The sequence below is a fragment of the Tachysurus vachellii genome, chromosome 19 (genome assembly GCF_030014155.1).
Source record: "Tachysurus vachellii isolate PV-2020 chromosome 19, HZAU_Pvac_v1, whole genome shotgun sequence".
Lineage (NCBI taxonomy): Eukaryota > Metazoa > Chordata > Actinopteri > Siluriformes > Bagridae > Tachysurus > Tachysurus vachellii.
The window spans coordinates 8,524,438-8,668,616 of NC_083478.1; the positions used below are offsets into that span (position 1 = coordinate 8,524,438).

At 37.5% G+C, this 144,179-nt stretch overlaps 7 protein-coding genes and 1 long non-coding RNA gene across 19 annotated transcripts in view; 3 read left to right on the plus strand and 5 right to left on the minus strand.

The window, feature by feature from the left end:
- Nucleotides 1-3,043: 3,043 nt before the first annotated feature.
- eno1a (enolase 1a, (alpha)) lies at nucleotides 3,044-11,945 on the minus strand. 2 transcript variants are annotated; one of them, XM_060893539.1, is made up of 12 exons: nucleotides 11,791-11,945; nucleotides 10,212-10,306; nucleotides 9,047-9,142; nucleotides 8,217-8,275; nucleotides 6,987-7,056; nucleotides 6,702-6,835; nucleotides 6,366-6,588; nucleotides 5,112-5,309; nucleotides 4,273-4,474; nucleotides 4,032-4,140; nucleotides 3,898-3,956; nucleotides 3,044-3,511 (listed from the first exon to the last, which is right to left on the minus strand). In XM_060893539.1, the coding sequence occupies exons 2-12, from the start codon at nucleotides 10,294-10,296 to the stop codon at nucleotides 3,448-3,450; spliced, it is 1,299 nt and encodes a 432-aa protein (XP_060749522.1). In that variant the 5' UTR covers nucleotides 10,297-10,306; nucleotides 11,791-11,945; the 3' UTR covers nucleotides 3,044-3,447. The 2 variants fall into 2 exon arrangements, with proteins under 2 accessions (XP_060749522.1, XP_060749521.1); XM_060893538.1 differs by lacking the exon at nucleotides 8,217-8,275 and adding an exon at nucleotides 7,881-7,939 and having other exon boundaries at nucleotides 11,791-11,944.
- An 8,007-nt stretch (nucleotides 11,946-19,952) lies between these two features.
- On the plus strand, nucleotides 19,953-23,963 carry ca6 (carbonic anhydrase VI). The gene is made up of 9 exons (XM_060894539.1): nucleotides 19,953-20,175; nucleotides 20,817-20,965; nucleotides 21,138-21,233; nucleotides 22,178-22,244; nucleotides 22,329-22,486; nucleotides 22,564-22,690; nucleotides 22,802-22,885; nucleotides 23,008-23,034; nucleotides 23,120-23,963. Exons 1-9 carry the CDS (start codon nucleotides 19,953-19,955, stop codon nucleotides 23,731-23,733), a joined length of 1,545 nt encoding a protein of 514 aa, XP_060750522.1. The 3' UTR covers nucleotides 23,734-23,963.
- Nucleotides 23,964-25,587: 1,624 nt separating this feature from the next.
- LOC132862092 (solute carrier family 2, facilitated glucose transporter member 5-like) lies at nucleotides 25,588-31,261 on the minus strand. The gene is made up of 12 exons (XM_060893945.1): nucleotides 31,107-31,261; nucleotides 30,829-30,927; nucleotides 30,583-30,740; nucleotides 29,108-29,232; nucleotides 28,868-29,020; nucleotides 28,452-28,577; nucleotides 27,797-27,984; nucleotides 27,556-27,666; nucleotides 27,379-27,480; nucleotides 27,055-27,130; nucleotides 26,739-26,866; nucleotides 25,588-26,402 (listed from the first exon to the last, which is right to left on the minus strand). Exons 1-12 carry the CDS (start codon nucleotides 31,131-31,133, stop codon nucleotides 26,178-26,180), a joined length of 1,518 nt encoding a protein of 505 aa, XP_060749928.1. The 5' UTR covers nucleotides 31,134-31,261; the 3' UTR covers nucleotides 25,588-26,177.
- Nucleotides 31,262-31,482: 221 nt separating this feature from the next.
- Nucleotides 31,483-35,018, plus strand: LOC132862449 (uncharacterized protein C22orf31-like). Of its 2 annotated transcripts, XM_060894473.1 has the most exons (3): nucleotides 31,483-32,078; nucleotides 33,378-33,476; nucleotides 33,948-35,018. In XM_060894473.1, exons 1-3 carry the CDS (start codon nucleotides 31,872-31,874, stop codon nucleotides 34,404-34,406), a joined length of 765 nt encoding a protein of 254 aa, XP_060750456.1. In that variant the 5' UTR covers nucleotides 31,483-31,871; the 3' UTR covers nucleotides 34,407-35,018. The 2 variants fall into 2 exon arrangements, with proteins under 2 accessions (XP_060750456.1, XP_060750457.1); XM_060894474.1 differs by lacking the exon at nucleotides 33,378-33,476.
- A 7,569-nt stretch (nucleotides 35,019-42,587) lies between these two features.
- Nucleotides 42,588-46,776, minus strand: gpr157 (G protein-coupled receptor 157). The gene is made up of 4 exons (XM_060894603.1): nucleotides 46,131-46,776; nucleotides 44,521-44,734; nucleotides 43,729-43,923; nucleotides 42,588-43,524 (listed from the first exon to the last, which is right to left on the minus strand). Exons 1-4 carry the CDS (start codon nucleotides 46,508-46,510, stop codon nucleotides 43,300-43,302), a joined length of 1,014 nt encoding a protein of 337 aa, XP_060750586.1. The 5' UTR covers nucleotides 46,511-46,776; the 3' UTR covers nucleotides 42,588-43,299.
- A 5,986-nt stretch (nucleotides 46,777-52,762) lies between these two features.
- Nucleotides 52,763-60,316, minus strand: LOC132862187 (uncharacterized). Its single transcript, XR_009650000.1, has 4 exons — nucleotides 60,162-60,316; nucleotides 59,148-59,261; nucleotides 57,414-57,465; nucleotides 52,763-52,792 (listed from the first exon to the last, which is right to left on the minus strand). It is a non-coding gene; the product is annotated as an uncharacterized LOC132862187 (long non-coding RNA).
- A 16,269-nt stretch (nucleotides 60,317-76,585) lies between these two features.
- spsb1 (splA/ryanodine receptor domain and SOCS box containing 1) lies at nucleotides 76,586-93,980 on the plus strand. The gene is made up of 3 exons (XM_060894589.1): nucleotides 76,586-76,764; nucleotides 89,753-90,615; nucleotides 92,353-93,980. Exons 2-3 carry the CDS (start codon nucleotides 89,922-89,924, stop codon nucleotides 92,478-92,480), a joined length of 822 nt encoding a protein of 273 aa, XP_060750572.1. The 5' UTR covers nucleotides 76,586-76,764; nucleotides 89,753-89,921; the 3' UTR covers nucleotides 92,481-93,980.
- Nucleotides 93,981-116,316: 22,336 nt separating this feature from the next.
- rap1gapa (RAP1 GTPase activating protein a) overlaps nucleotides 116,317-144,179 on the minus strand; it is a 107,878-nt gene continuing 80,015 nt past the window's right edge. For 3 of the 10 annotated variants that reach the window (XM_060895016.1, XM_060895017.1, XM_060895009.1), the window contains 23 exons: nucleotides 139,048-139,083; nucleotides 135,933-135,980; nucleotides 135,614-135,652; nucleotides 135,347-135,532; nucleotides 134,785-134,888; nucleotides 134,231-134,309; nucleotides 133,985-134,038; nucleotides 132,897-132,980; nucleotides 131,625-131,725; nucleotides 130,678-130,807; nucleotides 128,607-128,762; nucleotides 128,289-128,360; nucleotides 128,078-128,164; nucleotides 127,170-127,313; nucleotides 125,283-125,435; nucleotides 123,523-123,600; nucleotides 121,914-122,023; nucleotides 119,853-119,972; nucleotides 119,621-119,756; nucleotides 119,351-119,462; nucleotides 119,115-119,212; nucleotides 118,631-118,678; nucleotides 116,317-117,833 (listed from right to left, as the gene is read on the minus strand). In XM_060895016.1, the coding sequence (XP_060750999.1) occupies nucleotides 118,670-118,678; nucleotides 119,115-119,212; nucleotides 119,351-119,462; nucleotides 119,621-119,756; nucleotides 119,853-119,972; nucleotides 121,914-122,023; nucleotides 123,523-123,600; nucleotides 125,283-125,435; nucleotides 127,170-127,313; nucleotides 128,078-128,164; nucleotides 128,289-128,360; nucleotides 128,607-128,762; nucleotides 130,678-130,807; nucleotides 131,625-131,725; nucleotides 132,897-132,980; nucleotides 133,985-134,038; nucleotides 134,231-134,309; nucleotides 134,785-134,888; nucleotides 135,347-135,532; nucleotides 135,614-135,652; nucleotides 135,933-135,980; nucleotides 139,048-139,065 (2,118 nt within the window). In that variant the 5' untranslated portion in view covers nucleotides 139,066-139,083 and the 3' untranslated portion in view covers nucleotides 116,317-117,833; nucleotides 118,631-118,669. Of the gene's footprint in view, nucleotides 117,834-118,630; nucleotides 118,679-119,114; nucleotides 119,213-119,350; nucleotides 119,463-119,620; nucleotides 119,757-119,852; nucleotides 119,973-121,008; nucleotides 121,105-121,913; nucleotides 122,024-123,522; nucleotides 123,601-125,282; nucleotides 125,436-127,169; nucleotides 127,314-128,077; nucleotides 128,165-128,288; nucleotides 128,361-128,606; nucleotides 128,763-130,677; nucleotides 130,808-131,624; nucleotides 131,726-132,896; nucleotides 132,981-133,984; nucleotides 134,039-134,230; nucleotides 134,310-134,784; nucleotides 134,889-135,346; nucleotides 135,533-135,613; nucleotides 135,653-135,932; nucleotides 135,981-139,047; nucleotides 139,084-140,983; nucleotides 141,356-144,179 lie in introns of those variants that run through there. The other 7 variants (XM_060895018.1, XM_060895014.1, XM_060895010.1 and 4 more) reach the window with 7 other exon arrangements.

Consider the following 144,179-nt stretch of genomic DNA (forward strand, 5'->3'; position numbering starts at 1 on the left):
CATTATTATCAGGGAGGAATGATTATTAATAGGCAGCTTTCTGTACATGTTTTTCCTGAGTTTATGTAGGTTTCTTCCTACCTCCCAAAACATGTTAGTAAATTTATTAGCTATGCTGAATTGACCCAAAGTGTGCATGTGTGTGTGTGTGTGTGTGTGGTGCAAAGGACTGGACTCCTATCTATGGTGTATTCCATATTCATGATCAATGATCCCGGGGTAGGCACTGTGACCCCGAAAAAAATCCATCTATCCTCCAATATCAGGGATAATACCAAAAAGCTTTCACCACAAAAGCAAACAAACAAATTAAGCAGTTAAAAAATATTATTTCCATGTGGAACAATCAATAACTTGTCTCATGAGTCTCATGAGCACATGAGTATTACACAGTAAAGAGGATGAAAGATTTACACAGTTTAAATTTAATTAAAATTAAATTTAAGCAAAAAATAAAATGCCATGGCCATAAGAACAAGCTGTTTAAAAGGTGTGCACAAACAAAATGCATCCTGAGAGCAACACGGAAAATCATTGGAGCTACAACTGGAATTTAATGTTGTGGTCAGATGAGATGAAAATTTCACCTGAAATTTCAAACACAATTTGGCCCTGAACACAACTGGCATATTTGATAAAAATGAGGACTGTATACAAGCTAAAGTACCTGACACCACTGTAAAATAAAGCTGTGAATCATCAATGCAGTGGGACTGTTTTGCAGTTAGTTGCTCTTAATAGATGTCTCAACTCAAAACATTTTGGTTTAGGTTTTTATTATTTGGCCTAGATAGATTTTTTTACCAAGATAATTAATCTAAATGTACAACTAATACAACACAAAAATACACAACACAAAGTCTATGTTTGGCAAAGGCACAATCTGGATTTGAATCCTAAAACACAAATCTAAGAATGTAAAGCTGATGATGCACATTGTTACAGGAAGACACTTCCACATGATATTCTCTCCAGGGGGCTTCAAAAATATACATTTTTCTGGGATGCCCAAATTTCAAAATGAGTTATTTGATATATTATTTGGATGATTGAAGCTTATACTATTCCAGCATGTTTAATTTCCCTTACCGAATGGATGCTGCTATGTGTTGGTCTACTGGCTTGATCAGTATGATCCATACTCTTTCTTAGATTCAAATTGGATTATTAATTAAACAATAGAATGATATATTCATAATGCTTTTTTCAATACAGAATTGATCAAAGCAGCTTTTCAGTCATTAGAACTCATTTGCATAATACAAACTCAAGCATTATTGCTTGAGAATTTATTTACTTATGTGTGAAATTGAATATTTGAACTCTTATAAATTATAAATCGGTGAGATACATAAAACAACAACAACAAAAAACCCTTAAAACCATTAAACTTCTAGTTACAAATCTTGAAAGTCCCTTCTTCTCCTTTCATCCAGTCCATCACTGTACTTTACATATCAGTCAAATGGTCTCCCACATGTTTTATTTGCACTTCACTTTAGCTTTCAATCAATTTCAATAATGTAGATATGCTGTGACTTTATCATTTGTGGTTAACAATGTAGCTATACATCTTTGTTTAAAGCTTTGAGTAAGTGTAGTCATATAAAATCAGGGCATGATTTCATCTAAAAATGCATGCTAAGGTAAGTTTTGGTAATTTGCTAACTTCACCTGGCTCTGTTTAACTCAGTTAGCCTGCTTTCTTTGCTAATGCTAGATTAGAATAACATCAATTCCAGTAGCTACATAATTATCTAAACAGCATATCAAATTCTAGTAAATTTTAAATTCTGTACAGGTAGCTATCTTATGTTGGCCTTTAGGGGCACAGATTTGCCTTGCACCTGCAGGGTATGTGATTATACCCTGTGATGGGTTATAACACCCTGTCCTGTGTCACCTTTGACAGCCTGCAGGTTCCCCACAACCCTTTGTAGGATAAGCCTTAAAGAAACTGGACAGATGTTGGTCCTTCCTAAACAGTTTTGGGCCAGTGTTGGAAAAGGAGCACATTTAATAACAAAGCACTAGTTGAACTAACCTTCGCCAAATGGAGCACTTTTCAGAAAAAAAAACTGGATCTGTGCTGGGAAAGTGGATTTAAGGGTGGTTGAATGGTTGCTAGCCCGATTCGCCCAAGGTTTCCCCAAATGTCTAACGTTAGACGTATTTCAGATTCCTACCTGGGTGATTATTCATATTAAAAAATGAAATTACTTTTGACTTAATGCTATTAAAAATATAAAAATGCCATACTCGAATACATTTAAATAATCTTTACTTGGGTAGATTTTTAGCTAGATAGTTTTGTCTTGCTTAGACACATTTTGTATTCAATTTTAGGCAACTCTGAACTATTAAAAGAAATACTAGTTTAGATAGAGCTAGGACTGAAGATGCCAGCAGGGGGAGCCCATTCTCTTCAGAACAACAAAAATTATTTGTCTAGTTTATATCGAAGCTTCGTTGACCATTAGAACATATGCAATTTGATATTGCAACTTATATGTACAGGGTCAGGCTGGTAGAAGGCGTTTTGACTTATAAAGCTAAATATATGGCGTGTACCTACAGTTTAAGGCAATAAATAGCCCAGGATGATGCAGGCTTCAGATAGTAGCATTACTCTAGAATAACAGCAGAGGTCAGCACAGACCTACAATCCCTGTACAGTATTTTGAGCTAGTGTTTTAAAAACAATGGTCCTAGTTAAACACTGTTTAAAATACTTTTGTTCATTGCATTTTACAAATCAAAATGAAAATACCAAACCCTAAAACCCTACGCATGAGTATAAAGTAGTAGTAAGGATGAGACACCATGGCTTTTGTTACTTGTTCATGCGTCACTGTTTTAGGCAGAACAGCCTCTCATATTACCTTGACTTACACCAAGGAGGCATCATTTCTTTTCCACTCTACTCATGTTACTGTTCAACAATCCACACAGCCCCACATGTTTTTAACCAACAATGGATAATCGATGAATAGTTTTATGCATCCAATTAATAAATCGTAAAAATCAACACACCAATTCAATGCCACTTCCACACAAGTTTATTTGTTGTTATGCCACACTTTACAGGAGCGCTACAGCTTTTCAATAGCAACACAACGAGCGCATGTTACTACACACAGTGCAGAAGACTGAACAAATTAACTCTAAATTAATAGATGCCCAGACTCAGTACAACACACAAAAAGCAAGGAAACATCACACACAATACACAGATTATAATTAGGACCAATGCTATTATTTGAGTGCCAAAGCATAGAAAGATGAGTGTTTCATTGGCACTGAAACATATTTATGTCTTAGCCTACAGATTTGGACCTTAAATTTCAATGCCTTTCCAGGATCCTTCGGCTCGAGAGTGTGATACAGCGTGGCTTAATGTGTGGGAGCATGAGTATGGTAAACAGTGGCCTGAGAAAGGCCTGCTCTTCAGATGGGCTTCCTGAAGTTCTGGCCAGCAAAGCGGGCCTTGTCTCCAAGTTCCTCTTCAATCCTGCAGAGAAAAATTCAACACTCAATTATGGCTAATCTATAAACAAACCCTTTCACACCAGCTTATGAAAATTGTCTTTGATATCTTTAACTGCCACACATATACATATATATATATATATATATATATATATATATATATATATATATATATATATATATATATATATATATATATATATATATACATATATATATATCCTCATGGATTTGTAACGTTTTATAGAGTTCAATAACTGCCCTAAAGCTTTGGAATAAATAGGGTTTTTGTCTCTCAGCAACATGTCAATACTGTGTGTGGTGACCACTTGTATGTAAAATAAAAAAAAAACCCTAGAGTATTTGTTAAACATGAAGCACATGTATCCTCAAGCTCTGTAATCATACCTGAGAAGCTGATTGTACTTTGCCAGACGCTCAGACCTGCAGGGGGCGCCAGTCTTGATCTAAAGTAAGAGACACACATTACTCTTTCTGTTCAATGATTAAACACATGAAATATTTATTGTAGTTACACTCACCTGGCCAGTGCAGAGGCCAACCACCAGATCAGCAATGAAGGTGTCCTCGGTTTCTCCAGAGCGGTGGCTCACCATCACACCCCAGCCACTGGACTGAGCCAGCTTGCAGCTACACAAAGGCAGCAAAGATATCAATACAAGTTTCAGTAATCAAACTTTCCAGTATGTGCAATATGTTACATGCTAGCTGATGAAAAGCTTAATACAGAAAGCCAATCAATTAAAGATTGTGGTCACTCACGCCTGGAGGGACTCTGTGACAGAGCCAATCTGGTTGACCTTCAGTAGCAGGCAATTGCAGGCCTTTTCTGATACGGCCTTAGCAATTCGTTTGGGGTTGGTCACGGTCAGATCGTCACCCACAACCTGGATGCTGGTGCTGCCTGTGAACTTGGACCAGGCTTCCCAGTCATCCTGGTCAAAGGGGTCCTCAATGGAGACAACTGAGTTGGGAAAAGAAGAAAATAAGAACTTTCCCACTCCCACACAGCATGGTCTACTAGTTGTTCATGATCTGAAAATAGTTACAAGTAAAAATGGGGCTATTGAAATAGCCAAAAAAAAAAAAAAAAAAGGCTCAAATTGCACAGCACACAAAAATATTTCATAAATAAGCTTGCATTAGCTTTTATATCTGGCATGTATTAAAAATGCAGTCATCCGTTAAATATATATTGCACAGAGCCCCTGTGAGCCTCGAAACCACAGTGAAAGGGTTGTGTGCTCAGGGGCACATACATCACAGAGCGCATTATCATGGCTCAGTTGATGGCTTCAGGGTTTATCCCATTAAAAAGAACCCGTTAAATACATTGGAATCTTTCCCCCCCCCACTACTACAACTGGTACATCAATTTGGTTATGTCAAAGATATTTAACTACACTGACATTATAAACTTAAATATGTTTGCACCATATATATTGTATAGAAAGCTTAAGGTTTATAGCATCTATAGCAAAGGATAAAACAGCACTTGTTTGCAGCACTTATGGAAGCTCTATATGGAAATATATAAAGAACCTTTAGCTAAAGGCTTAAAGTGATGTAAAATGCGCTCATTCATAGCTGATGAAACTGACCAGGATAATCCTTCACAAAGCTCTTGTAGAGATCAGCGAGCTTGTCGTGGCTGATGTAACGCTTGGGGTCATCAGGTGACTTGAAGTCCAGGTCATATTTGCCATCTTTATAAAATTCAGAGGCTGCAACATCCATACCAATCACAACCTTGTCAGTGTAGCCAGCCTTGCTGATGGCGGTCTTCAGCAGCTCAAGAGCTGGGGGAGAAATACAGAATTAAAATAAAACACCTTATAAATGGCTGATGCAATAAACACTCATCATGGTTGCATTATTCTTCTGCTTTTGAGCTCTTTTGCAACATCTACATGAAGAAACGGTTTCTAACCAATCTTCTAAAAAGAAACCCATTTCTTATACATCAACAATGTAAATCTTACATTACATCAACAATGAAACAATGCTGCAGATTCTCGAATTCTCAAAACTCTAAAAACCTAATAATAAACTTCTGCTTTTGCCTTGGAGGTAGGAGAGAGCAGGGTTCAACAGCTGAGAGACATTTAGCACAGCATGGCAGGTCTCACTGTAGGTGCCTGACTGTCCCTGCAGATGCCTGGTATGAAATAGGAAACCCTGTGCTTCTGCTTCAGGAAGGAATTTCCAGTTACAGCACTAAAGTACTAAAATTAGGGCCTACAGTAGGTTTAAGCTAGGTCTATACTGGGAATGTCTCACACTTTAAAGGTAGATTCATATAATAAATTAAATGAGATTTAATTACTAAAGCCAAAAGAAAAACAGTTAAAAACAGAAACTGCATAAGCACAATAATATGGTATTTGCAGTCTTGTCTTAAGAGGGAGAATAAAGGTAGATGGTTTCAAACATTCTGATTTTAGCAATGGTCTTATATTCATCTGGTGGAAGCTTGTGGTCTGGCTTTGATAAGCTGAAATTAAAAAATGAAATTTCAAAAAATGTGGTTCAGGCTTTGGATTTTGTTACCTAGCACCTAATAAGCGAAAGCAGTTAAACCTTTTTACTTTTCCAAAAAAGTACAGCAAAGGCAGGACATGAAGTCTACAGTAGCATGTAATGGCATGTTTGAATAAAGCAGAAGCAAACGAAGGAGATGCATTACTCGTACGAGCATGGAATATATTTCAGAGTGATAGAACCAGCGCTGGAGATTTCATAATCACGGATTGCACACAGATTAAAAAAAAAAAAAAAACCCAAAACAATGTAATAGCAGACTTTTTGCAGAAGGAAAACACACAAACTCAAACCGACACCATTTCTTCTCTCACCTTCTTTGTTCTCCAGAATGTTGGGGGCAAAACCTCCTTCGTCTCCCACGTTGGTGGCGTCTTTGCCGTATTTCTCCTTGATCACGTTCTTCAGGTTGTGGTAGACCTCAGCACCGATGCGCATGGCCTCCTTGAAGTTGCTTGCTCCGACTGGGAGGATCATGAACTCTTGCATGGCCAGTTTGTTTCCAGCATGAGAACCCCCATTGATAACGTTGAAGGCCTTGCAATATATGAATAGGTTTACTGTAAGTATGACAGATTTCAAAGCTATCCCAAAGAGAAGGGGACAGATTACACTCTGGCATAACAACAATGAACATGTTCTATGCTTACAGGCACTGGGAGGATGACCTCTGGGTTTCCAGCAAGGTCGGCAATGTGGCGGTAGAGTGGGACGCCCTTCTCCGCAGCACCAGCCTTGCACACAGCCAGGGACACACCCAGGATGGCATTAGCACCAAATTTAGCTGAGAAGTAACATTAAAAAGCAAGTTAGTGTTAAACTAGTGAACAGAAATTTCTTAATTAAATCATATTCATTCATGCACTTTTTTTTCAGCTGCATATCTACACATACATTCTGCTGTGTTTATACATACGTTTGAGAGGTTAGCTTACATTTATTCTCTGTGCCATCCATATCAAGCATCAGCTTGTCAATCTTCTCCTGCTCCATGACGGACACGTCCTGTTCGATAACAAAAAGGGAAGTCTTAAGAGGAAACCTGGCAGCAAGTGTTAAACCATGAGGCTGGGTTATAACCATCATGCAGTCAACACAAAGCCAGTGCAGTGTTAAACAGGTTCACAGCATACAGTGTTCATAAATAGACATACCATGCCTTCCAGTATTATTTGCACCCTTCATGAAAATGAGCAAAAATGACAAATATAAAATTCAAAATGTCTGCACAAACAGTACAAGAAACGTTTTTCCTAACAAAACCTGTTCTAATTAAAGTGCTATTTTCTTTCTTTCTTTTAATATAAGGATAAAATAAAAGACAAGTTTTTAAATGAAAAGGAAAAAAAAAAATTCTTTTTTGGCTCTCAGTCCCCAGGAACTGTTGTTGCCTTTAATCATGCACTGTTTTAATGGTTAATTACAAGGTTGCACAGAACTAACAATTTAAAGGATGGCAGATGGAGGAGTGGATCAAGCCTCCGCTACAAGCTTCTCCACCTTGTTAGTCATTAAAAAAAGAAAAAAAAAGAAAAAAGAAACTCAGTGCAGTTGTTGCAGGGAAGCGGTTTTATATTAAAAAGAATATATAAATAAATAAATAAATAAAAAGTTTAGCTCAATACTTCAAGTTACATGAAGGGTGCCCATAGCTCTGGAGAGAATGATATAAACGTCATTGTCCTGATTAATAGTCATTTCATAAAACCATTGTCTATACGTCACTAAATCAAGGCTGAATTACTTTAATAAATAATCTTTACCATGTCAAAAACCTAAAATTTAAATTAACACACATTGTTGCGTTAGTCAAATAAAAATATTCCTACCTGGCTAACCAGGGCAGGTGCAATTGTTTTATTGATATGCTCAACAGCTTTTGAGACACCTGCAAGGAACAAGCAGATCATCACTGACCCGAGCTTGGGGGAACATGCAGAGTTGGCTTGGTTAGACATTAGATCACAGGACCCAAAATGGCCCCTAACGTTTATTAGCATCCAGGCGAGGGAGCTTTAGCACACATCGGGGAGTTTCAAATGTTTCTCAGGACTTCTGTGATCATCTGTTAGTTTGAAAAACAAACCTCAAAGACAAAATGCCTCATGCTCAGGTACACACAGCTGAAATGACCCTTACTTTAGTTACTGCACACGTTCATTTACCTGGTTACACAAAGCTGGGGCCAAGAACTCATTTACATATTTTACAGCTCTTTTCACCCCTGATAGAGGAAAAGGAAAGTGTCAAAACAGGCGAGAGAAAGAAGGAGGCAGAGAACAGAATCACAGTAAATAAATGATGGATACATGGATAAGGCAAATCAGCCTTATTTACAAACTGTAAACTGAAGCACAATGCCAAAAGTGAGGCATTAATAAGGCAAAAATGAAAGAAAATAGATACTTTATTTATCCCAGCAGGAAATTCAGATAGTTTCTGAAATTTTGAAAAAAAGAATTGCACTGAAAATTATAAGCTTTGATTATCCATGTCCTTGATTCTTTTTTGTTTAAGCAATACATTATTATTACAGTACATTAGCTCTGCTAAACCAAGTGGCATCAAGGTCACTTTTTTCCAACACAAAACACATCAGTTCTTGTTGATCAAGTCTAACCACCTAGGCCAGGGGCGGCCAACTCGCGGCTCCCGAGCCACATGCGGCTCTTACGTTCATATTTGTGTCTTTTTAATGTGCTGGTTCACTTCGCTTGAGTTCAATACTCAAAGTTTCCCAGTAGGAGCAAGATCATTTGAGTAAACAATGTGTCAAGTTCACTCTCAAAATGGCATGGAAAAAAAGGTGATGTTCATGTGTGCCCATGTGTGCCCATGTGTATGATGTGGCTCTTTGCAGTAACACAGTAAAAAATGTGGCTCTTGGTCTCTGACTTTTTGGCCACCCCTGACCTAGGCACATCTTAACATAAAGATTCATACATCAACAGTATCATGTAGCTTGTCATTTTTGCAATAACCTCTGTAGCCTTACCTTTGCCCAGATAGCGAGTCTTGTCATTGTCACGAAGTTCAAGGGCCTCGTAGATTCCAGTAGAGGCACCGCTGGGCACTGCAGCTCTGAAGAGACCTATGGAGGAAGAAACAAACTATTCAGATTAATTGACATAATTTCAGGTACTGTCAAAACAGACAGCCCACCATCCAGCCAGTTAAGGTTGGTTTTAAAGAAAAGGCTTGTTTTTAAAAAAAAATAAAAAAAATAAAAAAAATAAAAAAAATCAAGCCTTTTGTATGAACAGGTTTTAGTTTGACTTCTCTAAACTCTGAGGGAAAACCTGGGTGAGAATGAGGCCACAGTACATACTACAGCAGCTCTCTAAAAATAGCTCAGAGTATAAAAGATGACTAAAGCGGCACTCAAATTGCTCAGAGAGGGGCTGTCCCTTAGCTCAGTACATTCTGGAAGGCTAACTTAGCCATTTCCTAGCTTGGAGGCCCAAACTTCAAATAATTATTCAATGAACCTCATTAACAGTCAGGTCTTATGTTAGGAGCTAAACCACTACATTGTTAGGTGAACCATGAGCTTAAAAGGCTGGAACGTTTCAACTGAATTGTGGTTCAAGGTCTAAAGTACTGGTATTGCAAAATGTACACACACTAACACTAACACACACTAACACTAACACACACTAACACACACAGAGATAGTACAGTAAGTAATATAACTAAACACAGCTACAGGGTATTTATTACCATTTAGTCACTCAGCAGATGCCCTCATCCACAGTGACATGACTTCAATTCCATTTCACATTGAAATGCAACGCAACCCATGCTGTATACCATTACAACGACTATTTATATTCATCTACCACCTGATCTTCTCTTGCAGCCTACTGTACGTATAGTACACGGAAGACTGATCATGGAGAAAGCAACTGAACTGCTCATTCATTCGGAAACTCCACTGCCTTCATCTGCCTTGTAAATCCTGACTTGCCATCGTTCACAGCCCCTTTGAAACGATGTGGCTGCTACAATTGACTAGGCTGTGTCTGAGGGAATGCTCTGAATGAATAATGAGTGTATACAGGAAAAAGCCATGCGGTGCAAAGGGTTATACACTACAAAATAGTAACATGGGTTGCTATGACCTTGTTACTGGGACACGACACAGTGACGGAAATCATTACCTTTCTTAGTGTAGAGATCAACCTCAACTGTGGGGTTTCCACGTGAGTCGAAAATCTCACGGGCATGAATCTTCAGGATAGACATGTTACAGGATCTGGGGGGGGGAGAGAAAGTAAAACAAGAACTTATATGCAAGAAAAAAAATGAAAGGTGTGATACATACTGAACACACTGATTTACTTTTCACATGCAAGACAACTCTGGAAGACGATTAGTAAAAAGTACTCTGGCACAGCACATCAAATGGGTGACTCATTCTAGTAAGGGAAAAAACTAGTCACTCACAAAGACTAAATGAATAAAGGTACTTTTGATGAGTTAATTCAGGTATTTGCAGATCCTAACTTCTACCATTACGTAAAATCAGAGATCTCTCTCTCACTCACTTCCAGTAAACTGTTTAATCCCGGTCAAAACCACGGCAGACCTACAGTCTATTTCGGGAACAGATGGCGTCCATCAGAAGGCACATGCTCGCTCGCACCTAGGGGTCAATCAACCCACTGCTATGTTTTGGGTGATGGGAAGAAACAATACAAACCTATACAAAAATCTCACGTTGCTATGGAGAAGACATACAGAAACTCAGAATCAAAAGGAACCAGGAGCTGTAAAGCAACATCTTTATTAGATCCTCTAAAGCATGTGTCACCAGCAACAGGATTACTAATGTTCCACCTTTAGTACCGACTTCAGAACAAAAGCGCAGACAAAATCATACTAAAGCAGCGCATACAACTGTACACTACAGAACGAAACAGCTGAAGTAACGAAGACCCTGCTAACATTTGTACAAATATAAACCACTTAAGTGTCAGCAAACACATTCACAACTACTACACAAGCTTTAGCCGGACCAATGGAAAATCTTCTGGCCTTAAATGTCAATGAAAACCGGCCATTGGCCACAAAACAGCAGGCTGCATCTCAGCCACAAGACAGACAGCAGCACATGATCCTGATCCCTGCACAGAGCAGCTCATCTTTTACATCATTAACTGCACAAACACAGGCAAAGATGTGATATTAAACTGGAGGTCCACAGCCAGAACTCAACAGGTGAAGGACAGAAAATCAGCACAGAAATCAATGCCATGTAATTATTAATCCAACTTAAACACTGGGTCTGGTTGTGACGTCATCAGACGGCTAGAGCTCGTGCACTATTTTTTGTTAAATAGGGTTTAATCATAGAACACTGAGGATTGAAAAGTTTAGGTCGTTGCCACAGATCAAACAATCAACATTAACAACCGGTTTCGCTTTCAAGGGCAAAAACTGCGCCCTTGGAATCAGTAAAACAAGCAGATTCAGCCAACTTCATGACAAGAGCAGCTGAACACTCCTCATCCCTAAAATAACCCATACGATCATGCAGACCATAAGTAAACCTAACTAGAACTCCGTTGCACGAATAAAATTAAAAAAAATACAGTAATATTAATATGCTGATGAAGTCGGAAAGCTAGCACGCGCGCTTCCGTCCCCAGACATCCTCTTATGTCACAATTTAGTCTGTGCAATTTAAACAAGAGCGGTATTTGGAGGACAATGGCATTTTTTTTACGTTGATCTCACCTTCCTAGCTGTGTGCAAAGGACGACGGTAAGTTCAGTCTCCGCAGCAGAAGCGCAGAAGGCGGACGGATTTAATGTTGCGCAGTGAAAACCCTGGTGGAAAAAAAAAAACAGGAAGCCGCGCGTGCGGTCTTTTAGAGCTACGTGATTGGTCAAATTGGCATCACGCGGCACGCTCGTGCATGGACAAGCGCACGTTTCCCTAAATCACAACTTTCATCATTAGATTTACTCAAGGAACAAAAAAGTATGTGTGCATCACAATTTAACAGAATAATTACAGCTAAACACTGATATAAAAAAAGAAAAATAAAATAAAAGAGCATGCTTCCTTGGGTAAATAATTAAATAAATAAGTTTTTCATATTAGGTGCCTGATGTAGGCGTCACCCAGCAGCCTACGTGCCGAGCATCAGCTACATCCCCAGGCTTCGTCACTCAGCATTAGTCACTACATCCGGCACCAGAACCAGGAGGAATCTTCCGACCACATTTCCTTATTAAATCTAACCACCACGTGCATTCGACATGACCAACTAAAAAGGCGGTATATAGTGATTTTAAGCAAATATTTTATTAAAAAATAAATTGTTAAATAAAAGGCTTCTGATTCATTCATTATCACAATACAGTCCTTATATATAAATAGAATAGAAATGCATCATCATTGTTTATTTCCCAGTCTTGCTTTTACACTCAGAAGGCTGTCTTTTGTATAACTGACTCGTGAGAGTGATCTGTGCTTTGCTTTAGTGATGCTGTGCAAACCTAAGCGTTGCTTATGGCCGCCACTGACGCAGTGTTTGTGAGAGACAGAGTTTGACCTTGGGAGAGAAAGACTGCAACAGCGACATCTGGTGTCTAAAAGAAGAACAGCAGTATTGCATTGGATTCTTTCCAACACTTTCCAGCTAGCTTGATTATGTTCACTGTATTGTTGATTGAAGTATTTCATCTTTATATAACATAACAAACTATATATTTTTAAAATGAATACCTATATTGTACAAACCCTAACAACGGTATCTGCAAAAATACTCTTTAAAGCAATCATTTCATCTCAGTTCACATTATTTTGTAATTAGCACGTATTTCATTTCGTTTATCAAATAATAAAAAAAAAAAGTTGCTAACAATACATAAAACAAAAGTAATAGACCTAAAGTATACATGTAACATCAGTTCAGGACTATACCACTTCCCACCAGCAGAGGGCATGCTCTCCTGAGTTCTAGCCTGAACTATGACTTTCCTCCTTTCACATATATTACACACAAAAAAGTGCAAACATTTCTATAATGCTTAAATAATACTTTATTATAGAGTTCTCATTGATTCTGGGGCAGATGGTAGGTTTATGGATGAAAACAACTCAAAGAACTCAAGCTCCTTATCATCCATGTGATTATTCACGGTTAGCATCGGTGGCCTAGATGTTAGATGTTAAACCCTTGTTTAATGAACCCTGGGATGTTAAACCCTTGTTTAATGAACATTAGAGATGTGCATCTATTTGAAGGAAAGTTCAAGCCCAGGATAATAACCTTCTCCTGAACGTCAGTAAGACAAAGGGACTAATAGTGGACTTCAGCATGAAGTGAGAGAGGAGCTACTGTACCACCCCCTTTATTTCAACAGTGTCCTGGTGGAGACTGGAGTCCCATCTGATAAATGGACATTTCTCTCTTGTGGTCAGGGAAGCCTCTCCCTGAAGGCCAACACAGAGAGAATGAAGAAGAGGTTCTTCCCGCACACTCTGCAGGCCCTCAAAACCTTGGATTTGGATTTGTTTGCACAAGACAAACACCCACTAAATTCCTGTAAATACACCCTTATCATCCAGTATTAATAAATATTAATGTTAGCATTTTCATTGCAACTTTCTCAGCTCAATGTTGTAATTGCACATAACCCTACACATATCTGTGTAATATATATACATATCAGCCTAAAGCAGAGGTATTCAACTAAAATGTAAAGAGGTCCAGTAAGAGAAAATTTCTTGAAGCAAAGGTCCGGAAGATCATAATGTCTAACTAGTTAGTGTGATATATATTTATGTAGCCTAGTAGTTGTCTCAACATCTGCAAGCAATCAATACCTGACTGTCAAATCAAATAAATTCAGTACAATTCAAAAACCTTTTGAAAATATTTATTGTCACATAACATAGAACTGAACATATGTATGATTGTAGACATGTATAATGTTCTCTCAGTAAATACATAAAAGTAGGGCTACATTTCAAAATAAGAGAAAATAAATAAAATGTGAAAATTGTATATGTTTAAATAAAGTGTTTAACTTTCCCTTTTATATCTCAGTGAGAGAACTGAGCTCTAGCTTGGCTTGGGTTAGGGTTAAACCTGGGCTTGAATGGAGTCAGGGCCGCTCTCATACACATGTGGAGGTGCTCATTAGTGACCCTGGAACAGTATTTAGTTTTGATTATGTTCATTGTAGAGAAAGCTGCCTCGCAGTTGTATGTAGAGCCAAACATAGTCAGGATGTATAGGGCTTTCTTCAGACCTGGGAAAGCTGTCTCAGGGACGCTGTCTTCAGATTTGAGTGGATATGTTTGTTCAAAATGGTGTTTCACATTGCCACTTTTAATAAGTGCCCCGGTTTCTGAACATATGAGACACACTGGTTTAGTGTGAAGTGGGAAGTGTGAACAGAAATCAGTCTGTCCATTCTGGAGTAAATGTTTTCGCTGTCCACTTTTCTTTTTTTGGAGAGTGTCATTTGTTCTTTATTCTCCCTTTCTCCGTCTCACTCGTCTGTTTCTCTCCCTTTGTTTTCTACATGTATCGCTATCTTTCTTCCATGTGTAACTTTACTCTAATTCTCTCTCATCTGTCTTCCGCTGTTGAGTCGCAGTGTTTACTTCAGGAATGCACAGATTTGATTGGCTGAGTGGAATCACGTGGGATGACTTATCTCGCATGCAATTGGTCTGTGCGTTTCCACTACCACTATTGTAGTGATGGGAAGTTCGGTTCTTTTCCGCGAACCGGTTCTTTCGGACAGTTCATTTTAATGATCCAGTTCAATTTTTACCAGTTCTTTTACTAATAAACTAATCTTCATCAACTTACAAAAACTTACAAAAAAAAGCATAATTTTGAAATGTTTCTTTCGCTCAATCAGGTGTTTCAAAAACTAATGCACCTGAGTTAAACACTCATACGTTGATAAGACATTAAATCATAACCATTTACATTTGTTGCTGTATGAGTTCAGTGATTTACGCATGCGCAGTAAAAACAGCTCATCGGTTCTCAGTGTCGGACGCGTCCGAAAAAAACAGTTCTCAGTTCAGTGTACTGATGATTCGCTGTATCAGTTCAGTGATTCAAGCATGCGCAGTATCAACAGCTCTTTGGTTCTTGGAGGCGTCCGAAAGGAACAGTTCTCTGTTCTGTACTGATGATTCGCTGTATCGGTTCAGTGATTCACGTATGCGCAGTATCAACAGCTCGAGCTCACAGTTCTCTCAGCACAACATGTCTCAGTTCAGTGTACAGGAGTTACATATACTCCGGGATATTAGTTTATTTAGAGTCGGAGGGGCTGTCAGGCATGACCTAAAGTGAGTAACTTTAGTAACTTGTGGATCAGCGCTGACTCAAGACGCGAACTGTTTAGAACGAATCAGTCCGATTTGGTGAACTGGTTCATCCAGTTCACTAAAAAGAACCGGTTCAAAAGAACGATTCGTTCACGAACCGGTCATCACTACACTATTGTAAAGATTGCAAAAGCTGCACCGGTTAAAATAGAAGCGCTTGGTCAAGTTTTAAATCAGGACCTTTTGTTTTGGCTCTAGGTCCGGGTCCGGACTGGACAGCTTCTGGGTCCGGACCAGGACCGCGGTCCGCCTGTTAGTGACCTATGGCCTAAAGCATTCCCCTGCATGTTGTATTGTGTATGTCTGTTTGTGACCAAGAAAATTTGGTTTAGTTAATTTAAATTAGTTTCATGTCACAATGGACACTTAATCAAGTCCTATTATCTGCTCAATGTCCCCTCAATGTTCCAATCCTTTGTACTTACAGCCTAATTATAAGTAGATAAACCACATTAAAGCACTTAAACTTTTGATTTATTTCGCATCTGACCAAGAACATATTAAAAATGTTCAAATTGCCCTTTTTAATGGTCTACAAAACTGACTATATGTAAAACCTGAGAAATATGAATTTCATAAAAAATAATTCCTTCTAATTCTCATTCCTTGCTTATATTACAGATGTCCAGGGAGTTACAATTGATCATATTAAGACTTTTAGCTAGTTCTAGTCAATAGCACATAAACATCACACTAAATTCCTGTAAGATTATATGCTGTTAACATCATTTATTGATCAACAGGGGGAAATTGGGTTCGTTATTTCATCTAGAAGTCACCAAAATAAGAGTACAGTAATAAAATTCTATATAAAAGGAAAGAAGAATAAAACTTATATACACTAAAATAATATATATAAAAATATAAACAAAACTAAGATTTAAATAACTATACAGGAAAGGTATATTGTTGCACAGTAAGATACATTGTTTTACTGAGGAATTATACTGAATAATACTGAATACAACTGAATACAGAATAATACAGAATTATACTGAGATAGGTGGAAGGTACAGGACCTCAAAAGGACAACCAAGAACAACCAACTAATCTGGAGTTAAAACAATTTCTTTTGACTTGACTTGAATTTCCCTGAATACACTGTCAACCTCAGTGGCTGTCACTGAAATGCTAGGGAAGAAGAAGAAGAGAAAAAGGTTTGGAGTCCTAAATGTCACAGAAATACGAAATATGAAACAAGAAACAAGAAAGCACTACATACAGTGTCGCGGAAAACCCTTGTTGCAAGGGGAAAGCCATTACTCTTCAAAAAGAACGTCGCTGCCCATGAAGACTGCTAAAGATAATGTGGAAAGCCAGAGGACTATTGGGTAAAATACTTTGTGGAGGAATGAGACCAAAATAAAACTTTTTATTTTTAAATGAGAAGCGTTATTTTTTTAGAAAGGAAAATACTGAATACTAGCATAAGAACCTTATACCGTCTGTGAAACATGGTGTTGATAGTATCATGCTTTGGGACTGTATTGCTGCATTTGGACCATCATTACTGGAAGAGTGTATTCAGAATTATACCAGTGATCTCTAAATGAAAACGACAAGACATCTGTCTATGAACTAAATCTCAATAAAAAATGTGTAATACACCAAGACAACGATGACAAGCACCCAAGTCTGTCTACCAAAGAATGATTAAATAGGAACAAAGATAATCTTTTAGAACAGCCATGTTAACATGTTAACCATCTTGACTTTAATCAAAGAGAAATTGTGAAAGGACCTGAAACAAGCAGTTCATATGAGGACACCCACTACAATCTGAGTGTTGAAACTCTTCTCTACTGAGGAATGGAATACAATTCTTCTAAGTCATTGTGCATGACTGATCTAAAGGTACTGAAAACTTTACTTACAGTAATTGCTAAACAAGGGCTTACAACAGATACTGACAGTTACAGTTATGTACTGCTGAATCATTTTTCTCAATGATTAAATGAAGAAGTACAATATTATTGGCTGATTTGTTTGATTGTGTTCACTGTGTTTACTTTTAGGACTTGTGTGAAAATCTAATGATGTTTTGGGTCATATTTATGTAGAAATATAAGAATTTCTAAAGAAAACATCAGAAACTTTAAACTGACACTGTAGCTTTACCACCATTTTTAATTTAGTGTCCTTACCCTGTTTTAATAACAAAATTAAAATCTCTCACTGTTTATTTATTTTTTAAAATCAGGAAAATCCTGTGGTGCCTAGTTTTCTAGTTAGGTTAATGGTAAATGTTTTACTGTATTATTTCAATATGAATATTGAATATGAATAATGATAATGTTAATGGAGCTACAATGTCATTTTAAAATTTGTTGATTAATTTCCTTTGCCACTGAGTATTATATGTTGGTGTTCTCTCTAAACACACTTTCTCTAAATGCATGTCAGACATACGCTTTATAATGCAAAAGGCAGATCTGCTCTTGTCTGCAATTTTAGTCAAATCCTTTAGAACAACAAATTTAGGGTCCATAAACAGCATAACATATTGATATAAATCCATTGATGAAACATCATGGGCATCAACAATGCAGTTCAGGCTTATGTGTTTTAAATATTTTTTTCTTCAGGCTTTTTGCATGCTAACTAGTGAACAGTTAGAGAACTAATGTGACTATGCAAAAATGCAGCTTAATAAACATATCCCTGATTATTCTTAATCGAAATAGGGGAAAAAATGTTCACATAAACATTACCCTTTCTGGAAGTATTGCCACATACTCTAATGACACATCTAGATGGATTAAAAGAGACATGTTGTGTTTAGACACAGGATACAAATGGGGTTACTTGTATTTTGAATTATTCACTAATATTTATGCAATGAGTCAGTCAGTGACGTAACCTCGAGGAAAGTAGAAATAATAGTTTATTCATGTGTCCTTTCAGTTAAATATATCATGTGATAACTGAGACATCTTTGTAACCTCCTCACTTTACACCTTTTGTCACCTGGTCACATTATACCTTACTTTAATACAGTGCGATGCTTTATTTACACCTCTCAGTTTTTTTCTCTTTCCTTGACTTGTGTATTGTATTTTGTTAAATGGATTATTGTTGTATTTATTATATATTTGTCCATGCTCTATGGTTGTATATTCTGTGCCTTATTTTATATGTAAGCAATTTATCCGAGCCTCACCCATTTTTTGGCACAAAAATGGCACTGCTAATATAAAAAAAGTTTTTAAACAGCCAACCATCTCTCATATATTTATATTAAAGTTGACAGTGTTGACGTTGACATGACAATTCTAGGAAGGTTTTCAAACTAATTTTGAACATAGCAGTGGGGATCTGTGCCCATTCAGGTACACATAAGTTTTCCACATCATTCTTGACAAACTGTTCCTTAATGCACCTCACTTTGTCCACAGGAGCATTGTTTTTATGAAACAGTTCTGGGCCCCTTAGTTCCAGAAAAGGGAAATCTTAATGCTACACATTTACAAGACATCCTATAAAACTGTGTGCTTCTAACTTTGTGGAAGAATTTGGATCAGGAATGGAGTAGATCCGTCACCCACTTACATCATTTACAGCAACATTCTTTGACCTACAGCATGTAAACTCACACTGATGTTTAGAGGGTTTGGCCTCAAGGCACCAACATGTTAAATCCCGCCTCCATTCCCTTTTAACAACTGCTCCAGTCTGAGTGTGCAAAACACACACAGATGTGCAATGGAGCTATTCAGTTTGATTATACATGCTGTTTCCCTGAGCTTTGTACTGGCTGGAGCTGGGGTACACTGGACATATAAAGGCAAGTACTTTTGAAACTTCGATTTAAATAGTAAATTTACGGTTGCATTATTATAGTGCTGGCTTTGTATAAGCACTTTAATATTGAGGTTAATTCCCTTTGGAACTGAATTTAGAGTAACACTCGGCTGGTCACAACTTTGGGAAAACATGTTACAGTAAAATGTAATGCAGAAATTGCATAGTTAGAAATAAAACTATACCATTTATTGTTACTTAGGTGCTACCTTGGGTGCTACCTAGGTGCTTATGTCTTTTATTTTCAAATGTGGATATAGTGTACCCTTTTTTATTATTATTATTTTTTTTTGTGAGGTACATAATTGGACTCTAATGACTTTTTTCTGTATAGATTTAAAGTTACAGGTTTTTTAAAGTTAAAGATTTTTATAGATAAGAAAATATATTTTTTAAAGATTTAAAAGATATATACTAAAAATACAATAAAGGTACCATTTCAGAGACAAAGGAAGGTACAGTTTAGTACCCTTTTTTGTGAGTATGTGGGAAAAGTTGTACTTGTGGATATTTGAGGTTTCTGCATCACAGCGTTATGTTTTTGTTTTCACCATAGCTCGATGTTGCTATCTATCACCGTTATGCCAACAGATTTTCTAACACAAAAAAATATTATGACTCATATTCAAGCTTTATTTGGTAGAAACTATCAGTGCGCAACTACCAAGGACACTGTTTCTCAGCCTTAACGCTCCATACTTAAGCACACAGACTCATTTTCCAGCTGAAACATGAATATGTTGTGTGTGATGAAAGTTGTCAATTTCGCAGAGGGTTCTCTGGATCAGATCCACTGGCCAGATGAGTATCCTGCGTGCGGTGGCCGCAAACAGTCTCCCATCGACATCAAGCGGCGCAACGTGCGGTTCAACCCACACATGCTACAGCTCGAGATGACCGGATATGGCGAGATGAAGAACGGCAACTTCCTCATGATCAACAACGGACACTCAGGTAAATGTCTCCACATTACTGTACCCATGTTACAAATGCTTCTGAAATGTTAAGTAGGTTAATGTTAAGTATTGGGAATGAAAATTCTGCTGACTAACATCAGTACATGTACATGATTCCAACACAACTTAACTTACAAATCAGGTTAGGCCATTTCTTACAAGTTCGTTATTCATCACTGTGCATGAATGGAACAAGGTGCAAGTTTCCCATCCCTCCTCCATGCATGCCAGGACAAGTGGGGCGGATATAAAAATGCTTGTCATTATACACCTACAACTACACACTTCAGTTGGCTTGCTTCCATTTCTCTCTCTCTCTCTCTCTCTCTCTCTCTCTCTCTCTCTCTCTCTCTCTCTTTATATATATATTGATATATATTGAGATATATATATATATATATATATATATGTGTGTGTGTGTGTGTGTGTGTGTGTGTGTGTGTGTGTGTGTGTGTGTGTTAGAGCTGCAAGTGCCGCTTGACTTATTAATGTGTTTCCCATCTTATTTCAAGATTATTGACTGGAGCAAAAAATCGATTAACTCATACCAATCATTTACGACAAAGAGAAAAATTTGATTATTCCAGTGATCATCAGGGTATGTGAGTTCTTGAGTTCTATCTTTTTTGGTTTCACTAGTCCAAATTAACCTTCCACCCACTATGGTGATAACGAAGGGCTTGCCAAACCAATATACAGCCGTTCAAATGCACTTACATTGGGGTGGACGGGACCTGGAAGCCAGTGGTTCTGAACATACAATGGATGGCATCCGTTATATGGCAGAAGTAAGATGTTTATAAGTTCTTCCATTGCTTATTTAAAGTATTGGACAAATACCAGCCAATGTCTAATGTCATATCATGTATAATTCTTAACTTAACTAACACGTTGAGCCATGTGTATGATCTTTATGAGTCTGACTTGGCACTAATCTCTGTGCCCTGGTGTGTTTTAAAGCTCCATGTGGTGCACTACAACTCTGATAAGTACATGAGCTTTGATGAGGCCAAGGATAAACCTGATGGTCTGGCAGTGTTGGCCTTCTTTTATGAGGTAAATCATAACACAATGAACCTTTATCCTATATTGCATATATTTAGATAGCAAATTATCTAAAAATATATTTTACAAATTCATGTAGGTATGAGACTTCCATCTTGTGGAAATAGAACATACAATATTTGTGAATAAATTGCATTGTTTTTTAACATCTTAAATTATTTTATATGCATATTAATATAAAGGATTACAGTCAGACCTTTTTTTTATACTTAAACAGGTTTCTTATACCATGGAATTCCAAAGCACTGATTTGTAGACCGCTGATTTGTAGACCTACAAATACTGTTGACAGTATTATTTATATGGAAATTCTTCAGATTAATTCATAAGAATATTGCATAGGAATATCATATTGTCTTATTCATATGGTTTGTCTTGTCGGCTAAGTGGCCCAAGGATTTAAACAAAAATATTGAACATACTCTGCAGTGTGTATGTCTGGAATCTGGAAAGAATTAGATTGTGCCAGAACCCTAGTTACTCACTGAATTAGTCTCTTTGCAGTTACTATCAGTACTTTAACCTACTAATTCCTTTACTTGTAGCTGAAACAAGAACAAATATTGAGGCAATTTAAATTCTAAAATGTAAGTGCAGTGCAGGGTCAGGCACTCTTCTAAATGAGGCCATTGAGCTAGTCATTGCGTGTTGGCTCACTGGCATTTTTTTAATCCCAGAAGAATATATTTAGGCCATTCTCTCTAGTTTTAGTGTTAGTGTTAATGCATGGCGGTGTAACAGTGATGCTACATGCTTTCTCCTCAGCTGCATTATGCAGTGTCTCTCTAGCTCACAGTTTTGACTTGTACCCATGCTTTTAGCATTGATTTATGAAACCATCGATTTGCACAATCATATGTATAAATTCGTTCATCAGGGTCTACTGTCAGATTGGCAATAATAACTTTTTAATGTGTGCCTTTCCTTGTATCCAGGATGGTCACTTTGAGAACACATACTACAGCGATTTCATCAATAACTTGGAAAACGTCAAATATGCAGGTAGCTACTGTATTGAATGTTACCATAGATATTTTTGCATTAACACTCAATCCTCATACACTTCCTTTCTATAACCTTTCTCAGGGCAGTCCATGTATATTTCTACTCTAAATGTCCGTTCCATGCTGCCTGAGAACTTCGCTCATTTCTTCAGATACGAGGGCTCTCTTACGACTCCACCATGCTACGAGAGCATTCTGTGGACTGTGTTTGATACCCCCATCACCCTGTCCCATAACCAGGTATTTCATGATTAGAATACATTTCAAACGTTACACAAGTCTCAAATTCATCTTTTATTAATGTCTGTGACTTGCAGATCAGGAAGCTGGAAAGCACACTTATGGACCTGGAAAATAAAACCCTGTGGAATGACTACCGCATGGCACAGCCTCTCAATGACCGAGTGGTAGAGTCCTCATTCCTCCCTCGCCTGGCCAAAGGCAGTATGTACACAGCACTTTTGTATTAAAAAGCAATTTTTATTTCTTTAATTTATTAATTTTTAAAGAATTTTGTGTGCAGTTGCATTCTGTTTTATTTTTATCTCTTGTCAGCATTTTGTAGGCAAGACGAGATTGAGGAAAAGCTTTTAAATATTGAAGGCATGATTACCTCTCTTGGAAAGCACATATACTCAGGTATGATTCACTTGTGCCAACACTATAGGTGTTAATCTGTTTGAAATGGCTTGCTTTTAGACAACTATATATAGAAAACTATTTATTGTGCAAATCATTCTCCTAACTTGTTTGTTGTTTAGATGGTGCTAATAGGCCTAACCGCAGAGGTAAGCAAGTATTTGATTTTTTCCTAAATCCCAATTAGTGAATGTGCCATAAAAGACTAACACTATCCTAATTTTTCCACTTAAGAAACACAGATATTCCCACTAGTGCTTTACTTCTCTGCAAACCAGCTAGAGAGTTATGCTCTGATAAATCTGGCTCAGCCAATGAACCTGCACTCCTTTACAGTGTGCATGAACTTACGTATGCACTTCCGTCCTGTGCAAACCGTGCTTTCCTACTCCACCCCCAAAAACGAAAATGAGCTCATGATCACTATGGGCTTCGAGGTGGGGCTCTGGATTGGAAATGAGTTTGTCAACCTTCCCCATGAGATGCGTCCCAATGTCTGGGCACATTATTGCCTGACTTGGGCTTCACACACAGGAGGGGCGGAGCTCTGGGTGAATGGTGTTGTTGGGGAGGAGCAATACCTGCGAGCGGGCTACACCATTCCTCCCGGTGGTGACCTCATACTGGGAAAGGACCAGGATGGCTTCTTGGGAATTTCTGATTCGGATGCATTTGTGGGCTACATGACTGATGTGAATATATGGGATTATGTACTGGGTCCTGAAGAGATCCGGGAGGAAATGAAATGTGAGAGAAAGTCAGGGAAAAGCAATGTGCTGAATTGGGGTGTCACTCGCATGAGTCTGTATGGAGGAGTCCAGCTGGAGATTGAACACAGGTGCTCCTGATCCAAACCTAATAAGCTCTTCTGAATGGCCTGAATAACACATTGTTGATTTTTCCTCTCTCTGACTATTAATAGGAAATGTTTTTAAAATAAAGTAACATATGAGATATTCTTTTTTCCAAAATGTAAAACTGATTTAAAATTACATTTCATATACATACAAATATTAAGTAACTCTGGATACTAATCTCAGCAGTTCTTTGGAGAATCAAATGAAAAATAGTCCATTTACGCTCAAAGGTGTTATGAGTGGTCGTTTAAACAGTTACAGTTGAAACCAGATATTTACATACATTTACATACATATTTTACATACATACATATTTACATACATTCAGAAAAAAACACAAAAACCTTTATTTCTTTACTGTCATACATTAAATCAGAGTAAACTTTTTCTGTTTTAAATCAATAAATATTAACATATTTTTTGTATTTGTTAAATGTCAGAATTGAGCGAGGGAGAATTTATATGTATTTTTATTATCACTTTCATCAAAGTCAGATGTATACATACACTAAGTTTATCGTGCCTTTAAACAAAAAAAAAACTCCAGATGATTCCATTCTGAGCTTAAGAAGCTTCTGATAGGTTAATTGATTCCATTTGAGTTAATTGGTGGCACGCCTGTGGATGTATATAAAGGCACACCTCAAACACAGAGCCTCTTTCTTTGACATCATGGGAAAATCCACCAAGACATCAGAAAAAGAATTGTTGACCTCCACAAGTGTGGCTCATCCTTATGTGCAATTTCCAGATGCTTGAAGGTCCCACGTTCATCCGTTCAGACAATAATATGCAAGTATAAAAAACATGGGAATGTACAACCATCATACCGCTCAAGAAGGAGACGGATTCTGAGTCCCAGAGAGGAACGTATTTTGGTGCGAAATGTGCGAATCAACCCCAGGACAACAGCAAAAGATCTTGTGAAGATGCTGGCTGAAACTGGTAAGACAGTGTCATTATCCACACTAAAACGAATACTGTACCGCAATGAGCTGAAAGGTTACTCTGGGAGGAGAAAGCCATTACTTCAAAACCACCATAAAAAAGCCAGACTACAGTTTGCAACTGCACATGGGGGAAAAAAAATCTTAATTTCTGGAGACATGTCCTGTGGTCTGACGAAACAAAAATTTAACTGTTCAGCCATAAGGATAAACGTTATATTTGGAGGAAAAAGGGCGAAGCTTTGAAGCCTCAGAACACCATCCCAACTGTGAAGTATGGGGGTGGTAGTATAATGTTGTGGGGCTGCTTTGCTGCAGCAGGGACTGGTGCACTTTACAAAATAGATGGCATCATGAGAAAAGAAAATTATGTGGATATATTAAAGCAACATCTGAAGACATCAGCCAGGAAGTTAAAGCTTGGGCGCAAATGGGTCTTCCAAATGGACAATGACCCCAAGCATACCTCCAGATTAGTTACAAAGTGGCTTAAGGACAACAAAGTCAAGGTATTGGAGTGGCCTTCACAAAGCCCTGATCTCAATCCCATAGAAAATTTGTGGGCGGCACTGAAAAGGCCAGTGCGAGCAAGAAGGCCTACAAACCTGACCCAGTTACACCAGTTCTGTCAAGAGGAGTGGGCCAGAATTCCAGCAAACTACAGTATTGTAGAAAGCTTGTGGAAGGATACCCAAAACCTTTGGCCCAAGTGAAACAGTTTCGGGGCAATTCCACCAAATACTAAGGAAGTGTATGTATACTTCTGACTTTGATGAAAGTGATAATAAAAATAAATAAAAATTCTCCCTCGCTCGATTCTGACATTTAACAAATGCAAAATATGTTAATATTTATTGATTTAAAACAGAAAAAGTTTACTCTGATTTAATGTATGACAGTAAAGAAATAAAAGTTTTTGTGTGTTTTTTTCTGAAGTGTACTGTATGTAAATATCTGGTTTCAACTGTACATGTTATTGTTAGATTCCTTTTAGGATTTTACATGGAGTATCTAAACTATGTACCACACCAAACATTTGCTGGACATTGTATAAAGCATTAATTAATAATTAAGTAAAATGCTTGTCAACAGAATATGAAACTTCCTGCTGATTCATTCAAATGTTTCTACACCATATTTTAGAACTTGGTCTTGGTCTGATCTCAGGTTCCAAAACAGACGGCTGCACACATGTAACACTAGCAGAGCCAGGATTTGTTCTGCTATAATTATGCTGCTATTGTAATGTCAGACATACAATTACGTTTTGAGCTGATGTATGGTGAATGTTCTTTAGGCAGCAGGCCAACGTTTTTCAACACCTGATGCCCTTTATAGTCTACAGTCTGCATTCTAGTCATTCTAAGTGCAGTTAAGTGAAAGGAGAAGTGACATAACAATACAATTTCAAACCAATGAGTACTGAGTTCCAGACCGAGACTAAAGTTCATATATATTCAAAACAACACTCAGTAAGCCATCCTGTATTTAGAATGCTGTAATTATGTCCTTTTCATGGTCTGTCACTCCAGCCTCTTGCAACTGGCAATCCTCATCCTCTACCACAATCTCCACTTTGTTTTTCTTAGCAAACAGCTTGCTGATCTCCAAGAAGGTGGCACCCTTTGTTTCTGGAATGACCACCCAAATGTAGATAAGTGTGGCCAGGCAGATTCCAGCAAAGACGATAAAGCTGAAGGCTCCCAGGTTTTTCTGTAGAAAGCAAATATATAGAACTTAAAGAATGCAGTCCTGCTCATTAGCTGTTGAATTATCATGTCAAGTCAAGTCACTTTTATTGTCACATCACCACAGCACATATGCCTTGGCGAGTGAAATTCTTGGGAGCGTGCTCCAGAAATTGCAGAAACAATTAACATACAGGTGAAATTAACAGGTGAAAATGTGCAATATGCTCATACATAGTCAGTACACACAGAGTACTAATAGACATACTTACTTAAAGGATTTGAAAAAATAGGGAACTTCTTAGCTATAATAAAAATATTACAATTTTTAGTGTGTTTGGTTTTTGAATTGAACTCTGACCTCTAAGAAGGGGAAGACCAGGCCTATGGTGAAGTTTGACAGCCAGTGTACAGAGCCTGCCACCATAAAAGCTGCAGGTCTTGAGGACTGGCGGAAAATCTCAGTGGTAATTACGGTGGGAATTGGACCTGTAGGAAGAAATAAGCATCAGAAGCCTTTTGCTTTTTTCAGAATCATGTTCACTGAGAAAGGAGAGGAACAGATTTAAGAGTCCACTTCTTGTTTGTCATGTAGTGACACTGAATATTCCAAAAGGATGCATTAGACAAAATAAATTGCGCACCACTCGGTTAGATGAGATCAAACGTGTACTTACTTGGTCCTATGGCGTGACCAATAACATAAATGATGACACAGGTAATGCTGACATAGGGCATCCACTGCATGGTGTCCTAGGATAGTCCAGCAGTCTATTAATGCACTGTAACTTTTTCACATTTATGAACATCCTTCTGTCACTGACTAGACAAAGAACTGCTGCAACAGCATGTTCTCCATCCCAGAGTTTCAGGGCTCTATTTATGACATCTATCAAACCCCACTGATGATATTTATTACAGTGGTGGGCCCCGCAGGCATTTTTTGAAAATTGAAAATGATTTTAAGTGCTCTTCTGGGAGATTAGTGTTGTGGTTTATACCTGCAGACTGAGAGCTACAGTAAGGATCACACAGGCTACGCAGCAGATCCCAAACCCAATCAGAAGCAGCAGCTTCCTGCCAGAGGCTTCCACTATAAACACCTATACAACAGCAAAACACACTCATGAATGATGAATCAGTAAAGCACCTTGTTCATGGTGTGATGTAACACTTACTGCAGCAATGGTCATGAGGACATTTACAGATCCTGTTCCAACAGTCACATACTGAACGTGGTCCTCTTTCACTCCAGCTGAAGAAAAGATGCTGTCCGCATAGTAATAAATCTGCGAATAGACTTGGGATTCATTCTTAGTAAAGTTACATATTAATCCAGCTGCAACAAAATCATACTGGCATGCACTAAAAGAAAACATGGTGCTCTGAGCAGTTTGCAGTCAGTGTGATGTGGCTTACGGCATTCACTCCTGATAACTGCTGGCCCATGTTTATGATGATGATGGACAACAGCTGCCAGCGCAGAGAGCGGAAGGTGAAGAGCTTGAGCACAGTAAGCTGGCCCTCGGCTCTCTCTGACTGCTCTTCAAGTCGCATCTCTGCCATTTCCTCTTCTACATCCTTCCATCCTCTCAGACGCTGCAATGCTGCAACACAACACAGCACACTCTATCCTATATAAGGTTTGTTTAGATTTGTAAAGATTATTTAGCTTATAGAGACATGAAAATATATATTTTCTAAACATTTGTAAAAACACCAAATTGCCTTTGACTTGGACATTGCAAGCTAATTTAAAAATGGGAAACAAGCATTAGCAGAAGGTTACATTTAGGTCTTTTCTGTGGGTTTTTTGTTTATGTGAGCTGTAACTGGATTGAAATTTTTGTTGAAACCTGGCAACCCTGATTAAATATGGGCTCTTTTATGTGTATATTGATAAAAAAAAGTTTGTTGCATTAAATACAGTTGAAGATATTTCTTGTCTTTAAACTTGCAACAACTCGATATTCAAGAGTAAATATTCAAGGACTGCCTGCTAAATCTTCCCAAACATATTAGGTCACACTTGCTTCTCAATTTATATCAGAAATAATTATTAATAAAAGGATACCAGTTTTGCCATTATTGTCATCACCGCGCTGAATGAGCATGTAGCGAGGACTCTCAGGGCAGAAGGGCAACAGAAGCAGTTCGATGAGAGCAGGAACTCCAGTGAGACCCAGAAGAATGGGCCAACCTACAGAGAGGACAGAATACCACAAGTTCACTCCTGTGAACTCTCCTGTATACATAATCCACACATATATATATAATCCACAATATTTAGGATTTAGGTAGTAACGAATATAACAATAGATGTATATATCTACCATACCATATATTATATATTCTATATGGAAACTATTCAGTGAATAATATTGGGTAATATTTATTAAGTTACATTACATTCGGTTTTTTATCCATTAGTGAAATTTGAGTTATTATTCTACTAGACAAAAACCTTAACCACTTGTGTGTTTACTTTACCTTCTGCGTTGCCAAGAATATTTCGGATACCAAACACCTGGGCAGTGAGAATGCCAATAGTAATGAAAAGCTGAGGCACAATCCCAATAGCTCCCCTGAGATTCCTTGGGGCCAGTTCTCCCAAATACATTGGCACCACATTGGATGAAATGCCTATAAAAGAGCCATAAATTTATACAATTCTGCAACTGCATAAACTTCTGCAATTTGATATGTATTGGTGAGTGCAGATCTACCTACCCGCACAGATGCCCACAAAGAAACGACCCACGATAATAATCTCAAAAGATCCCAGCACCTCACTCACACCCATCATTATAGCAGGGCCGATGGAGAAGATGTTGTTGAACAGCAAGGTACCTTTCCTATGAACAAATATAGTATCCTATAGTTTCCTATGAACAAATATATAAGTATCCTGCCAAAAATGTCCTCAAAGGAAAGGATACTACATTTAAATTTACTCACATTCCAAAAGCAGGTCACATGTATAACCAGGGCTATATAGTTTGTTAATAAATTAATCAGAAATACAATATAAGGTAAATAACCCATAATTACCATTAGCTAGATGCTGACTTACTGGTAAGATAATTATCTTAGTTGCTCTAATTATTGTTAGTTGAATCAGGCATTAGCAAAGACTAAAGACATGCTAACTTAGTTACATATAAAGATAGAGTTCATGTTTTTTTTTAAATATTTTTTTTATATCCTTTATTTTACCAGTTAATGTACACTGAGATTAAAAATTTCTTTTTGCAAGAGCGTCCTGGCCAAAATAAGCAGCAGTACAGTTCTTGTGGATTTAAAAAATAACAGCCATACAGTACATACATACATACATACTTTCATTCATACATATATACATACACAAACATTAAAACAAATTACAATATATCAAAATGTATGATCAGAACAGGAACAATATCAGTACATAACTATCAGGCAAAGCATCTACAGCCAGATGTTTCTGTCACTATTTTAAGCCATTTGATATCACTTTAAAAGCATCCAAATAGATCAGCTCATTAAGTTTCAGCTCAATGTTTGTGCCTTCTTAGGAGGCAAAGGAGATGCATATTTTTACACAAGCATTTCCCACATATGTACAGTACCACATACTACGTGTACGATGAGAAGGACAGCCCATGCAGACTGGACCCCAGACCTTCTCACCCAACATCAGTGTCTGTCCTCACTAATGCTCTTGTGGCTGAACAAGAATTAATCCCCAAAGCCACACTTCAAAATCAAGTGAAAAGCCTTCCCAGAAGACTAGATGTTATTATAACAGGATAGAGGGACTTAATCAGTTAGGGATATGATGGTTAAATATGGGATAAATTAAAGTACACTTTTAAAAGACTGGTTAAAAATAAAATGTTTAAAGGTTCAGTTTGTCCCTCTGGCAGAACTATTTTCCTGTACAATATGATTCCAAGTAGTACCTTAAAGCCTTAACGATTTTTTTTTATTTATTACAAAACCTCTTTTTTTCTAAGAGAATGTGATATATAACCTTGCAGAATATTATTATTATTACCTCAGGACAAAAGAAATGAAAAAATAACAAGTCATTTATGGAAAATTAAATTGTTCCCTTGTCGACTTGGAAATTACATTGGGAAATGTTATTCAAGGAGGTTGAGGGTTCTTTGGCTCCCAAAAGGGTTCTATTTTCAAGCGTTATGTGAATCAAAAGCCCTAGTTACCTTCCAAAATTATTCACCAGTGGTGCCACCATGAGAGACCCAAAGAATCCCCCCAGGGGGTACATGGACACAGTCAGGGACCACAGCAGAGTTAACATATCGTTGGTGACTGTGCTATTGCGACTCTCAAACACATTGATGTAAAAACTCTTCATGTCCTGAAAGTCCATTTACATGCATAGGATTACAGAGAGTATACAAAGACAATAAACAATCAGAGTAAATATGTAAATTCAGAACCAGTACTGGGGCTGGTGAGTTGATAACAGCCACATTGTAGCCATACTGAAAAGACGAGCCAAATGCAGAGATCAGGGTCGTAAAAGCCAACAGCAAAGTGAGTTTCTGGAAGACAAGGACTTGTTTACAAATGTTTCTAGTTAAACTACACAATTTTTGACAAATCTTATAGAAAAATGTCACAACACACAAGTCTAGAAAGGGTCTCAAACAAACTGGTCTTCTTTGCTTGCATGAGACTCTCATAAAGAATGTAACATTTTGAATAATAACAAGTGACTCACTCCTTTTCTTTCACTCAGGTCCTCCATTTAGATGACTTTTGACAATAACAAAGACAGATTTTAACTGCAAATAGCTCCTAATATAAACTCTGAATGTGAGATAAATGCCTGCATTTTTTAAAAATGCACTTTGGACATTGGCATCAGTGTTTGGGTGTTATTACTGGCTTGCTGAACAGATCACTGATAAATGTCATGTGCACACTGTGATAAAGCCTTTAGTGAGACCAATCCATGATAACAGGTCAATGAATAACAATAATAATAATAATTCTATGTGATTGAGAGTGTGTTTGAGAGTGTGTGTGTCTGTGTGATTGTGTGTGTATGAGAATGTGTGTGGTTTTGTGTGCGTGTGTAAGAAAGAATGTGTGTGTATGTCTGTGTGGTTGTGTGGGTATGAAAATCTGAGTGTGTGTGTTTGTGTAGACCTTGAAATATATCTTTGTTAATGTTTTTAACTTGATTCACTTCCTAATAGAAATAAAAAAAATGTATATATACAGAATGTATATATATTTTTTATTTTAAAACCATTGTGTTTTAACTCTTTCATTGCCATCTAATTATAAATCATCTCCAGTGTCTCTGCCCTGAAGCTGCTGCTGCTGTACAACCTGATGACCTCATCTTACATCACCAGATTCTGAACAGATTCCATCAGAACAGATTTGGAACCATAGCTTTCAAACAAAACCAACCCTCAAACACACAAGCTGAAAGTGTTCTTTTGAATTCATTACTTTGAGATATCTTCAGATCATCATGAAAATTAATAAGAAGAACCAAGCCAGCCCTCTGCACAAGGTCCTGACCGAAACGATGTGTCGTTTTTTTTCATTTCAGATTGTGCAGAAGAGGAAGAGGGAAGCAAAAGGGCAAGATGATGCTGGTGAACTAAGGAAACCTCGGAAAAAGCGTTTGCTTAAAAACACTGCTAAGGTTTCTGACCTCCAGCAGTCTAATGAAACAGTAAGTTTGCTGAGTTTGTTTAATTGATTTAATTTTTTATTTTATTTAATAACATCCACAAATCAATAAAAACATAAAGCTCATAGAGAGCTGAAAGCGTAAAATGACGATTAAACATCAAAAGGAAAGGAATTTCTTTGAGGCAGAAGCTGTGTTTGTAATAATCTTACAGTATTTCCCTGTATGTTGCTACTGGATGCTTAATCTCCACTAGCATCAATAAAGTATCTATCTATCTATCTATCTATCTATCTATCTATCTATCTATCTATCTATCTATCTATCTGTCTATCTGTCTGTCTGTCTGTCTGTCTGTCTGTCTGTCTGTCTGTCTGTCTATCTATCTATAGGTCTGCCTGTATCTATCTATCTATCTATCTATCTATCTATCTATCTATCTATCTATCTATCTATCTATCTATCTATCTATCTTTAACAGTGGACATTGTCTTAAAGCAGCTTTACAGAACATAATGTTTTTATTTAAATTCATTTGTATTTATTCCTAATGAGTAAGCTTGAGGTGACTGTGTTGAGGAAAAACTCAAAAACCTTGAGGGGAACCAGACTCAGAAGAGAACCTCATCCTCATTTGGGTGACACTGGAAGGTGTGATTGTAAATGATGTCCTTTGTACAGTCACATACAGTCAGTTGTGTAACCAGGAGCTCCTGAGTAACTCATAAATTAGCTCATCATCTTCATCATTAGTTCATTATAGATTCAATACCTCCATTCAACTACTCCGTGCCAAAGCCTTCAGAATGCTCAATGATAGAGATCCAGCATAGAATGTAGAATGTTCTTTCGTGTATTGATTAAGAGGTTGTTCACCTCAAAGTCCTCATGAAGCAGATCCAGAACAAATTTCACAGTGTCTTGAAATTTTAAGAACTCATACAAAAAGGTTAAAATTTCTCCAGACACTGTCTCTTGGCTCACAAGAGGAAGAGCGAAACAGAAGAACAGGATGTTTAATATTCAAAATAAAAATCTGGACCTTCATTACAGAAATGTTGAATTAGGTGTGAATTAAAGTGAGGGGAATATAAAGCACTGGCCTCTAATTTAATACCTTTTGCCTCCTAAAGACAAAATTTTCAGGAGCCCAATACCATGAAATGTAAAGTTTCAACATTTATCAATACCAATTTTCTACACTGTAGATATGAAAAGTCATTAAATGTGCAGAAAAACCTAAACCAAGATATGTGCCACATCCACCAACACATTTCCAGATAAAAAGTAATTAAATAGTTTTCAACTTGCTTTAACATTTTCTCATGTTTCTTGGTTCAGACTGTGAGGAAGAGGAAGAAGAAGAGGGAAGCAGAAGTGCAGAATGATGCAATTAAACTTAAATATCTGAAATCGTGCATCAGGCCCAGTGACAAAAACGTGAGTTCAGTGGATTTTATTTCGTCCATTTTTTTAAAAAAATCTATATGTGAAGGTTTGTGAAAAACAAACTAAACGAACTAAATTTCCATCACATTCATAAAACTGACATTTTTGATAGATAGTGGTAGATTGTAATTAAGCCACTGTAAGAGAAAAGAAAATCTATAATAAAATTGACCTCCGCTGAGTTTCAACACCATGTTGAAACTCACAGGTATAAACAACCTGAAGAAACCTTTTTCGTTTAAAGGTAGAATGCTTCCTTGACCCTGCTACAGCTGCCTACTGCTTAGCCCAGCTCAGTTCGGTTGTATAATAAAAATGAGATAAACACAAGTCGCTCTGGATAAGGGGTGTCATCCAAATGGTGTAAAAAAAATGAAAGACTTCACAGAAGATGTAAAGCAGAGGCAGTGAAACCTTTATACACACTGACCGTCCATGTTCTCGTCACATTTCTTTGTTCAGATTCCAAAGAGGAGGAAAATCCAATCAGCACAGGAGAAAGAGTTGCAAAAACCGAGGCCATGTCTGGAAGCGCGTTTCGTTGTGAATGCCGCAGAGATTCCTGAATTCCGTCCCCGACCTGCCTCGTTTGCTGCCGCTGCCCCAGGGCCGAGCTTTGTCAGCGAGTCACTGATGGATTTGCCTGTTACGATCCACGGACTAAGCATTCCAGAGTACCAAAGTGTTTATCACTCAGTGGTGGATTCAAAGCTAGTGACGTCCACCGGACAGCCATGCTGCTACTCCTTGGCTCTTGGCCGCTATATCAAGCAGCAACTGTGGGACAAGCTCAGCTGTCCCACCATGATGGAGGTGGAGCAGGTACAGGATGGTGAGCAGGTGCATTATATTGAGAAATTCGGCACACAAACACTGACAAACTTCGCTCCTCAAATCGACTTGGACATCACTGAAGGTTGAAGGGAGAGCAAAAGGGAAAGCAAAACCATGTTACTGAAGGAAGGAGAAAGAGGTATAAACTGCTTTGACCTGCCAGATCTACTCTGTTCATCCTGAACACCCTTATACCTGTCGTCTGGTGTCACCCAGAAGTAGGGTCATTCTGTTTGGCGTCACAAGTTTTCCTCTCAAATACTTTGAGAGTCTGTACATAGAACTGTGCCTATTATTAAAAATTAGTTTAATTTTATGACTTTTTTATGACTTTTTTTATTATTTAAAAAAACACTCACCATAAAAAAATCAAATAAAATGATTTATTGTGCACTTCCAGTTTGCTTCTCATTGACATTTCCTGCTGAAGAACTAAATAAACACACACATACAGTCTACATCATATCTACACAAGTTCTGGCCATGCACAAAAGCTTGCAACCTTTTTAGTCTACAGGTTTTTAATCACGTTAAGTAAAACAAAGTAAAAAAAATGAAAACAATGCTTTTTTGTCTTTTTCCCTAGTTTTCTCCTTTTACATTTAATCCGACCCAAAAGACCACGGGTACGCAGCGATCATGAGGCATCTGCAGTGGAAAAACACAAAAAAGAAAAAAAGAAAAAGTCTGGCAATAAATGACCGCTAATTAATCAATTTGTTAAAACTAGTGCTTACTAGCTATGATGCTAATTACCACTTGAGTGGCTGAAACTTCCATCAACTACCGCTCTTTATTTACAAAGAGCTTATTTTATTGATGTAATATAAGGTTTACTTTGTTTGTACATGCTGTTTAATTCTTGTTGAAAGTTATTTTTCTTATTTAACATGGGTTTCATTTTGTTTGTTTGTTTGGATGATTATCTTGTTAATTAAAGTTAGTTATAGAATTATAGAATTACTTTCCTGTATTTATTGCTTTATTGTTCATTAAAACATTAAAATGTATTTTATTCTCATCCAGTAAATGAACTATGATTTAATTCTGAGAGAGATATTGCATGCGTGTGTGTGTGCGAGAGAGAGAGAGCGAGAGAAAAATAAATGTGTGTGTGTGAGAGAGAGAGAGAGTGAGTGAGAGAAAGAGAAAAAGATATGTGTATGTGAGAGAGAGAGAGGGATAGAGAAAAATAAATTTATGTGTGTGAGAGAGAATGTTTGGGAGTGTGTTTTGTGTGTGTGTGCGCATGAAAGAGATAGAGAGAGAGAGAGAGAGAGAGAGAGAGAGAGAGAGAGAGAGAGAGAGAGAGAGATAATGTGTGTGAGTGTGTTGTGTGAGACAGTGTGTGAATCTCTATGTGATTGAGAGTATGTGTGTAATGGGGTTTAATCCCCCTGAATTCCTGTCTATGTGTTTGAATGCTGCCCTGCTTTGCATCTAGGAAACAGACTTAAATGTTGCCTGTGGCCAATGTTTGAGTGAAGGCAAAAGCACATGAAAATGTACAAGCTTTTATCTATTAAAAAATACTAAAGTTTATTAAAAGTACATCTCATCTATGTGCTTATTGTTCCTTTATAGATCTAGTTTATACTATCTATACCGGGAAAATTAACTTTGACCCTGATACATGTACACACTTTTAGGCTTAAAATAAGTCCTGCATTTTCTAATTCAGACACTAATCTGATGAAAAACCAGACTTCCCCCACCCTGACCTTATTCTGTCTTTGTCCCAGAGAGAGCAATGAGAGCTTGGATGACAGCTGAAGCGTGTAGGCTTTTTGTCTGACAGGGCAACAGAGGAAACACTAAAGGCTGTTTGGAACTGGTTTGAATCCTTTTGTCAGGTCTGAGTTAACCCACCAAAGCAACTTTGATCACTGTAACAAGCAGTTGGCAGGAAAAGGAGGTCATGAATAGGCCATTTCCACTACCTTGGAGCACTATCTAAAAGAAACCGTTCTTGTCTGATTAACTCTGATTTCTCTTCGTGTGTGAGGTGAATACTGGACATGCAAAGCACACTGACTCCCCCTACAGACTGTGGAAGTGACTGGAAGTGTATAGATGTATGCAGCAAAAGCTTTTATTGGCTGGCACTGTGACTCCATGCCTCAGACTCACACTACTGCAGTTACTGCAGTGGCTAATGGAGGCACAAAAAGCCTATTATTATCACTTTGAAACAATTCTAGGGACTCAAAGATCTCAAAACATTTGTTTAACCTCCTATTGCATCCTGCATTATTAAAGCTTTCATTACTTTAGGGCAATATATATTACTACTTATGTTACAATAAAATAAAGTGAAAATATATCACACTTATTTATCTCTCATGCAAAAAAATGAAAGCATATCAATACAAAATATGAGCTATTACTATTTAGGCTCAACATTGTAACTATAAATCAACTGTATAATAAAGTTACATGTATATATTTCTTTATCGAGAAACAAAGAAGAAGGTACACGCGTCTTCACTATAGGGGTGTATACCTCAGGTTTCAATGATACAATGTGATTTCTAATCTTGAGACAATTTTTGTTAATTCATTCATTCATTCATCTTCTACCGCTTATCCGAACTACCTCGGGTCACGGGGAGCCTGTGCCTATCTCAGGCGTCATCGGGCATCAAGGCAGGATACACCCTGGACGGAGTGCCAACCCATCGCAGGGCACACACACAATTTTTTTTTGTTAATATTTGTTGATATTTGTCAATACCCGGGAATGTGCTGTGATGTGATACTACATGATTTATGTCAGTGCTTTCTTTTTAATAGTTACTCTGAATTTCTCTGAATTTTGCTGTTCAAGCCTTGATAATAAGAATAAGATTAATTTATAATCACTTATAATGAATTATAATGATTAAAAACCCATTTATGGTTGATGCCTCAATTCATTTCATTTGTTGCCTGTTAAATTGATGCATCAATCCAAATTGTCCAATCACTGCACCCTGATAATATATAATGTGTCAATAGCTGTAATGTTTGAGTTTGTCTATTCAAGTCTTTTCTAAACCCCTTCCTAAACACGTTATAATTGATCAGTGATTCTCACTGGTCGGAAAACAAGGTATTCGGTTAATATTCATGCAATGGTGCTCTATTCTATCAGCTCCAGGAGCTATATAATCAAAAATGTAAAATCTAAATTAAGAAGTTGTGGTAATGTATTTTACCTCTGTATTGTGCACCTAGCTCCCCTGTTGCACTTAATGAATTAAGTGGGCAGACGGCCAAAATGCTAAGGGAACGTGCAAGAACTCGAGAAAAGAGTGCATTGAATGACATAATTCAGTGGATGTTGAAAGCTGCCAAAACCCTGTGTTCAGGCAAGTGTGGAGGAATTATAAAACATTCCTTGTTCCTTGCATTTCCAAATTATTAATGTACTGTAGAATGTGCCTCTTTTTAGCCTCACAGTTAATTAGTGTAGGACTGCATTTACGTCAGTACAGTTTACTTAAGTTTCCAAATTATTATAATGTACATCAGACATGAAAATATTTGGTGAGACTCATATGCAGTTCTCTGAAAGATTACTCAGTTCATAAATTAGAAAAAAGAATTATTGCATTAGAATAAGCCTGTTCCAGCAGTTCTTAAGAGAGCTTAGCTTTTATGGCAAGAAAAATACTCTTATTAAGAAAATAGTGTATAAGCTATTGAAAACAACACAAATCATTTTCATCTTTAACAGTCATGTCAAGGTCACTATTCTAATTCACAATTCTAAGTCAAACTTACAAAATATTAACAATGAATATACAGTCACAGCTTCTGTCCATGTTTGTTAATAAATTATCAAATCATTTCCTGTCTCAATAACGCCCTGCTCATAGGTCATTTCTAAGGATTTCTGAAGCAGTGCTCAGTCGACAGTAGGGGTCTCTGTGCGACTGGGATTGCGTCCCTCCTGCAGTGCAGCATTGCAGACTGCCTCATTCCTATTCTTCCCTGAGCAACTCATTAATCTTATTGATTGTAGCGTACCTTGTCAGCTTAAGCAGTAGGGACTTGGCTCCTTTATTTCTGCAGTGCACGGGACAAATGCGGAGCTGAAGTTTACAAAGAGGAGGGTGACCCCACAGCATGGGCTTTAAAGCCATTTTTTGTGGGATGTTCCTCTGCAGTGTCATAAAGCATTAGAAGGTGGGAATCTGCAATGTCCAGGAATTGGACACCAAGAGAAAAAAAGGATAGTGCAGGTTTACTGTACTCAATAAATTGTGGTGAGAGCGCAATCCTAAGGTTTAATGACAGTCTAGGCCAAGGTCAATAGCTCATTGTTAACTGTACAGCATTGTAGCAAACAAAGTGGAGGCTGATGGGTGAAAAATTATAAAGTTGAATATATGGTGTACACATAGTACATGATGATGAGTGTAAAACAGGGAATTCAGATAAATACTTATTCATCAATTCATCTTGGTGAAGTAGGCTCCAGATTCGGAGATTCTGTAGAAACTAGAGATGGCTCTGAAACCTACTGGGCACAAGGTACGAATGCACACTTACTTGTAGTGCTGAGTCTTTTTTAAACCAATTTGCTATATTAACCTTGATAATAAGAATAATTTATAATCAGTTGTAATCACTAATAATCAGTTTACAGATGATGCCTTGATGCATTACATTTGTTGCCTTTTATATTGATAAACCAATCTAATCACTGCACCCCTATAATCTATAATGAATGGTGAATTAGGCTCCAGACATTCGAATGCACATCCACAAAATATGATGATGGGTTGCCAAACCACCTGCGGGCATATAAACCTAACAAGAGAACATGTAACACCCCACACAAACAATAACCTTTTTCTGATCCATATCCACTCCTTGATGGCTTATGATATACCTCAGGAATGGTGTTGTGGTGCAGTGGAATAAACAATTTTCAGCCTTCACAAATAGATGGTGCTAAAGGAGAGGGAGAAAAGCCTTTAGGACATGGTTTATGTGCTGTTCTCTTGTCATTGAATATATCAGTATATCATCTATATTTACAAAGATGTATTGATTGAGGGAAGGTATCACTTTGATAAAAGATTGAAAGACCACTGGTGCATTAGGTAGTTTATAAGGCATAAAAAGATATTTATAGTGCCCCCTAATGGTAGGAAAAGCTGGTGCTTTATTGTGACAGAATATATCTATACAGAGTCTCAGCCTACCATCTTGGAAGTGGAAGGGTGTATAAAGGCAACAGCTAGGGGTTCCTTGATATTTCTTCCATAGATTGAATTTCTAGGATGGACAGTGGGTAAGCATGGCACTTGGAGGGTGAGGCATTTGGTAACGGGTCTATGATGCAGTCCCAAAGAAAGTGCAATAGTAGCTTGGTGGCTTGTTCTTTGCTAAACACTTTAATCAGATTGTGATACTCTGTGGGGATATTAACAGGTTCTTAGGTGTTGGGGCTCTCTATTGTCATTGTCCAAAAGGGTTGCTGTATAGCCCTCCTAAAATGGTGTCCCTCACAGTGGAGAACCAGTGGATGAGTTCCTTTAACAGAAGTTTTACAGAGAGGAGAAGACAAATAGGGTAATTATCTCAGTGTGGAACCATTCCACTCAAATTTCCAGAGGGACTGTCTGGTGGGTAATGCCATCCCTGATAGTCTGATTGTTTACCACAGCGATTCTATGGGCAGAAATTACTGAGCTCCTGCACCAGTTGGTGGTGGATAAGATTAATAGTGGAACTCAAATCTATGAGCTCGACTATCTGGTGGGTCTGGACGGCTGGTAAACAGAAAGATGAAAAAGATGAGTGGGCCTTTCCCCAAATGGCTTTGTTAGGGCAGGTAGCACAGTGATGACCTGGTTGTCCACAATACAGGCACAAACCCTGGTGATCTATCGCTGTCGCTCCTCTGCTGAAACCAAAGTCATTCTCGGATATTTGTGGGCTCTCTCTGTAGGTGGGTTCATGGATGGATGGTTGCGTTGGAGATTGTCTAGCCAAATGGCAAGACTGATGAACTGATATAGTGTAAGGGCATTGTGCCTGCATGAGTACATGCCACTCTAAGTGGCCAGTTTCCTAAATTGGATGGTGTATTCTGCTACTGTGTTGATCCCTTGACATAGCTGTAACAAATGTACAGAAATGTCCTTCTTCCCACAGGGTATTAGAAGACCTCCCGAATCTGCTGAGTGAAATAGGCAAAGGAACTCTTGATTTGGGAGTTGTTATCTCATACAGCTGATGAACATTCTAGAGCTTTCGCATTAGCAGAGACATAACAAAGGCACACAGAGTTGTTTCATTTGAAAATGCCTCGGGTTGATGGGTGAAATAAATACTGCATTGAAATAGAATCTCTTTATATATTTCTGCAGAGTCATCAAACTTGGGGAGTGCCATCTTGACTGATTCGGCTTGCATAAATGGGAGTCCTTGAATGGCGATCAGTAATTGCCCATTTGTAGCCTGGAGCGAGGTGATTTGCTGTTGGTAAGATGCCAGCATTTCTCCTTGCTACAAGCATCAGTAGCTGTGGAAACTCTGCTGGATCCACGTCAGGCATTCTGTAATGTAGAAACCAGAGCAGAGGAAGTAGAATCCATACTGTATGTGGCTTTTTATTTAAACACCGAAACATACAATCCAGAATTGTGAGGCAACATAAACGAACAGTAATCAGGCAGAGTTCAATAAAAAGTGAAGCAATCCACAGAACAAACAAATCCATGACACAGAATCTAAATAGCACAAAAACCAACAAACAGAAAACTAGGTCAAACACAGAAATCATACACCATGGCAATGAGAATGGCCCGGTATATGCAGAGGACTGACAATGCTTCGCAGTGAACAATACCGTGAGCATGGTATACTATAAATGCCTATGGATGCAGAAGTGAACAGATTGGAAGTGCTAGTACTTGGGTGATGGTTCCCTCTGGTTGTGAGAAGGGGAACATGTGATGCCTGATGTAGCCCCTAAGCAAACAAGCAGGAAATTAATCCTCTGCATCAAAAACTTCTAACATGGATAACATAAATGGAATTAAACTTCCTCTCCACAGACATCACCATCATATTCCATGAACAACAGTACTATTAAGGGGTATCTATAATGGGATTATTGTAATTAAAGGAGCTATTTGGATTTCCATGCCATTGTAAATTTAAAGCTGGCAAATCATGTGTTTTAACACCCCTGTAAATTATTTAAACAATTTTAGGCCTGTAGGGATCTGTGAATTCTAGCCATGTTATTTAACTAGTCATTTGAATTAATTGGCTTTAATCCAAATCTCAGTCATTCTAAAACTGGCAGATCTATAATTAATGTAAACATGGATCAAAGTCCAAATCAGCTACTGTATAACAACTGTACGGAGAGCTCAGCGGTGAAATGGTACACCATACAACACAAACTCAAAGAAAGCTCTGTGTAAAACACAAATACAACACCAACACAAGATCTGAGCAACTGAAGCTTCAAGTAATGGGTTTCCATGGCAGAGCAGCTGCACACAAGTTTAAGATCATTATATGCAATGCCATGCACGGAACTCCAGAGCAGTGGAAACGTGTTCTCTGGAGTCTGGCGGTTTTATGAACAAATCTGTTCTTGGTGGATGCCAGAAAGTTTCCTACCAGACTGCACAAAGAAAAATAGCAAAGTTCGATAACAGTCTGTGGTTTCAGCTCAGCACCTTATTTCCAGTGAAGAGTAATGATAATGCTACAGCATAAAAAGACATTTTAGACAATTGGATGCTGCCAGCTTTGTGGACCCAGTATGGTGAAGGCCCATGCTCCAGCATGCTTGTGGCCCTGAGCTCTATGGAGAATTTGTGGATTGACAAGTAGTCTGGAGGAACTCCAGTGGTCTATACAGTGCCCTGACCTCACCCCCACTGAACACCTCTGAGAAGAGTAGAAGAGATGCAGATGTAATATGTTGTTAGTACTGAGCAATCATTAGAGTTACTTAGCATTAGCTGCTGCCTTCAGAGTAGTGAGTCAGTAAATGTCCTAATCAGCTCCAGCATGGCCTACAGTCACATACGCCATTAAAATGTGTCAAATAGACAATTCTCCTTGTCTGCTCTTTCTCTAGCTCCAAGAAGGGAATGTTAAAAGTGACTTAAGTATTTCTGATTGGATGGATATGTTGAGATTTTGAGTGACTTGTTTAACTCTATAGAGGAATTGTGGATCATTATGTTTGAATGTGTTTGCCATCATATAAACAAAGATAACACAATGAAACAGTCACACAAGCTGAAATGACTCTTGGTCAATGTAACTTTACTAAAAAAACAAAAAACAAAAACAGTAAAAACATCAATAAAGTGTACTATGCCACAAATTTCCATTTTTCAAATAATATATATACAGACTATTGGATCTGGAGAGTGTGGAGTAATTATTTTCCAGGTATCCTGTAATTTTCACTAGACCAGATTACACCCTAACAGTCAGTCTGGTTACAGGTAAATAATGGCATGCTACATATCCAACCTGTTTAAAACAGAATTTCAAATGCATTGTTAATCCATTTCAAGGCACTCTGTGCTGTAAGATGTGTTTAGTCAGAAAACGACTTGAGGTATTCAAATAGTATGTTCACAGTACGTGCAGGGTTTTGGTCACGTAACTAAATGACCTCTAAATCCTCACATCCCTGAGCTCATGATTAAGTGTGGGAAAAAATTACTAAAGTGCCAGCATATAACACAGCACTGCTACACTGTGAACATAAAGCACACTTGGACTCTAGGGACTGTAGCATGTGCCTGAGGTCTTCTTTAATCCTTCAATGCACTCTGTGTAATCAGAAAGTGGAGTTTTGAACGCTCACACGCATCCACTTTCTCCTCTGTGCAGAAAGCATGGCAGTCACTTTACAGTTCATCAAGTTTTGCAGCAGATCTGCTTGGCTGAGTGTGGTGCTCTAGATTAAGTGCTGAAGGTCAACAAGCAAGCAGGGTTTTACTTACTATTCCTCATCCTCACTTTCATCAACCCCCATGTGGGAGACGCTGGGCCTGTCTGTGTGAGAATACGAGTGTGTGTGTGCTCTGTGGTGGGACGGAATATCCGAGTTGCTCTGTGTGTCATGGCTTCGACAGCAGAGCCGAGCCCACAGTCTTGCCCGCACCGGTCGAGTGCACAGAACGAACATGATGCAGTTTGCTGCTCCTTGAAAGGTGTTCCCGATTCCCTGCACAAAAAAAAAAACAGCAGAACAACTTGAATTTAAGCAAACTCTCATGTTTTATTCCTTCTTTTTATAATGCAAAGAGAAACTGATGCTTAAATACAGGTAGGTTTCAACTTTCAAAATCAGAAACCGTGTTAGAAATGCATGTCTCCCCTCCCTCCTTTTTCTTTTTAATTAAATGGAGATGATTTGCTTCATGCTTACATGTAAGGTGACCAGCACAGGGTTTTTTCTGGCAGGAGAGTCAGTGAGCAGCAGCACAAAGCGAACAGTGCTCCATATGCGCAGTGTGATGAAGATGATTGGGATGAGTGTGAGCTTTCTGTCTGCCATTGCAGGAACTGAGTGAGAAAGTTGGTTACAGGCCAATATGGGCCGGTACTCTGAGAGGGCTGCATGCTGGATAGAAAAGTTTAAGATGCTTATTACTACAGACAAGAATCATCAAATGGGACTAACTTTCACACTTCCAACTGATGATTCTTGTCAGTAGTAAGCAACTTTAGAAAGCATTTGTCTTTTATCTTAAAGCCAATGTCATACGGATTTATTATCAGCTGTAATAAAATAACACACCAAATTACCAGAACATTAAAATGAAAATGAATACCAATTCCAGGCCACTATATGATGAGAGCATAAAGCTGGATTTAGCACTGGGTAACTGTGGTTTATGATGTGGCATAATACATAAAATGGGGTGAATTATGAAGCTTTTGTCCAGATATGACAATCTAAAAAAAAAACTCCATTCATCCAATAAAGGAAAAAATACAAGCAGCAGATTAAACAGATTAAACCTTAATGTGTTATGCTCACTTTTTCTAGGCACAAGCACAACATAAGAATAAGAATAGAATAAACCAAAGACAACTGTACAATATATAATTAGAAACCCTCACTAGTTCCACATCTATACTGAAAGCACAAGACCAGACAGTTTCACATTGTGATATATCGATAATGAAAGTTAAAGAACAGACACCATCGGCTTACCGCTTTGTGGATGTGTCTCTTGATGAGGATATAAAGCACAGGCAGTATCACATAGGCAAGTAGTTCCCATATCTTTCCAGTCAGTAGCATCCATAACACATGATCGTTTTCCTTGATGCTGATCCAGCACCATCCGACAGACACCTCGGACGCATCGTAGCCGATCTTCTGCAGAGACACGGCTGCCACTGTGATGGCCAGGGGAACGCCCCAACTATAACAGACAGAATTCTAGTTAAACACACAACAGTGAATTATACACTATTTGACAAATGGTGGTAGCATTTACTGATTTATGACCTGCAGCTAAAATGCTTCACACAGTCGGTTACTCTTATTGCATTGAACCATGTTAAATAATTTATTGTGAACCTGTTGTGTACAGATTTCTGTCTTGTTGGTTTTATAACTTACAGTATATCCACCAAGAACAATGACTAGTGGATTTTAAATAAAGAAAGATTTACATAAATAACATTTCAGTTGAAATATAGCCACAAGTGGTGATTCACATACTATTCAATTGTTGTAGTTTGTGCAAAATACCTGCTGATGCCCATTTTTAAATAACACAGTCATCATTAAAAGTCCATTTACAAAGATGCAAAACATACAAATTTAAAAGGAACTGAAATTTAATTAGCTTTATACAACACCAGTCAAAGTTTTAACATTAAATGTGACCGAACATATTTTGAATGGTTGTAAGAATATTTTGGCTGATGAACCTGTAGAAGCAAGATTAGAACATGGTGGAAATTTTTCTACTTCCTGTAGAAATACATACAGAAAGCTTCACATCATCAATGATTAACATTACCGTCACTGTTGTCAGAGATGCTGTTACAGAAAACGAATCAACAATCAACAAGTGAATCAAATAGGATTCACTTCATTTTTGTTGAAGTTCCATTCTGACCACAGAAAGCAAAAAGAGGATGTAAAAGTTAGAAGCTCAATGAAACCACCAGCCGATCTCTTTCACAATGTATAGTAGACAATGTTTTGAATCTTTGCTACAAAAATGTATGAGGAGATTGACAGAAATGAGAGAAATAAATAATCTATATATCTATATTTATATTCATTCAATGACCAGTTTGTTAGGCACACCTTGTTGCACTCCTAGAAAGTGTACCAAACTGTACCAGTCATTGTTGCTTAATCTTTTTCCTTTATCTTTTACCTAGAAGGGTGTGTGTACCTTTAAAACTCTGCAAGCTAATTACAGGTCGATTATTACATTATACCAACATTTACATCTGAAAGATAAATATTAAAAGGTGCAAATGATAAGGGACTAATCTCAGGGACAAGGAAAGGTACAGATTAGTAGGCCTACCTTTTTTTTAACCCCCTGAGTGTGTGCACAGTGCATTATGTACAGTATGTCATGTTGTGCTACAATGATGCACATCGAGGATAAAATGTATTGTGTAAATATATTTAATGTAAACAGAAAGAGAGGAACCCATTGTAACCACAGGTCAGCAAAATGATGATGATGATAATAATAATAATAATAATAATAATAATAATAATAATAATGATGATGATGATGATAACAACAACAACAACAACATGAACCCTGTATAGCACCCAGGTTATACCTGATGAGATGAAAATATAAGACCAAACTGTCGGCTAGTCTCTGACTGGACTTCACGATGAATATGTACAGGTACACAGCAATGGCCACGGTCCAGAAGAAGGAGCTGGTGTTGGAGAAAGTGGAAAAGGCTCCTTGCGTCACGCAGTCCCAAGTGTTCGCTTTAAAAACTTTATAAACTCCGTACGAGTAAGAGACGGCTGAGACTAAATCAGCTACCGAGAGGAAGACTAACAGCTGTCTCGGTGTGGTTCTTAAATCGGGCCACAGCCCGTACGTGCTAATAACCAGCACAGAGCCCAAGACCGAGAGCGCACAAGACAACAATATTACAACCTGCTCATACACAGCCACGTCCTCCTGCTCCCACCACACCGCCATGACTTCCTCAAACAACTCCTGAGAGGCCAGAAGACCGGATTAGGGCTGGATTTCATGCGTAAAATCTGTCAGGAAAGTCAGTCTGGCGTCTCCATTTCACTTGGTTTCGTCCACGCGTCGCGTTTTTTACCTACAGTAAGTTTTAAATTCCTGTCTAACTACAAAATATCCCTTTTTATTTTTTAGACACACGAACAAATCTGTTCAGTAAAGTTTCGTCATTTCAAAGGAAAAACATGGAAGTGTGTCAGAGAGAGAGAGAGAGAGAGAGAGAGAGCTTCACTTGGTGTCACTTTAACTCCTCCCAGAGAAAGTCAAGCTGAACTCAAACAAATAAACAAATTTTTTTTATTACTAATTACCATACTAATTAGCATATTATTACCATATTAACATAAAATTTACCAACAGAATTCTAAATGATGTTTATACTTTTTTATTTCAGATGATTTATAGTTCTTTATTCGTATTTCTCGCAGATTAATATATTGTACGCAGACTATACGATTAGAAAACGATAATAAACAATAAATGAGTGTCTGTGTTATAATAATAATATATTTATTAGTTGTTATTATGTAAATTGAATGGTCTTTTAACGTGTGGTTATACAGAGTGGCCACTAGATGGCGTCATAAACCACGAGGCAAAAAACAGCAGCTCTTCACTGTGCCCTTGTGAAATTATACACAGTCATTGAAGGAGGCCAAAAAAAGCATATTTTATTATTGATTCATTCGTTGTTTTTTTTAATAATAATATAATGATATAATATATTTTCTTTAATAATGTAAGCATCACCTGTATTTTTACAGGCAGACAGTGATATGTTTGTGGCTTTCAATCCTGAAGCACTAAACTATATAAGGCTTTTCATCTATTACAATTCTGTGAATAGTATCAGAATAATAATAATCAAAAGATAAGTTGTACTTTTCAGTGTAGCATGTTTGTACCTGTATATTTCACATAAGTGAATATAGTGTATGTTTACAACGCATAGGAAACTATTTAGAAAATTATTAGGACAATTGGGCATTCAATTGGACATTATTTTAATAATTATCATAATAATTGTAATTTATTTTATATGATTTAGTGTTTTTTATTAATATGATGAGCACATATAGTATAGTGTATATATAGTATAGTATAGTAAATATATCCAGTATTTATGGATAAGTGCAAATGCTGAAACATATAAAAAGAAACCCAAGAGAGAAGAGTGAGAGAGGAATGCAGACAGTATATAATAGTAAATATTGATCCTTTCTGTGCTATTTTCTAGACAGGCTATGTTATAGAAAGAAAGTATCCAATATCTCTTTATATCAGTATCGGTAGAAGCCTGGCATCATCAGTCTTGATGTGGACTTTTCACAGTGTCTTGCTTTTTATGACCTTTTGTGTGGTTTATACACCTTTACTTTTCTCTTTTACTGTACTTTACACTTAAGAAGAATTGTATTTTTTAATTTTTGTTATTTAAATCTCCTTTGCATATCTTTTCAATGATCTTGTCTCACTGTAGGCTGCAGCAGTTCTACTTTATGAATTAATATGACATGACCTCACTTTATTGTTTTATTAACATAAATAAATGATACATTCTACTCAAGTGGATCAGCCAGATACTGCTTTTAGCAATATTAACTGTTCATAAAGCATAAAATAAAATCTTTCCAGGCTTACTGAATTTGGATATATACAGGTACAAAATGTCTTTTGATATCAGAAAACTTTTTCTCGCCATATACTCGGATAGTGAGCTGGTTTCCAGTGGCCCGATCACTGAGTTTGCAGTATTGCTGATACGTTGAAAGGAAAATCTCCCCCTCCTCATTTAGTTAACTACAGGGCGATGCAGAGGCTCGCTTCCTGAAGAGCTGCAGTGTTTCATCCTGCTATACTCTGCAGCAAATGCATCATCTCATCTCAGAGAAAAGCAGGAGCAAGCAAGCAGGAGAGAGAGAGAGAGCGAGAGCGAGAGAGAGAGAGAGAGAGAGATCAATTCTTTTCCTAAAGATGAGCCAACACATGTTAGGCCGGTTTGCTGTACATTTTTTCTCTGTGTGGGTGTCATGCAGTGGCTCATTGTCATTCTCTATAGCTGTACATAGCTGCAGGAAGTAGCTTCGTATTTTGCTTGTGAATTCTACACCAGAAATATCCACATCAGACCTTTTTCTACATTGGCCTGAGAAGCAACGGTCTCTATGTCTTAACCTTTTATACTCTACCAAACTGTGTCTTGCATAATTGTGTGTTTCCACAAAAAGAAGTCAAAATAGTCTAATTATAATGTTTTATAGGTTCCTCAAGCTGAGCCTTGTTTTGTCCTCTCATTCTGGTGCAGATTTTCTACTAGGAGCATGCTGCATAACACAGTATGTACTATATAGTAAATTGGATATTCTTTAATACTATATTAAAGAAATATATTTTTTATGTTATACACACCTCTTAAATCTACCTGGAATTAATTAAACAATACTGAATTAGTAGCCTATAATATCAAGAATCAAGACTCAAGAGGTTTATTTGGTGCATAGGAATTATTGTGCAAAGCTCTTAAAGTCATCAGAAGAGATGAAACGACATAACAAATAGTAATAATAAATAATAGAAAAAAGAGAGGTGTAAGTCTGTACATGCAATCAAGTATAATAAAATACACAATAAAATAAAAATGCAATTAAATGAAATACAATATGATGTAAACTATGGAGGAATATTGCACATTATGCAGTTCTATCTCACTGTATCATCAGATGGTAAGTAGTGTGAGGAAGAAAAAAACAAGAGGTATAACAGATAATTATGTACATATGCACAACTTTAGAATTATAAATTAGATAGAAAACAGATGTATAAAGTCTGTAAATCAAGAGGGTTTTGTCTTAGTGAGCAAACTAATATATTTCATTGTAGATAATTCATAAAATCAAATCAAATAAAAAAAGGGATATATTTACAGTGATTACATTGGGATTGGTTAGTTAGGGGAATTCTAAAGTTTACACTGTGTGTAATCTGTACAATATATGCTGTATATGCCACTGTAGGTTTTATATTTATAATGATTATACTTATCATCTGTGGATATTATTTTATTGTAAAAAATGTATATTGTTTTATGACATTATTTTATTGTATGTACTTAAAAGGAATGATACAGGAAAATGTCAGACATAAGGTACAAATGTCAACCACAAAAGCAACCATAAATGGCTTATAAATGTGAATATGTATTTAATATAGAACTCATTTTATATAGTATGTTACTATGAAATCTGATCACAAGCTTGTGCATATTCTGTATTACAGAGAACAATTCTGTAGATTAGTGTTTTTAGTTCCATATTAATTTGATTTGTGTGGCATTAACACCTTACTGTCAGTTTCTAAATAAACGATTCCACCTTTAGTGAAAGTCTTTTTAAACGATTGATATGATTTACTGATTTAAATATAGAAGAATTCAGTCATCTTTGACACAGATTTGAATGAGAGCTTCCTTTATTTCAAGTACAGGCACATCAGCACCATAAAATAATTTTACCACCAAAAGCCCCTTCTGACTCACAGCCAAGTGATTCTTCTCATGCTTGCACAACCTGCTGTTCACAAGAACCTTAAACAAACAGCTGAACACAATCAGAAAAAACACACACATCAATGACCATGTTCATAGCTTATATTTAATAATTGAATTTCATGAAACCAAGTTTCTTTTTACTGTGTGAGGAAAAAGTTTAGATGGTGTCTGTATAATTTGTATTGAGATTCAAATGTGACTTTTCATATTTTCAATGTGCAATGACTTCTTTTTTAAGTCGATGACAGATGAGTTTATTTTCATTTCGGCTGGTGGTTTCCTACATTACTCATAATGCCACACCAGTGGGATTCAACACTTGCTTTATCTTTACCTATTGCTACCAGAACTCCATTAATATGAAAAGCTATCTCAGCTGTGCATAATCATTACTAAAAAAATGGTGAGAGAAAAGAAACTCTAACTCATTTCAGAAGGTTTCTGTCTATGAAAGCTGTGGAAATGTGACATCTCTGAACAGGCTTTGTATTCATACAACTGATCTGGCAGTGTGATCATCTTAACCGTAATTCAGCATCTTCCTGTTTATTTAAGACTGCAGAAATGGTGATTGGTCAGCAGAAGCTCTTAGTTGTGAAGCTGCAAGACATCAGGGTGAAGACAAATAGTACATGTTCCAGAAACACCTCTCAGATAAATGTTTCCTTTACATCAGACGCAGTACTACACAACATCCGAGCAGTTCTTTCCCCAAAGGTCTTGAATCTTCGATAAACATCTAAGCACCACTGACCTTCCATTTACTCTGTAGTTTTGTATGCAGACTTTTGTATTTGTAGTGTGTTTATTATATTTTATAAATTTCCGGTTTAAATCTTGTTTCTTTGTATATGTCCTTGTGCAGATCTGCCAAGATAGTTTTCTGTCATACCTGTGCATCCTCACGTTTTAGATCGCCGCTAAACTAGCTCACCTACTGAATATCATTATAAATGTGCTAGTACAGGCCCATGGCTATAAATAATCTGGCATAAATCAACACAAGAATTGTTACACACATCACAAATATTTCAGTATATTTATTGAGTTTCAGTGTGTTTTATATATATATGTGTATATATATATATATATATCATGTAATCTGCTAAAACTGACTTTGGAACAGTGTTAACATCTTGGTAAAAAAAGCTCTCTGGTACAGCCAAATTACTGAGACATTGTTGAGGAGCCTCAATTTGCATCAAGGTGGTGCACTTAAAGGCAGGGTCTCCGATTTTTGAGAAATGCTTCAGAAAACTGAGTCTAAACAAACTAACTAAACAAAATCAAAACAAACGTGTAGCCAATGAGCAGAAAGGGGCGGGGCTTGTCAATATGCGGCGGAGAGTGTTCAGTGTGCATGTGTGACATTAGCAGAAAGCTGTTTTAGCATTGACATTGCCGCATATTCACAGATTCGTGTTTCCCGAGTCAATAACTCCTGAGCTAAACGCTTTAACTGCACAAATAACACCTCTTTTCTATCGTAGTAATGTAGAGAGGCAGCTACAACCGAGTTTTGTGTAGTAACAACGTTTAGCTCAGGAGTTATTGACTCGGGAAATTCAGCTTTACTTAAGACGCCGAGGCGCTTTTTTCCTTCTCGATAGGTGAGTAACGTTGGTTTTGCTTTGTTTCACAAAACTAATATATGCCGTCCTTTGCATGATTATGCTTGTGTGTCATTTTTGCTTGTTTGTTTATCTGCAGTCGTATTGTTATTCCCTTCAGCTATGATAAAGAAACATTTCTTACCATTAGTTGCCTGGGTTACGTATGTATGTGTGGGTGGAGCTATCAATACAGGTGTTTGACCCATTTGGGTTAGGGGTGCGTTTGTTTTGGTGATTTCAAATGTCGACATTGGCTTTCAAAAATCGGAGACCCTGCCTTTAATGCCATCACAGATAAAAGCAGAGAAGTTCTGGATAGCAAATACCTTATTAAGACCGAAGCATTGACAATCTGCAAAACAACTGCACATGTTCATCAGGCCCGCGTCAAACACACAAACAAACAAGCACAAAGCAATCAATCAATCAATCAATCGATCAATCAATCTGCTGTTCATGGCAACAGCTGACTGAGCATGTTTCATCCTATTTTATTACAAGAGACATTTGCGGAAACAAGAGAACAGTAAAAACTATTACATACAGAATGAAACAACACAAATACAGAAGAAATGAGAAATGCAAATATTAAGAAACAGATCACTATTACACAGAGGCTGACGGTATAAAATGGAGTTCCTTCAATCTCTAGGTCAAAGTTTTGAAGCTGCGTCTGGACAGGCTTCGCATGGTGACGAGTTTCTGCGGCAGTATACTTGCTGATTGCTTCGTTCTCACTCCTCACAACAACCAGCTAAGACACTGCCAGAGAAACACTCACAGTAGCCACTTCTCTTGACACACCTCTTCTTCTACTCTTTACCTCCTTCTCCTCTGCACTTTTACTTCTCCCATTTCTTGTCCTCATTCTCATCCCCTGAGAACTCAGTTCGGAAATTCACGTCTTACTTTATGGATGCCTTTGTGTCAGCAATCACAGTTTTTTAAGAGCTCTTGAATGTCCAAATATTTAGCTATAACCACTGATGATAGACAAGTGCAAAATTTACACACTATGGTTTAACAGATTTAAATCCCAGGTTCTTTTGAAACAAGGATGATGAATTAGCCCTGTGAAAAAAAAAATGTCATGAAAGTGGTGTTGTATTTTTCATGTTTTATTTTAACTTTTAGCAGACAGGATGCTCCTGGCACATATAACAAGAACAATATATATATATATATATATATATTAAACTAGATATTAACCATATAGTTATTTTAGCCCAGGATGTACTACATTAATTCTGTACTGTAATCTCACTCAATATGCAAAATATTGTAATTTTAAAAAATTCAACTGTTATTAGATTTTCAGCAAGCATGTTTCACAGATGTCTTCTTTTACCTGTTCACAATTATAAAGATGTACCATGGTAGAATTTGTTTTTGATTTTTTTATATTTATCTTACTCCATTAGCAATGTAAATGCACAGAACGAAAAGGAAACCTTATAGAATAGAATTGAATTAAAAAGAATCCAAAATACAAGACAGACAGCGACTGGGAATGTGACGTAAATATTCCTGCAAATTCCTGATATATTAGAGAACGAGGCATGAGCCCTGTGTGAGTGTGTGTGTGTGTGTGTGTGTGTGTGTGTGCATGCCTATATCTGTGGAGGGCATCTACAGTCACTCCTTAGTTACATAGTCCACAAAACACTCTGACCTGGATACAAAAGTGAATAAAGTTTAAAAATTAAGAAGAAAAGACCCAAAAAAAGAGACCTCGTGTTAGTAAGAGCAGTCCATTTGTAAGGTTAGTCTCTAGGCTATATGCTACGATCATCTTCTCAACCTCATAAAAACTGGTGACTCACTTGTTCGCAAATAAACGATGAATCTAAGTTCATGAGGTTCAGACTATATTTGGATTAACGAATTTATTAGATGAGAGAGTAGGGTTTGTGTGTGTACGTGTGTTTGTGTACATGTGTTGGTGTTTCTAAGAAAGGTGGCTGTTACTGTAGGAACATGCCGTAGGAGTGTGAGAGGGAGGAAAGAGGTAGAGCCCATGCTATGAATTGTTGAACACCCACAGAGATAGCGTTCAAGTTTAACACTTGGTATTCCCCACCACTGGGTTATTTTAGGTTAATTGCCCCCCTCCGTTCCTCCCCCACCTCTCTCTCTGCCCTGACAAAGACACAGGACTCACAGCTGATAGAAGTAAGCCTGCTCTTCTCACTTACAGTAGAAAAGAAAAGGATGAACAAGACAGAGAGAGAGAGAGAGAGAGAGAGAGAGAGAGAAATCATGGCCTACCAAGGACAATGTGGTCAAGCTTTATTCTATACCCTCACAGTCAGCAACTGCAAGCTCATAAATCCTAATCTGAAACAGTGACCCCCATTCATCAGTTGTGTATTTGGTCAATATGTGTCTGCGCAAATACCTATACAGTGTATACATTCTCAAAAAATGTAAATAATAATAATAATAATAATAATAATAATAATAATAATAATAATAATATCATCAATAACATTAGCAAATAAAACAAGTATACTGTAACAACAGCATAACAGTGTACTCCAAGTACTAAAATTAAAAAGAAATGAGGCTACTAACCACAGGAACCTTACGCTAATCTATAGGTAATGGGGTTTAATGTCTTGTGTGAGTTTATAAATACGAAACAGAATTATTAGCAGATGTGGATCTTTAATAGCTCATTAACACTCGAGATGAACAATTTTGGCGCATTTGTATACAAGACACAGTATAAGACACAAACCAGGACACAGAGGGTTGGACAGGCAATCGAGCTTGAATATCATGTGAGGTTATAACAGTATACACCTAATTAATTTATTTAAAACATTAGACCTATTTTAAGTGTTTTTTTTCCCAAATTATATTTACTGGAAATAAGGGTTGTTCAAGATGGAAATGTGGCTCATCCTTAAAATAAATTAAAATACTAAAATAATTCAAATACAGAAATGTCACTATAAAGAGTTCACCTTTTCTACTTGATTTTGTAATTAAACACCTTTTAAACACCTCTCTCTGTTAATAGACATTTACAAACCGTCATTAAAACGAGGGATTGGGAAAGCCAAAGATTTAAGACCTTACCTCCTCCACTAGACTTATGCTAATATCCTGTTTACTTCTTATTTTGTGTTGACTTTCTGTTTCTGAGGCTTTTGACCACAAACTCACTGAAATATATTTTCTCCTTTCCGTTCACTTTCTTCGTATCTGCTTTCTTTTCACTGGCTATAACTATTACTTTTATGATTTATCGTGTAGATTAGATGTATATAAAGTTAATTTGGGGCTTGTCATGATCATGAGTATACAGTGCGCAGCAGCTTGCACCCATGCAGCTGTAGATGATTCACCGGCTGTGCTCAAATCATTCTTGTTTTTTTTTTTTTATGTTGCATGACATTACCATAAATCAGACACTGACTCACAGGTCATAGGTTTCAGATCTGAATTTGTTTCAGTTAATAGAATCATCCACCCTTTTTGTGAAGTAATTATTATTATTGCATAATATCTGTATAGGGTATGTGTGATCACATTTCAACCCACTGCAGTGCACAATCACATATCCATTCACACACCACGGATAATTTAGAGGTGCCAATATCTTTGAACTGGTGTGGAAACTTGCAAACTCCACATACACAATGTGGAGGTGGGAATCTAAACCCCAAATCCCTAAAGTGCGAAGAAAATGTGCCATGCCTCCAATTCATGTATTATATACTGTATTATTTATAATATAATACATATTCAAATTTATTTAAATTTGAAAAGTTAGATAAAACTCCATAAGTCTTTTATTATTAGCATGGGAAGGTTGTAGTATTTAATCTAATTCTAACCATGCCTTTTAACCAAAAATTATTCCCTAAGGTAATTACACATATATTACAGATGCATTAGATAGAGATTAGGTTAAAATATTGAGTATTGTGTGTATTCCTTTAATGAGTATTTATCTGGCATTATTTCTAATATTATACACTGGCTTGGATTAAACAGATTGAATTTTAATCAAGTGAGAGATTCATGATTGAAAAATACAAATCTATAACTGTGTTACACTGTGATAGCAATTATGCAGCAATTTCACTATGTTCAAATTAATTTGTCAATCGCAAACATCTCATGCAACAAGGTTAATGATTGGTCAGTATCCACGTTATTTATGTGATTGGATTCAATGCATAGATCTACTGATAAGAAACAAACAGTAATTTATCCACCTCTGCTGTGCCTGTGTTGGCTTCCTGTATCGGACACACTTGCACCGTTCATGCCGTTTTATGATAGCTGCTGACACGACATTCCAGGGGCCAGATGTGTTATCAGTGCTTGAGCACAAACACCTTTAATTAGAGGGCACTTCAGTTCCTGCTCTGCTTACTGCGTTATTCAAGAGTCATTTCAGCCAATGGATTGTGGGAATGACTGAACGTGTGTGAGTCAAACCGAAACTGATCTTGAGCTAATAGAAACAGAAGTACGTTTAAACTCTCATAATGTCAGGCCCAAAGTTTTGTTCTCCTCATGACAATGACAAGCTTTGTTAAATAAATATTAGACACACTTTTCCGATCTAGTTATACTCCTGTTCAAGCGTCTATGTTTCATTTCCATATTTGACACGCCCCGTCATTCCTGCAATGCCAGGTGTGCGCTGCTGCGTCATTGTACATCACCTCTATACATGCTTGCTCGAGGTGGAGAACTCTTTGACGAGAATAATGTGCAAGCCAACATGCCACTTGTCTGATCACATGTCCGGCATTACAATATTACAGGAAGATTCAAACGCCACTAAACAGATCTTAACATTCATGGGGATAATGATGCAGAATGACACATCATGCTCATAAACACATCATCATAAACACATTGTGGTCATAAAACCATTTTTCTTTGCCAGATAGCACAAAGATGGAATCTTTCTACTTTTCCTAACAGCACAGGGAAAAAAGGTGTGATTGTTTTTGGTCTAGACTAAGTAAAACTCACACCCTCAAAAACCCCTGACAAATAAGAAACACACACAAAGGCGCAAACACAATCAAAAGCCTCGTGATCCCATTTTTGCTGTACTTGCCAAACTACAGCGTCGTGTTCGCGTGCGTCTCATGAGGCAGACAAGGGCACATGATGGTAGGAATTCCATGCTGCCTTAACCCTGATGTAATCCCTAATACCGGCCTTCAGGAAGTAGGGGAAAAGCAAGCAACTGCCAGCTGGCATTCCCCAGTCTTGCCACCGACGTGTGTGTGCCTGTACACCTCTAACACATGATCTCCTCATTGATTCACATGCATATTGTCCAAAAATAAAGCTGATATAAAAGAAGTGACGTGTGCCAAGTCAGCATAATGTGCTGAGTCATCGTCTATACTTCTCTCAAATTTACTGACAGTATGAAAGCGATGCTATTTGAGGCTAATCTTGTGCCTGATTGTCGGAAAAAAGTTCTGGAATTACATAAAAAAAACTTTGTTTGTTGTGAAAATAGTACTATCTGGTTTTTACTTCCTGTTTGCTAAAACAGTGAATGTCAGGCACCAAAGGGTCACATGTGCTCATGACTAGAAGCTTTACAGAAAACTGAGCAAGCTATTGCTTATGGAAGATAGAAAAATGAGTAGAGACACAGACGCAAGGAACAAACAGAGGCACAAAGAATAATCATTAAAGATCTCACCACTGTGCCTGCTTTAGTTTCTCAGTCACTGCAAGGACCTCTGGTGAAGCTGCTGTGAAAAAAGAGTAAAGTAGTGATAGTTATTCTCTCGTGCTCTCTCTCTGTTTTCAACACACACACACACACACACACCCACCCACAGACATATATTGTACTATTACTCTGTCCATTCTACCACAGCATACATCAGACAATTCACAAGCTTAATCATCTTAAAGGGAAAGTACTTGTTAACGGAGGCTTGTGTTGATTATGCCCTTTGTTCATTTCAAAGTGCTGGATGATTGTGTATTTTATTGATATGTTTATTTAAAAAAACTGACCCCAAGTACAAACCTAAATATTATCATAGATCATATCAGACATTTTTTAATTATGTAGCAAAATATCTGGTATCTGAGTTGGCCAAAAAATACAGTGTCAAAGCTTGCAGTAAAACTGTACAGCGCTAACACTTACATTGATCTTATATCAGAAATTTTGAGATTTCAGCATATTAAGAGACAGATCAGAAAAAAGTGTCACTCAAAATAAAAATGCCTGATAGAAGAACTCTCTAAAGTGAAATAACATTATATCCCCTAATTTATTTCTCTAAATTTGTCAATCTAAAAAAAATTAAATAAATAAATAAAAAATAAAAAAAGAACACGGAAGAAACTCTTGTTGTGGGAAATTTGACGGTGGCCTCCACACTCTCAGGCCTGAAATGACTGACAGGCAAGAAACTCTACCGTTTCCCCTCCAAAAAAAAACCTGGAGACAGTAAGGAACAATCTGGGAAGACAAAGTGCAAACACTGCATTTCTAAATAGTATCAGTTACCTCAAGAGACTGGTGATCAATGCAAGCTCTATTTGTAGAACTGGAGAGCATTAATAATTTAATACCTCAGCCTTCAGCCAGAAAAATACACTATTAACATCACCGCATTGCTCCTGGTGACATAAAACTGACATACGCATACATACTAATGTAATGCAGCTATATGCCGTACGCTTAACAATTCTGGTATCACAGAAAGCTGCAGTCGGCAGTTGAGCCTTACAACAAATCACACATATTTATGGTGTGCTATGAGCATCCTGACCAATCTCATGCGATTTAACAGACAGCGATCGTTTTTGAACCAAATAATGTGCTAAATCTAAACATCTAGTAATATAATTACAGTATGATATTTCAGCAACATCACACGGTATATTTGTTATACGTCGTTTTTTTCTATAATTTTTCATTTTACAGTTTGTTAACTCTAATTAATATATAGAGACAAAAAAAAACAAGGACCGATTCTTAATATTATTAACAATTTTTACATTTTAATCTCAACCTAAAGTCATTTTCTTGCATTCAAGATATTAATGCACAAGAATATTATATATTTGACTATTGTTGTCTTGTAAAGGGCTTAACAGGAAAATAATCAAATTTAAAGGGATTTTATTTTATTTTAATTTAATATTATTTGAATTTTAATTGCAATCCAAAATGATAGAGTGCATCATAATATTAAAAACAAATAAAATAGAAATTGTTATCTATTTAATAAAGATCTAAAACATTTATAAATTCATTTCTGGGACATTTTTATAAAGATAAAATATTTTACTGTTTTGAAAGTTCCTGAAATGCATTCAAAAGAACATCTTTTGGAATGACGATTTTAAATTGTTATACAATGAATAATAAAAAAAATAATTTCTATATCTGTTCAAATATCTGCTAACTTACCTAACGTCTCTTTGGGCTGCAGGAACAAATTATCTGTCTCTCTGCTTGAAGGAACAGAGTGAATTATGGTAAAGCTGGGGTTTTCCAGTGAAGGGACAACCACCGACATATTTGCTGTTGAATAAAAAACACAAACCACATTCTATGATCACACACATGATCTCAGCGACTGACAATTCCTTTGCTTTGTTAAGCACAGAGTGATATATAAGCTTTAAATGGACTTTAGCAGTAAGGAAATTGATTTCCTCTGTTCCTCAAATGGATACTTTTTGTTCAGGGAAAGGGCCGAGGCTGATGAAGGTGACCGTGGGTATAAACTTAATTCAGTGAACACGGCAACCATGGCCATGAGAAACATAAGCTTAAATTGAAGTGCTGAGCTCAGCATCATCACATCATACTTACTGAAATATTACGGCTGTTGTGAATAGCATAATTACATGACTGCATAATAATATAACAATACTTATGTGTACATATATGAGCCTTTGAAATGTATGACAGTTGGCTGTTGTATATGAGTGTTGAATGACAGTGCAGAATTGCATAACACAGAGTTTAATTAATACTTACATCATATCAAAATAAATCAACTCTTATTATGTTTAATAAACTTAAACGAACTCATACATTTTACAACTATCCTATTACACTATAGATTTAACACCTACAATATTGACTTAACTCCTACAGAGAACTTACATTAGACATTACAGTTCAATTGTACTTATTACAATGTAAAACTGACACCCAGAGTGTTAAATAAACTCACAGCTGAAAGGTACACAAACTAAATCATAGTGATTAGATTACCACCTACAGCTTTTACACCTTTACAGTATTGAAGGAAGACCTACTCTGTTGAATAGACACATAAAGCTGGACACAAAATAAACATGTTGGGTGTTGATAGCACATTAGTTGGTAAGAAAGACACTAAAAAAGAAGTTGTAGAGAGAAGGGTGTTCACACTACCTGTGAAATGAAACACATCCCAAAAAAGTGTCTTACCTAGTCCAGGGGTTTACAGCTGTAAGTCCAGGGCACAGAGCAGACAGACACAGAGAGATACTGGTAGAACCAAGATGTGTGTAGTTATCTTCACCATGGCCAGGGTCATTGTGCAGAGGGAACAAACAATCACACACATACACACAGCTGCTGTGTTGATCACAAACTGGAGCTGACTTCAGACAAGCCGGTACAAGTCAAGGCATGTTCCTGTCGAACAGAGAGCGCCCCCTAGAAAGAAAGAGGAAGGGGTGAGAGAGAAAGAGAAAGGGAAAAGAAATGGAAAGAAGAGAACAAGAGGAAAGACACGAGAGAAGGAAAAGAAAAAGGGAGAAAAAGAAAGGTAAGGCAGTTTGCTAGTATCAGAGGTAATAGGATAAGTGAAATATTATCCTAAAAGAGCAAAAAGCAAATATTTACTTACACATATAACTAACTAACTAACTAACTAACTAACTAACTAACTAACTAACCAAAACAAGCAAACAAACAAATAAATAATATATTTGATATTTTTTGACCTATAAATAATCTAAAATTTTAATACAAATAAAGAGAATTAAAAAATATTTTTGTTTTAACAATTTAAACAACTTGTATCTAATAATAATAATAATAATAATAATAATAATAATAATAACAATAATAATAATAATTAATAATAATAATAATACTTAAAAATTACTGTTGTATCCACATACATCTGTACACAAGTATATCATTTAAAAATATATCATATATGAATCATGTTCAATATTAAAAATAACAACAGAACCATATGCTTGTTTCTAAATTATGGATGGACAAATCTATGAATAATAATATCTGACCATATCATGGAATAGTCTGTTTATAATTGTATTAAATTATTGATCATTTATAATGCAGCATTTGATGCTGGACAAAATCAGCATATTGAAGTGAATTGTAAAGTCTTAAAAAAGTAAGTGTGTGTCCATTGCACCCCCTGTTGGAGGAACGTTATAAATGGACATTGACCCTGACTACAGTCTTTAACATTCTTCTAAACTGCTTCTTCATTTTTTTTTATCTGTTAAATGAAGGTTTATTCAAAACCAGCAGTTCTGCTGTCGTCCCATGCCTACACACTGTTAGCTCTAAATCGGGAACATGTTCAACCACAACCCTAAAGGAATATAACTCACACATACTAGACATTAAACAGGTTAATATTAAATGCACAATAACATCTTGTGCTCATTTGTGTGCAAACACTATGAAGTCCAACAGCCTTAGCTTTAAAACTGACATATTCCCCACTGATTATAGGAATTAGATCTTTTTCTGGTTTAAGCCTAATTAAGTGTGCACCAATTGGACGTCTCTGCAGGAGGAGGGTGTAATGGATGGTTACAGTACGCAGCTTTACAAGCGCAGCATCCTGGAGTTACAGCGTAGCTCAGCAGTCTCTCTGTCTTCCTCTCTCTGCAGTCTGGGCTACTGTACAGCGCTGGACGATGACTGCACTCCACTCTACTGTGTCCAAGCACTTTTATACTGATGACCTTATCAATAAACAGAACAAAGTCACATAAGCCAGCATTTCCCATTTCCGCTACAACGCTTTCTTCTGCACCTTGACATTTTCTCCCCATGCTGTGGTTTCGCTTCACTCCCCTACTCTGTTATTTTCTTTAATTTTTTAAGCCTTAACCTATTTTCAAAAATCATGTTTTTCAATGTTTATATATAACCTGCATGTGCATTGAACTTTCACGGATTGGAGTGTGGGCCGGTTAAGAGTGGGGGTGCATGAGTGTGTCCCACTGCAGAGAGCCCCCTTGCACATGAGGCTGAGTGAGCCAAAAGCTGCAGTGGCCATTAATACAGTGATAGGCGAGTGGCCTACTGCATTGGATTCCCATTTCTCTTGAGTCATCAGAATCCATAGAGCACATTCACCATATGAGGCCGATACACTCCACTGATTCCTTCCATATGAATTGTATATAGGGAGCAATTTCAGTGAAGTGTGCCGCTTTAAATCTGGCACCATTTTGTAATGAAACTGCATTTATAGGTAGTAAATGATCTGTGGGTTTAATTTTTTTAGAGCAAAAATGACAAGGAGTATTAGGAAAAATTATGAATGGCATGCGTGTTGAAGGGGACAAAATGTCTTCTACAGGATGTCTGTAGGAATTCTTAGTGGAGCAAGTCCAAAGCTTGCTGCATTGATGACATCACTGAAAAGACTAGAGTACTGGTATGGGACAATGCACCATTGGCAGAAAGTGTATGTGTGTGTGTGTGTGTGGGGGGGGTGTTTAGGGGATAGGTACAGTAGGAGTGGTGGTGGTCAGGCTAATCTGCCTGTTTCTGTGGAGTTTCCTGTATACACAGAGGGCACATTGACACTCATAGCTGCCAAACTCAGCAGCAGAGTCATTCTTCTCTTTTGCTCTCTCACTCATTCCCTCCGTGTGACTGCATTGCTGCTCCAGGCTAACCCAACACTGCAGGAGCTGTGCTGCAGGACACTGCAGGAGAGTCTATGCTTCTTTCTTTCTTTCTTTCTCTCTCTCTCTCTCTCTCTCTCACACACACACACACGCTCACTCTATATCTGCTCACATGGGATGGCGATCAGAAAAAGTGGTGCATGCTTTGCTGAGTTTTTTAATGTCCCACAGTAAGAAAAAAAAACATGCTCACAATGCACTATACCGGGCAGCTGCTCTCTGGGGAGCTAGAAAAAGGTAAAGAAAAAGAGAAGGAGATCAGAAAGAGATGGAAAGGGAGAGGGAAGGAGGGAGAAAGATGGGACAGAATAGTGCTGGTGGAGGGGGAGGGGGTGCAGAGAATGTCAGGTGAGTGCGGCAATTTGCAGCAACAGCAATACCCCAGTCCTCCCCCTTTATACCCCCCTTCCCATCCCAGCACCATTCAGCAAGAAGCTGCAGAAAACTGCAGTTTCTGCTAATGATGTCAAGCTGTGAAATCTGACAATGATGTATCACTCCTCACTTCATCCTGTATAAAGTATAAAAGCCTAAATCTCTTGCAAGGCCCTGATTATCTGAATGTTGAGAAGCTGAACGCCTGAAGCTCTGTGCTTCCTGATTAGTGAGAGTATACACACTACTTGAGAACAAGGAAACAAATTGAATGAAGTCTAGGGAAGAGCTTTTACTATAGGCTAATGTTTATTTTAATAGCTTACATTCCAAGGGCACACTTGGACACAATGCACACTTTAAAAGAGATAAATTATAAGCCTGCAGCACAGGAAGAGTTATGTGTCTATAGATAACCCACCATTGTCATTCCCCTTCAAATTTTTCTCTATCTGTGTACACTTCTTTTGGTCAAGTAGTGGTGAAACATTTGCTAAAGCCTATGTATTCAGTTACAGATAAAATTTAATTAAAGAAACATAGTATTCAGTCATTTAATCATCCAAATATTAGAGTATTAGCTGCTCATTTTCCATTTACAAAGCAACACACTTAAACCCACTATGGGGGCTCTTGTGCACCTGGTCAGTTTAGACTTAATGTCAAAATCTTCTGTCTCAGCTGTAGGGTTTTTGTGGCTGTGACGCTGCTAGATGACATGCACCGAGCATTTAGTTCCGCAGTGAGAACCTTCTGTCCCAGCTAGGCCGCCCTCGAAAACTTGTCTCTACTTTCACTTCTGCTGCAAACTACTTAACTCTTTCCCTCCTGGCGCACACATACTAAACATATAGGCAGGAACAGGCAGCATGCAATATGCAGAGAGGAACGTCAACATTATAGAATACAAAAGCTGCATCTAGCATACTGCTGACTAAGATGGACTGATATCTATAATATGTGCGTGCATGCATAGACCCTGCACCCACACGGCAACTAATTCCCTATTACATCCGGCCTCTCTGCCTGTCAGGTTGACTTGCTCTGCTATTTAAAAATCATGCCATGTGTTAGCTCACACACGGGAATCCTTCACCGAGTCGGCTGGTGCAAAGCAGTCGGCCACTCTTTGCCAGAACAGGAGGCTGAATGCAGAAGAGCGCTCATCGTATAGCTCGATACATCCTTTACCCGGCATCCTGAAGAGCCTGGTCCCGGGTTGGGAGAATTATGCGTCTTCTCTAGTATAATTCTCAAGCACCTGCTCTGTACCTTAAGGTGAAAAGTTGTTCATGCACCCTTTGCTGTTGAGAGATAAGCAAAGTTCTGTATACTCACTCAGCCTTGTGTTCACATCCCAGGATGTGGAGCCTTTGCCGTGTCTCTGGTTGACTTCAGCAGCAAAGTTGACTGCAGCATCGTCTGCTGAACGGAATGACATTGTTTTGTGCTCGCTCCCTCTCTCTCTCTCCGCCTCGTTCTGCTGTCTCCCTCTATCTCTCCCTCCCTCTCCTCTCTCTCTCTCTCTCTTTCCCTCTCCCTCTCCCTATTCCTCAGTGCGTGCTTGCTGGCTCTTCAAACTGCACAGCTCAGCAGTGTTCCCCTACTGCCGCAGCAGCTCCTGCATGAGCGAGTGTGCTGTGACTTTTAAAGGGGAACGCAACCTGGAGGGTCAGCGTGCACCTCAGCTCCCTCCCACTGCCACCACCGTTACCCTCCACCCCCTCGGCTGCATCAGCTGGACAAGACGCTCCTCAAAAAGGGGGGGGGGTCTTGGGGGGATGGAAAGTGTGCATATTGGAAGGTTCACCAAATCCAAATCCCTGGCTGTCCATAAGAGCTCCAGATAAAGGTTTGACCCTTTTTGAGAGTGAATTGTTAAGGGAACATCCGTCATTGCAGCTGACACTGGCCTAAATCCACATAATGCGTCTACGCTCAAAGTGTTTTGGCAGTCAGGACTTAATATATGGAACTACATTCAGAGCCACATTCATTATCCTTACTGTTTCTTTCTCTGCTGTACTATTGGCAAGGCATAGGAGCAATAAGAGGAAAAGGAACGTGGCAATCCGAAACTTCATTTTACCAGCATCTTAAGAAACTGGATCCAGGTACGTCCAAGGTGTATCAGGAACCAGCAGGTCAATATGGTCTGCGAGTGAAAGAGATCCATTACCAGTGGCATGCAACATAATATCTGACACAGGAAGATCACAAAGCATTTTGACAATCAAGATGATTGTAGTGTGGTCTCATGTTCCATCCTAAAAGCTGCTTGGGATACAACCGAAATCCTGAGAAAATAAAGCAGTGAATTTTATTAATTTGCCCAGACTGTGAGTGAGAGAGTGCAATTAAAGGTTTGGTCTTCTCTGGGGATAGGAAATCAATCTCAACTTCACTGGCTCCACATCAGCAGTGCTGCATCTGCTGCATTCCTGCAGCACAACTGCTGCTGTTTCCATTTCTCTACAACACACTTTTTTGAACTTACACTTGAACAGAGAAAGGAGATTGGAAATCTTTTAAAAGGACTGGGATATATCTCAGTGTGAACCACAAGCAAAAGTAATAAAATGGATTCTTACATGCTAATCTTGGTCCAGTAGCAATTCTGCTCACTTTCACTTTCCAAATTGCTTCTGAAAATAGCAACTCAATATAGTGCTTTTTAGTTGTTTTTTTTATAAAGGTATACATACAAGGTATTATATAAATTAGAGTAAAAAATGCTTATCAATAAGCACAATAAAATGGCTGACCATAATGCTGATCTAAATCCATCGATCCTCCTCTTGCACGGCTTGCCTTCCTTGTCTTGCCTTTCAGCATCACTGCACCACTGCAGCCGCACTGTCCATGTTCGCATCTTGTGCCTATTTTGACACGTCTTCACCCTTGCATCCCCTCCCTAAGCAGCACACTTTGGTAATGGCATCTCCATTGATAAATAAAACACAAGCGAAGGCCCTTTTACACGGCCGATCACATTACCTCGCCTCACCTGACACTCTGAGTCAGCTGTTACAGTGTCCTTTCTAGTCTTGCTGGATACATGCATGCATTGGCTCTAGTATAGCTGTTCTCTCCATGCAGGTGTACAGTACAGGTGTGTGTGCGCGTGTGTGTGTGCTTGTGTGCGCATTTAATTTGTTTGTATCTCTATGGATGGCCAAACTCATTTACTGTACACAATAATAACAATGTGCCGTACAGTATTACTGCAGCAGTGTGGCGTACGAGGCTTCTGTAAACGCTGCATTCTCTACTGAAATCATTCTTCGCAGGAATGATTTATATAAATTAATAATGAAATACACCAGAGTCAGCATGTAGGCATGTTCGCTGCATGTGGTGCTGCTTTGATGCGCTTTATTTCTCCAGCCTATTGACTAGGCTAATAAGCATAAAAGCCGCATTGATCCTATACACTTCCCAGCAGTTCTCCGTCACTCAGTCAGGTTAGTGGTTTAACCGAACAGAAGTGTTTGCTCAGCCTGTCCCCACTTGGGCCTGACAGAGACAGCTGTCCATACAAAGAATACAGCTTCAGCAGGATCCACTCTCCCTCTCACAACCAGCTGAGAGTGTTACAGAACTGCCGTTAGTCAGTTGGTCAGACTAGCACAATTCATTCATGGAGCCAGTGCCTCTTCGATGACCTCATTTTTTGGAAGCAGGGCAAGTTGCTCTCTGGGCCAAGACTCACACACTCACACACACACACACACACACACACACACACACACACACACAGAAGATTGTTACTGTACAATTCAAGGTACGACCTTCTTCTGACATTATACTAATGCATTAATTCTGACACTATTATTAATGTAGCTAATTAATACTACCTATGTTTAAATCTAACGCTAACCATAATCTAATCATAATGAAATCAAAATCAAAGCTTCTGACTCTGTAATACAGCCAATTTGTGCCTTTCAGGACTGGAATATCTAAGAGTTTTTTGACCTTGTGGGGACAATTCGGCCATTAAACATACACATCATCTCTCTCTCTCTCCCTTTCTCTCTCTCTCTCTCTCTCTCTCTCTCTCTCTCTCTCTCTCTCTCTCTCTATCATGTATGTGTAGAAATGCCATTGTTGAAAACTGTTAAAAACAGGAGTTCTGAGGGCAAACTATGGCCAGAATATCCCCACATATATCAGATTTTTCTGTTATAAGGGGGACATTTAATTTAGTCCCCACTAATTTATCAAAACATGCCTCCCATTTCCCTCATACCTCGTGTCTGTACACCACACATATTGTAGGTGTTAATTTTGTGCAAATCTTTTGTCACCTTTCTTTTGTGTATTTTCTACTAAGAAAGAAATAATACCAAACTTTTAGAATTACCAAAATATTACAGATACTTATTCTCAAGTGTGTCAGGAAGGATAAGTGACACAAAAAAGATAAGTGTGGTCTCTGCGTTCATAGAAATATGGAGCAGGTGGACGAATCAGATTTGTATGATTGGGTGAACTTCGCTGCCATTTTGCCTGGAAGCTGCAGCATTAGGCAGGTTAGAGTAAACGCCGCATGATGGATCGGTTGCCTCTGAAGTGGCCATATGTACATATGTGAGACACACGGCTTCATGGCTTCATGCGAGGAAATTAGTTTTAACTCCATGAGTCCAGGAACCTCATTCCAGTGATGTGTGTGTGAGCCAAACCCAAAATAACTTGCTTGCTAAGTTATTCGGATTTTCAAAATAAACCTTTCCACTTGTGTTTTTACATATTACAGTGACAACTCCTGAAAAAAAGCACTTAATGAAATGAGTGTGCATGGATCATTTAACTTCTCAATTAAATATTAAGCGGTTCATTGAAGTCTAGCGTGGTCGGTATTCACAAGCCCAAGGTATTACATGCGATATTAACACAATAAGAGAGAAGCAGAGATTTCACATATGTTAATAATGTGCTTGGATGCACATAAACTGTCTCTTATACGATCTCCGTGTACAATAAAGGATGTGGAAGGATGCACATAGACATCTTCTGAAGATTCGAATAGTAAGAATGGTTTCTCCCAGTGCTGCATTCCTTCTAATAGTGTTTGGCCACAGGGAATTTACACTTCCCTAGGATTAAAAAACAAACAATCAATCATTTCCATAAAATAATTTCTATGACCTTCTTTTGACCTCTGTTGAAATGAAAGGTCCAAGCAATACACACAAGCTTCTACAATTTTGTACTTTATTGCTGTTACATTTACACCAAAAGGACCAGAAACTCTCCAATAAGTACAAAGTTCATCTCAATTTATGAGATAACGCTAACATCTGGTGTAGAATCTTCTTTTGCAGGACACCATAATACCAGATTTTCAGCTCTAAGGAATCACAGGGCAGATCTGCTGCTTTGCAGAACACATCAACGGAGAACATTTTGCAGTAGCACATTTAAAGAGACAGTACACCGTTGCCTGATGTGACCTGGGGGGAAACAGATTTGCATAAATGTGTCATACAAATGGGCTCCGTTCCAATTTGTGTGTTTAATGAAGTTCTCAATTCTCTAATGTATACAAAAAAACATTCCTGTACAGAGAGACATTTTTAAGAGTTATACAGTTCTTTTTTTTATTGCTTTATAAAACCTTACAGGCTAATATTCCACTAAAATACTGTCAATTAATAGTGCATATTTTTCTTTTGTGTTAGTACTGAAGCTGTGTTAAATATTTGGTTAGCTTTATGAGAATTCACCAGAGCAGTACAAGCCTTTGTAAAATGATTTAGAGGGAAGGAAGTAAAGAGTCTACGTCTGCTTTGTGTTTGTACAGTTAGAACTAATAACACAATATTTACAAATTATATTCCAGCCTTAGTATTTTTTAAAATCTTTTTATTCTATCTATCTATCTATCTATCTATCTATCTATCTATCTATCGTACATCGTGTGAATAGACAGACAGACAGACAGACAGATAGATACATAGAGACAGACAGACAGACAGAGATAGATAGATAGATAGATAGATAGATAGATAGATAGATATCAAGGACAAATTAACAGAGATTTATAAAGAAAACATTAATTAATTATTACTATTACTTAATTATAAATAATTACTATTTTGTATAGGTATAAAATTGTTCTTATTCTATTTATTATTTTTTTTCTTGTGTTGTGCATAGTCCATCTGTTCGTCTATTCTAGTTGTACCACTGTACAAAAAACACAATATGCATATCATATTTGTATACAGAAATTAGTTTCATATCTCCAGACATAAAGCATGAGTTATCAAATGACAGTGATTACAGTGATTTTTGGTTTGTTTGTTTGATAAACCATGTTTAATTGGAATTGTTATGACATTATTAAATTATTTATAGCTATTCCTGAAATATATAAATTGTTATGATTGTTGATTGATGACAGATGTTCCTAATATAGTGTGTAGTGTACGTATTCACTCTAAAGTGTGATATATCAGGGATAAGAATAGGACAGGAAAGAGCTTGAGCCAGTTGTGTTTGTGTGTGTGTGTGTGTGTGTGTGTGTATTCTGTCTTGTTCATATCCGTGATATTTTTTACACTTTAGATTATATCTGCTTCATGAAAGCAGGAGCAGCAGAAAGAAATGCTTTTCTACAGGGACTGTACAAGTATATGGATCATCTTATACAGCTCCTGAAATTGTCACAATAAATTAGCTGCACCAGTCCATCAACAGAGAACTTATTTTAAATACAAAATGAACAACATATTTTTTCCTTCATATTTCAAATATACAAAATGGTTATAGTGTTATGTCTGAGTTATTTGTCCTTTGCTGGCTTAAATACAACTTTACCATTTGTTAATGTCAGAAATATGGCATGGGTTTCAGAAAACCTCCCTCTGTGATCAGATTGTTAAAGCAGCAGTTTATAATAATGTGACATTCTCACTGGAAAGGCTTTGCTTCTAAATCACTAAGAATACATTCAGGCTAACCATGATGTAATTGGACAACAGGCATATGCACAGCAACGAGGGGCTTATTAACAGACATAAACATACCGGAATATCATACACAGCCTACACTGTTGGGATCCTTTCCAAAGTGTGTTGCAAATATTCAGTAGCATGCATCTGTCTATTGTATTCATTGCTTTTTCATCAGTAAACCATTGTCAATAAAATAATTAGAAATAAAAAAAATCCATTCACAGAAAATCACTAGGTTATTTTTTGTGCAATGTTGACTGAGTTGCCAATTTGTTGGCTATTACAAATGTATCAACGCACAACTAGGTGTAATTCTAGTGCTGAGAATTTAAAGCATTGTAGACAGGAAATGTCTCAGCTGCTACAAGCGCCAAGATGTAAAGATGGAAACCTGAATAAAGCGTACCAGGAGTATTGTCCTAGGCATGCCCTTAACTGGCAATGCCATTTCATTATGCACCAGGAAAATGTCACTTTCGATAAAGCAAAACAGCACTAAATGAAACAACTCTTCCATAAATTACAAAGAAATTTGAATTCTAGGAAACAGATGAAAAACTATGTAAAAATTGTTTTTCATTAACCCGATTTTTTGTGTACTGCACTTCCTTACAAGGTTTATTTCCCTTGCTGGATTCTTTTCCCATTGAGAGCCCAAGGAGACTGCAGCAAACGTGTGCTGGCTGTCCATGGCCCACATGCGATCCGCCACAGCCATGTTTTAATGCTGATTGCCTCTCTCTCTTTCAGCAGCAATGCACCACTCAAGTCCTGCAGGCAATTTGACAAATGAGCTGCAATAGTAGCAGAGGTGCGTGTGCACTGCAGCAAGCCTCCCACACTGTACACCTTCCTAATGACTGAGCATTACTGCATGAAAGTTTACAGCAATGCACAAGACCATGCATACACCCACCTTTAGGTGTATTCAGCATAAGCGCTCACAAACACACCCTGAGAAGAAAAAAAAAAAAACATACAAAATCTCACCTTGCTCCCAGCTGTACTGCACCTGGACTGATGCACTGCTTTTTACATAAAGCTCTGATGCTTGCAGTAAACACTCCCTAGTCTTGACGACTATAATGAAAGAGGTTTTGAGAGGGGTCTCTGATATACCTAAACATTTCTAATAACTAAAACAGAATAAAACAAAATACTGAGATCCCACTTTTGATGATTTTTAATCTTATAGTAGATTCAATTAAATGAGCTCAGGTGCAAGACATTTATGACTGCATAGATTAGACTACAATAGAATACTGCAATACCACAATGATGCTTTTTCAGCTATCCAATAGAAAATGAAATTCAATCCCCTGCCAGATTTGTATGAGTTAAAGGAATAGAAAAGAATAAAACAGAATAGACAAATCTCAGTTTGTTGTGTTTGGCTATTCAATAATATATCAAATTCAATTGGTTGCAATACATTTATGAATTTAAAAATAGATGATACTAGATTAGACTAGACTACACTAGAATAGAACAGAAAATGCAGATCTCACTGACATTTTTGGCTACTTCAGTAAGATAAAAAATTCAATTGGCTACAATATATTTGAGTATATAATATAATATAATATAATATAATATAATATAATATAATATAATATAATATAATATAATATAATATAATAACAGAATATGTAAACACCACAGTAATATATTGATTTCACTTAGCTGAAATATATTTAGGACAAAATAAAATAAAAGTAGATTTTTATGAGTAAATAATAAAAGCAATAAAAAAAGAACACTTAAAATTTTTAGCTTTACAGTTTGGTATTAATGGGTGAATAGAATACTTCCCACTGTGGTGTTTTCAGAGATACAGTATGATATTAGATTCCATTATCTGGCAGAGCTTTATGAGTAAATAGATAACTACAATAGAATAAAATCTTTGATCACTCTCTGATGATTTCTAGCTTTAGAGTTTGATATTAAAGTCACAAAGCTGTAATGTATTTATGAATAAATAAATTCCCTTTCTTCTTTCACCAACTTGCTACCATAGTGAGCCCAACAGCAGCTGTATGAAGAGGAACGACTGCACTTCCTGACGCATCAGGCTCTCACTCACCTTGACGTAAAACCGGGGGAGCAAAGCTTTAACTGTAGGAGCAAGTGCAGCCCGGGGGCTGCCTGATGGGACACGGTATTGATTGCCCTGAGATGGAGAGATTTTAAAAGGCTGGCGGAAAAAGAGGAGGAGTAAGCGAGGTACTCGCAGCAGCATTTGCATGCCTCCCCCTTGCAGATATCAGCACGCTCAGCATTATTGTGCTGGTGCTGTGCAGGAAAATGTGAATTTCACATAAGACAGCTGAGTGCTGGGTAATTTAATTCTGCACCCAGCTTCTCTGCCAACAGCGTAAAGTGAGCCACGTTACCTTCAGACTCGACCTCTCATCCTCACCCCTGAGGACGATGCATAAATGCAATGAAGAACATAAACACATAACATAATGCATGTAATTCCCTCAACGCACCAGTAAATAAGGGCAGACATTTTGCAATCCAAAATCAAAATAAATGACATCACATATTACTAAATACCTATAATTAGGTATAATTAGGTATAGGTAAATAGGTATATAACTAAATACTTATAATTAGGTAATAACATTACTACTAAAGTTATTTATAGTACATTTATGGCATTTGGCAGAGGTCGTTAACCAAAGCGACGTACAAAAGAGCTTTGAAGTCTCTGGCAATGAATACATTAACACAGGTTCACTAGGTTAATGACTCTGGATAGCAAGACTTAGGATAATACTATAATTTGTAGTTAAAACATGTATTTAGTTGCAAAAGAACATCCAAAACAATTTTCCAATTGTGGTCTCGGATTTTTAGACCCTATTGTGTGTGTGTGTGTGTGTGTGTGTGTGTGTGTGTGTGTGCATATCTATCTATCTTATCTATCTATTCAATATAAACTGTGAGATGAAATAGTCTGATACCACTAGTGGAAATTCTGTTTTGGCCTTCTTTTGTAATTTAACAAAGATTTTTTTCATGACAAATGATGATATAGCAATAATGAGCAAAATGTTAGAAATATCTACATAAATTTCCAAATATTTTAGTACTTATTTAATGATAGTATGCACAGACTCCACAAGTTAAAATGTATTAATTGTACAAAAATGTCTCATCTGAACATATTTCTATGGAAGGGAAAAGGCTCACAGAAAATCTGGTGGTAATTTTTTTTTCCTCTATTCCAGTTTTAAATAATAACAAATAAATCCAGTTTAAAACTAAATAATCCAGTTTAAATTATTTGTGCGTGTGTGTGTAAATGGATATTGATCACGCCATCACTCTGATATATAATTAGCATCATTTAGAAATATATCTATATTATACAACAAATTCCATGCCACATTATGAACTATAGTCCTGTGTCATAAAACTCACTGTCAATATTAATTAACATCCATTTAATTTATTTTTATAGCTCAGCCAACCTGTGTGTGCCTTACTAGACACAGGGAGGCAGTAAAGTGCTGTCTCTGCAAATTTCCCCATCGTTTTCTGAGAGCCTACATCTGCAATTCAGAGTTATAATTTAAGCCACCAATCAATCTTGTTCCAATTTGTGAACAATAAAGAACAAAATGAATCAGCATAAGTAAATAAGTGCCAAATGACAAATCAAAGCATATTATTAATCTGAGCCTTCTTGGTATAAGTAAATGTTTTTTGTTAACAATAACCATTTTATTTATTTATTTATTTATTTATTTATTTCATTTTATTTTTTACATAGGAAACCAACTAATTATGATATTAGTAGAAGAAACATATCACAATCACATATTATTCATGTGAGCACATTTCATACCACTTTCATATAATGTGATAAACTTCTGATTACACATGAAATGTATATGATTTTCTCACAGGGGTTTTTCACACATATTGAAGTCACTAATGTGCTTAAGTCTAAATTAAAAAAGATTATTCACCAAGTACAAGACATAAACAGGTCACAATACAGTATAAAATTAAAACTACACTGGTACATTTCAGTTCTAAAACTACAGCACAGAGCAAACCACATAAATACTGCTAGTAGTGAAAATGATGTAAATGCAATAGCTCTTAGAGATGATGAGTATTAAAAAATAATTTTAAAAAATAATAGTACAATCTAAATCAAAGTAATTTGTTTAAGTATATTTGCCTTTGCTTTAAAAAATGCAATTCCTATATTGTTATGGATTTTACAGGTGAAAAAGAAACCTGTTACTGAGATACAGCCAAAATTGTACAATGCACAATATACAAAGAGTGTAACCAAGTAGAATAAGAGACTGGATTAGTCTAAATATCTTGGGTAACTGTGAGATTACCTCATGTTACATATCCTTTAGGCATGACCTAGGGTCAGAACAACGACAAAATTCGCACTCACATACCTCCAGCCTGACATCTATTTCTGAAAAGAAAGAGGTGCTTGTGCTGAGATCTCTGAAGGCTCTGTTGGGGAAATTTAGAGAGAATGAGTCACCCAGCACTGAGGTCTGCATGTGTGTGGTGGAAATGAGGTGGCCAAAACCACTGACTACCAAACAGTACTGCACGTAGGTGCTGTGTTTCCTCCAGAAGACTTAAGGCTTTAAATACCTGACCAGTGTTCAAGTGCCGGAGATATTACAGAAAACTGAAGCACAAACTTCAGCTGATCATAGCAAATGTGTTCTGTACTTTTAAGAAATGATTAAATCTAGAACCTTTAATGGTACTTCCAGTTGTCCCTCAGTGAAAACATTAAAGGTTGTTTGCAAAACCCTACGGCAAAATATAGAACCATCTTATAAGCTACCCTAAGACCTATTATATAGAGAGAGTTTGACGTTTCTAAGTCATACAAGTTAATAATAATGACGTATTACGGCTTTGTTTATTTAACTTCATAATTACGAACACACTAAAGGTCTTATTTCTACATTAAACTTATGGATCACATTTAAGCTTTTGCACTCCAGTGTCCTGGCTCCAATTTTAGTAAACCTACTGTGATTTACAAATTGTCAAATTTTTGTACAGTTCCACCTGATTCGTTCCTAGACATCCTCCTGAAACATGCAAAGCAGCTGGGTTTTGGAAGAGGAAGGATTGTGTGACATCTTTATTGTTGATCCAAAGTACAACATTGTTAATGCGCCAAGACAATAACATTCTGGTTTATTTGCCGCAACACCATTATTGTGATACGGAGTAACGAGCATTAAAGTGATGTGTTGCCAACAAATAAAACAGACACAGTGATATATGGGAACCAACCCTTTAAAAAGTGGGCATGCTTATTGTTCCTGGTGTGTCTTTCCTGATTGGGACATACCTTGTCTGAGGTGTGCACAGCCAGTCTGAACACAAGGGGACAGTAAAGTCTTTTTAACACTCCACAGCACCTCAATTCCTATTAATCTCAACAATATTACAAGATGACTGATGGTTCTCTCTGCCGCACAGGCTTCCTCAACAAAGTGCATTTATATAATAATCCCTCAGACTGACTAAATTATCTTCTGGCAAAAACAAGGTCTCATTTTAGTTCTTCCAGAAAATGAGACAGTTGCAAACAACAGGCTTTAGCCAGGAAGGTGTGGCAGTCTTGTGAAAGGTTTGAGGATGAGTTCAGCAAACACTCCAGACGGTTTAGACTGTTGTAATGAACCTGGCTGCCTGTTGAATCATTATGGAAAGCAGCCACTGCATGCAGGGAAATGCTGTGAGTCAACACAAGGGGGGCTTGAAAACAGGTGGGCAGAAGTGGTAAAGTAGTCATCATGAAAACGGATGTGATTAGATACACCTGTAACTCAGTAGCCCACAGTCCTATTGTTTGCTTTAAGTAAACATTTGGGGCTAGAAAACACTACTTCATCCATGCACTCCAGGAAATAAAGAAAATAAAGTGTCATTTTATTATAAGTAATATTAGTGACTAGCTTTTTGATTAAAAATGTTACCTTAAAATATATAAAGACTGGACATTGGACAAATTGCCCCTAGCTGATGGTGGTGTTTCCTTCAGGGGTATTTAAAATGTTTACATTTTTCCCTATGTTTACATTTTTCCTTAGGGATTACTGACATGATTAGAATTTACATTTGTAGCTACTCTTTTTAAAATATAGGAATAATTCGTTGAGTACCTTTATTTTTCTCACGGTTTAACCTACGTTGTTTTGTTTATAGGTTGATATTGTTAGGACGCATCTCTGACGAGCGTTTATTACCTGATCTACCGGTTGACGCGTTCAGAAGAACTCGTTATAGCGTGTTCAGAATATAAAAATACCTTGTCCTGATCCGCATCCTAGTGCACTTCAAATTATTTCATTACAATAATCTGCGACCTAACACACATACGGCATTCTATAGCGGCGTGAAGTACTTGTATACGCATTAAGTGCGTTATTGTGCACAAACGACACATGATTTAGTACAAAAACACGAATATTTAGAACACTACTAAGTGATGCACTAGCGAATTGGGACGCAGCCGTCGATTTAACGCAGCTGGGTGGGCGGGGCTTAGCAGCTGGGAGCTATTTGACCACGTGACCTTAAGGGCTGTATCTCTGGTTGTAGCAGCCATCATATAACCCTAATACAAGTCCTGATTAAAAAAAAGCAGAGCTGAGGAACAGGGTGGACAGGCATGGGTTTGCACAGGAATACACTTTAAAAGAAGCCTCTGTAACGCGACGAGGCTTTTGTTTTGTTTTTGTATGTAGGCCACATCAGCTGCAGGTAAGAGAGAGTGTGTGAGAGAGAGAGAGAGAGAGAGAGAGAGAGAGAGAGAGTGTGTGTGTGTGTGTGTGTGTGTGTGTGTGTGTGTGTGTATGTGTGTGTGTGTGTGAGAGAGAGAGAGAGAGAGAGAGTACACAAATTGCAATGCTTTTGTTGAACTGGGATGTGTTTGTGTAGCCAAACGTTCCATAGGTCATATAACATCCAAGCAAGTGTGTTAATGTTAATACATAATATTAAACCGTGCTCCTTATAACCATATAACGTCACATTGTTACAGGTTTGTCTGTAAATATAAACAATGAAGCCGAATACACGACATGAACACTTCCTGTAATCGAGGCGGTTTGTTCACCGGCGATTCTGTTATAATAACACCTGAGACATGAGCAGTGAGGGGAATATTAAGTAAATCTGATTCTGGATTCTTTTAAACTGTATAAAACCGACACCTTTTGTCATGGTAACGTCTTTGTTTCATTAGCTAGCTTCCCTGCTGTAGGACAGGTAGCGCGTTTATTAGGGAGCGCAACTTGTGGTGCTTATGAACTCTGCACGAACGCAACTTGTGGTGCTCATGAACGTCACCTTTTCAGTGATAAACATCTCACCTGCTCGCTTAATGAATAAATACGAGCCTAAATGTATTTTTGAGGAAGTGTGTTTTGGACACGACACGTTTCCAACACACGGCCGTCACCTGATTTAATCAACTTGTATCAATAATCAATTTATAATCAATATTACTTTGAACTAGTACCAACCCAAAGGACATATGGCATATGTGTGTGTTAGTGCAGCACTGTTATGTAACATTGAACACACACTGTTTGTTTGCCATGGGTCTTAAACACGCCTTAAACGAAAATACCGGTTACACACTTCGCTTTCGTTTTGTCTGTGGGACTGGGAACTGAGTTATTCTGTCTCAAACTGAGCTTTTGGCTTCTACCAGAACCTGTTGCCACAAACACACACATACACACAACAGCTTCTACACTATAGGGGTTAATACTTCACCTCCGGTAACATAAAGGGCTTTTCAGTCTGTCACTTTGCAGAAACGTGTTAAAGGTTCTATACAAAAACCTACAAAAGTAGTTTCCCGTTGAAATGTTTTTCTAAGAGTAACTAGAAACCCACTTTAAGCACCCAGAGACCCTTGAGGTGTGTGTGTGTGTGTGTGTGTATGTGCCAATGTGTTTTCAGAGTTGTCAGTTGATTTTATTCTTTTAGGTTAACTAAAAATCACCACTATCTATGGACATGACAAGATGAGGGCCTTTATTCTTGCTTGTGATAACACAGGTTTGCAACCCTGAAAGACATATGGTCCATAAGAGGTTATACAAGGTTATTTATTTTTGTATATAAAACAAATATACCGCAGCCTGTGTTAAGGCTTTTATTATGTTGAATATTAGCAAGACACTGTTTGCGCTGCCTTCTGCAAACTGATTGTCTGAATCAAGTCATCTAACCTGTTGGCCTTAAAGAACAACACCAGTGACATGTACTCCTGCTGACACTTCATCACACTCCTGGAAACATGCATTTCAAGAGAGTATTGTGGCACGCCTTGATTCATTACAAAACATTATGGTAGTATTGTGAGTAATAACCATAGGCACATGCAGATAAAGTATAATTGTGTGATTGTTAGTATGATCGTAATGATGCCCGGTAACATCTCAAAGAAGCCACACTCAGTTTATAGCACATCTACCTGAATATCTAGTTTACGTTTATTAGTACATTTCAATTAAAGGTAGAATTGGCTTCTCTTCTTCCTTTTATTCTTCATGTGATGAATTGTAATGCTTTAAGTCAGAATTATGTTCATGACAAATGTATTGTTTGCCATGTCCACCGATATAACTGATGCTACTTTGGTATCTGAACAGAGCGATGCACACAGTAAAACATCCAAGTGAAATTATACTAAATATAATCACCCATGGAACAAATTAGTGGACAGGACCTAATTGCTGTATTATATAGTATTTGTTGAAAGTCTGAATTGGTTAATAAAATGGTACCTTTTGGTATGGTTTCACAGTTTGTAAAAGAATGCATACTTTTTTTTTTTTTTTTTTTTTTTTTTTTTTTTAAAATGAAACTAGCTTTGTCCCAGTTCATGGCATGTAACCTAAAATTAAAATCAAGTTACTTTTTTTTGGCCATTATATTTCTATAGGAACATTTTACTTTTATCCAGATTCATACGTAATGAAAATATGAGCATTCAGGATTTATACATGTGACTGCAATGGCAGCACTGCGTAACACAATAGTGTGATCATTAATACATTAACACATGGTGCATAATAGATAATCTTATTCAGTTATAATCAGTACTTATCTTAGAATCTTAATGTGGGTTATTGTTTATATTTCACTAACTGGTCGGCCATAAAAGGCTCTTACTCTGAAATCAAATTTCAGTTTGTGGCAGGGCATTTACTATATTAGTGCTAATTTAGAAAACTGCTTGTGCAGCGTTAGGCATGATCAGTGTGATGATTAGTGGGTCCTGTTGATGCCATTTCTGAAACTATTTACAGTGCATTCAAAAAAATTCTGTTGGCTGCTGTAACCTGAAATTTTTCCTGTGATCTTTTGACCTTATTGGGGTGGTGTAAAAATTTGTTTGTGAGCTCTATGAATCCCCCCGTGTCATGGGTATCGGAGTATTTCAGAAGCTACCAAGCTCCTTGGATTTTCCCACAGCAGTCTTTAATTGAATATTTAATGTGAACATTAAATGAAGGTCTTGCGTATTTTTATGCATAGTGCTGCTGCAACTTTTACAATTATTTCTGAAGTGCATATCCTGGGCTTTATATTTCTGAGCTTTGTATGTGTGGAGGAGCAGGAAAGGTTTGGTCATGGTACTTTTACTATGTCCACAAGGTTTCAGTTTCTGATTGTTCTCAGTGTTGGGCCTGTTTTTGGCCTGGCTTTGAGTTATGTAACTGGATTAAATTGGTGAAAACCCATTAGGCTAACAAGATTTTAGGGTTCGGTATTCAAGATGCACTGAGGCCTATTGAGTGTTGATCTTCTACTAAGCTGATTTGAGCTCTAGTGCAGTCACATGTGCCTGTAGCCTGAACTGCTTGACTGTGTATGGTGGAATCCTGTGTGTTTAAATAGTATGCAGACTTTGTCCAATGTTTAGTCCACATTTTAATGAGTGTTGATCCTCTGAGTCTAATACCGTGGAATTGTGTGGTGAGGTATGTGAAGTCTGTCATGAATACACAATACCACAGGCTTTGCGGGAACGTGACCCACAGACTCTGAGGACAGATGTAACCGATGCATCTTTCACTTTAATGAAGGTAAAAAAGGTTCCATGATCACCATGTGGTAACATGACTTTTCTGCGTGATGCACGTATCAGATTTGACAGCAGCATTTGGAAAGCAACCTTTTTTTTTCTTTATTTTTTTAATCCCTTGAATGTGAATCTATAGTAAACTGAGTATACGTGTGTGCCCATTGGTCAGTAAAAACACTACAGTGGTAAAATCTGTTCTCGACTCTGAATCGTCAAATATTTTAGAATTATAAAGTAATCGTATATATTGCATTCTAGATAAATCAGAAAAATCTTCCCCAAACTGTCTTTCATCAAGGTCCTAACATGGTTTATTTTTATGTTCTTATTAGTAAAAAACGGCTAATTCACAACGATCAGTCATAAATTAAGAGTAGTTTATGATGCTAATTTTGCATTTATTGGGTTTGACAAGTTCCCTGCTCAGGTGCTTGTGACTAAATTAGTTTATGCAGGTTAAAACAAAATGTCCTTCACTATGATTTAGTGCACTGTGGTGCTGTAACTGTAATGATCGCTGTTCGGTCTGAAGTTTGCTCCATGAGACACAATGGCTTTTACCAGTCTGTTTGTTTAGCTTGCACAGAGAACATACAAGCTGTTCAGAATTATTGTCATGGCTACTATCATGATGTACTACCTCAGAAATGCTACAGACTCGGTAGCACAGTGGAGTTTTTACTAATGGAATTATGTCGGTGTTTGATCCACAATTCCTTAATACTGTTCATTAAAATAGTGTGTTGATCATATTGTTGGCTTCAGCTTAATTATTTGTCTTGCAAAACATCGATAAAAATAATGAATTGTTTGCAAAAGTCCAGCACAAAACCTAAGATAAGATTCTGTGCTAAACTGTGGACCTGACAACTGTTGTAGATATTTAGGTAGTATATAGACACTCGTTTTCTTGATTTTGCAGCACATCAGCCACCTATGCGAAACTGAAACAGCATGAAATTTCACAACTGTTTCCTTTTTTTATTTAGTGATTATCAAAGTGTCATTAATCAAGTAGTTCTGCTTCATCAAATGAGTGGTGATTTCAATACTGTTTATTGAACAGTACCATCCCCTTCCATTTGTATATGAGGATTCAGAGTATTTCTGCTTAATAAGTCCGAGCTAATGATTCATGTTCTACTGTAAATGTGTGCAGTTTTTATATGTAATTATTTAATGGTGGTTTCCTAACGTTGGGGGTCAGATTTAATATTTATATAATATCATTTTACCGTATCGGCAAACACTTAGCGTTTGATATTAGACTAAGGTTTGTATTATTGCTGATACGAGGTATTAACTAGTTTGTGTTGGAATGAAGGGCTAGAAGAATATATTTTGAAGCAACACAGTTTTGAAGCGCTGACTCTGGACATATTTGGCACTCTGCACTCTTTGCTCTACTGAGCAAAAAACTCTTCTAGGTTCTGAAGAGAACCTGTAAAGGGACAAACAGAAAACGGACAAAACAATGTGCCTCGCTTAAGCTGGATATAAACAGGGTTATGTGTAAATTGTTAAATTTGAAAATGGCATTAATTATTATATGCGCACACAGTCAAGTGGTTCTATTAAAGATTTTGAGATTTTAAATCTTTTTACTGCACCAAATGAACAACTTAATTTGAACTTGATCTGTTTTGTACTTTTTGATGAACTGAATGCAAATTTATAGAGTGCTGGATATTGAGTACTAGATCAGCGTTTATGAACATTGTAAATAGGGTGCAAATTTTTAGTTCAGTTTTAGCTTATGCAACATTACGCACAACCTAAAGCTTGATGGTTGAAGCGTTGTCTTCGCATTTCACCATTTCACAATATTTTTTCCACCATAAATGTCAGCAGTTCAGTAAATGTCGATGTGAGTAGTTCTGTGTCTCGTGTAAAATTCTTAAGGCTTCCTGTGCATGTGCCAAATCTTGCTGTTGAAGCTTGATTGATAGCAACTGGTAACAGTACACACCACATCACCACTATATCTCAGCATGGATCTGCATATATGTTGTAAGAATTATTAGGAAATTAGTTTCAGTCCTGGTTATGCTTATCTGCTTCTGTTGCTTTAGGCTGTATGGTGATTTAATAGAATAGACTTGAGGCTTCAGGAAAACTCTGGAAAAAATGTATGGGATTCCCTGCAGGAATTTTTTCTAGCTCTACGTATATAGAATGTACTGTAATGTTTATGGGCTGTTTGTTTGTATCTGCCACAGTGGCAGTTGGATTTGGATGGCTCTTTTGGTAAACTGCTGATTTTGCCCAACTAAGACAGCATGTCTGAAGAGCTAGACATGTCACTATCACTCATTATGTTTCCAAATTTGAGCAAAGGTTCTAGCAGATGGGGGTGAGGCACATGTCCTGTAGTGAAGGTACCATGTATCTAGTGGGATCATTGACCAGAGGGATATAAAAAAGAATTTTAATAAATTAAAAGAATTTTGTACATAAAACCATGTAACTGTTCTAGGATGTTAATAGTTAACTGCTGTTACATTTGTTCACTTGTAATCACTCTTTATTACACAAGCTTATGATGTACTGGGAATTTTCCATTCTTTAATGGCATCACTTTCATAAAAATAACGTAAAAATTTTACGCTACTGTTGCACTGGAGGTCATGAGGTAGACTGCTTAGTTCCTCTGGCTCCTTTTTTTTTTTTTATTTATTTATTTTTATTTATTTATTTTTTTCAAACTCTCTCCCTCTCTCTCCCCTGACAGCATTGAACTACAGCTCCATCCTTTGCGATTTGTAGTAGCATCCAAGGTTATTACAAGTCATTGGCCTTGTTTTATAGCACCTGTTAGTAAACTGTGTATAACACTTACCTGAGGTGATTAGAGGTAGGTGATAAGATCTGTTGCTATGGCAAACCACTAACCATTAATGGAAGCCACTAACCATTAATGTTTCAGAAAGATCTGGATGTGATGTTTGTAGAGGAATCCTAGCTGTTCAAGCTGTTCAGGGTGTCATGATGGCTAAAATGGTGATTCAGGTATTTTCTTCACTACATTATTCTAATAGAATTCTTTATTTAAATGAAGTACATATAGGTTGAAGCACACCACCTTATTTGGAATGAGGTATTTTATTGTAGGGTGTTTAAGTTAGTGATCTCTTAAGTTGCGAATCCACACTTTATTACACTGTCTTTATTATAACACTCAGGTCAAAAATAAGTTCCCAGATGTCCTCTTTGCCACATGAATGATGTGTATTCTCCTCTTCCACTTTAGCCATTTTTCACACAGCTGCATGCTGGTTTGTCTTCATATCCCACAGTGTAGGTTTTAGTCATTATTCGTTATAAGCTTGTTCTTGAACGTGTTGATTTTGAAATGCCATTTTCTTTGTAGTGTCTTCATTACTGCCTGTGAGTGTATAGCTACGGGTTTGGGCTTGCTCTTTTGTGTGTGTGTTTTTTTTTTTTTTTTTTTAAAACTTTCCTCTCCCCCCCTCTTCAAATGAAGCTGAACAACTCTATGCCAGTGCTTCTGTGGTTTGCAGCTGGTGTTGCTTTTTGCAAGTTTTGTGGTTGAGAAAGTTGGCTCCTGAGCATCACGAGCAGATTTTGAAAGTTCATCCATGTACTGTTAACCTTGTTGAACATGACCTTTTCAGAATAAAAGGAAATGCAATTAGCTTGTATACAAATACAAAAGAAATTGCTATATGCATTGTACACCCCAATTATTGTATGTACATGCTTTTATTAGGAGTGAGCAATATGGCACATGGCTATTTTAATAATAAATGATTCAATTTTCCAAATCGATTCAAGCAAATCTTTAATGCTGCCTTTTGGAAAATTAAGGAGAAAAATGAGATGGTGTTCAGGGAAATCATCAGTAAAACATCAATGTTTAGTATAGATGAAATCGGTTAACTGCATTTCAGATAGGAAGGTGGGAGCGTCTTTCTTTTTAAAGTGGGCAATAAAAGCATTTTGAGCTGTGTTTTTTTTGATGAGTACTCATTCAGTTTTTACTGTCTTTTACATGTTATGAACTGATGCTTGTACTTCATGCAAAACTCTTCCGTGTTTCTTTGCTATTCTCTCAAGTCGGTGCAGTTGAGCTGTTTGTACACAGTGTTTTATTCATTTTAGGTGATGAGTCGGAGAAGTCTCATGTGAACGCTTCACTTTTTTTATCTTCCTCCGAGGAAAAATCCAAAAGCTACAAATCATGCTTTCAAATAAATTTCTCCCAGACAGTGAGATTCTGTATGATCATCCTCTGATGAGGACACAGACGAAACAAACGCCCGTATTCCAGTCAAAGCATACGCTTTTATTGATGTGGACCGCACTAAAATATTCTTTCACGCATCAGGGCTGACCTGGACTGTAAAAAACAAACTTGCTTTGGACAGCCCCATGAAATGTTTCTGATGTATCAGGATTTGGTGTTGAAGATCTAGCTAGAATTACTATTGCAAAAGTATGTAGAAATATTTACTTTTAAAAATAAATAAATAAATTCATTTTCTTAGGGTAGAGCAGATTTATTTAATTTATTTTTTTAATGTAATGTGCAGAAAAAATACTTACACTCATAAAAATGCATCATAACAATCTCCATCTGACTTTCAAGCAATTAACTTTCCATATGCGTTGAAATTCATGTTATATCACACAGTTGTACAAAGTATGACATACTGACATGCTTTTTTTTTGTGTCTATAAAACTTGGACACTTCTATTTACTATATATATAAATAATATTGATCATAATGTCCATAATGTAAAGTTTCATTATTATGCAGATGATAGTTATTTATAGTTCTGTATCCACACCCAATCAGGCTCTTTTGCAGTTACAGTTTGCATTTGATCTTGTTCAGCGTAATTTGTTTGAATTAAAATTAGTTTTAAATGTTGATAAAACAAAATTCATGTTTTCTAAATCCAAACCAATCTCAAAGAAGGTTATTCTGCCTTTTACTATGTCTCAAGGTTCAGAAATTGAGTTTGTGTCTCAGTATAGGTATCTGGGGATTTTAATTGATGACGCTCTCTCCTTTGGCCCTCATGTCGAGCAACTGGTGAAAAGATTGAAAGTGAAATTGGGTTTTTATTTTAGAATCAAATCCTGTCTTTCCTTTGAGGCAAAAAAGAGGCTTGTTGAAGTGACTTTTATGTCCGTACTGGATTACGGTGATGAGAGAGAGAGAGAGATAGATAGATATATATATATATATATATATATATATATATATATATATATATATATATATATATATATATATATATATATATGCTATTGATACTGTTTATCATGGTGCATTGAGGTTTATAATAAATCTTAAAACCCTCACTCATCACTGTGTGTTGTATGCTCGGGTTGGCAGGTCTGCGCTGTCCATTAGAAGACAAAAACACTGGCATGTTTTTATATATAAAACTATCCTGGGTTTACTGCCATCATATCTTTGTACATACATCTGTAAAAGGTATGCTTGTCGCTATAGCCTCAGGTCACAAGAATTATTTTTACTTTCTGTTCCAGTGGTACGTACTGAATGTGGAAAAAAGGCATTTAAATTTGCTGCTCCCTCTGCCTGGAATTGTTTGCGAAGTGCATTAAATCTGAGGACACTGGTTCTGTTGGACATTTTTTTAAAAAACTTTTACATGATTTGGAGAATGAAACTTCGGGCTGTAGGTGTTTTTAATTAGTTTTTTATTGAAATTTGATGGATTTGCGTGCGTGTGTGTGTATGTATTGTTGGATGTTATTTGTTAAACTCAAACGTGCTTGCATCTGTTGGTCTTGGCCAGGATGCTCTTGTAAAAGAGATTTTTAATCTCAATGTGCTTCTTTCCTGGTAAAATAAAGGTTATAATAAAAATGGAAATAGAATTAAAAATTGAATTTATTATGTAAATGGAATGTAAAATAAAAGAATAGTAAGGATGAAGTATAATTAAGTTGTATTTATTGTACAATATACTGGGAAGTTGTACAAGGAAAAATAGACCAAATATGGGGAAAACTTGGCATATGAATACAGTATCCGAGACGATGATATGACTATAGTATTGAGCTTTTGTCTGAAATTTTTAGTGCATCTTCATCTAGATACATAAAAAGTCTAGTGGAGATGGTGAGTGTTCTGTGACCAGCCCAGAAAAGGTCCAAACTCCATTTTGAACTTTTTGAGCATATAGCTAAAAGGCGAGTGCTCTCTTCAGAGTTTTGATCTGACCGGTGGACACATGTTAGCTCTGTGTGATGGCATGGGTTATTTGACGTCACTGTTTCGGAGCGGTTGGGCTCATCTCGTTTGTGTGTGTGTGTGTTTCACACAACTGCTATGTAGGCAGCTGTGCACCCCAGTGAGTATGCTGGCATGTGACTGAATTGTTATTCAAGTTCATCTGAAGTTCAGTGAAAGGAATCGGCTTCTTCAAAAAGCATGCTCGAATTTCATGCTCGTCTTTTTTCCCCAGTTTAACAAACACCTATTTTTTTTTTTGGTCACTGTCCAGGCATGCTTAGGTCTAGGAGGCTGTCCCTTTCTAAAACAGGAGACCATTTCAAAAGCAAAGCTTTTATTCAAACTGGGTTAAATGTCAGCTATTGTTCAGACACTCACCAGGCTGCTGTATAGCTAATCAAAAATAGATGCTCTCTTTAAATACAGCTGTGAAACTGTGCAGATGTGCCAGGCCTTTGTTCTAGGATTTACTAGAAAATGTTCTAGTTTAGCATAAGGTGGTTATGAATAGATTCTGTAAAGACTCATAAAACTGACGTGCTTTCACTGTGAACATGAATAAAACTAGTTTGACTGGTGTGTTGGAGCACACCAGTTCACCTTGAGCAGTAAATTTTTGTTGTTCAAAGCAAAGCTATTCCAGCAACTCGGATTGAGTACAGTTCAGAGAATGCTTCTTACATGAAGCCTATGTTTAGACTAAGTGATTCGGGCAGATAGATGTGAGACCTATAAGGAAGTGAGTCAGCAAAACTTGATGCACTGGTGGAATTGCTCAACATGCTTACATACAAATCGGATTATGCAGTGCAGTGAACTCGCACATGAAAATAAAAAAATGCACGAACACGCCTAAGATCCCTGTTAGTCTCAAACACTAATATTCATAGTTTGGTTCATTGGCTACTTGGAATATATTTAAATAAAATAAACAAAAAGTTGGTTTAGGGGTCTGCATGTCTGAAGGATCATTGGTCATAAGTATAGTTACTGAGAAAAGAAAACAGACTGTTGCCAATTCATAAAGATTGCCTAAGCATGGACAAAACAGAGCTGGTGCTAAATATATGAATAAATAACTTTATTTTGTGACTGACACCAAATGTGGTGTGTGTGTGTTTATTTATTTAATTTATTTATTTATTCATTCATTTAATTAATTTATTATTTTTAATTTATTTTTTTTCCGTTCTTTCAATGCTTCAAAGATCCAGAACACAACTGAACCAAAGATAATCTAACAAGTTGCATCTGCACTCTACCCAAAATGCATGGAAAGTTTGTTTCACTTCCTTCAATGGATTGATTCAGAGTCAAATCACTTTATGGCTACATTCACTTGTAAGCAGAATGAGACCACCTCGCTCAGACTGTCTGATGGGTGTGCTTTACACTGATTGGAGGGAAATACACCCAGCTCTTGCTTCTTTTGGAACTCCAAATGAGGGACTCATATTTTGTTTGATCGTTCCAAAAACCTTTGATTTTGCTTGTGCTATTACTATTTTTGCATCTGCTGCAGTCACTTGCTCATTTGCGGAAACTGAAGTTAGACAATAGTTGCTAGACTGTAACTGAAATGCTGCTTTGCTAAGCATTTTTTTGAAGTAGATTGAAGATAGCTTGTAACTGTAAAAGAAACTTGTTTAGGCCACAGAGCAAAGAGACTCATACTCAAGGAAATGTGCTGTTTGCTTGCCACTTGACCATGTCTGTCCAGTTGGGACATTTTTTTGTTTACATCCGGATTTGCCGTCTACCCTCCCAGTCTTGCAATCACAGTTACCTGTAAGATGCCTTGAGTGTTTGACTACAACCTTTCCCTGTTTCAGCTGCACTGTTGGAAAGACAGCACATTACAACTGCTGTTAATTTGGAACAATTTGGGTTGATTTGGCTTTGCATTCTTCCTCCACTCCAATTCTTTCCTCTGTTGGTCTTCTCTTCCATTACTCTATTAAAGGCATGGCCAATAGACTGCTTTATAGAGCAAAGTGGCACCAATTTGGCTTGTCACTCTAATTTGGGTCCAGGAAAGCCCATATTAGCATCAGCATTAAAAGCTGGTCTTGGTGGTTAAGACAGAAGCTGCCAGTGTTCCCTCAGACCCTGCAAATCCACATAGTGTCTTGTGCATATCAATTGGTTCCCCACATTACGAACCAGGACACTGAGAGCTGCAGCCCTCAGGTACCAAAATAAACCTGCCGGATTGACATAACAGCATGGTGTCACTTCCATGTGTCATGCTCTTCCACTCAAATGAGCTCCTTGGCCACAGTTCTTCTTTGTTTTCTTGGGGGAATCTTATTTCAGAATTGTTTTATACCTCATGATATTTGATGGACGTTTTTTGTTGTACGTTCCTATTTAGCTGTAGTAGAAGGAAATGTTTAAAATCTCGAGTTGCAAATTAACATGTTTCTTACTTTTTAAAGGTTGGACAACCATTAAAAAACACCATTGTCTGTACTTGCAAATTCGCCACACACTCACTTGTTTTTTGTTATGTTTTTCTCTCCCTTGGCCAGGCCATCACTGGATAGGCATGACCCATTTAAATGGTTGTTTACTTGTATCAGAACAAGGACCAAGACTCTTCTCAATGAACTCTTGTCTACAATTCAATTAGGACTTGGCCCCTTGAGCGGTCCACTATTTAACACGATGGTCTTGGTTCTTTTTATGTCATTGCTTTAACATAGAACTGTTATGCATTGTGACTGTATTCTGCCATTGCTGCGTGTGTGCATGTGCATATCTAACTATATTAAGAAAGGGAGAGAACAGGACTGTGGACAAAGATATCACAGCCTGCACTGGTAAATGTAGACTCCCTGAATAATGAGGTTTTGTCATCTTTTTCTGCTATGGCCTGTCTGGGAACCAGACAGTATATTGCTGCTTGCAGCTTTTCCTGAAAACAACACAGCTGCATATTATATATTTTTAAAGCCAGACATGTTATTGCTTTTCCTGTTATCTTCTGCCTAGACAAGCCTGAAAGAGGAAATGGCTTGCCTTTTCTCTCCCCCTTATTTCCTACTTTAAAAAAATGTGGCGACTACGCTGAATGTGGTAAGCAGTAGTGATTTGTATGCACTGCCGCATCATATGATGTAATGTAACAGTGAGTAATCCCCCAGATGCATTAACTGTAGTATAATACTAACAAGGAGGACATGGCAGGATTGAAGAGCAGGATTTTCTATGGTTACATTGATTTTTTTTTTTTTTTTTTCTTCTTCTTCCTCCTCCTCATCTCAGAGGAGTGTAAATAATCCAGTAACTTCTCTGTAGTCAGATATAGAATCCAAACACCTTTTGTAAAATCCCAAATACTTTTGAGACTGCTGTGCAGAAACATGCGAATTTCAGTAATGTTTGCCTTCTTTCTTGTATATTACAGGTGGGGTAATTGGCACCTTCTTGTGGTGCCCCTTAATCCAGAAGCATCACCACTCTGTGGCAGGGCTGAATTAAAGGAGCTGAACCCCAGTCATCTTTGCTGTTTGCCATTCCTTGCTGGGTTTTGAGGAGGTAGGGAGACCCGAGGTACTATCCAAACCAACCAGAGCATGGGGCAGAAGGTTCCAGGGGGCATAAAGACCGTGGATATGCGGGATCCCACGAGCCGGCCACTCAAACTTCAGCTGCAGGCCTTGGAATACAGCAAACCACCACGATTGGACATGTTACTGGACATGCCGCCGGCCTCCTCCCAGTTACAGGTGCAGCACTCGTGGAACAATGATGACCGCTCACTTAACATCTTTGTCAAGGAGGACAACAAGCTTATTTTCCATCGGCACCCAGTGGCACAGAGTACAGACGCCATACGTGGTCGTGTCGGCTACACCCGTGGCCTTCATGTCTGGGAGATCTCCTGGGCCATGCGTCAGCGTGGCACTCATGCTGTAGTGGGTGTGGCCACTGGGGAGGCTCCTCTGCACTCAGTCGGATACACCGCGCTTGTCGGCAACAACAATGAGTCCTGGGGCTGGGACCTGGGCCGAAACAAACTCTACCACGATGGCAAAAATTTGCCCAGCAATACCTACCCAGCCTTCTTGGAGACAGACGAGACTTTTATTGTCCCAGATTCATTTCTGGTGGTGTTGGACATGGATGAGGGCACTTTAAGTTTCATTGTAGATGGACAGTATTTGGGGGTGGCTTTCAGAGGACTGAAGGGCAGAAAACTGTACCCTGTAGTAAGTGCAGTTTGGGGGCACTGTGAAATCAGAATCCGGTACATCAATGGACTCGATCGTAAGTACTACATATGTGATTACTGTTCAGATGTATTGTTGCACTTCTTTGTCGGTTTTCTGGTTTGTTAAATCTTGAAATGGTTTCTGTGGGTGTCAGTCTGTGGTAACTTGTTTTGAAAGAGTACTTAAATTTGACTACTGTTAATTCATGCAAATATCTAGAAAGTTGTTTTTCCCCCCCGCACTTTGGTGTTTTACTTCCAAATTGTTCTTTATCCTTCTTTAACGATTAGTTTTTTGTACCTAGCTTGTAGCCCGTCATGTTTCTCATTCGGTCATTGTCCTTATTGATAAGCAATGACTCGTAATTTTATGATATTCAAAATTATGCTCAAGGCCATTTCTTTTATGCCTTTGGCAAAACTGCTACATACAAAATTCATACTAAGGCAGATCTCATGGTTCTTTTATTTCCGTAATACATCCACTGGTTTCGGATGCTTCTGTAACGTGACTTTACCTGATGACACATACAGCTCTTTTGAAAAAATATTCCACACCCAATGTGTGTATAAATAAATTGCTTACTAGCTTGACAGGAACAGAGAAACATTTTATGTGCTAGGACTTGTTTCTCGTTTATAAGAGCTGCAATGTAGAATGTAGTTTGTAATGAAGAAATATTAGTAATAAAGCACCATGCACTGAACTTGTCTTCAGTGCTTTAGCAGTTAACCAACCTTGTGAGCTGGTGAAATTACCTGAAAGTTAACTGAATTGGTAAAAAAACTATGGTGTCCCACCCAACATCCAAAAAAATAAATAAATAAATTTGGTCAAGTTGGTTAATGAGTAAAAATTGTGTATGGAGTGAGTCTGTCAAGTCCTACAGCCTGAGCTTAGCTAAACCTTTGGTTATGTGCTTTGGTGTATGTATTGTAGTAAAATAGGCTTTAAATGTAGGGATTTAGGGTTAAGTTTGAATTTGTATACATTACTAATATGCTTCCTAGTTTTCCACTAAATGTCCTTCTGTACAAAAAGGTTGACTGAACTTGTGCTCAGTCAAGTTCTGGTCCATAACACTTAAATGATGTCAACTCAGTACAGTCCAAAAAGGTGAGCCGCAGCTGAGTAAGTCTGAGCAGTCTAGCTAGTTCTTAGCACTCTCCCATAAACACAAAGGAAACGGTCTCCTGACCACCAATTGCATCCTGCCTAATCAAACTCCAGTCCATCACACTGGTGCTTTGTGCATCCTCAGACAGTGAGAAGGTTCTTAAAGGACTTCCTTTCAGGGGATCGAGTGAGTCGACGTGATATGGCACATTAAGGCTGTATTAAAAGCATCTTCCTGAAATCAGTCCATCATTAAAATGTTCCTACATCAGCTCAGGATGCAGGTGTTCATGTGTTTTTCCTCCTCTCCCTTGAGATTAGTTGGCTGAGAGCACACAGCCAGTGCATTACTCAGCCTTTGGAGTCACCGGCCTTGGCTTACAGCGAATCCGGGCCCTGTGTCATAGCATTTGTAATGTTTCCTTCAGCCCAGTGTGAATTGGACGAAAGCCTAAACGTGCTGCTGCTTATATATAATGTTTCTGTCTCTAGAGTGCAGTTTGTGATGTTATGAAGTAAGCGTCATGTAGCAGGTGGTACAATGAGAACCAAGATGAAACACAGATGATGTAGCGGAAACAGTCTGAAAGCCTTGTTTTGGGGGAATTTGTTCTTATTGTGTGGCTTTTGTGTGTTTTGGTTTCTAACCGTCTGTTTTTGTTTCTTGTCCCTGCAGCTGAGCCCTTGCCTCTCATGGACCTGTGCAGACGTTCAGTGAGATTAGCATTGGGTCGGGAGCGACTGGCTGAAATACATGGACTTCCTTTACCCGCCGCTCTCAAGAACTACCTGCTCTATCAATGATGATAGGAGTGCCTTTACTTATTGTAAGGCAGATCAGTTATTCTCTCTGGGATGCGGTTTTTTTTCTCTGACAGACTCGTTTTCTTAACTGCTTTTCTCCTCACTTTTGGATTTTGGTACTTTGGGACCTTTACTGTTTTTACACCAAGGACACTTTGGTCTCACATTTGAAGTGTTTACGGTCTTTTTAAAACCCTTGCTTTTGTGGCTTGCTTCAGTCATGTCATTGACAGAACACAATGAGAGACGCACTGTACCCCACGACACCAGCTGTCCCAGAAAAAAGCAACGCGTCTACAGTACATGGCTACGTTGACAAGTGCAGCAAGTTTGAAACCTCAGCTGTTTGAAATGATGGTTGCCTCTTTTTGCAGTTTCCTTTTTCTGTCATTCCTCCAGACTTTAAGTAGAATCATATGGAGACGTGCCTGACAGGTTTTAGTGTTTTGAATGCTGGATGTTGAATACTAATTGGTCTACTTGGGCATCTATGATGTACCAGCAAACCTTGAGTTGCGCATGAATTTCTAGAGCTGTTTTTAATGTTTTTAATCTCATACTCCTTTCTTTCCCTCTCAGAATTTGGCAGGAGAGATGCAGCTGAATACTTGGTTCAAGAAAGAGGGTTTTTTTTTTTTTTTCAGCAGGATGCAAATATAAGTTGACTCATTGTAGCAGACCGAGTGCGTGGCAACGGCTTTCCCCCTTTCCTCTTGGCGTGTTAAATATAGCCTGGCGTTAGCTCTAGCAGCCCTAGCTGTCTGGCTTGGGGAAACGTGATTTGACCTCTGTGTCTTTAATGGAGGCTGAAAGGCTAGCACTTGCACGACATTTACATGGCTAGCATGTTCTAATGGCCTGCCTTGTTGCTCCCACAGCCAACATGCCTCGGTGAACACTGTAATATCTGAAGTGCCTGTCTGTGGGAACTGTGTTTAGAGAAAGAGCCATGATTATATACTAAAAAATTTAGTTTTTTTTTTTTTTTTTTAATGAAAAGGATGGCATCACTGTGAAACTCTGCAACATTCATGAACAATAGTGAAAGCAGCAGGCTGTTTGGCTGTTGGTCCTCTTTCTTTTAATGATCAGTTACTTTGTAGTTGCACCCAACCTTTAATTTCACCGTATTTGTGAAAAATGCTGTTTTAAACTCAGTCAGTGCTGAAGTTAGAAGGGGTAATGGTCCAGAAGTGTGAGTTAAAGTGCATACGTCATGTGACACTACTGTACTGTGCCTTGCCCATGAGCTAACCATTGAACCCCCTGGTGTCAATGGGACAAATTCAATATGCTGATGAGGAAACGTTCAAGTTTCTTTGCCCAGCCCTTTCTCAGTTTACCGCATAATCTCGTTTTAGACGTTCAAATATTGTTTCCTGTCTGGCATCCAGCTTGCTGGGTGATGTTCATTTTTCAGTCCTGCCTGCAGACCATCATTCTCTTTGTATTAAGTGTTGTACATACTGTTGAATATATAATAAAGTTTATTATGAATGAGCCTTTTTTTTTTTTTTTTTTTTTCTTTTCTTTCAAACTTCTTGCTTTAGATAATAAAAAGGATGCATGTAAAGTTATCCAGTAATTTTGTGCTTCATAAAATGTCTTATTAAAGTTAAGTCATGAGTGAGTAAATCTGTTCTAATTATTTAAGATGGACTTCATTTGGAACAGATCACTGCAATAGTTATACTGTAGGAAAGTACATTAGCACTAGGGGTGTCTGGTATCAGGGCAAAGCCACTTCTGCATTTTCAATGATGAGACAAATTGGCAAATAAAAAACAACTCCATCAGCTTTTGATTATTTTTTTATATATATATATATATATATATATATATATATATATATATATATATATATATATATATATATATTATATATATATATATATATTATATATATATTATATATATATATATATGCATTATATATATATGCATATATTATATATATATATATATATATATATATGCATTATATATATATGCATTATATATGATGCATAGATCGGCATTTGCTTAGCATCTTTCTTTGTATACAGTGCCATTGATTTGGCCCTGTAATCTAATGCATTGCTCACCCTCAATAATTTGACTCTCAAGCTTTGATATATAGAAATACTATATATATTAGATTTTCAGGCTCTTCATCTCTTTCTGCCTATTGCTATTATTTGTCAGTTGAATTCATACTGTAGCTGTTTTTGCAACCCCTGACTATTTCCTTCCTGAAACCTTGTTCCTCTGTTGAAAAGCTGCTATCTAAACACTCATACTTTGTACTTGAGCTTGTCTCTAAACATGTTGTCCACTTCTCTCTCACACATGCAGCGGAAACTTTATCTCTAGACATAACATTTCAGAAGCCTTGTAAGAGGAACAGGACCGCGCTGCTCTACTCAGTCACACTGTGACATTTGATTAGTTAACGCTTGCTTTTCAGCTTCTCTGATGTAATGGAGCGCTTACGGTGAGCTCATTCCTGACTCTTAAGGCAAATAAAATGCTGCGGGTCATGGAGAGGGGTTCATATCATGTGCCTGACGTCACTTTGGTTGCCATGGCTGTGTGTTTTGCATACACAGAGCGTGCTGCTGCGTCTGTATGAAGTCACTCATCTCAAGTATGCATCTTGGCGGGATCACTGCACTGTTTGGGTGTCTGGAACATTACATTCCTGCCTGTGCTATTCTCCCAGAATGCTGAAGGCCAGGAGCATCTGCACACATTTTGAGAAGAAAGTAGTTCTTAGTTATTTAAATATTGTGTCTATTCTAGACTGATCCTAGCTGATAAGACTTCAGGAGATGGGTGAAGTGCTTATTTGTGTGGAGAAACTGTATTATGTCTCTGGTATAAAGGGTTTGACTTTGTATAGCATATGGCATGTTTTTATCTGATGCGGTTCGTCAGAAATAAATGACCAGCTGAAACCCTAAAATGGGGCTTGGAGACAGGGCCTCTATAAAGGCCGTTTCATAAAGTGCCTTGTGTCTGTGTGTACTATAATGATGGCAAAGACAAATGCAGTAGAGCTGAGATTTTGCTTTAACAGTTCCTTTAATCGAAGGCTTATATTTACTTCAGTGTTCTCACTCACAAAGTTCCTAAAAGTATCCTATGGGTCTAAATATAGCCAGTAACATGGCATTGGATGGATGTGAATTTTTTCCTCCTCCACTATTTGTGCATGCAGTTATTACATTTTAGAAACCTGTGCATTTTGTCCATGGTAAGCAAATGCACATTGTGTGTTTTCTCAGTTAAGTCTTACTGAGCAGGGTTTCAGTAGGAACAAAAGCAGTTAGCAGTGATCTGTTGGATGAGTATAAAGAACACAGACCCTTTCAGTATTCTTTTTGCTTTACGGATGAATACTGCTTTTGAAGCACCAACAGAGACACCAGTCCACTCAGAGTATTAGTGGCACGAAATGACACAATTTTTCTGTCTGACCACAGTCTCAACACCTTATTGCTCCTATTACTGTCCTAATCCAAGGTTGGTGTCTACAATCACATATAAGAAAAAAATATCCAGAGGTTGTCACCTACAGTATGCATGATGTCTATGCATGATGTCTCCTGGGTAATTGTTGTCCAGCAGATTATGCTTAGCTCCAGTAATTGCATACTCCATGTGTCAAGCTTTAAGTGAAAAAAAAAATGTCATAGTAGAATTACCAGGCTTTCTATTTCTCTATGAAACCTAAATTATTGGTCAGGCTGGGGTTTGCAAAATTTTGTTTAACTTGTTTCTATGGTATCAAACAGTCTCCCTGTCAGGATTAGCACAGGTCTAGGAAAGTAGAAAGACATGTTAAAGAAATGACGCTACTTCTGTTTTTACTTTGTTTTTCGTCATCGACGCACAAGCTATCTTATACACATCTGATTTAGTCCCTGATTTAGCTCTGTGTAACTGATCCATTTAGATGTGTTTTTGTTTCTGAAGGACACCCTAACACATCTGGTATGAAAAGCTGTCAAAATGTAGCGGGTCTCCTGTTTAGTTTGATGAGAAGAAATCAAATCTGAATTTCTTATGTTCTGTAAAGCTGCTTTGAGACAATGTCAAAAGTGCTCTACAAGTAAAATTGAATTGAAGATGATTTAAAAAAAAAAACAAAAAAAAAACACTTTTGGTCAAAAGCATCCTCCTGACCAGCAGTTACTGAGTTGCACTGTACACCAAGCTGAATTATCTTGTAAATGTTTGCACAAAGACATACCTAGCTGAGCTCCTTTACATGTGGTCTTTCCTGGGCCTCACACACACCATGAAGAATGAATCCGCCCTGTAGACTGTGGAACACTGTTTTGTTTAAAACACCCTTCTGGCTTTTACCATTACATTGCACAGCCATAATAAGTGTGAGTCTAAACCCTAAAGCCCAAGTACGCAAGAAGTATGCAGTTAAAACCTATCCATTTGTCAAATCTTTTAGCGGCTTAGTCCTACAAAATCCATAGTATGAACTAGCATGTAAAATCTAATGCTAATATTGTCTAAAGGAAATAAAGATAGACTCATGAGATCACTCAGGATGACACCTAAAGTGAGAGCACTGCAGAAAAATACACTCTGGCACCCAAGCTAAGTTTAGTTCCCCGAACTGACATGTAAGCGTGATAGGAGAGCAATACGACATCCTTTTTAAGGGCTTGCTGTGACGGAACACTGCAGGATCTATTTCAGACACTAATCTCATGGGTACTGTGGTTGTGTGTGTAAATATGTTATTGGTCATCTGAGCAGAAAGACCTTGTGGAGCAAATGTAAATGACTTGCAGGAAAACAAGCATGAAAAGAACTAGGAATCTAGTTTAGGCTGCTTAATTTACAGTGAATAGTTTGAACCTGACAGAATAAAATTCTACATTAATATTGCTTCCAGCTGTAAATAACAGTAATGCTGTTGATGTCAAAGGGAGGTCAAGGATGCCAAAAAAACCCCCCACCATTAACCACTTTAAGGTGCTGAGAACATGTAATGTGGTGTATCAGAAAATCTTTACTTACATTTATTTATTTATTTATTTATTTTTATTTTAATTATATTGCTAACATTGATTATCTGTGTGCCCTGATTGAGATCTCCAAACACACGAGAGTGGGAATGTGGGAAAGGTTTGTGTGAACAGGCTGTCTCAGTTGTAGACATAATGTCATAGCTGACCTGGAACTGCTGGCGGGGAATGTGGTGTACGGATGAAGGGTAATAAGTTACCCAGAATTCAGTGGTCCAGAGGGGAGCATGAAAGGGTCATCAGCTTCCAGAAGGCTTATACCCAACAGAGGCTAGTAAATTCACATGTACACTTTGTTGTTCTATAGTGTGTGTAAATTATACACAGTAATGTGACAACACTGGGTGCTACAGTATAGTCTTGTTTGCCATCCAGCCGTCGTATCTGACCACCTCAAATTAAAAGCTTTTGTAAGGAATTGCTCCATCCTTTGCTAAGTGCACTGATATTTCACAAAACCATAGTGTCAACACCTTATTGCTTCTATTATGGCAATTTGTATTTGGATGTCTGCATGCACAAAAAGTGCTTTGACACAATTCCCTGATTATTATTAGATCTGTTTTTTATGTTGACAGTGCTGTAAGCTTTGAGTAAGAAATCTGTGTAATGTGCATTGGATGACATGATGCTCTGTATTTTATTGACATGTCTTCTTTATGAGATGTTTGTGGACCACTTGCCATCACGCTATTTGACCATTACTGATTTAGTTCACATTTACTGTTATAATAACCTCCACTCTTCTGGGAAGGCTGTACATTAGATTTTGGAGTGTGTCTGTGGGATTTGTGCACATTTGGCCGTTAGAGGTTAAGTTAGGTCAGACGCTGATGTCTGTGAGGAGGCCTGGGGTGCAGTTGGTGTTCAGAAGGATTGAGTTCAGGAGTTCTTTCACTCCAGCCTTCGCAAATCATGTCAGGAACCTCACTTTGTGCACAGGGACATTGTCATGCTAGCACACATTTGTGGAGTGAAAAGAAATTGTAATGTATGTAATTGTAAAGTATACAAAGACAAAAAAATAGAAGTCATGTGACCACCCTTTGCCTATCAATTCTTCTAGGTACACACTTGGACACAGTTTTTGATGGAACTTGGCGGGTAGGTTGGAACAAAATCCTTCTGTCTTTTTGTGTAATCCCAGACAGATTCAGTTTTGAGATCAGGGCTTTGTGGGGCCAGACCACCACTTCCAGGACTCCTTGTTCTTCTCTATGCTAAAGATAGTTCTTAATGATATTGGCTGTATGTTTGGTGGTGTTGTCCTTCTGCTGAATACATTTGGGGTCAATCAGACGCCTGCCTGTATTTCTCAGCAATGAGGACACCATTAGTCCTGACTAAATCTCCAACACTACTGTATTTGCAGAAATGCTGCCCCAAACTTGCAAGGAACCTCCACCATGCTTCACTGTTGCCTGCAGACACTTATTATTGTACCGCTCTCCAGCCCTTCAGCAAACAACCTGCCTCCTGCTATGGCCAAATATTTCAAATTTTGACTCATCAGTGCAGTGCAGGTGCTGCTGTCATTTTTCTTCACCCCAGATCCTATGATATACTGCAAAGTCTCTTAGCCTTGTTTCCACATCAGAGGTATGGCTTTTTGAATTCTGCTGCAAATCTTCCATGCTGGTTTAAAACCAAAGGGTAGTTACACTAAATATTGATTTGATTCAGATTTTTCTTCTCATTTTGTATTTTGTGCTAAAAATAATAATAATCAATATATGTAAATATATAAAATCATTCTAACTTTACAGCATTTCTTCACACCTGCCTAAAACTTTTCACAGTGCTGTGTATATAATGGCACCAGTAAGGTTCAGTGGGGAGTTTAAGGGTCGGGGCGGGTGCTTCAAGACTTTCTCTTGGCATGTTGGTGTTCTTGATTCACATGCTGAGTTACTGACTAACATTTTGGACCTCTGTGTCTTGAACAAGACACATATCTATATGTGCATAGGCCTGCATATATATCTGCAGGCCTGCGCTCTTAAAACTCATCATTATAGCTAGTTGGTATAACGTCCTCCATCATCTTGATTTGTCCGTTATATTTTTATGCCCTTGTGCTCTTGTAATACAAACTTCACAAGTTTGTAATGTAAACAGAGATAAAAGTATGGAAATTGGAAGTTGTTACTGAACCTACTTTAGATTATATAATAAAATTTGATTGCTTCCTCTGAATAAAAACTGAGCTGACATGGTACCCTGTATAAAAGGTTAACAGTAACGCTTTTTGTAGAGAATATGTCCTCTTTGGTAATGTTCCCATAACCACAGCATATAAACAGAATCCTGCTGGAAACTGGGGGAAATCCAGTGTGCTCACCTCACCTCCAGAATTTGTCTATGGCTGCCGTGAGCCAGATGAGAGAAATCTGTCTGAAACACTTTTCCTTCACTGCACATGTCTGGGTTTGGTCAGATTATCGCCTGTCTTTGCTGTCTAGACGACACATTATAGTCAGGTATAGAGAGTATTTTGTCTCAGAAGTTACGAAGGATAAAAAGGGAATTACAGTAGAACATATTTCACCAGACTCATCCTGCTAAGCTCAGACTGATAAATGTCCAGCCGGAATGTTTTTTTCATCCTGCATGCTTATCTGGGCAAAGTGACAAAATATATTTCTTCTAGTTTGCTAGGATCACGTATGAAGCGGGAGACTCTCCTAGATTTTGTAATGAAGGGTAAAGAGATCTGACATGAAATGATTTCATGAAAATGTGCTGGCATTTAGTAAATCCATACTCGTGCCTATATGTGTAATACATTCACATGCAAGACTTTAAATTTTTAGTGTAATCTATCATTTGTGGTTCGAGTTTTGTATAGGGTAGTGATTCTAAGAGCACAGTTTAGTGTATTTTGGTCAGACATGAGTATGTAAAAAGTACAGGAATGGCATAGTTGGATTTGTGTGGTAGAGGCAGGGCAGTGTGGATCCTCATGGCTGTGCTGGAAGCAAGGCATCAAGATTTTTAAACCGTACTAACAGTGTCTAGTGCCAGAAGGGAAGCAAAGACTTGCATGTCAGCAGGGTCCCAAAACTATCTCTCTCTTTCTCCCTCATGTCCAAAAACAAGGTTGTCAAGGAACCCGTGCTATATTAGCTGCTCCAAACCTATGACCTAAAGACTAATCCTCTTAAGACACTTGGCGCACAGAATGGAGCAGAAATATAATTCTTTGGACAATATTCCAAATTCATCCACTTCATGCTTTCCAAAACCAAAAACAGCCGCTTTAGTTTGAACTTTCACAGCCTTTAATGACAGAACCACCAGCTTGCTGTGCTCTGTTAAGTATTAGTCATATTTATTTTGGCTTATAGAAAAAAGTAGTCTGAATGCTTAGGTCCATTATTATTATTTTACTGTATTACACTAAGTAGAATAAACAATCAAGGCTCTATAGAGTTATTATTTGTCCTGATACTGTATATACATAGTCTGTGAATGGGGGTTTAAAAAGCAATAACATTGGCCACTTTTTCACTTTTCCAGCAAATACATCATCAGCATGGCCTCCTGTTCTACGATTCATATAGTTGTGCAGTTTGAAGAGTGCAGTTTATTATGGCATTTCAGAATCAAGATATTAATGAGCCACAATGGCAACTATGAAAGCAGTATGAATCTGGCCTTTTATTAGACTAACTGAATTTCTTAAAATCTGTCTAGTTATTTTCACTAATAATCATTAATATTATCCATAAACACTATCTTTTTGTGCTCAATGACAAGTCAGATATAATGTCACTGGTTTTGTTATAGCTATAAGTTTTGTTATAAAATAAGACTTCAACTGCTTTAAGTCAATAGCCACCTTAATTAGGCAAATGAACATAAATTAATTATGCCATGCTGGCATGCTAAATAAAGACAATTTTTGAAATACAAAATACAGTGAAAAACATTTTTATTCTGCACAGAATGTGAGCAATTACTTAAGGCTCTTCATTTGTTTTCCTCTTCTACACCTCCCTATAGAAAGACAGTGTGCTTTAAACTCCTTTACCAGCATGCACAAGTGTGGGGGATAATTATGTCCATGTGTGTGCCCAACTTGAGGGCATCAGTAGCTTACCACCCAGAAAAGGACATGAGGTACACTTCTGAGGAGTAACTAAGGCCAGTCATGGAAAAGAGTGTGATTGCTGCAAATGGCTGCCAAAGGCTATTTGTAAGCGGAAAAATGGCAAACTCGACTGATTAACAGAGACTCAGTTTGTTTAAGTGTCCCATTTAATTAGGCAGTCAATTCATTACAGTGAGCAGCAGTAATTACTTTAGCTCTCCATGTGTAAAAGAGGAGGAGGAGGGTTTAGGGTGTAGCTGATGTCAGCGTTGCTGAAGCAGGTGGGAAGGTTGTGGTCCAGACTGCTGAAACTCCTGCATGGCCTCCATCTGAATCACTAAAACACTGAGACTGACTCAAGTGCATTAATGCAGCAGACTGATTGTATCATCATGTACCTCATCCTCATATTAGAGTTTCAGTTCAAACGCTGTGGTTTTCTTTGTGTCTAAATATAACTATCTGTCTGGTGCAAGTGCAGAGAGCTGGTCTAGACAGATGATGGTTAAACATTTTATGCAATGAGCTTTTAAGCATCAGTGGATCATTATGGTATTTTTTCATATTTTGTTTTAGATTAATTGACCATTAACAGAATACTAACATCTTTCTGAAACTTGCCAACAAGAAGAACTTCTAAAGCTACATACAAGATAATAAAAAAGACTGTAGAATAACATTTGTGCTACTTCACATTGTTAGATACTGTGATAATGTATAATGGCCGATTTCTTTCTAGCCCAGGCTTGTGATTAATGCAGCCTACAAGACTTGTCATGTCACACTAAAGCATGATCTATATTAAGAATGCATTTGGGATGATATTCTTAGCCTGCTTTACTGACACATCAGTAACCTATCATTTTTTCCAAAATGTCATTGGAGGAGAAGCTGAAAGTAGATAGACCAAACCCAAATGGTCCAATGTAAGTAGAACTGATACCAAAGGACAGATAGCAGAAGTTGTATGTGTTTTTTTTCTGTTTACCATGTTGGGTATTCAGAGGAAACATGGCATGAACCCAGAAGTGCATTACAGGAAATTATGTCAATGAAGTCATAAGTCACTGTGCGTGGGTGTGCGATAATTTGCACTGCATTATCTTATTATTTTTTCCTGTGATATAATGCATTGCTCAAGCCCGTGTTAAGATTTTGACGGATAGTTATTGACATTTTAACCCTCCCTTCTAATATTATGACTTTCCTGTCAGTGAAATTCCCGACCAGAATGCCATAATTAAGGCACATGGCCCACTACAAAATGCACTTCTTCTTGTATTCTTAAAACACAAAGCATTTATATGTTGAAGTTCATACTACACCCTGGTGTAGTCATGTACAAAGGTGAGTGTATGAATCAGCCTTTGTGGCAACATGAATTATGTCATACTTTCTAAGGGCTTCTGGTATAACAAGCAGATCTATATTTTATATACCTAAGCAGAGGTGACAAGACAGGCAACCATGCCTGTGCCACACCGTTAACATCCTCATGTACCCCTTAAGCCCTGCAGAGAGTGCTCACCATTTTATCCACATTTTATTCTATTGTTCAAGGAATGTGTTTCAGGCATAGACTGAAAATATCCCATTGGAATGCTTGTCACAAGTAGATTTTAAGTGTCTGTGTATGTGAACGGTGATTAAAGCCATGTGAGCGAGAACATGAGGGAGCGCCCAGTGCCGGGAGCTCATGTGAGCAGGCCACTTCCTGTGGAGAAATTATTCGCAGGCCTCTGTGGTTCACAGCTCTCTCTCTTGGCTAGACATCACAAGTCCCCAGCCAGACACCACAACATGCTGTTTTCTTTTTCCTTGCTTTTTTCAGAGACTTGACCACACACGATAATTTAGCTGTGCTGATCAACTGTGGGCACAGCAAGATAGGCACAGTTAGAGATGCTAGGGAAAAGGCAGCCTGAATTGTTTGTCTCTAGCCTCGCTGGGCAATTGTGGCTGGTTCTGGGGCATTTCCTGGTTTCTGGGATGCTGGAGGTGAAGGAGGACAAGCTTGACCTCAAGCTCTGCTGGAATGATGCATGCTGAGACAATTAGCTGTTTGAAAGTTATGTTGAAATCGGACACATCCGTGACAGAACATAGTGGCCAGTGAAATCTGAAAATATGCTCCCATATTTGAATGCTGAATAGCAAAGCTTATTGGTCAGGAATTAGTTTGGCACTACAATTTTTGATGAAGCAGCAGAGCTTCTAAACTTGAAATAGACTACAGATGGAGAATTTATCAGTCTGCAGATCTTTGTTTAAAGACCAGAGGGATGAATTTTTTCTGGGTCTAGACCTTATCTCTGATGTAATCTGAGCCCAATTAGAGCCCTCCTAGCTTTTGAGTATGATTACTTAAGCACTCACCAAACTCTTGGTTTATAGCTGAACAAAGAATATAGAAGGATATCTACAGATGGTGGGAGTGAGACCCTTGTGGAGGCAGAAAGATGAATGTGTGAGTAATATAATGATAACAGTATGCAGGTGGCTTCCTTTAATGTACTCATGACTATGGCATTTGTCTTTAAAGCAAAACCTTGAACCAGACGCTCTCTGATTAAGAGCTCTTGTTCAAAGCAAAACAGAAAGTTATGTCAAAGTCAGTATTCCATCTGCTTTTGTGCTGTAACATTATGATATATGATTACATTATGAGCTATTTTGATTACCTTGAACATGAAGTTCTTAGGCAGGGACAATCTGGTTCAAATATCATTTCACAATAAACCTATGTTAATAGGTGATCTTAGATCTTTGATTATCTCACTACAAAATACACCTATCAAGGAATTATAACTGCTTACTTTGATCATCCAACCTTGCGAAACGTGGCATAAAGGTTTAAAAAAGTTCAGCAGCCAAAATTCTGTCAACTTGGAACCAGTGTGTTCAGTGCAAGAAATCTCTAGATTTTCTATATTTATATGAGATAAATATACATTAAAATTATGCTTTTGAAATAATTTTCAGTAAAAGAGGTTCCATGGCTACAAGGATTTCAGGATTAGTGCATAAATGTAACTTCCAAAACTAAAACTATTATTTTATTATATTATATATTATTATATACTATAGAATAGTATTTAGGGTTTGTAAATGTTGCACTTCACTATTATATAATGTCTGTACATAAGCATCTATAAATGCTTACCTAATTATTGAATAATGATTATTTAATACTTAACACCTCAAGAAATAATGTTGGGTATATATTAATAGCCAGCTGAGTCATAAAGGAAAATGGAAATAGTTCAGTATCCTGTTACATCATTCTTTTAAACAGTGCGCCGAGTATTAATACATATCATTTGCTTGAGAGAGAGAGAAAATTCACCTGTGGTACAAAGTTTATAAAACCACTAAGAAGTTTATTCACATTGACTTTTATTCACTTTTTCTTTCATTTTATGTCTGCACACAGATGTGTAGTTTCTCTAAACAGAAAAACAAATCGATTAAACAATTAAATTATTAAATAAATAATAAACCATGTAAAAAAAAAAAATTCCAAGATTTTGCTTTTTGCTAATCACCTCCGAGCACAATGACAGTGTGAATGTAAAGTAGGTACTGTAGGGCATGTGGATGATTAAAAGAGATAAACACAGAATAGTCTTGCTTCTGACAGTTGTAGGCAGTCGAGTTCTGTCAATACCTGTGTTGATTTCTCAAATGTCATACATACCTGCTAGGCCAGGCTGGTGCCCTGAAGACATTGTCCTAATTTTAAACCACTAGACAATACCTCACTTGCTTTGAGCACAAGTATGTGGATTAACTGTGATGCCATGGATGGAAAACAAAATTGCAAGAATTTCCAACGTGTGTTTGTCTTAAGGCAGCATTAGAGGTTGTTAAAAATGTTTCAAATCCTTAGATGTGAAATGAAAAGCAAATTGGGGTTCAAATACAGGATCAAATGGCTGTAAAAATAGAAAGGAGCTGTGGTGTGTTAATGTGAACACAATTTATTGCAACTTCTGTGTGACAGTAAAATTCAATCTGCATAGACAGACATCATAAACCATGTCTCCTGTTTAAGGTGACAGAGCTGTAAAAGGGGTTACTTGGTGTTGCGGATTGTATTTACAAGCAGCATAACTGAACTGTGGAGGTTATGAGTCATAATATGTTTATTAGGGTGGATTATTAACTGTATCCCAGTTATGTATCTTTAATGGTGTGTAGAACATTTTTATGGTTCAATCCATATTCTCATTGCTCAGTTTTCTTTACACAGATTTTATATATATATATATATATAATATATATATATATATATATATATATATATATATATATATATATATATATATATATATATATGTATATATAAAATATATATATATAAAATATATAGTGTGTAGATAAATGCTTTCAATATATGATCATTGTAGAACTCCTACATCTCTTGTTGGCTTAAGTCTCATAATATTATGCTTTTGAATACAGTTACTGATAATACTATGACTAATGAGATTTTCCTTGATTACAGGTAATTTTAATACTGCTCACAGCCATAAGTCCCTTGGATATTACGGTATGTAAACCAGGCTGCTTGATGCTTTTCATGCTCAGTGAACTCAAAAATTATTTTCTATTGATTGAAGAAAATATTGCCACATTGAAATGATCCATTAAAGCAGAATCATTGGAAGAAATGTTTCACTTTATGTATTGACATTTCCATAACATGGAATATTGCCTTTTCTATGGAAAAGGGGATGGAAGGAGGTGTTATTGTCTTCAGAGACATATTGTGATTTTGTTTTCTGATCAAAGCTCATAAATAGAAGAAAATACTAGGCAAAAAATATTATTGAGCAATTTCAGACTAATTAAAGTTAACAAGCAGCATTAAGGTAAAAGCACACCGTGTATGTTTTCAAAGATCTTTTCACCTCTAGATAGCTGCTGTCATATTTATGACTGTCCCACAGTAACCCTTGTGAGATTGGGTAGGAGACAGCCATTCTGAGTCAGAAACAGTTTTTCATCACCATGCTTACATATAATCTAATCTATTCAGTCACAAGCCTTTGTCGGCGTGATATTTTACCTCTGATTTACATTTCTCATTTATATAACACAATCATCACAACTGTGTCACTAATGTTTATTCCAGGTTTATTATAAATCTGTAAAGCTACAGATGAGTGCATGAAGTTTGCACCCCATGTTTTTTTTAACAATTAATTCAAAATCCAATTTACTTACATTTTAATCACTTACTGTGAATGAATATATCCTGTAACAATCCAAAACAAATAACAAAATTAACTGAATAATCATATGAAAAGAACCTAAAAAAAGGGAAACCTTTGTAGACTCATGATATGACTGGAAGAAGGCTGTCTATGACATCTGTTCCAGTTACAAGAGATATTCAAAGAAGACTCTACAAAGAATGAAACTGAATGCTCAGGCTGTTGTAAAGGAAAATGTGTATAGTATTGTTATTACACAACAGATGTTCAAATGTCTGTATGATATTATATTAATATCACATCGATTAATTGGTTATGATTTACATTATGTTTTACTAACAAGTCAGTTAAATGTGTTTAAAGGTTCATGAAACACACATGCATTGGTGAATGCTTACTCAAAATATAACCAAAAATAATTCCACATTAACTATAAAAAAATATGTGACGATGAAGGAAACCTCATTGTCCTGCTAAGTAATTGTCTTGGAAAATACAATACAATTCATTGTCTTTTTCACAAACTTTCGCACTAAACTGTATTTATACTCAGCTTAGTCTGTTTGTATTCCATTTCAGTTCATAAAGGAATATGATGATGTTTTTAACCTCTTAATTTGTTTCCAGACTCTGAACTTTGGCCCTAATTATATTACCGTACGTTAGCATTCCAAGATTTATTAACCACGAATGGACAGATGATTCACATTTTCAATTTATTTTCTTCTCTTTCTAAACGATCACCGAAAACAAGTGATGGCAACTCATACGGTTGAGACAATAAGAGTGTTTATCTGTTGTGCTGTCAGAATGATGGTAAACAAGTTAATCAGCAATTATTATCAAGAGCCGGGAAAACACATAGAAATACATTCATGTGATTGCTGTAAATGGAATGAACTGAGCTGAAGCTGAGATAGGGAGCTCTGTAGTGAGAAACATATTCTAGCAACAATTTGGTGATATTTTATTGGGATGAATTCCAATAAGTCTTGAACTTGGTGAGTGTACAGGGTACTTATGCATTCCTTCTTTGGTAGAGTATCCAGACAAATAGGCATTTGTTTGTGGTTGTAGCCACATGAATCTGTCTGCAGAGCCTTGGATTCATACACGGAAAAGACAAAAGCTGCTTTATTGAATGATGGGAAGAAATATAGATCCGTATATTATTTACAGGAGGAAGCAAAACATTCATGAATGGAAGTCATTGTGACAGTCATCCGAAAGTGCATATGTGGCTGAGACACGATTATGTTTCCTGTGGTGGAGAGGCCATATTTTGTGCTTCAAATGGACCTGTTTTAAGGTTCTTTTTTCCTCAAGGCCTTAAATGTAACTGGAGACCATATGCGTAATAGGTAAGAATTTTAATAAAATGACAAAACCATCACTGTGTGTGAATTTGCAGTAAGTCAGTCATATTAACAGCACATGGTACAGAGGGTCATTTGACTCCTGAGTGTGGCTTTTGTAATTCCTTTTATTCCTTGTGTCAGGGTTAAAATATGAGCGAGAAAGAGTGGTAAAGCAATCATGCAGTTGGGTTCCTTTCTGTATGTCAAGCTATACAGATTTACCTCAGAAAATGTCTCCGGTACACATAAAACTCAAAGGGAAGAAAGTTGTGTGGTAGAAGCATACTTATAAGACATGTGAGAGCAAGCTGTGTGTGTGTGTGTGTGCCGGTTCTTATTGGAACAACTATATTAACACAGTCTGTGCTTGTAATTAATTCCAATTTCTTAATAAATGGTTGCATAAATAGCTGATTTTTTTAGTGTTATATGGAAATTTACGAGGAGGGAGTTGTCTCTTTTGGGACCATTGTTTCCCAGGAGTCCTGCTTCGGATTGGCGACTAGCTGTGAGAAACTGCTGGATTTTACCCTCTTTCTCAGAAAGCAATTATAGACACTTAAATCACTATATATAATTTATTTATTACTATATATTATTTATTTTCTTTGTTTATTTAACCCAATCTTAAAAAACACTCTGAAATGTTAGGATAAGTTTGCATTGTGTTACAGGTCTTTCTACAGATCATACAACACAAACACTTGGTTGTTGAGTCCCTTTGAGGAAGCATTCAATTAGGAAGAGGAAATTCACTGGCACTCATATGTACACATAAGATTTTACAGGATTTCATTAGTGGTCTACAAATGAACAAGACCTAGCATGATTTTGGAGGGAATTTTAGGTAATTGTTAAATCTTTAATGCTAAGCAGCTAGATAACATGATCAAATCTAAATGTATTTTCTGAGAGAAATATCGGTCAATGACAATTGAATGGTCACATGTAAAGCCAGCTAGCTACCTAACATGAGCTTAAAATTACATTCACAATTGTTTCAAATCTTCACTTCTGGATTATTTCTATGTGGCAAGCACAAACACAGGGGAATTAATACAGTGCTAAAATCTGACACTGCTCAAAAACGTTTAACTTATCCTTTAGTTACTAGACTGCATTCTGCAGACCCGTCTTGGATTATAATGAGTGGGTATAATCCTGTAGATCAAGCTGTAGACCAAATCTGCCTTCATTTTCTAAATTGATCAGTAAATTAGATTTTCTTAAGCTTGAAATTTGTGTGGGAGGCACGGTGGCTTAGTGGTTAGCACGTTTGCCTCACACCTCCAGGGTTTGGGGTTCGATTCCCGCCTCCGCCTTGTGTGTGTGGCGTTTGCATGTTCTCCCCGTGCCTCGGGGGTTTCCTCCGGGTACTCCGGTTTCCTCCCCCAGTCCAAAGACATGCATGGTAGGTTGATTGGCATCACTGGAAAAACTGTCCGTAGTGTGTGATTGCGTGAGTGAATGAGAGTGTGTGTGTACCCTGCGATGGGTTGGCACTCCGTCCAGGGTGTATCCTGCCTTGATGCCCGATGACGCCTGAGATAGGCACAGACTCCACGTGACCCGAGGTAGTTCGGATAAGCGGTAGAAAATGAGTGAGTGAGTGAAATTTGTGTACTCAAAAACACCCTGTCTATAATTATTAGATGCAGTTATTTCAAAATGTTTCCCTTCTCCTATCTAATTAACAGAACAAGCAGTGTGCTTTGGGCCATGCAGGTTGTGTACCTTTACTTTCTGCACCAGACTCTGTGGTCTCTTAGTGCTCACAGCGGTTTTGCCCATCACAGAAACAAAAAAACTCCACCATCTCTAATAGACACTTTGCCCTACATGTTTATCTATGGGATTCAATTCCCACTTATAAAAACAAATACAGATATAGCAGCCCCTGGCATTTATGATAGTTTATTGCAACACTTGGTAAAGAGCCAGGGTTACTTTTTAAGTACACCAAATAACTCCCTGTCACTTGTGCAGCTAATTCCATGTCTTTTTTATGAAACAGTGAGTCATTCTCAACCATTTGATTCACGGGTAAATCCCAGTCTGTTTTCCTGAAAGCATTTAGTTAGACAAAGTCATTTGATTCATTAGATCACATTCTCATGAGTTATAATTAAGGGAAATAAACAAAAGAAGCCTTTATTTGTTCTTGTATCCATGTTTGAAGATACACTCATTAATATAATTGTATTATGTATTTTTTGGAAGATATTTACTGAGTTTGAGAAAAGGAAGGATATTTTACACAGGCAGATCACGTTCTCTGAAATACATACGATGTGGTGATGCTGACTGCATGTCTTGTCCATTTGGTAATGATATCTAAAAAAAACCCCACACTGGCATCAACAGGGGCCTTGGCATCCATGACATAGTAAGGATCTCTCATTATTTCATTGAGTGAGCTGTGTTTTTTCTTCACTAGGTGGCACCCAATCAACTCCTTTACTCTATAATATGAAAGTTCAAAGAAATGTGAATGTGTTTAAGGGCTAACCTGAGGTAAGAACTACACAGACAAGGTAACATACATAAAAATACAACACTCTCCAGCACTTAAGTTTGGTTTTGTAGTTATAATCTAACTGCCCCTGTAATACAGCCTTGTAAGTGGAACTGTGGGAGTGTTTTTTAAACTTCTGCTTTCTCACAACCCAGGCACCAAAACACAGCCTCATGTACATGCCAAAAACACCAGGCTGCCAAAGGAGCTGTAATCCAAACTGGTAAAAGAATCTGAGTGTATGTGAGTGTGTCCAAAGTACAAGAGGTTGTGGGACCGAGATCATTATTGAGGAGGTAATTAGTGGCTAAAATCCCACCACTGCTTGGCTGTAGTCACACTTCTGCTCAGGCAGATTCTCTCTTTCTGTATTTCACTCTCAAGCTTCCCACTTTTGTTTTGTCTCACTATAACGAGTCAAGTTCTCATGACTTATGACTCTGAATGTGAATATTTCTCTCGCGTCTGTTTTTGAACATTTACTTTTTTACACTCTCACTCTGCCATGTGTAAAGGTGAAGCTCAAAAGAACCACACAACATTCTGCCTAGTACCAACATGATACCAGGATCAATGTCACAGAGATCACTTTCTTTTTATTGTGATGTTTGACATTACCTGAGGCTTTTGACCTGTCTCTGAATGGTTGTTTGCATTGCTCTGCTGCCACATGAAAGGCTAATTAGATGATTGCACGAATGTGCAGATGTCCGTGTGTTCCTTCTAAGGTAGACTTTGAGTGTATATCATTAATCAGTTTCTTAAACTCCATCAGTTAACCTGATATTTCATGAGAAACAAGAGTATGTGAAGTGATGAGCTAGTGAGCCAGTGAGGAGAATTACATTCAGTGTCTCTCACAGAGGACTGTGCCTAGTGATATGCATGTTTCTGTTCCTCTCGTCTAATCCCATGACTTCTGCTAGACACTCCATGTGCCCTTAGTGCCACAAAAAACATGTCTTTTTTCCCCCTCAGACTACATCACATTTGCTTTCTGTTGTAATCAGCTGGCTCACTTTTCCTGTGTGTAATGGCCTCATTATGGATAAAGTCTAGACGTTCTACAATGTGAACATGCTGCCCACATGGAGGTGACAAGGCCAAAATCCCAGCCAGATATTTATAGAAGTGACTTTTGTGAGTTAAGCGGTGGCAAAATAATAGACAGAGGTTGATGCTTTATAATGTTTCAGTCAAGGTGGGTGTGCCAGAATCTGAGTAGGTTTCTTATAAGAAGCATCACTGTCACATGAGCCATCGGGCTGGGTGGGCGCTGAATTTGTTATTCATCAGCATTTCTCGTACAAGTCAGATATTTAATCTGGCATTCAGTTCAAAGTGGAGGCCTACCAGCATGAACAATACACACACACACACACACACACAATTTGGCCCTCTCCTCACCCTAAAACCTTATTATCTTAGGGTTTCCTTGGCTCTGATGACCTGTAATACCAATATCTCCTGAAAAAGATTATAGCCTAGTCTATGGATCTTTCCCAGCTCCATTTACATTTGTATTGTATTTGTATTGAAATCCACCTCCTCACGAACTGACCAGACATTCTGAAGTGCTATGAAAATACAGCTTCCAAAATGTCCAAAAATATAAGGATCAGTTGTCTCCTCAGATGCCTGTTCATTTAATAGCTTAATTGAGGTGTTTGTCCTTCAGTATATGTTTACCAGCATAAAAGTATTTTATTAACCAGTGTCATAAAAGTGTATTCCTTGTGTTTTAACTGAGATGAACCTAGTTTTGTAAAAGCATAAACAAAGCTTATGGCAGAAAAAAAAACTAAAACACAAGCATAGCTCTTTTCAGAATTAAAGAAACCCACTGTTGCTGTGATGACCCAATACTGTGCGTTGATAGATTTATTTGCAGAGGAGAGACTTGAAAGCAGGAGGAGCCCGTGCTTATTGCTTCTTTCGTCCCAACTTGCACGTCTCACTGAGGAGATAGGTGGGAAGTTGGTACGCTTCTATGTTGGACAGTAACTTTTGCAAACTGCTGCTCTACACCCAATATTGAAGCATAAATCATGCTTCATGTGTTTTTTGTATCTTTTATATGAACTTTAAAATCATTTATGGTACAGTATTAGGCATGAAAATTGTAAAAATCGATTCGATAAAATGCTGTTTGAGTTGCTCAGATTGAATTAAAGATATTGGAGAACAATTAAATTGATAATTAAAGAATTAAAGAACAAGTAATAAATAGTTATTTGAGATACTAAAATGAAAAGTCTTTATAAATAATCTTCTGTCATTGAGCATTTTCCACTTATACAGTAAAACTGCTGTAACATTCAAGGAGGAAGTTGAATATACTCTGTTTTCATCTTATTATTATTATTATTATTATTATTATTATTATTATTATTTGTCTGTTCAATCCACTGTATAGTAGACTTTGATTTCAGTGCCGCTGGGCAGTTCACCTCCTGAGTTCCTTCACATTGATTGTTGACTTCTATCAATGTTGTCTGGACTGACAGATCTTCAGGCCACACAGAGATTTTTAATCACGACATGATTTGTGTCCTTTATTTTGTCATTTTTGCTTTATGACTTATAATAGTCAGATATTGATGTTATCAATATATGTCCTTTTCTCTACATGTGATTAGATCAGAACCTTTTTATTCCTCACATACAAAATGGCTGGCTTTCTCAAACTACCTCCTTTTTGTGCATAGTTAGGACGTATAAATAATTTAAAAACATGAGTCAGCACACTTACTCTGCCCATGCTTATGTTTAATGCCTTAAGCCAGGAACTGGACAGCCAGACATTATTCATCAGTTCATATGGATCTCCTGACCTCTATTAAATAGCTTTATTGAGGCATGATCAAAAGAGATTTACAGACTATGATAAAAAAGAAGAAGGCTTTTAAAACATAGCAATGGATATGTAAAGCTGGTTAATTAGCTCTATCAGAGCCCCAGGCATAGTGAGGTGATGAGGAGTGTGTTAGGTGGGTGGCAAGCAATAAGTGAAGTGCTGAATGGGAGTTGATAAGATCTACATGAATTATACATCACATTATGTTATGGGGTGTGAAGTCATCAGCTCCACAGTACAGACTCTTTACACTCATGCCCACTTGCACAAACATCAAAACCCTCAGTCCACACCTAATATATATATTTCCTTTCTCCCTTATTCGCTCTGTCCGTCTCCTCAGTTATAAATAAAATTAAATGTAATCCCTAGAGCAAAACAAAACCTAAATCTGTGTATCAGGGTCATATTTGATTCACAGGAGTTTCCACAAGACTGAAACACGCATCCTAGTGACCAAAGACTTCAATATTATCAATCTTAAATCCCACATGAAACCAGCAGTGAATTTAGCTAGAGAATCATGTTCTGGGGATATCCAATACAGGAAAGTCATAGACTTTCTGGAATGTGTCTCCGGTGCAATAAATAAGGAATTAATCTTAACCTTGATTTTAGCCTCAGCTAATTCCAGCTGTTACATTACATATTAGTATACATTTATTTCATTTTCATTAATCATTAGACCCTGACATGAGCTTATATCCTATCTACAGTAGGTTTCAGTTCGAGGAGAGGTGCTAAAAATCACCACCTAGAAAAATTGTTCCTATTCCACCCTCATTATTCATTAAAATCAATTGACTATGTCAATGTCTATTAACGATATTTTATGTCAGTTAATATTTAGGATTTATATACCAAGGGGCAAAGACTGGGGGCAGGTTGCAGTGATTTCCTAATATTACATGATTTATATAATAATAATAATAATAATAATAATAATAATTTCATGCATTAAATAAATGATCATCCACATGAATTAAGTTCCCTTAGTGTATTACATTAACACGGAATAAACTTCTTTTTAATGTTCCTGTACTATACAATAATGAGCAATGTTTTGTGCATATATGCACCATCGTTCTGCTCATTTGTTATCCAAGCTTACATTTAATTTCAACTTTATAAATAGCAAGTGTTCATGAATGAGTTTATAGATTGCATGTCTGCACTGAACTACCTTGACTGTGGTGAAGAAAATGTCCCTGTGACAGGTGGTAGTGAGGATACACACTTCTATCATACACTATCTCCATCTAGTGTTCATTCAGTAAACATGCCATATAAAATTACCTGAGCTTTAAGCTTTAAGCCTTTTACCCACTGTCCAATTTATTAGGGACACCTGTAAATACATCAAATCAGTTAGCCAGATGTGTGACTGTAGAGCAAGACACAAATAAATAAATAATATCGATACAGTTAAAGAGCTTCAGTTAATTAACTTACGTTAAGCATCAGAATGTAGAGAACATGTGAGCTCAGGGACTTTGAATGTGTCATTATTATTGATGCCAGGATGGCTGGTTTGTTGCAGAAACTGCTAATCTCTTGGGATTTTCACACATTTCAGTCCATAATTGTAGTCCGTAATGAATATAATCAACAATAACAACAACAACCCCAAAACACATCCTGGGAGCTGCAGTTTGGCTGGATTGTATGAAGTGAGGGGGGCACGGTGGCTTAGTGGTTAGCACGTTCGCCTTACACCTCCAGGGTTGGGGGTTCGATTCCCGCCTCCGCCTTGTGTGTGTGGAGTTTGCATGTTCTCCCCGTGCCACGGGGGTTTCCTCCGGGTACTCCGGTTTCCTCCCTCCAAAGGCATGCATGGTAGGTTGATTGGCATCTCTGGAAAATTGTCCCTAGTGTGTGATTGCGTGAGTGAATGAGAGTGTGTGTGTGCCCTGCGATGGGTTGGCACTCCGTCCAGGGTGTATCCTGCCTTGATGCCCGATGACGCCTGAGATAGGCACAGGCTCCAGGATAAGCGGTAGAAAATGAGTGTGAGAGTGAGTGTATGAAGTGAGGAAATCTATAAATAAATCCAAATACATATAAAGCAACAACAGTGAAATTATTATTAAAATAATTTCTAATTCATGTTGTTTTAGAAAGTCAGTTAATATGAATATTGATTACTGCATCTGTAGAAATCAGTCAAACCTCAGAGAAATATTCCACCCAAATCTCTTTATTTTTTTTTATTTTTTTTTTTTTTTGGGCAGTAGGCCTATGTACAAAACAGCAGTATTTACACAAATGAGCCCACAAAAGCATGAGGAATCCACACTAACAGTCGTAGCATTGCTTGATCAGTACCCTGTTTTGAGCAGCACACATTTGCTGCCTGAAATTGATTATTTTTTTGTTACCTAATTCGGTTTTTGCACTGAAACTACAATATGGATGCTTCTGGCTTAAGAAGACCAGAACTGACCACAAAGGGGCACAAAAGCACTAAGCACTAAGCGAGGCTGCTTATTCAGTTCATTTAAAAAATGATCTTTAATCATTTTATTCAAAGTATTTCTATAAACTTTGAAAATGTCCTTCATCTTCACACAGTGATGACTTGCATTAAAAAGCAAGCCTAAAGGTCTGTCAGGGAAACTCCCAGAACCCCCTCACTGGGTCCACATTTATATTTATCTCTCTCATAACTACATACTTTAAGGGATTAAGGGTTTACAGGATTAATTCATAATTTTCCTTTTAGCTTGTTACCAACAAAAATGAATAAAGTTCTGCTGATGCATTGGCCACTGAGACAAATAAAACACAATGTTAAACTTTTCTTTTTTTTTTTTTTTAAATAAATAAACATATATATATATATACTCGAATATTTACTCCACATTTATTCCTTCAGCTACCTCACTTCCTCCCTGATTGCCGGTGTACATTACACTAAGGCAACCACAGGCACTGGAATCCGTTGTGTTAGATATTCTCAGTGAACTCTAGACACATGATCGGTGCTTTCGGCATTACTGAGGTTCAACGACAGTGTCAGGTTTACACTTATGCTTAGATAGAGTTGATCTAAATAAACTTAATCTTTATCTTTGAAAAAAAAAATAGACATTTTACAACACATTAGCTTGAGCTGTAATAGAAATTCTTAATATTTATGACTACTTTCTGTAGTGGCATGGATTTGAATGGGAAAGTTTGATTTTAGGGAGACGTTAAAACTTAAAGTGGCGTCACAGATCTAGGGTCTGAACACGTTGATAAAGAATCAAGACCACATTTTATATTTCAATAAGCACATTAGAGAAAGAACTCACAGTCTGTTGTGTATCATGGTTTTGGTGTTGTATACAAGTAAGATGAATGCCCCTTACACAGAAATAACCAAGAACTCTTTTCTCACTATAGAAGGACATATGAGGTTTGTAACAACACAGTTCAGCACATTTGATGAATGCTGGAGCTACTTAGCTGGAGAGATAAATCACCTTTTTTGAGGATTATGTAAGCCATTTTTTGTTATGCAATTTCTATTTAAAGAAATAGAAGAAAAATTTTTCTTGTTTTGTTGACAATCTGAGAATGACACTGATGAAAGGTTTGCTCTTTAGTTTGTATGTTTGACGGTAATTATTTTCTGGAGGTGGAACACAATATCAGTATCAGTAGTTATTACCTAGACAAAAATCAGACAGTAATAATAATAGTATTTTTTAAAAAAAAAAAGCACGCCCATGCCAATGGCTGAGAAACATTCCAGTTAGCTTTATCTGATGAACAAGCTCCTGCTGCACGCTGCATTTTTTTTGAATATTTGGAGCTCAACATGGCTCAGCTTTAGGATGCAGTTGCCAAGATAAGAAACAGATAGCAGTTTATACCTAGAAAATCAAGCCCACTTGATTTTTTTTTTAACAAGGTCTAGAAGCAGTACTGAGAACAGAACAGAACAGCCCAAATTCCGCAGAGTGGAAACCAGACGAGAAATTCACCAGGAAAAGGAAAGTGATGCAGTGCAAATAAGGTCTCTTCATTCAGCCTGTGCCCCTCATTCCCACCTCTTACTCTCTCACTCTCACTGGGTGCTGCACTGAGTCACCTGTAAAGCAGGAGTCTGATGCAGGACATAGTCTGTTATGTACATAATCACAATCCTGTCATTTCTGTCATCTGTCACTGTGGAGCAGGCTGGAGTTATTTTCATCTTTTATCATCATCTTCATCATCACCTTCAGCAGCAGTAGCAGTCACGGTGAAAACCCGAGCTCATGAGTTTTATAGGAATGCCTTTAATGGTAGCTGTGAATGGAGATGTATAGAGATAATGGTATCAATAAACGATTAAACATAAATATAAACACACCTTTCGATTGACTGTTGAAGAAGGTTACATTAATTCTGGACTTCAAGCTATTGGATGATTTAAATAAAATTTTCACCATCAATTATGGGAAGATGCTATATGAAGCTGGAACATTTTGTAAAATGGGTTGTGCTGCCTCCTTTTTTTCCACCACACAGATTAATTTTACAGCTGTGAGAGGAGAGTAATAAGTGTTTATTCAACAAGAGGTGAATTCTGTTCACTAAAAAGTATGCCTAAATTGCAATGATGCTAATAATAATAATAATAATAATAATAATAATAATAATAATAATGCTAAGAAATCTTGTTGTAGGGGAAAAGATTCTTCATGTAGCTCTAAGATCGACATTGCCAGGACAACCTGACTATCTTTTAGTAGTTTAGCTAAAAGGCAGGACTGTGGTGTATCATTATGTGATTTTCACCTGTTATGATCTGGGGTCTCATAGCATCTTAGGAACTTAGGATATCACAGATATTTTGTGTTCTCTCCTGACTCATTTTATCAACAAGAAATCGTATGTATTATAGCTTAAAAAAATATTTGACATGTTTTTGAGTACTGTGTCTATTTTAAGTCCTCTTGACCTGACAGAAGCCTTGATTGAATGTTATCATACCTTTCCTTGAAAGTCACAGTAAAGTGGTGTTCCTCTGATGGAACATCTATTCTTATAGAAATGTGTTAATTAACTCTGCTTAAGTTCAACAGCTGAATGAAGCTGCTGACCTGTTGATGGAGATCCATGATGTAATCAGACTGGAGAGGCTAGCAGCTCTGCAAAGAGACACACACACACACACACACACACACACACTGAGGTTATGCAGTGAGCATGCAGAGTTGCCTAAATACTGCATTTTTGTGTTTGATGAACATCTTGTTTATTAAATTCCTGTCTTGCACCTAGATATTTGTTTTCTCTATGAAGTAATGAAAAGACTGTTTCCTTGAAGCTGTCTAGCCTTAGTCTATATATTTTTTATTATTCTTTATGGGTGAATGAAAACCAAATCTGTAAATGAGGGGGTGAGATTTCTCCCCAGTAGATTTCCACTATAAATTACGGGACTATATTTTGTCCAATCCTTATTGGACAAAATATCCTAGAGTAATCCTTACTCTATATCTCTCTTCTACAACAAAGTCAACAAACCTGTAAACGGAGTTGCATTTACGTTTTTTCGAATCAACATTAATAAATGCTTCTCACCGATGTAGACTTGTGGTCAATTGGTCGATCTAGTTTGAAGCGGATGTCAGTCCGGTTCTGCTCTTGACCTTTACCACCATCGGGAGGTTTGCCTATACCTAGGACATGAACAGTCTGTAATGAGCTTTCACATACCTGACATTACTTATCCAGATTGGGTTACACACAGCCGAAATGTCATATTTATGGCTAATCATATATTTATAACTTATCATTTTGTGCTGTATTTAATTTACCAGATGAACTTCCCCTTCTGGTGGTGCTGATGTTGTTTACATTGTCGTCTAGCCATGTGCTGTAGGTGAACGAGTCCCGCTTGTGTGGAGTCCCTGCTGATGACAGACTTTCCTAAACACAGAACGACACACTTTTATTCTGCTCAAATGTATCCATACCCTCTATACATACCAAAAGACATGTAGTTTAGACTGCCTTCTAGCTACAGTGACTAAATTTAGATGATTTAAAGTGTGTTTGTAGCAAGCAGAAAATGATAAAACACTCACCATGCCTGTATCGTAGTCCTCAGTGGCCTCGGCCTCGTTCTCCTCCACCACACTGGCAAAGCTGCTGGCATTTGAGGAGGAGCGTGACAAGTCATGAGCTTCAGGGATGGACGGAGCTCTGAAGCACATGGCCGAGCTACACGCACACACACACACACACACATTTTAGAATCTATACTTTTTCTTTTACTGTTTCATCAATTATTCATCTTTTCAAGTTCATAACCTTCACCTGTTCTTAGTGACAAGGACCTCAGGTGAGCTCTGATTGGATGAGATTTCAGACTTGGGTTCCTGTGATATGTGTCCACTGTCAGGATTCTTCTGTGTGCTCGGTGAACTGTCCCTGCTGCTGCACATAAACACATTAACCATTAGGGGGCAGCAGGAGAATTCTCTTCCACACTGTAGCTGAACGTAGTGCTCCAGTTAGGTGCAAGTAAATCTCTTTGTTAGTAATCAAAGACATTAGACATCAATATTTGGACCGAAGCATGCAGAATCTGCTGAAGAACAAGAATTTCAGAAGAGCTGAGTGAAAGCAGTGCTCTAAGGTTGAACATTAATCACATAAAGAAACCTGTCATTGTAAGGCAAGTGCTAAAATAAGGCACCTTTTCATGGCATGGTGCAAGTGGGAGAAATAGTTTGGGAAAAGAATTTGAGAAGAGCTAGAATGGTTTGGTTAGAATGAATGCATTAAAAACTGATGTAGATCAGACAAGCTACTACAGACAAGCTACTACGACATAAATATTAAAATAGGTTGTATAAATAGATTTTAAAAATGAGTAGGGATTCAGTGCAATGACATTTTTTAATGTACAGAAAACTTTCTGTTATTATATATTCTCCTGCTTGTATGGGATATATGACATTCAAAGTATGATGATGCCAAGCTGATTGTGCTTATTTTTAATTTTGTAAACGTTTGCCACAAACGCTAAAACGAGATAGTAATATTTCTGTTGTAGTAATTATGGCAGCATGAAAATAGAGCTCTAAAACTCACATGAACAGTACACTGCTCTTTAAGTTTAGCAGACTTTCACTGTCAGTGAGAAAAAAACTCTATCAACTGCTGTGAATTTGACTTGTTTGGAAGCACTGTGCCTTTCAGCAGCATTTCTTCTCTTTTGTTCATCACAGATATTTTAGCAGTGCAAAATGCTTAAAGTATGAGTTACTAACGCTTTGAGCACAATAAAGGTCAATAAAGTTGCATCATTAAACACACAGTTATTACTCAGTTTTCAATTTACATGTTTCACTAATTTCATCATGCGCATGAAAGCTTAGAATCTTCTCCGCGTTAATCGACTATGTTATATCTACAGGGGACAGGCAGTTCTGCACTTATTAGAGAGATTCTAAGGTGGCATCTGTACTTGGAGGAATCCATGATGAGCCTGCCGTTCCTGAGACTGACGCTGGGCAGAGAAACACAGAGCACTGTCCTGTCCTCTGACAAGAGAGCGGCAATCCTTCAGTAACCACACAAAGACAAATATAGTGGCACACAATCAGTGACCTTTTTCTTTATTTGTTTCTGCATCTAGTTCAAAGGAGTTCAATATACACTCTGCAGTCGATTTAATAGCAACTCAATAGGTACACCTGCTCATTCATACGATTATACAGTCACGTGATGTTTTTTTCAACCTTGAACTTGGTTTTGGTGAGCCTGTGCCCACTGTTGCATCACATTCCTTTTCATGACTGACAGGAGTGGAACTCCAAGTCAACGACTGGCATTTGTGTGCATTTTTATATGCTTTTCTGCTCAGCATAGCTGTAAACAGTTATTTGTGATACTGCAGCATTCCTGTGGGTTCGGAATATTCTAGCCATTTTTCTTTGATCGCTCCCATGAACAAGCCCACATTTTTACCCACATACTGCTGATGACTTGATGGTTTTTTTTTAAGTTTTCTGTATGAACTCTAAAAGCTGCTGGTCTTCACAACCCAAGGGAAAAGCAATTTAAAAAATAATCAAACCTGTCCACCTGGGAGCAACAACCATGCCACAGTCAATTGAGGCATACTTCACCTGTATCTTCATGATTTTATTCATTGCAGTGTTGCCACATGATTGACTGAATAATTGCATGAGTGTGCAGGTGTCCTGTTTTTCCTGCTGAAGTTGCTAGGGAGTGTACATGTACATTTAATCTATTTCCACAAAAAGCATGCCAAACACCAGTGGACATAGTAATAACATGGCCTGCGACATTATATGCAACTGCTTTTTGGATCAAACTCCTGAGGGTCCAGATCGCTAAGCTACTCACCTCTTTTCCTGCACCTCCTGGATGTTCTCGATGCCGATGGCACTGCTCCTGCGAGAGTTGAATGGGCCAGACTTTTTCCTCGTTGGACTTTTCCCAGGAATGATCAGAGACTGTAGGAGAGAAATGGCCTCAGTGAGCTTTCCACAATAAAAAAACTATACCATCCCACATCCCACATTGTAGTACACATAGTTTTGTTATTCTGCTGCATGTCACAGAATGATTGGTTTGGACAGCTTTGTTATTTATTTTACCCTCCAAATATGCCTGAGAACTATAGCTTTTTTACCACACATGATTGTAGTTGTTTTGTGACAAGATGCATTTTGACTTGTCTGGGAGATTGAAAGCTATTGATGTGATCCAGAACTGGCTCAAGGTGGCATGCTGGTCCTAAAGTGGCTTCAGGCTATGACTAGAGCAGCAGGCTTTATGCATTACTACAAGATAAAAGACAGAGGCTGAACTACTGAGCTTCGTTGAGGTTTGCTTTACTGTAGCTGCTTTGTTCTCTTGGTTCGTTTACTGGGTTTTACTAGTCTCAATTTACGGCTTGCAAAATGGGACTTGAAAAATCCTTTTTATCTAAAATGACTTCAAAAGCACGCGTGAGAGGTGACTGAAGTTTTCCCTCCATTTTATGGTACTATGCTATTAAACTGCTAAGTACCATTCAATATCCAGACAAGAGCAAAGAAATACACTGAGCTATATATACCACAACAAACAGGGCGGGAGATAAGGGCAATGTAGCGATACAGGACACAATATGGATGGACACCTGGAAGGGCAGGACAATTACTGGTGTCTGCAGCTAGTGAGCCTTTTCAATGGCATGACAGAATGCTGCAATTGTATCAAAATTCCATGCATTATTAGTATTAACTGTTACAAGCTACAGGTTATGAATGGTGTCCAAATGCAGAATACAATTCAACACTGGGCATTAGTATTGGGGATGTTACAAACAGCATAATTACTTATTTCGACTAAGTAATTATGTGATCAACATGGGAAGGTGAACACAATAGGATTTCGATTCAGATGGTTCATGTCATGGGAACACTGTTGCTAGGCAGCTGAGAAATTAGCTAGCTAATGACCAAGGCAAGCATTTTACTGCTAACTCGTTTATACGGACATTATAAAAGCATAGTGACAGTGAAAACAAAACAAAATTGTCCGGAATAACAACATTTTCCTCAAATTTGTTAATAGATTATTAAGAAAAGCCTGTGTAAGAGTAATAGGCAACTGAGAAAAAAGCTAGATATTTGGCTAGTCATAAAAGCAAAATACAAATGCATAATGACTGAAAAAAGTCAGCACATTTGCTTGTGAATTAATGATATAAGTCTTTATGACCAGACTTTCATGGATTCTGCCATAAAAGAAAAACAAAACAAAAATAACACAAATTTCTCTTGTTGTAAACACAGGGAACACATTTCAATATGAAAGCATTTATAATTGTAAATATCAAACTAAGTGAAGCCAAGCTACTCCATACTGTTTCTTCTGGGATCTGATGTCTGCTTATACAGTGCTAATGAAGGTTTTCATGCAGTGGAGCAAAAGATGGAGAAAAGAGTGAGAGTTTTACATGAACCTCTTCTATCGTTCCTATCCCTATGGCACTGCCGCGGCGTCCGTATTTACTGGGACTTTTCCCTGGGACAAGCAATGACTGCAGAGGGGCCACACAAACAGAGAAACACAAAGAAAAAGAGAGAGGGGGGGAGGGAAGAGACCATGAGCTGTCATGCAGCAGGTTGTTATAAAAACACACAGGGCAGTTGTCAAGCTTTATAATTCTACAGTAAAAGGGTTTTTATGGAAACAACACAGCAGCCAGATGAGGAGCCTGAGGAGCCATGGTTGGGTACGAAGGCCTGTGAGGGACAAGAGAGCAGGGCTGAGAAAAAGGAGCACACAGCAGACTGTTAGAGGCAACTACCACAATTTGGACACACATATATTCATTCATACTGGTTATTTAACACAATCTTTGGTTAAGTTACCCAATACAGGCTAGTTTTATACATATTGTTAGCAAAGGATTGTGTATCCCACATCCGTATTTTTGTGATATTCTAGCTGAAAATTAGGTGGCTTATAGTTGTTAAAACACAGTACAGAAAGCTACAGCAGTCTATAACCTATACCTGTCAAAGTAAGAGGATACATATGACTGACACAGCATGTAAACCTAGACGGAAAACAAAGAAAAAACAAAACAATGGAGTTCCTAACAAACAGAACAGAAACACAGAAATCTGATCCTGGATGTCTGCTCCTTGTGGACAAAACCCTGTGACTGTTCGGAAGGGAGGGAGGTCACTGAGCAAACATGGTCAAAAGGGGCAGTGACGTAATTCATGTGGCGTCAGACAGCTGCAACAATCCCCGAGCTGGCAGGAACTCCATTAGAGCAGCTGTGCTTGGCAAAGAGATACTGTGATATAGAGAGCAGCAGGCGGGTGGATGAGCTGTCTGTCTGAGAAGGCCAGTTTTGCCCTCAAGTCGTATGACCGAGGCCTGCTGAGTACACATATACTCACCACACACAGCAAAGCACAGCTCAGCTCATCATCAGCTCATGCCTGTGGATAAAACACCAGAACAGCAAAAAAAAAAAAAAAAAAATCCAGCAAACACACACAGCTCACTCAGCTGGATGTGACGATGCACACTTCACTTTCATGCCACATATTCACATAGCTCTTCTTTCCAACACTGACAGCATGACCATGTTTTAGCATTCTGGTACAAATTCATCCCTAAGCCATTTAACTGTAAAAACACACACTGGACACCACATACACCCTTAAAGCTTGTCAAGAACAAAATGGAGACTTATAAAAACAGATAAAACAGAGCATTCATATCATGACTAGGAGAGAATAACACTGAACGGGGGCTGAACCATCTCTCCTGAGTCATAAGACATGCTTTTAATATAGCAGATGGCCATTTCAACCTCTGTTATGGTTCAAATGTCTTTATCAGCCAGCTTATCATCATTAGATGAGATGAGCAAGAGCTGAGAATGCACTCTTGTGATTATGTTTTGAGACAAGCAGGGAGAAAAAGCTACTGTATATCCAGATATGAGGAAACAGTGTTGAAATATGAATTCATACCCCTGGCCTCTCAGGTTATATGCATTTTGTAGAATTGTTAATAGTAGTTTTCTTTTGCTTGTACTTGTACTAACCGGGATATGTTTATAAAAAGTATAGGTGGGCAGAGAAAGAAAATCTTTGTGAGGAAGGGACTTGGAAGGGGGCAATATTGGGATTCAGGGTGGTGGGAATGGGAAGAGGGCATCTTTTGGCTCAAACTTAGGCCAGAGGGAGTGTTACTTACTATCCCAGCGTATTTAGGGGCCTCTGGAGAGAGTAGCAGTTCGTTGTTGTTGTTGTTGTGGGTAAAACTGCCGCTGTGACTAGAAGAGACCGCACGCTTCCCAATACTGAAACTCATGGCATCCAGAGAGTGGCTCCTGTTGCGGATCACCCGCTAGGGGTCAGAGAGAAACACTGTGAACCAGGGGGCAATAGTGGGCACAGGAACCATGAACAGAGAAGTGAGGTGGGGAAACTTGCTGTTTTGAATTGCAATTACAAAAGAAGACCCTGAATCAACAAAGAGGCCTAGAGGTTTCAATAGATAAGAAGAGAATCAGAAATGGACACAGTGATGGAAGGATAAAGCAGAGCAGACATCCATGGCTGTGAAGTGGACAATGCACAGTGAAGGCAAGCAGGGCTAGCTCAAGCCAAGTGGAAGCCACAGGGATATGTACCAAGCACTGCTGAAGCCAGCTCAAAGAGAGGACAGGGTGTCCCTAATACTAACAGGAGTTCATAAAGCAATTATGGCCAATTATAGGCCCTTAGAATCACAGTAGACAGGGATGCATCCATCACATTTTTTCACACTAAGAACATCGTCTACATCAACACTGGTGCCGAAAATTGTTGTCTACTAGTGTAATCTACTTTTATTAACCTACTTTGCATTTAGCAATCAGTGGCATCATAGCAGCATGTAATTTAGCTCTGTTTTTATTTTTTCATATTAAAAATGAGAACAAAGTGCTGTGAACTGCAGCTTGATTGGAGACCCTGATGAGTGACGGGATTAGAAACTATAATGCTCTATATGCAACACACTCTACCCCATGCTTGTAAATCATTTGTGTACATGCAATTCATAGCACTTTGTGTGTCATTTCATCTTGTACACCAGGCTTACATCGCATAGTATCAGAGCATGAGTGAATGAGAACGGCATCAGATAGATAATCGACTCTTGTATCAGTAATGATGTATCACTAGCACCAAAGATTAACACCAAAAATAAACTCTGCCTTTGATCTCACTGAAACCGATGTGTTCAATGAGCGGTTTGTATCAAATCTCTCTATATCAAATCCAACACTCTTTATATCAAATCCAATCCACAGGTGAACTTATACCACAGTAATAGGTTATGTGGCCTATGGAATAGCTACACGGATAAATAGCTACATGGATATCGTTTTAGCAAAATAATGGCCAGATTATGAGAAACCTTAGTTACCAGCTAATAATAGTCTAATCTACATATTAGAGTTATATCCCTTCCTAATCTTGTCTTTTTTTTGGTCATTGGATTTTCACTACGAGTGTAGCAAATATGGATGTGCTTTTACTGCATATGCTATCAATTACTTTAGGGTGAATAAACATGTGTAAGTGTAATCATCAGATGACAACTTGGGAACCGTTATTCCTCCATGTGTTAACTGAAGTAATTAGGGCTAATTAAAGTAATGAATGATTTCATTACAACACTGTAAAATATGTTGAGCACTGCTACTTAACAGTTGGTGTAATAAACATGCTGACTTGATATCTCCATCCTGGAAGATGAGGGCACATGGCGTTCACACATTTCACAAAAAGTGGTTCTAAGCTGCCAGCAAAAAAGTGGCCAATAGAAAAGGTAGGATTGGGTCAGATAAAGGAAAATATAGTCTCACAGGCACACTGTGTAAAACCAGCACAAAATCTATACACTGTCAAGCACACCCTCTCCCACACCTGTAATGAAGAACTGTGAAAACCCACACAAAAGCAGTTAAAAGATTAAAAGACAAAAGATTATTATTAGGAGCACTCAGACAGTCCCAGCCACCCATGAATCACTGCCTGTCGTCCAGATTATTGGTACAAGCACTTTGGGAGACTATAAGTTGCAGGGTCCTACCTTAAAAGACTCAAAGAAGCCTCCACCGCCTCCTCCTCCTCCATTCTCAAGCTTCTCCTCATCGCCGCCGAGCCCCATCATGGCCTGACTGTTGATATGCAGCTCTTCATACAGTGTCTCTAGCAGGGCTCCTCGAGTGCGCTCCTGACCCCCCCACAAAATCCGTTACATAGATTAATGGGTATATGATAGACATATTAAAATATTTTTGGTATATAACCTCTGTACTATGACTGTGGGCATGCAAATGGAATATGAATGCATTATTCAGACAACAAATAATTTGTTCTAGCCAGATACCAAAACCAGTCAAATAACAAGTGCGCTATTCATGTTTTTTTCCTCTTTTTTATTCTTTTGTTCTTAGTACTCACATGAGAAGGTGGTTTTAAAACTAGGTAACAGGTTTGTTTTTGGGAAATGGAATAAGCTAAATTCATTCAAAAATATCGGCATAATAAATAAATAAATAAATAAGTAAGCATGAATAAAAGCAGTCTAGTGCACATGAGGCTGAGAGACCGTCAGAGCCGGAATTTACACACCATGTTAACTCTTTTTTTTCAGTGTGCTTTCCCCAAGTGTGATTACTGAATATGCAAAATGAACGTAGCTACAATTTCTGTTCTGCAATGCAAAATAGCATAATTGAATAACATATTAAATTTCATTGAATTTTCATACACAATCAGAAGCCACACCTGAGTGTACTGAAAGCCGAGAAAAACTGATTAAACTCGTGGACTCAAGTGTGGTTCCTGCATGATTAGGATGAGATCCCTGCACATCCACTAGCCCTTTGTGGATAGGATTGGATACCTCTGATGTCATTCTAATACAGTGGTACCTCGCTTATCGACCGGCTCGGACATCGACATGGTACATTGTGTTAAATATGATCAACTCACCTCCAGTCTGGCAAACTTCTCAGCTTTGTAGCAGGCGTGCTCAGCGTTGATTAGCTTTGTATATAAAAATTCATGAAATTCTGTTCCCTAAGAGAGAAACAGAATACAACCCATGATTTTATGCTGCACTGTCTAAAAATCCATAAGAAAAACTTGATGTATATTTTGTATTAACTGGGAATGAACATTGCCACAACTTCTTTCAGCTTACCTTCTTGAATATGGCAGGATCAGGTAGGGCTGGTCCAAAAAATGGGACATCATCTCTTGCAGTCACTGACACCTGCAGAATGACACAATCATTTTATTAGGAAATTTGTTGGTATTAGAAGTTAGGTATGTAATTTTTAACTCTGATGATAATAATCACGAAAGGAAATATTACTGGGTTACTTAAGTTCTTCACCCGCACCTATATACATAGGTACCTCTTGTGTACCTCCTGTTATAAAACTATAACTTCTTTCAGGATCATTAACAACCTTGCAGTGAATTAATAAACAGAGATGTTGGCTGTTGTATGCTTTACCTTGTACAAGACATTGTCAGAACATGCATTCTCCACTTGTACCACAATGTAGGCATGCAGGAAGTTTGATGCGATCATGTCTGGAACAAAAGGAGTGTTCTCTTGTTGGAACACAATGGCCACAATGTCATTTCCTATATGTCTCTTCCTCTGCAGCTAAAACATAGAGAGTTAGGGAAAAAAATAATAATGAAAACACACTATATATCAGACATATTTCTCTTTTTTTATGCCTGTCATATAATTATGCTTTCGTTTAATTACAAAGATTTTTTTCCCCCTAATAACACAACTTTTATCTCCCTCCTACTTTGTCAATTACAACACTCTAAAATGCAAAAAAAAAAAAAATAAAAATAAATAAATCATTTGCAGTTCCTAGATAACTAAAGTTAATTTTCAGGCAGAACAAATGCAAGAAATGTGGGAAGGATAATCTTGTTTGCAAAACGCTTTCATGTTCAACACTAGCATCTGCTACAGTATTCCAGTCTCTTTGCTAATATTCACACTGAACATGACTGAAAATTTGCTGGCAAATTAAATATGTTAAGAAACACATACGAGGAGGTATTTATGCTCTTATTCTTTTTTTTAGAAAGCCAAAATGAGATCATTTTAAATGGTTTATTCACTATAAATTCGGCTTTGCACATCAACACTTCCTAATTCATAGTTTTGGATGTATGTTTTTGAAAATGACAAATACATCTACATTCACATCATAATACTGCAACATCACAACATAACACAATCTTTTTATCAGATTGGTGTACCTGTAGATTCGATGTGGTGCCATGTTACTTCTGAATATGAACTTTGAATATGAATATCTGAATATGAATTTTGAACATATTCTTAGAATACTGTATGTTCAAAATTGTCTTTCTGAAAATCTAAAATAAGCTCACTTGATGCTACCAAGAATCAACAGGTTTAACATGTTACCAATTAAACTAAATACTAAACTAATGTCTACTTAACTAAATTAAAAAGAGATACATTTAGATGATTAACTCATGCACAGTAATTTACATAACAGTGTTTAACAAAGCATTTATTGTGTATTATACCAAATAATCATTTAATAATTATTAATAATAAATATTTTATATAAATATTTTCACATAAAAGGTTCACCAATCTGACACCAGTAAACGTGTAAAATAAAGTCTAAGTCCTAGTAAATAAACCTTTTAACACGTGTCTAATTTTGGATTCACTGAACAAAGACCCTAATTAACCCATAATATGAATTACTTTAAATAATGTGTTACCGCGATATCTATTCCAATTAGACAGTGATATAGAAATTTATACATTAGCAACTACAAACACAAATAAATACAACAAATGAAATTAATTAAGTTAAAATTTTGTATAGATTTTAAATAAGAAAATGTCTCATGAAAGGCTCTAATTTATTAAAAGTTTTGGTGCAATACACTAAGACAAGACCATTGTGCCACTTGGGTCATGGCTGGAAGTACAAGGAAGACTGAATGTGTAACTTTCTGTGGCTGGAAGACTCATGATAATCTCCGCCAGCAGATGGTTGGCAACCGTAATGCAAACTGTAGAGCTAGGATAGGCCAAGTGGAAACAGGGTGCTGCTGATTTTTTATTTTTTATCGTGAGCTCACTTCTATAATGCTGCTCTTTCAGAAAGCAACCTATGGTCTGTCGACCAGCAACAGCTGCTATTGCTCTGTGTGTGAGTGTGTTTAAAAATGGTTGAGTCCCTAAGGAGCATCTAGAAAAACACTGCTCCTCAGAGAAAGCTTTTGGAACCGGGAGACAAAAAGGTCACTTAGCGCAGCACGTCATCTGCCAGCACGGCAGAAGAGGACAGCTGGGTGAGAGAACTGCCGCTCACGCTTGTCTTATCTGAGCTAATAGGTTATCTATCATCTTAAATAAGGGATGTTGGAACAACAGACCAACTGGTTGAAAACAGTTTTGCTGCTCACCAATGAGATAATTGACAGGCAGTTTAGTCTGCTAATAAAGAAGAATATAGCAGCACAGACGTTCACTGAAGTAGATGATAAAACTGAAAGAGGTTTTGTACCTGCTGCGTGTCACCTTCTGTGAAGGGGAGCTTGGTGGAGACGTGGAACATGACCTCTTTGTTATGGAAGTTGTAGTAGACCGATTCTGTGCCTGTTTGTCCGTGTGTCACATCCAAGCCTCCCCGAAAACTAAAGAAAATAATGGCATTTGGTTTCATTTTCAAAATCTGTACATTCCTCACACTTAGCAACAAATTTTATGTTTAGGTTTTCTATTGATTTTACCGCATTTACTAAATAACTAATAATGGTTTCTGAAATATGCAGAGTCACCTGTTCACCCCATGTTTTGGAGAGCTTTAGGAAATCATAGAACCCAAATTCAACAGATGTTTAGACACCTTAAATATTTGTGAGCCCATGAATTATCATAAACTAGGGATATCATGTTTTCTAGAATGATCAGTGTTACTTATTTATCATTAGAAATACATGAGCTGATTTTTGTTGTGAGCCAAAATCACTTCTAAAATAAAGAAAAAATATATCAGTATCAATAATACACACACATATATCGTTTTTTGGCATTTTTTATGTTATGACACTAGAAGTATTTAGATACAAGTTTCCACAGCTCTTTAACTGTCACTTCAGTCCAAAAGAGCACAATACCCCCAATTTTTCAGTTGTTTTTCTGTTTGTTTAGTCTAGTTTTTGTAATGTTTTGTCTTGGGCTACTAATAAAAAAAGGTTCCATGACTGATGCATCAAAACTCCTCCTTCTTCCTTCTATATGCTGTGAACTTCAGTGGTGATATGCTCCTTATGCAACCCAGAAGCAATGTGTACTATATAGTGAACTATGGTCCAAATTCACAGTTGCCAGGTGAAATGCAGCAGGAGGCTGAACAGTGCAATGAGCCTTGAATTTGATACTGGTGCATTACTACATGACATCTATCATAAGTACAAAACTGATCAATGGGTTCTATGTTCAATATCTTACCCTTTAAATTCATGGAGCTTGATCTTCTGACCCAAAAACTCTAAAAATTCCACAAACGCTGGACTTTCCTCATTATTTCCGAACAGCTCCTCCTCAACCGTCTACAAAGACATAAACATGACATTTCAACAAATAATACATTCATATCACTTCAAATAATATCTTATTTAATTTATTATGATTGAAGTCACATAATGACTTCATGAGTAAATGTATGAATGATAACTTGGATTAAACATTAAACTAAACCAGTAACTTTTCATACAAATTGAATCAAGCTATTTGTTATGAATCAACAATGAATATTTATGTGAATGACATTTGCATTTATGTTCTTGTTTGTTCCTGCCTGTATAATAGCACCTACACAGAAAGTCACTATAATTTACCAAAGCATCATTCATTAGTCGAATCATTGAACAGATATAGACTTTTCCTGCTTTCAAGATGCTTAATAATAACATGAAAATGTAATGACGCTGCTTTTGTTAGGCAGAACAAAGCCTCAAATTTAAAAGATGCTAAATAAAATGAATCGCTCTAAAGAGCTTCAACAAACAACTGACAAAGACAAAGACCCTGACACACTCTCATATTAGCAAAACCTACAGTGCTAGTTCATTATGATTCCCTATGGGGCAATTAGCCTGATGAAAATGCTAATTGCTTTCCTGAATAAACATCATGCCTTTTTTTGTTGAGTGAAGCCGTGGGTGCTGAGTGCACAGCAGTAGAGAGAGCTGTCTTGATTCCATGATAAGGTGTAGGTAAAACACTTGTGTTGGCCCTCCTGATAGGGTCGGAAGAGTAAAAAATAGCGAGAACAGGGCAAGTGCATTTTGTGTGTGATGACAAACAGAGCCGTGACAGGAAGAGGCTCTTTGTGTGGCTGACTCATTAGAAGCCTCTCTATGCTAATGCTATGAGTGCCAGTTTTCATTGGCTCTCTTCTTCTGCCCACTGCTCATCTAGTCCAAATTAAAGGTCAAGGAGCTGTGTGAACAAACCTCTCTACCAGACACAAAGGCTCCATCATTTGCAGAAAAGCAGAGAAAAAGTAATATGCTGTTAGTTCTCACTCCGGGGAAGCATTACAATGTACTGTAAATCGGACATTTCAGCATGAAATGCTTTCAGTATTTAAAAAATCTGTGTGTCTGTGGTTAAGGCACCAGGCTGCTGTTTGAGGACAGGCACCTAAAAGATTTAAAACAGACTACAAAAATGAAACAGTTAGTCAGACCTGGTTAGAGAAACTCCTATGGGACTCACCTGTCCAAACTTCTGATATATTACTCCAAACTTGAAGTTGTTACTGATGACATGCTCATCAAACGTCACAATAAGCCGTGAAGCCTTCAGGAAAATAAGATAAAAGAGACAACTCAAAATTTAGTACCAGAACAGTGGCACTTTAAGATAAATTTAAATTTACAATACTTGGAAAATTACAGAGTAAAGTTTTTAACAGTGACCAAAGATTAAGCTTGAGCTGTTTTCTGTATTATTAATCTGTCTATCTATCTATCTGTGTTCTTAAACACTATATTTTATATGTTTTGATGTAGATACTGTAGAAAGACAAACAGATAGATAGATAGATAGTTAGATAGATAGATAGATAGATAGATAGATAGATAGATAGATAGATAGATAGATAGATATTTTTGACATTTCATTGTAAAACATTTAACAATACTACAATATATTAAAAAATGCAAAAACATTTCTAATATCCATAACTGATAGTCTTATTATTATTATTATTATTATTATTATTATTATTATAATACTTTGGTTTCTTTTTCTTTCTTCACACTGTACAGCACATTAGGTTTGTGGACAACCGACCATCACACCCATATGTGTTGATTCCATTATCCTATTCCAATATGGAGTTTCTCCTTTGCTACTGAAATAGATTCCACTCTTCTAGGAAGGCTTTCCACTAGATTTTGGACCGTGGCTGTGAGGGTTTGTGCCCTTTTACAAGATCTTTAACGAGGTTGGTAAGAGAAGCCTGGTGTGCCGTCGACATTCCCTTTCATCCCAAAGGTGTTCAGTAGGGTTGAGGTCAGGGTTCTGTGCTAGCTCTTCCACACTAACCTTGGCAGACATGTCTGTGCATAGAGACCTTGATATGTGCACTGGGACACTGTAATGCCGGAACAAGTTTGACCCTTTATTTCCAGTGAAAGGAAATGGTAATGATATATTACACAGATTAAAAACATACTAAATAATTGTGTGTTAACAATTTGTGTTAACACATTGTGGAGACCCACATATGGGATGGTCCACATACTTTTGGCCATATAATATATCGTTTTAAATGTATGAAATGGTAGAGACCTGAATACCTTTGGGTAAAGCACTGGGAAGAAGCGATCCACGTTCACATCCTCACACACAAGCTGGGAATAAGAAAACAAGGAAAGAAACAAAGTGAATTTTTTTCTCTTTTGTTCTTTGTTTGTTGCAAGAAAAGCAATGGATTAACCATTGCTTTTGCCAGGAATGAAGAGATAACGCGATCTATCAGTCCTGACATTGAGGATGATAAATTACAATGGCTGAAAAAGAACAACGCTGAACTATACTCTCACCTTGGCCATCTGGACAACGTTGGGGAATTCAGTCAGGCATGATATCGGGATCACATCATGATATGTCTTTAATTTGCTCCTGGAAAAGACAAGAAGAGGATCTGCATTTCATTTTAATCTTATATTTTATCTGATGGATGTACAAACTCATAATGGAGTCGTTCAGTATATTTGGTGTCAGCATGGATGGTATAATTATTTCGCATGGGTGAGATGTCAGCAATGTCCCACGATTGTCTCTCTTCACTCACACACTGGCCCATATTGTCCATCTGGTGTCTAATTCGGAAACGAGGATGCTGAGAAGGTGCGGCCCATGTAATCTCAGGAGAGAAATGTGTGACTGAATGGGATATTACTGCCTCTGGAAATGACTCATGGTTCAGAGAATGGATACATCCACGTCTAGAATAATCTTTAATCCAAATGAAAGTGCAAAGCAGAGCAGCTCAGGAAGAGAATATTTACAAAGACTAATCCCTCACTCAGTAATACATTAGAAAGGTATACGATGAAAGGGTACTGGATGAGATTTTAGAAGAGATGATGCACACCTTAACATAAGACGAAGGTGCTCCTGGTCCCCGATCACTTCATATTTAACTGAGAAGACCAGGTGGCCCAGAGCGCTGTCCAATGTGTAGTAATTAAAGTGCTCCTAATGACAGAGGGGAAAGAAAGAGTGTGAGAGCGCATTCATCTTCATTCTTCAACACATAGTCACACATTTGAAGAAATGTACACAGACATGTCTCTGTTACAAGGTCACACCATGAGACTCATCCATTATGAGAATTTCATTAGCTAAACACATTATGTCAAATTAAGAACAAAACTAATATATCTTCTTTAGAGCTAAGCTCTGAAATGTGTAAAGGGACATGCATAAACCTTCTTAGTTTGACACTAGTCATGTGTCTTACTTTGGTCAAATGGATTTTCCTAATCTCTAAGGAAAGTTTTTTTTTTTGTTCAAATGCAAATGTTGCTGCACGAATACAAAGTACAAAAGTCAACACTAGAATCAACACAGAGAAATGTTACAAAACAGCGTTTATGCTCCACACCCATTATATTTTTTTTATACGATTAAAATGTGTTGTACTGTCTTATTACTTTTCCCATAAAGTGTTTCCTGTAGATCTTGGCTGTAATGTTGGTTTCCAGCTTGATTTGGGATGTAGGAGACAGCAGCTGATCCAGGTCATTTCCGTTCATCAGCTCGTGATTGGTGCCTTCAATCCAGTAACCTCCGAACTGAGGCAGCAGGATCAGAGGAAAAGGGCTTTTCCTGCCTAACACCTAACCGAGAGAGAAAACACTACTGTGAAGCAAGGCAACAGTTAAAATGTGACTGAGACCTGTACCTGGGTTTTAGTTTACCTCATGAACACTGGGGTATGGGATGTAGTCCTCCTCAGTCTGTTAAATTGAGCAAACAAACAAAAATTATACATGCTTTTATAGATTACTCACATAACAAATTAACCATATGATATTCAGAAATTGGTAATAAAGTTGGACATAACAATTAAGTATGAATTATTTCAGCACTATATCTATTAGTTGTGGTCGGAGCACAGCGTTTATCTGACTGCCTGATAACTCGCCTACCACTTGAAGAACTGAGCACCAACTTATGGCATGGAAACAATAGATTCTGTGTGTGAGGTGAGAATGTGTATGTGTGTGTAGGGCATACCTTAAGGGGTGGAGGCAGGGTACACCGCTGTTCATCCATTCTGTTGCTCTGAAACATAGTGAAAAACATACTGCACATCATCATCCGGTCTGATAGAATTTTTTTTATGTCTCATTCACTTATTAAAAAAAAAAGTATAGATTACAAAGAGGTTCATCAATATGATGCCCTATTTGGACAGTATTGAGAACTGGGTGATGAAGTTGATAACCTGTAGTCCAGACAAAAAGTGTACAGGTGAAATATAATGAGGCAGAAGAAGGAAGAAAAACGTCACGCAAACAGAAACTGCTGCTTACAGAACATTTTAAAATTTTCTTTAAACACTGTCAACTTCATGATTAGTAACATGTAATCTGTAAAGAGACACTTTACACTTTAGAGAGACTTTATTAAGGTGTAATTAAGTACAAGTAACTCACTCACTCTCACTCATTTTCTACCGCTTATCCGAACTACCTCGGGTCACAGGGAGCCTGGACGGAGTGCCAACCCATCGCAGGGCACACACACACTCTCATTCACACACTACGGACAATTTTCCAGAGATGCCAATCAACCTACCATGCATGTCTTTGGACCGGGGGAGGAAACCGGAGTACCCAGAGGAAACCCCCGAGGCACGGGGAGAACATGCAAACTCCACACACACAAGGTGGAGGCGGGAATCGAACCCCAAACCCTGGAGGTGTGAGGCGAATGTGCTAACCACTAAGCCACCGTGCCCCCCTAGTAAAAGTAACTATATATGTAAAATGATTTGGAGTGAAGGATTTAGAGAAAGTGATCTCTTAATATTTATGAGCCGATTATTAATCCTGATTAATTATCAGGATTGTGTTAGATGCTTTAAGTCAATAGAATTGGTACTGTTGGAAAAAAACTGAATATTTCACTATTTGTTGTTCTTGTAATCCTCACTACAGGTGCAGTATATCATGATATCATGATTAGGAATCCTTGGCCCCACTCCAGTGTGTGCTCATCAAGTTTTAAATCAATTATCATTATTACTGAGACTCACAGACTTGTACCTCTTTCATAAATGTTAATGACTTTAAACTAAAGTGACGACGAATTAACTGTTGTTTTATCAATTGTATCAATCAGTATAAAGGATACCATTATTTTGTCAATGAGGACATCTGAGTTTTGCAAGACAGATAAGTGAATATCAATGGGTAAAGAAAGAGGTTACAGAAATGAGAGAATTTAAAGACAATACACAATCAATACATGATTGTTAGTATCAGATATTAATAGCACTTTTTTTGCTGAGTGTAAAAAAATCTAACAAATATGTGACCTGAACAATTTGACATTTGACAATTTGCCAAGCCATCATGCTCTGTGTGTGTGTTTGTGTGTGTGTGTGTGTATGTGTGTGTTGGCTCTGGTGCTACTGATCTGGTCTGTGTTTGAAAAGCTGGGGCTTACATTATTGGTTTTTTGGTCTATCTGATGATACACTGCAAACAGACATCTTTTTCATTTTATGATAACAGCTGTTTCCTGTTGGAGTGGGACATCTATGATGTGCTTTCTACTCTGCTGTCCCATTCTTCTATTTTTATTTTTTATTTTTTTGCATTAAAATGATTTCTAGGCCACACAGCTGCACTATTCATCAGCCTTGTTTGGATGGTATTTGTTTCTCAGGATGATGTCTACTCTCATAAATCTCTCACATCTAAAATTAGGCAAAATAATAAACCTTTTGCAGGTTTCCTTTCCCAGAAAACCAGACATTTGTGTTAGAGGTATTGATATAATCACGTGCTGGATGAATTTATTAATAAAACACTGATATGACATATTACGTGTGAATATGAAATGTCACTGCAATAGATTGTAAATGGCTTACAGGATTGCCATTTTCTTTATGATTTACTTTATTTATTTCCATCTATTGGTTGTTGAGTGAAGACAGAATGTATGTAAAGTGATGATGTATGTATATAAGCATTCTTTACATAACAACTTCAAATATGACTAAATGCGATATGCTTTAATCAGAACCAACTGTAAAATCAGAAAGATCTCAGGACTGACAATACTCAGACCTATTCATAGGCCAGATTCTAACATTAATTATTAGATAAATAGATAACCAGGCATTTGACCACTCACTCATTCATTCATTTTCTACCACTTATCCGAACTACCTCGGGTCACGGGGAGCCTGTGCCTATCTCAGCTGTCATCGGGCATCAAGGCAGGATACACCCTGGACGGAGTACCAACCCATCGCAGGGCACACACACTCTCATTCACTCACGCACCCACACACTACGGGCAATTTTCCAGAGATGCCAATCAACCTACCATGCATGTCTTTGGACTGGGGGAGGAAACCGGAGTACCCGGAGGAAACCCCTGAGGCACGGGGAGAACATGCAAACTCCACACACACAAGGGGAGGCGGGAATCGAACCCCCAACCCTGGAGGTGTGAGGCAAACGTGCTAACCACTAAGCCAGCATTTAACCAAATGAGGCAAAACTTTTTCAGATCGTTATTAAACCAGATGTCTTTTCAGTTGGTACACAAATGACATGAGTGTTTAAAAGCAACATACTGTATATTGTGGTTAGGAATATTTGTTGAAGAGTGCAGGGATTAAAATCAGAATGAAAATTGAATCTCTTAGTACTTTAAAAAAAAGATGCAGAACCACAGCCATCCAAATGAGGCTGCAAAATCTCCTACAAAGTAAAGTTATTATGTAACTGTGTATTACCTTTTTGTGAGAGATGATAATAATAAGCAATAACAATGAGAGACTGAGATTAAAACGGCTTTAATCGTCATTAATTGCAGAGTAACACAAAGCTTTGACACAAAGTCAACGATGACTTGCTTCTTTCGTCCACTGAGCTTACAGGTAAACGTTGCAGAATAAGAAAATATCGCAAAATATTAAAAAAAACATGGGGTGACATGATGAAACAGGGTTTTTCCCATGTTCTAGAAATCTGTCCTTCACAAAAGTGGAAAGAAAAGAGGATTGTGTCTAGTAGATAGCCAGTTCAAAGCGCTGGCTCTGAGGTTAGTGGAAGACATCTAAGACGAAGAAGGGAAGAACGAGTTTAAGATAATAAAAGCAATACTTTACCTGCATTCTTTCAATCATTTCAAATAAATCAGTAGTCTGAAAAAAGGGGGGAGAGGAAATGAGATGAGTGAGGAGTCTGGTGATAAAACTGGTATGTGAGAGTTGAGCCCTGAATTATGTTACATGCTGTAAGTAGAGCAAGAGTGAAGAACATGAGCTAGAAACACTGCAGCTTTTAATCAGCTTCCTGCTTCACTTATAATACCACAATAGCTCTGCTGTATTTCAGTGACCTTTCTGGCCTTCATTTGTACCTACAGTATGATATCATCAGGCAATATTATTAGTAAATGAAGCACTGTAGTGTCTTAGAACAAGAGAAGCTTGTGTTGAGGGCGTCGGAGTGCAATGTTAGTAGCAATAAGTCAGCGTTAGCGGTCAGCAAGGCACAGTTTCTTATCTTAAGTGTTAAATCACTGGTTTAATGTTAAATCACTTGGGGTATGTTATCACAGTCTTGAGATTATACTGCAGGGTGTTTTGAAGACATTAGACTGAATACACATTCTTCATTTGTTTCTAAGGCAAATGCAAATGCTCATGGTTTAGAGCTCATTTATAGGTTTATTCTCTGAATCAAATGTATTGTTAATCACTACGTAAATGTAAGTAACTGTAAGGTCATCCCTCCTCTCAGTTTCACATGCACATTTGTTTTGTTCACATTCCTATGTTTCTGCTGTAATTCTGTCATTGCATAATAAGTTAATATGTTCACTTGTTCTGTCTCATCTTTATTAGGTGGTGTTTTCTTCCTGCTGTTTTCTTTCTTATTGTAAAGTTTCATCATGCATTTCTATACACCAAGCTTTGTTTCCCAGTGCCTTTTTACGGCTTGTGTTTTCTGTATTTTATTGTTTTTAATCCGTTCTTGTGTTCGCTCTTCTGTAAATTCAGTCATCTTAGTTACAGCATACGTAAATATGCCAACAAAAGTCGATTATCCTTATATAATTAAAAAAATAAATACAAATAAAACTGAAAATTCTTCTATAAGCATCCAAACCCAAACCATCAATTATACATGCTGTAGTTTATGGGCTTTGTGGGATTTACATCACTTCCTGGTTCCAAATTCAGAGCTTAAGCTTTTATACCTTTTCATATTAGATTCACTGAATGCCACTGACCATGAGACTGCACAACCCTCACATGTTTATGAATAGCAATGCATACACAGCTCACATGATACCAGTGTTTTTCCAGCAGGTGTGTGTCACACGAAGTCTGCATGAAATTCTTCCCGTTCGTTTGGGCAAACAGAATCGTGTACCGTCTCGCATTGTTTGAGTTCACTGCTACTCCTCCTCTATATGCAAACAGACCCTACTGCCTTGAAAACAAACATCTGAGAAATTCAACCTGGCAAAATAACATTTTCATAATCTTGCTGCTAGAGGAAAAGAAGAAAATAGAGGAAGTGCGAATGTGTGTGAGATGAGAAGCTGATGATCTATTTAGTCTATTGCTCTGTGAAAGGTTCTCATACTGGTCATCTATTACACATCAAACCTAAACAGCAGGCAACAGGGCTTTATCAAAGACTAATAGTAAAACTCTGCACCATATGCTGTTCCTGATCCTCATCACGGGGATCCTCCTTCAGCAAACACAGCCTGAGTCACGAACACTTGCTGCTTTACAATAATACAAAAGTAAATACAAAGCTAAGAACACAACAATAAAACGTGCTCCAGGATAAAACCAGAACTGTATACTAGATCTGTATACTGTACTTCTGCAGATTTTAAAACAGTGCAAAAAATTGTGAAATGTCACGATTATGTCTCTTTATATACAGCTGAGATGAGAATTTGACTAATTAGAAATGGATCTTTAGCCTGCAGTGCACAGATTCCATATAATCTCTATATAATTCAACATGTTCTCAGACTTTTGCTCTCTGATTTCTGTCGAGCTTCAAAGGTTTACTTACGATCCCAGGCCTTTTCCAGTGTCCCACTGTCACATGGACTGGACTTTTTGTGGCCATTCTGAAGTGATGTCCAGTGTATTAGAAAAAACAGTCCTTTATGTTCAGTCCAAACTAGTTCAAGTCTGGCAATATTTTTCCAGTGCCTCCTAAACCACTTCTCTGTTTCAGCCCGTGTGAGAAGAAAAGTCCAGAGTGAGAACCAGCAAAGTGTCCCATCACAGCAGTGTGAGAAATCCTCTGACAGAGAAAGAGCGAGATGTTGCACTGCTCTGTAAGGCGTGTGTACTATGTATGAATGTTTGTGTCTATGAGCATATGGTTAGAGCCAATATTTCTTTTTACCTCTCTCCAGACTGGTGTGGGAATTGGCAAGGCAAATATTGCATTCCTTTCTCACAGAGCAGCTCTTTTTGTACTCTCAATGAGGTGTAGAGGTGGAGCTGAGACTTTGGTTATACTCCTACAAGCCCGCATGAAGCCCACCCAGTGGAGCTAGAATGCTTTGTGCCACACAAACAGGTGCTGGGCATTTTATTTAGATCTGTATTTAGAGCTGCATTTTTAAAAAACTGGTCCAAGATTAGATATTATATTTACCTCTAATGAGCTCAGAGTCTTTCTTTGATTTATATTATTTATACTCAAAACACAGGAGCCTCTTGTTCTGTTCAGGTCAAAATGACCATTTTGAAGTCTTTCAAAAAGTAAAGCATTATTAGATGACTAAATTACTAATAAACCACCTTTCCCACTGTGAACTTTGTGTGAGGTTATATTTACCTCATTTTTCCCTGAGAGTAACGTGCAACCTGTGTCTAATGGTGATAATGTAAAACAGTTCTTTAAAATTGGTTTTTACTTTTTTGTATTGCTATAAAGAAGTATAAATGAAACCAGACTCACAGTTAAGCCTAGAATTAAAATTAATGGCAGAGAAGCCTGACTTTCAAATATTTTGGTGATCATTGCCGACAGCCAAACAAAAGGAAAAGCATCGAGGAAGAATAAAATATTGAGTCGTTTTAATAATGGTGGTGGAGAGAGTAATCTATCACATGGCTCAGTTGGGTTAAGATTAGGTGACTTATGAAGGCCATGAGTGATCATTCAGAATAACTCTTTAATGATTTGCAGTGACTCTTTATAAATGAATACATTCACAATGATTCACAAATCTGTAATCTAATTAAAATACAGAAAAAGCATGAATATATTTGCAGAAAGCAATCAACATATTTAGAACCTAATTCATATTCACAAAATACGATTTACAAATGCATAAATACATAAATTCACTCATTTTCATTCATTTACAGTATTTGACAGATTCACAGATGCAAAGCACAATTCACAAATACACAAGTGTGTTTGTAAATTTTGGAATGTTTTTAAATAGTTGAATCTGCATTTGCAAATCATCACGTGTGTGTATATCGCTTTGGATTTGTGTGGATTTGTGTATATTGAGACTTTCCTGCCAGCCACCAATTCACAAATTAGTGTCTATTTCTTATAGCACATTCACTTTAGCCAATCAGATGTGAGCTTTCTGTCAAGCCAATTAGAACACGTTTTGTTCAGTGCTTTGACTTAATAAGAATAACTTTGCATCTTCTTTGCAATGGGCCTTAATTAGTGCACAGAAATGATTGTTTCCTTATTCCAAGATGGCTGCTATAAGCCAGAGTTCATGGTTTCTATTAATTCTCACAGATCGTCTAATAGTAATTGTTGCTCCATAACACTTCCCTATTTATGACCATGTGAACTCAAAACATGCCAGCAAAATGACTCCACAACCCAACAGAGTCACTGATTTTCCTGTAATTTGTCACCTGTCTATGTTCAGCTAATGTTAAAACTGTAAAACAATAGTTATACATGTTACACCACTATTGTAACTCCATGAGTGTGTATACATTATTATTTATACAAAATACATACAAGAGACACTTATATGTAGAGCTATGACTGTTATTTACCTTTTGTAATTTACATATGCACCATGAATCTATACAAAGCATTGGAATGAAGAAAGCAGATGGACTCCTTTGGCGGTTACATTTAGAAGAGGTTAGCAAGAAGTGCTAACATTGCTTACAATCACTTGAATTAATTCCCTGGTGAAGTGATAGAGTGCTTGCATCAAAAAAGAAAAAAATCAGCACTTATAAAGATTTAACACTATATATCCTTTCACTGTTTACAGCCCTGCCTGCACCACCCAAGCTCATCCCTTTCTTTTTGCTTTTCAAACACAAATGCAAATAAAATGCAGAGTGAAAAAAGAAGACTAGAAAGAACAACAACAGAGAAGAACCTTCTCTACAAATGAGATGGTGCTCCACCTGCAGCTGAACATATCTTTTTAATAAGACCATAATAAACATAATGTTGATGTCTATCTTAGGCTATCTAGTTCCGTGGAAACAAGGAACTGCAATCATCTCATAAAAGGATGTTACTATGAGAGTATCCTGTGTTGTAGATACTGTATGGTCAAAAAGTACACACAGACAAACATTATTGCACTGTACAAACATTGATGACTGGGTGCAGCTCGATATTAAGCTCATCACCGGTACACTACAGCCATCTAATCTACTTTTAATTGATAACACAGAGTCAATTTTTGTAGTGTATACAGTACAGCCCAGTCCTTATTTCATGGGTAGTGTAGAAAATAAAAAACCCTGCAACAGGTAAATCAGTAAATAGTTCAGTATATTTGCAGCTAGCATTTTAGAGAAGCATGTCACAACTGCGATGATACATAAATCAACAGTCTGTAGGTGAACATCTCACATACAGTATAGTGTATAATAACTGCGAAGGCACTAGCATCAGGATAATTTAGAAAATCCTTAGATTGGCTTAAAACACTGTATAAGCTATACATGATGTAAGCCCTTGGAACATGTTATTTCCACATCTTCCAAAAATCTTATCATGTGACAGTACAAGAAATATTTGCATGATTAATGCATGACATAGATTCCATTATTTCTACAGGACTAATCCCACTATTTATCATGGACAATCCTCATCACCTCAGTGCCTTATTATGGGAGATCCACATGGGTCAGTTCTTTGTCCACTCTTGTTTTTCCTCTGTACAAAATCACAGAGATTAGTGTTCTGATCTTGAGACTTCTTTTACTAATGCTATACTCATGACAAGAAACATTATTTCTCT

What these genes read in the sequence shown, in the direction of transcription:
- spsb1 (XM_060894589.1), top strand. Translation starts at nt 89,922, where the DNA reads ATGGGGCAGAAGGTTCCAGGGGGCATAAAGACCGTGGATATGCGGGAT. An exon ending in GTACATCAATGGACTCGATC is followed by an intron (nt 90,616 to 92,352) that starts GTAAGTACTACA and finishes TTGTCCCTGCAG; the next exon opens with CTGAGCCCTTGCCTCTCATG.
- LOC132862092 (XM_060893945.1), bottom strand. Translation starts at nt 31,133, where the DNA reads ATGGAGGACCTGAGTGAAAGAAAAGGA. An exon ending in CTTTGTGGGCATCTGTGCGG is followed by an intron (nt 29,021 to 29,107) that starts GTAGGTAGATCT and finishes GCTCTTTTATAG; the next exon opens with GCATTTCATCCAATGTGGTG. An exon ending in TGACAATAATGGCAAAACTG is followed by an intron (nt 27,985 to 28,451) that starts GTATCCTTTTAT and finishes GTTGTGTTGCAG; the next exon opens with CATTGCAGCGTCTGAGAGGA.
- gpr157 (XM_060894603.1), bottom strand. Translation starts at nt 46,510, where the DNA reads ATGGCGGTGTGGTGGGAGCAGGAGGACGTGGCTGTGTATGAGCAGGTT. An exon ending in AGAGACACATCCACAAAGCG is followed by an intron (nt 43,924 to 44,520) that starts GTAAGCCGATGG and finishes TTTTCTATCCAG; the next exon opens with CATGCAGCCCTCTCAGAGTA. An exon ending in CTGTGCTGGTCACCTTACAT is followed by an intron (nt 43,525 to 43,728) that starts GTAAGCATGAAG and finishes TTTTTTGTGCAG; the next exon opens with GGAATCGGGAACACCTTTCA.
- LOC132862449 (XM_060894473.1), top strand. Translation starts at nt 31,872, where the DNA reads ATGAAAATTAATAAGAAGAACCAAGCCAGCCCTCTGCACAAGGTCCTG. An exon ending in TCCAGCAGTCTAATGAAACA is followed by an intron (nt 32,079 to 33,377) that starts GTAAGTTTGCTG and finishes TTCTTGGTTCAG; the next exon opens with ACTGTGAGGAAGAGGAAGAA. An exon ending in TCAGGCCCAGTGACAAAAAC is followed by an intron (nt 33,477 to 33,947) that starts GTGAGTTCAGTG and finishes TTCTTTGTTCAG; the next exon opens with ATTCCAAAGAGGAGGAAAAT.
- ca6 (XM_060894539.1), top strand. Translation starts at nt 19,953, where the DNA reads ATGAATATGTTGTGTGTGATGAAAGTTGTCAATTTCGCAGAGGGTTCT. An exon ending in TCACCCTGTCCCATAACCAG is followed by an intron (nt 22,487 to 22,563) that starts GTATTTCATGAT and finishes TGTGACTTGCAG; the next exon opens with ATCAGGAAGCTGGAAAGCAC. An exon ending in CCCTCGCCTGGCCAAAGGCA is followed by an intron (nt 22,691 to 22,801) that starts GTATGTACACAG and finishes ATCTCTTGTCAG; the next exon opens with CATTTTGTAGGCAAGACGAG.
- eno1a (XM_060893539.1), bottom strand. Translation starts at nt 10,296, where the DNA reads ATGTCTATCCTGAAGATTCATGCCCGTGAGATTTTCGACTCACGTGGA. An exon ending in CCCCAGCTTTGTGTAACCAG is followed by an intron (nt 7,057 to 8,216) that starts GTAAATGAACGT and finishes GTTATCGAACAG; the next exon opens with GACGTGTCCGTCATGGAGCA. An exon ending in AAGTACAATCAGCTTCTCAG is followed by an intron (nt 3,512 to 3,897) that starts GTATGATTACAG and finishes TTTTCTCTGCAG; the next exon opens with GATTGAAGAGGAACTTGGAG.